Genomic DNA, 144,179 nt, shown 5'->3' on the forward strand with positions numbered 1-144,179 from the left:
GGTTTGCAAAAACAGATTATTTTGAACGAACTTCACACACACACACACACACACACACACACACACACACACACACACACACACTTCCATCGGTGGTCCGTGTTCTTATTACATTTCACGGTTTTCTTAAGACTTTACTGGCTGCGTATAGTCACAGTTACGTTAATCGCAATCGTCCGGACTGCAACAGACGCCAAGCAACGCCGCAGGCTGCTGCAGGGATCCCTGTATTGTTGCGGATTGCGTCATTCGCGATTAGCTGTTTACTCTTAGAGGACAGGCGGAAAATGGAAACACTCATTTCATAACACTTAACGCAAACGTGGCGTCGTTTCGACGTCACACGCAATATCAACATCTGCAGGAATTGCTATCGACTTTCGCTAGTGATCGATACGTGCCTCTCACAAGGCCTCATGCACGCGTGTCATAGATTTATAAACACAAGTCATTCTTCGAATGATTTATTATAAATGTTGTTGTAATGAGTCATACACAAAAGTTTCAAGACGGTTCATGCCTTCATAAAAGAGTGCTCTCTCAGGATTGAGTTGTTATCGTTAATAACCTATAAATTCACCATGAAGTTATATTACTATAAATATTTTGAGTGGGGAGAAATGGAGAGAGTATTTTGCTGTTAACATCAGGTGATGTTTTAAAAATGGTTCAAATGGCTCTGAGCACTATGGGACTCAACTGCTGTGGTCATTAGTCCCCTAGAACTTAGAACTACTTAAACCTAACTAACCTAAGGACATCACACACATCCATGCCCGAGGCAGGATTCGAACCTGCGACCGTAGCAGTCGCACGGTTCCGGACTGCGCGCCTAGAACCGCGAGACCACCGCGGCCGGCTGATGTTTTAGAAGATGTCGTCTTTTAGCCAGATTTCGACATAAGCGCACCTTGTTCCGCGCAATGACGTGTCGGATACTTGAAAGAAGTGATCAATAATTTTGATACACTTTTCTGGGAAACAAAAACGGCGATTGTTATAAAATTTTGGCCGGCTAGCTTCTGAGTTTGGATTTCAATAAGATTACCGAAGGGACCAACGTTTTAAAATAAAGCACAGCGATCTACTGTGCAGTGACGAATAGCAGTTTGCTGACTACGACAACTTCTTTGAAGTTCCTGCGTCCTGTGGAACCGTCCACGATTTCTGCGAACATTTATCCTAAAATGACAAATAAACGTTTATGAACATGGGGCATGAGAAATTGACTGGTGATTGCTATTTAAATAACAAGTCAAATAATTGCGTTCAGTTTATAATTAATTTTAGTAAGCTAAAGAGAAACTTACTTTAAATATTTTTCCACGCATTATCGTGGCTGACAATGTCACATAAACCCGCTTTTCTGCTGATAATTACAATTCCTCAGAAATAGGCATATATTAATTGCTTTATTATATGTCGTACTTAATGATCGATTGAGTTGTTTCACATCGAAACTATTCACATTACATGTTTTTAATTGTAAATTACAATGAACTGTAATAACGTGTGTCCACACATACTGACAGAAAAAACATAAATGGAATAGGATTTAGCACACATTTTGTTTTCACATTGTATCTCTTTTTTTTTCTTTTTTTTTACCGCGGTCGGGCTTAAAAATGTCTTTGGCCGCTTTTGAGTATATCGTATCGCAATAGTAATCTGTAGCGTTCTGCGCCGGAACAGGTTACGTCTTATCGCGCGACTTTTACAGTATCACTCAGTCTTTCATTCTCTGGAGAACTTATTATATTAAATTCAGTCGATGGACACACGTAATGTCACGAAGTCTTGTATTATACTTTGTAGTATGCCGTTTCTAGGCAAACGGAACACTAAAAATTCATCAAAGCACATCTCCATTATTTTAAATATAAGTTACTAACGAATCGACGATATTAGTTTTCAACAGGTAATTATAACCAAGACAGGGAACAAATAACACATGAATAGATGCTAGTGTAAAAGAAACGTTGTGGTTTCTGCAAATGGCACTTTAGCGTAATTCACACACTTTCTGGGACTTCCTACGAGTCTATTACCAGTATGATCTGCAATATTCCATGTTATTTGCGACTCCGTCTGATTAGAGAACGAAGGATTGAATAACTGTTCCGCGATTTCTGAGTGTGTTTTTTAGGCATGAACCTAAAGGAAAGCTGAAATTGTTGCGGCTTAAAGATGCAGAAACAGATTCTGATTATTCGTTCTTCCAAACACTTCGCTCTTTGTTTCCGAATATGTGGTGAGTTCCGAGTACGTGGTTAGGCAGGAATCTAAGAGGAGAGTTTAAACTGCTGCGAGTGAATCGCAGAACACCAGCATTCGTATTCTTCCTTGTCACAAAGTTGACAGCAGATCACGAGGTCGTCAATTTGTGCGTGATCTAAAAATGACGTGAAATTTGCAGTGTTGTAAAGTGAGTGTTACCCTGCAGAAAATAATCACTACTTACGTAAGGGAATACTCCAGTGATCAATGCAGTGCGTAACTGGGCCTGGAGCATGTGGTACTTTGATCTCGTACCCTCCACCCCCCTCCCAAAGCCCCCCCCCCCCCCCAAAGACAAAGTTGAAGAAGGGAAGCAAGAGTAAGCAAGGTTTAGCAAAGGAAGGAGAAATAGAAAAATCGTTCAGAGGCAAAGAAACAAAATATCCAAGACTGGACACGTTTTACAGAAGCTCGAAGTTTATCGCGAACTTAAATGCAAATGCTTTTATTACAATCAAAATGAAACTCCCTCTCGAAATCTAGCATAAAATTCTTGCTGTATGTAAATTACGCCAATGACTAAACGCAGTCAACACCTTCACTGTCCGATAGATAATATTCCTGATGGCAGTGCAATTACAGTGAACTTAACTAAGTATAGTTTCTCGAAAATACTTCATTTAAGAAGAAGAAGTAAATATTCCACAACTAGAATCAAGAACAGCTCACATCATGAGTACCTTAGAAACAGATACCTTATGAGTAGTGGAGCAACTAAAATCCCTTAATAAAGGCGTCTGCCGGTCCACATTGTTAACAATTAGGTTCATTTCAGAGTATGCTCATGTAATAGCTCCACACGTAATTATAGTAACTGAAAGCTGCCCAGGTCCCACCAACGTACGAGAAATGAAACAGAAGTAATCTGTTGAATAATAACTGACGCAGATTTACAGTGTGATTTTGGAACGTGTACTTACTTCGAGCAGAACGAGGTATTGACATGCAGCCGGCACAGATTTCTAAAATATCGATGTTGTGAAACACAACTGGATCTTTATTCACAGGAGTTAATGAATATTATTGATAGGGGATTTCAAACTGGTTTCGCATTTCTAGATTTCCAGAACGTTTTCGACGTCGTTTCTCACACGCGGCTTTTAATCAAATTGCGTTCTTGAGGACTGCCGTTTCAGTTGTGGATCAGGATTCGTGATTTTCCCATCAGAAAGGTCGCAGTTCGTAGTAATTGGCGGAAAGTAATCGAACAAAACAGAAGCAATATCTGGCGTTATACATAAAACTTATATCTGAGAATGAAAATCAATTGCAAAATGATTCACACGAGACATCTGTGTGGTGCAAAAAATGGTAACTGACTTTAAAAAATAAGAAGTTTGGGGTCATCCACATGAGCACTAAAGAGAACCCATTAAATTTCAACAACAAGATAAATCTCACTAATTTGTTGACTGTCAGTTGAGCTAACTACCTAGCGACTACAACTAACTGAGCGGACCTAACACATTGAGAATGTAGTGTGGAATGCAAATCAAAGTTTTCGTTCCGTTTGTATAAAACGTCGTTGTTGTGCAAGAGAGAGATCTCGCCTGCAAGAGAACTCGAAGCCCTTCCAACTCCAGCGCTACACGCTACAGAGTAAATTTTCTTGCCACGTTAATGTGGGAAACAGTCGTTTCACGAAGGGCTGCCAACCGTCCTTATGCAGCAGAATCGTCGTTGTCATGGACCTTCTTGTCCCGACATTCCGACAACACCCAGATTTGTCCCAGTTTTACAAAATAATTTCACGAGCTTGACTGCAGCACTGAAATAACGCTATGTGTTATCGGAGCATGTAAATACAACCTCAGCTAGATTTTATCGACGATGCAAGCACCCTCTAGCTCTAGCACTATCATTCAAGAAAATACCAGACTTCTCCAGGTGTATGGGGTTGAAACTAAAAGCAGCTCCACGCTGAATAATGGGGTGGTTCCCTTTTGAATAACCAGCCGATAAGACGAGTCTTTCTAAACGTAATACATACAAACAACTAGAGATTGTTATGTTTCAAGTGTTTACTACGGGTATATAGGGAGTCAAGCGTATTTTGCAGTGTACTTCGACGACTGAGGTGTTACTGTCAACTGTATATCGCCTAATAAACTTATCACAGCTTACGAAGTTTGTAGCTGTTTCATCTGAGTAAGTCAAGGGCTACGGCAGATTTGAGGCATGACATTTCTACGACGAACTCTACAAACAGATTCACTGCAGCATCGACACAGAAGTGGGGGGTGGGTATTGGTGCGACTGTGTGTGTAAATGTGTATGTGGTGTATGTGTGTGTGTGTGTGTGTGTGTGTGTGTGTGTGTGTGTCTGAGAGAGGGAGAGGGAGAGTGAGTTAGTGAAATTTTCTTCTATATTGGTAGAGATGTGCTAGGAGGGTCCTTTTTTTTAAGGATGGGGGTCGGGGAACAAAAGAATGACTCGGACGAGCCTGGACAGTGATTATAGGAAATAATATGGGTGGAAATAGTAGTAGTAAATGGAGCCTCTGGTCATATGTGTACTTTTAACGTTTTTTTATGAACCTAACGACTATATACTTTAGAACAGAGAAAGAGCAAAATAGACTGTTAAATTTCTTGGGCATCACCATAAAGATTCAAAACACCCAACACACATTTGCCGTATACCGAAAACCGACAACAACAAACACAATTATATATGAGACATTACAAGACCAAAATTCTCAAAAGCAGGCAGCACTTAGATATGTGCTCCACAGACTAAACAGAGTACCGTTAGATACAGACAGCTACAAAAAAGAAATGAATACTATAATACAAATAACCACAAACAATGGATACAAAAAGTACTTAGTAACAAAGCTGAATAAGAAATTCAAGTAACAGGAATGAACAAATACCAACCGTCACCAACATAAGAACAAAATCACACACAAACAAATATACAATATGCAAGATTGGAAACAACGTAAATTATGAAAGAAACAGAAAGTAAAAGATGGTACACAATGACATACAACCACAAATACACACACAGAATGTCCAATATTTTCAAAAAACAAGGCATAAAAATAGCACACCAAACAAACAACTCAGTTCATTAATACTTCCCAAAAACAATACGAAAAACTGCTCTATATGAGAAATCAGGATTTACCACCAGTAATGCAATACATGTGATGGAAGATACGTATGTCAGACTAGAAGGACTTTTGACACCAGATACAAAGAATATGTAAAAGCATGAAAGTATAGAACAAATCATTTAACTTTTGCAGAAAAATTACACCAACTCCAACATAAAATTACAATCAGAGACCAAGAGATGCAAATCATAAACAACAACAAAAAACACCTCCTCACCCTACAAGAAAACTACCAAATCCAAAAAATCATAACAGAAAAGAAACAACTCATTAATCATCCGATCAGCTTGGCAAACCACACATTCTTTAAACTGATTGATCACTTAATATAACATTAAAGGTACACGTACAACACACAGGCTCCATTTACTACGACCATTTCCGCCTGGGTTCTGTCCCATAATCTCTGTAAAGGCCCATCCCTGTCTTTCCTAACTTCTCCCCCCCCCCCCCCAAAAAAAATGGTTCAAATGGCTCTGAGCACTATGGGACTTAACATCTGAGGTCATCAGTCCCCTAGAACTTAGAACAAACTAACCTAAGGACATCACACACATCCATGCCCAAGGCTGGATTCGTACCTGCGACTGTAGCAGTCACGCGTTGCCAGACTGAAGGGCCTAGAACCGCTCGGTCACCGCGGCCAGCTACCTCCCCCCCCCTCCTCGCCTGGCCCCCATGCTTAAAAAACAAAAACCACTCCTAGTAGTCTCCACCTACATAGAAGAAAATTTCACTAACTCTCCCTATCTCTCTCTCTCTCTCTCTCTCTCTCTCTCTCACACACACACACACACACACACACACACACACACATCACATCACATACACACACATACACACAGAAATTCGTTTCATAGGCTGGCAACACTCACAAACGGAAACAAAAGAAAAGGCATAAACACTGCGGCAGCTCAGAATGAAAAAAGTTAAGGAGTCAACTGCAAATAGTGTAGCGCAATAAGTACTGCACAATGACAAAGACTGCCAAGTGCAGACGTGAAATGAGGCCTGTCGACACCCACCACTGCTAACAAGAAGGGAAGGAGCAGATCATGTAAAGAAACACAGTAAGTAGCTTGCTGACCAACTTTATAAAGAAAACGCATTTTTTAACCTAAAACAATCAAAAATGTACAAACGTATGTATACAATTTAAAGAATAACAACGGAAGGTGCTTTGTAAATAAAAGTGAAACGCTTCTGGTCTAATTCTTTGTAATGAGATTGCAGTCAGCTTAAAACAGATGACCTGAGTGACTTCAGTTTATAAGTAGATGTCAATCATCGGACACCTCTACCTCACTCTATAACAAGATGGCTGTCTTTAATGCCGGCAGTAGAGAGAATTCTTAAGCTTTGGATTTCATTAAAACAATTATTTGATCCCCAAGACAGACCGTTTAAAATAATTTCAGATTTATTTCAGTGGTCCGACCAGTAAAATTTACTGCACTCAAACATGGCTTTATTTAAAAAATTTATAAAATGCTTGGAGAAGAATAAAGTCTCGTTATTTGAAATAGGAAATATATTAATCGACGCTCAAAGATCTCTGAATGAAAGGAAGATTTTCAATTTTATTGGCATGCAAAGGACAAACTAAAGAATGAGAACCCTAACCAAGAAATAATTTATTTGATTTAGAAGTTTGACGAAGAGAGAATGACTTTCAATGCCATACCATGTGATTACTGAAAGAAACGGGCTATTTCTTTTAATGAATATCAAGTCTTTGATTGATTGACGCTATCTGAAACCCCAGTTTCGGAGATGATTGAAAACAGTATTATGTACCTAAAAATGGTGCAAAGGTTTCAAGGGACAGTTGTTTTCAGCAATATAAGTGTCTTACGAGTTTCTCAGAAACCAAGCGTAGCTCGGAAGAATGGGAGTGTAAACACTCCGTGGAGGAGAGGTGGATTTACTTTCTTAAGGAAATCCAAAATCTTGAACGCAAATTCCAAGTGCTAAGATTATGCGAGTGGTTTTTTTTTTCTATTCCCACACACAACGCCACTGTGGAAAAAGCATTTTCACTGGTTTCGGCCAGTGGACTCATGAAAGAAATCAAAGGCTGCCGTGGACTGTGGAATCAGTCTTACAATCTCAGTTTAACGACAAGCTGACTTGCATGGAATTTTATAGATACGTAAAAGAGAAAAAAAGACTTGCTGAAAAATTGTGAAATCTTCCGAAAAATATCTTGTACCAACTTCTTCTGGCGAATTAAGTTCCATGTAATTGTTCGTTAAATAAAAAGTAATTATGTTAAATAAATTTTTTACTTCATTTTTTACTTCCATCTCAGAGTGTCCCGACGAGGTCCCATATACGTATGGCAACCCTAGTTTCAGATCACTTCATGTAAACCTGACGTCATTTTGACGTCATACGCAATATCCACGAACGCATGATCGGCGACCGAAATCGTTAGCGTGCGATACGGGCCCCTCATATAACTTCATCCACCCATATCGGAGATTTACAAAAGCAGTTCATTCTTGGAATAAATTGTTATAATTATTCCTGTAACTAAATGTCACATAATGATTTATCGACGGTTAATGCTATAATATAATTTTCCTCTCAGGAGTGAGTTGTTGTCGCCAATAATTTACAAATTAAACGTTAAACACGTTTGTTTTATAAATTTTAGTACGCCGTTTCAAGAGAACGTTGTAGTGTGACGTCACAAATTCGTTCGAGGGTTGTATATCTCCTTGGCCCCGCTTCCTTGCCTGGCTTCACCATTATCATTAAATGTCACTTAATAACCCATCAACGATATAAGCAGTCAAGAGATACTATAATATCCAAGGCAGGAGACATATATCACAGGATTAAGTGCTAACGTAATGGATAACGTCGTGATATCTGGAGTTGAAAGTGTAGCTTTGCATCTTGCAACATGCAAATACTCTTTTTTCATGTTAGCATCGATGTCCTAGGTACGTATGGAAACCCTAGTTGCAGATCACTTCATGCAAACTTGACGTCATTTTGACATCATACGCAATATCGACGACCGCATGATCCGGTAATTTCTTATGAATGTAACACAAGTATGTTCTGCAGTATTCGACGTTACATACACTCTTCTAATTTGAGAGCAAAGTATGAAATAAATATTTAAGCAGGAATCTTAAATTGCAGCGACTGAATCAAAGAGCAATAAAACTCATATTTTTCTTTCAAGGGCCCGCGGAAAGACAGGCCGTAACGCTACGGGACGTACGTGTGCCAGCAGCCGTCTCCGGTGGGGAGCGAGTCCGACGAGTTTCACAGTTCTTGACTGCGTGTCTAAATGCATACAAGTTCACCATAGAACGGGACAAAATTAAGATTTTTAGTGCCTACCTTTTCGATTAAATATTTATTTGCCGTGGCCTCTGCACAGAACCGAACATTTGTGAAGTGTAGCGAATAAGTCGACTATTGTGACGTCATAAAGTCTCTTATATCGTCATGCTACGGGCGCCACATGCAGGTGGTGTCAAATGGTCTCAGAGACAACCAAGATTGTCCGGAAAATATATTGTAATTAGATTAAATTGTGCGTAGCATATTACTCTATGTGTTTGTGGAGGTCTGGAGGAGACAGGATGCCAATGAAGCGTAACAAAACACCAAAACACCGGGCTCTGTGGAGCGGGCAATGGGGTTTGTAGGGGGGGGGGGGGGGGGGGGGGGGTGCCGGTGGAGGGCGTGAGAGTAGCAAATAAAGTGTTTCCACCTGGCAGCGGAGATGGGGGGCGAGGGGGTGGGGGCACAAAGCTACTATAAGCTTTTCAGCTAAAGCAGCTCATTTTTCATGATACCAGTCCAGTATAACGAAAGGATAAAGAACGACTTAAATATTAAACTGAACTTTATACAAACTCTAATCAACATGATAATAAACGTTTCGAGAAAAATACGAAATTTTAAATATTTTACTTTAGTACCAAACGACACTGAAAAAATGTACATTTTAGTCTATAATCGCAGTTTACTTAATTCGCAAACTAACTACCGGTTTCGGTACAGAGCATTACATCTATATCTACATCTACATGCATACTCCTCTAGCCACGTGACGGTGTGAGGCGGAGGGTACCTTGAGTACCTCTATCGGTTCTCCCTTCTACTCCAGTCTCGTATTGTTCGTGGAAAGAAGGATTGTCGGTATGCTTCTGTGTGGGCTCTAATCTCTCTGATTTTATCCTCATGGTCTCTTCGCGAGATATACGTAGGAGGAGCAATATACTGCTTGACTCTTCTGTGAAGGTATGTTCTCGAAACTTTAACAAAAGCCCGTGCCGAGCTACTGAGCGTATCTCCTGCAGAGTCTTCCGCTGGAGTTTATCTATCATCTCCGTAACGCTTTCGCGATTACTAAATGATCCTGTAACGAAACGCGCTGCTCTCCGTTGGATCTTCTCTATCTCTTCTATCAACCCTATCTGGTACGGATCTCACACTGCTGAACACTATTCAAGCAGTGGGCGAACAAGCGTACTGTAACCTACTTCCTTTGTTTCCGATTTGCAGTTCCTTAGGATTCTTCCAACGAATCTCAGTCTGGAATCTGCTTTACCAACGATCTACTTTATATGATCATTCTATTTTAAATAACTCCTAATGCGTACTACCAGATAATTTATGGAATTAACTGCTTCCAGTGTTGCTGACCTGCTATTTTGTAACTAAATGATAAGGTACCTATCTTTCTATGTATTCGCAGCACATTATACTTGTCAACTTTGAGATTCAGTTGTCATTCCCTGCACCATGCGTCAATTCGCTGCAGACCTTGCTGCATTTCAGTACAATTTTCCATTGTTACAACCTCTCGATGCACCACAGCATCATCTGCAAAAAGCCTCAGTGAACTTCCGATGTCATCCACAAAGTCATTTATGAATATTGTGAATAGCAACGGTCCTATGATACTCCCCTGCGGCACACCTGAAATCACTTCGGAGGACTTCTCTCCATTGAGAATGGGATGCTGCGTTATGTTTTCTAGGATCTCTTCAATCCAATCACACAATTGGTCTGATAGTCCATATGCTCTTACTTTGTTCATTAAACGGTTGTGGGGAACTATATCGAACGCCTTGCGGAAGTCAAGAAACACAGCATCTACCTGTGAACCCGTGTGTATGGCCCTCTGAGTCTCGTGGACGAATAGCGCGAGCTGGGTTTCACACGACCGTCTTTTTCGAAACCCATGCTGATTCCTACAGAGTAGATTTCTAGTATCCAGAAAAGTCATTATACTCTAATATAGTATGTGTTCCAAAATTATACAACTGATCGACGTTAGAGATGTAGGTCTATAGTTCTATACATCCGTTCGACGTCCCTTCTTGTAAACGGGGATGGTCTGTGCTCTTTTCCAATCCTTTAGAACGCTACGCTCTTCTAGAGACCTACGGTACACCGCTGGAAGAAGGGGGCCAAGGTCTTTTCGCGTACTCTGTGTAAAATCGAACTGGTGTCCCATCAGGTCCAGAGGACTTTCCTCTTTTGAGCTATTTTAATTGTTTCTCTATCCCTCTGTTGTCTATTTCGATATCTACCATTTTGTCATCTATGTGAGAATCTAGAGAAGTAACTACAGTGCAGTCTTCCTCTGTGAAACAGCTTTGGAAAAAGACATTTTTTATTTCGGCCTTTAGTCTGTCATCCTCTGTTTCAGTACCATTTTGGTCACAGAGTGTCTGGACATTTTGTTTTGATCCACCTACCGCTTTGACATAAGACCAAAATTTCTTACGATTTTCTGCAAAGTCAGTACATAGAACTTTACTTTTGAATTCATTGAACTTCTGTCGGATAGCCCTCCTCACATTACATTTCGCTTCGCGTAATTTTTGTTTGTCTGCAAGGCTTTGGCTATGTTTATGTTTGCTGTGAAGCTCCCTTTACCCTTCCGCAGCAATTTTCTAACTCGGTTGTTGTACCACGGTGACTCTTTTCCACCTCTTGCGATCTTGCTTGGTTCTGGTTATACTCAGGACATGCCCTGCCCAGCAGTCGTCGCGCCGGCTTCCCAAACAGGTGTGTCCAATACTAACAGAAGCTCAGAAATTTAAAGTCTGTCAGTTCAGCGGACTACCTTGGGATTTACTGTTTGACGCAGCACTTGGGAAGTGAGCTTGATGACTGTGTGCCTGGGGATGGTATGAGAAAGATGGTGTGTACAGAAAATGGTAGCCAATTCTTAAAATAAAGAAACCGTGATTGTAGACTAAAACATCAACTTTTTCAGTATTGTACTGGTCGCTGTTACACTGTCAGCATGTCGAGAATACGAAACTTAAGAGACTACGTTTGTCTTCCCTCTTCTGGAGTACTGCTCCTGGATATGCGATCCTTACCAGATATGAAGTCCTCCGCTGTAAACAATGGTAAAGGACACGCTCACTGTTCTGAGAAATTTTACGGTAAAGTATGAATAAATTCTCTTCAATAATATGCTTTAAGCATATTACTTTAGTCAAGTAAGTCATTGCTTTCAAATATGTTTGGGTAACGACATACTATTAAAATATAAATTTCATCCTAAATTCAATTATTAAAAATACATCAATGGCTACTTAAAATTAATTACTTACAAACTGAATGCACTCACCATCAGTTATAATTGCTTACTTCCTGGGCGAGTTAACAAAGCATTACTGTGAAACCACACAAAAATACAAATTTAAAAGTTCCCCACTGCATCAGTTGATGATACTGAAGTTTGTATTAACAGTTTTTTTTAAAATGAAGTACAGCAATTTCGAAGGTTAATCTACGATTCAGCACACTGTTATGGGCGGTCGTTTACTTTTCTGTTGTCATACTGTTACGTAAATTCACATAAACAATGATATGGGACGCAACGCTGTTAACTTGCTTAAAGAGTTAGTCACATTTATCTGATCAACAACAATATTTGAAGGGCGTTTACACTCAGTGACATATTAAGGAACCTTATTTGAGTCGTACGTATCCACATCATCCTGAGATTCGTACAAATCTGTACTGAAAAATTTATTTCTGGCACCAACATTGCGCACGTTACTACTACTAGCAGCCATGTTTTTGGCACTTACCACAGTTTACAAGCACACATCCTGACATAACTGTCATTAGTGAGAATCTAAAATTAGATATGGCTGTCATTTCTCGGTTTATTGTGGATCTATCAAATAATACGAATAAAGCACATCAGTGCCACGTTTTACCAGCAATAATTTTGTTTCTCTTCGAGTGCTTCTTATCATTGTTTACGGCCGAGTTCATCACGTAATTGACGACGAACATCTAAAAAGTACAAAGAAAGGGAGCCTGTCTTATATTCTCGCGAACTACGGGAAATGGCGTCACGAATATGATTGTGAGCAGGGATGGTAAATAAAGGAGTTTTTGTTGCGGGGAGACTTGACGAATTTCTATCACGAACTTTTTCCTCCGAACACGGAAATATTTTTTTACTCCCTCCTACATATCGAAAAATAATCATTGTTGTAAGAGTGATCAGAGCACGCACAGAAATATTTAAAAGTTCATTTTTCCCGCGTGCTAATGGATTGTGGAACGATTGAAAAATAGTCTGCATGTGTTCGAAAAACCGTCTGCCAATCACTTAAGTGTCAGTTGCAGAGTATTCTTATACCCTGTAGGTGCAGATGTAAAGATATGCGTATCCGTGCAGTAAATAGGTCAATGATCAGCTTGCCTTCGATACTGAAACATCAAGTGACTAATTTTTGGGGCCCAGAGGTGAGCATGTGTTGCCGACAATCCTACGATGGAGAATCCTTTGTGAGTTGCATTCTACATGGAGTGCAAGAAAGAATCAAGTCACCAGGTACATTTAAACCGTAAAGACAATTTACAGGCTACTCAAAAACAGTCCAATGTTTCGCCACAGTTGATTCGCTTCAGGCAAATGTCAGGATGGTTCCTTTGGAAGGGAACGTCAAGTTCCTTCCCCATCCTTCTCTCATCCTATGACCTCTCTGTTTGGTCCCTTCCCCCAAACTAACGAATCAAGGAATCAATCTCAGCAGTTGACAATATGTACAAAATTTAGAGCCGTTTTCTTTAACTGATTGCAAGACAAGAACAGACAGAATAAAGTCAACATGTTGCGCTGCCGGTTACAAAGCCAGCTGTTCACCTAAAGAGAGATTCGTTGGTCTTCTTGTGGTTCTACCAAAATAGTTTCACGATTCACAGAATGACAAAACGTAACGAATACAGCAAAATGAGGTTTGTGATTTGTAAGAGCTGGCTAGCAGTATTACGAAACTAAATGCAGCAAGAGATCTTATGAGTAAAAACATAATTAAATCTTATAGCTTCGTTGTTCTGTGTAAAGTACTAGAATGAATCATTACACTACCCAAGTCTTTAAAGTCCGATAGTATAGAATCTATAGATGTTCCAGCTGCATAGGACATGTTACCATTGATGGAATGAGAAAGGATCATTCGACTAACTTCATTGACGGAAACTTCGACATCTGTGAAGGGTGAAGCATCGAGTGTAAATTGTCCAGTAAATAAATAAAAACAGTAAAGAAGGCTGACAGATCATATAACTAGACTCATAATGATACATATTTACCCAGTGACTGACAACATTTTTTCACAACTAAAGCCATAATTTTAAATAATCAAGTAAGTTAGAGACACTTACAGAGTAACACAGCTTCCTTTTATATCTTCCACCGGAGATGATAATTTTAAGAATGAAGGCCTTAAGATTTTCAGTGACTTCCCGTCGTTTGTACGCATGTACCAAAACAGAGAAGTGCAACCACTGAATAGCCGATGGAGTATAAATGAGAACAGTGGTATATTTAAGTTTGCAGAATAATGACAAATTTCATTAACCCTTTTGTAGCTAGAAATAGCTATTAAATCTCATAAAAAATCGCAAACACAAATTACAGTTCAACAGACGAGGCCGGCTTGCAGTCTTTTATGCTGTACGTGTCTGTTCACGTTTCCACTTCACTATCACATCGGCAACAGTGGACTTAAGGATGTTTAGGAGTACGGAAATCTCGCGTACAGACGCATGACACAAGTGACACCCAATCACCTGACCACGTTCGAAGACTCTGAGTTCCCCTGAGGGCCTCATTCTGCTCTCTCGCGATGTCTAGTGACTACTGAGGTCATTGATTTGGAGTATCTGGCAGTAGGTGGCAGCACAATATACCCCATATGAAAAACGTATGTTTTTGGGGATGTCCGGAAGCTTTTGATCACGTAGTGTATGTCTGCTTCACCAGCTCGCAATGCAAATAATAATATGAACGGAGGCCAAAATGTCGTGTAGTGAAGACGATCATATCTGGCAGCATACCCGTGTAAAGCATAAATTCCTAATATCGTTATATGTTGATACTTTGTGGTAACTATTACAATTGGTAATGCATATACGTATTAAGACTTGGTGGTCTTTTTGATTAGAGTGAAAGTCAGAATTTACTTTTCAACTGGTTTACCGTCATAGGATTACTGATAGATTTGTGTGCGAACGCTCTACGTTTTTCTGATTCACATTATCCGGAAATACTTTTAGTCTTAGTTTGACTAACGAGAACATGGACTGCAGTGCAAACTTTACTCAGATGTTGTTTTAAACTATGTAAACCCTGACTGATTACTTGGGTGCTACACCTTGAATCTTCCCGTTTGCCAGCCGACTTCCAACTCAGCCCAAAACATTCCAACTTTTAGTGTTAAGTTTGTCTTTAGGTGTCAGCCGAACCAATCGCAAGAAAATTATGAAGCCATTCGTATAATCACAGAGCTAAGTCGCCTAGTCCCGTTTAACCTGTACTACAGTGAAGTAACATAGTACCGTACTTGTGCCTATTCATAAAACAAAAGCATTGGTAAACTCTTTCGCTGTGACTGCTTTCCGCTTCTGGGACAGGTTTCCCTGCACACTTGACTCAATTCGATGTCCTGTTCCTTTTAAGAAAAATTAAAGGTGTTCCTACAGTCATCCTCAAAGCACTTCCCCAAACTTAACGTATGTGGCCAACTTCCCCAGTCTCTAAAAGCGAAGGCAACCCACCGATCCTCTTCCTGTTACGCTTTTTTCTCTTTCCGTTTCCTTATAAGTCACACCTCCTTATTCTATCTTATACTCATTACTGTGTAAGCCCATATTCGGTTTTCCCTTTCTCATCCATTCCTTTCTGTGAATCCATTGCTGCAAGGACTCATAATTAAAAACCTGCCTTGCTGGCCAGTGTGGCCGAGCGGTTCTAGGCGCTTCAGTCTGGAACCGCACACCGCTACGGTCGCAGGTTCGAATCCTGCCTCGGGCGTTGATGTGTGTGATGTCCTTAGATTATTTAGGTTTAAGTAGTTCTGAGTTCTAGAGGACTGATGACCACAGATGGTAAGTCCCATAGTGCTCAGAGCCATTTGAACCATTTTTTAAATATCGTTTTATTTACCATCCATAGATATAAACTGTTTGTATGTTTTCTTTTCTGTACTATCCTAATCTTTAATTTTCTATGTTTAGAATAATATGCTAATTGTAATAATTATGTGCAATGTAAAACATATGAATGCCTAGCTAACTTTAAGAGAGGGCCTGATGGCCCTATACTTGCCAATTTAAATAAATTAATAAATAAATAAAAACTTATGCCGCCATCTCGCAGTGTCATAGTCTGCCATCTTGGCAGTCTTATTGTGATGTCATTAACTATTATTGCAAATTTTCAGAAAAGGTTGATGGGTAGGAGACGTTTGGAAAAATGCATCTTGTATCCACTATCTTGGATAAATCTGGTAACATCGCAGAAGGAGTAGCTCTGGCACAGCCATACTAGTAATGAGGAGCACAGGAGAGAAGTCACATGTTGTACGCCGTATGCTGCTGGAGCAATGGTCGAAGATTGGATGTTCCTCGGGCTTCCGGCTCCAGCTGCAAGTGACATAGAATTCGTTCTGTCCTGACTGTGTAGGCTTTCTTCATCTTCTTCTCTTTCTTTTCTTTTGTCTGTCACTTATTAGGTCTTCGACCTGTTCTGGTCTCAGTTACATCTATTAACTGGCTGCTGTGTGTCCCTATTTCCTTTAGGTTTCTATTTTAAGGTCATCTTTGGAATCCTTTTTTCCTCGGATCCTTTCAGATGTTCTTTCCAGTTTTGTTTCCCTCTTCTATTTTGTGATTTCCTGCAAAAATATTGAGTTCGTGTCTAAAGTTTTCATTACAAATTCTGTTCAGTTAAGTGCACCCTTTAACTGCTTACAAAAATTTCATTTCAGCTTAATAAACATGACCTCTTAAAAACCCAGGATTGACTGCTATGCAGCAGAACGGATAGAGTCTTCACTATATAGAATCTCACTTTAGTGTCTCTTAGTTAATTTATTATCGTTCTACTTGTAATGACACATATATTCTGACAACTCTGTAATTTGATATCTACATCCTAACCATGTTAAAAGTATCGTAGCTCCAAAGGTAAATGAAGAATTTGTTCCATAATCTGATCTTCAATCATAACATTGCTTCATACTGGATATTTCCCATGGACTGCAATTGTCTTAGATTTGTTTACAGCTATCTTAAATTTATAGTCCTTCCCGACTAAGTTTAAAAAATGAATTCTCTTTTGTAGGTCTATCTTCAGAATTCGCCATTAATACAAAATCATCAACATATAATAATATTTTAGTATATTTATTCTGTGTACATGCATCCACTCTGGCACTCTTCCTTTCTATTTCAGGATTTCATCTTCCATATAAATATTAAAAAGATTACACAATAAAGTGCGCCCTTGTCTCAAACCTAGGTTTATTAAAATCTTTTCTCTTGTGTCTTTGGGAATGTCAAGAATAACGTAAGTTCAATTATGCAGACAGTTGACACAGTTTATTAAATGATTTGGGTACCCACTTTTTGGCATAATTTCCTATATATACCATATAGCAAACACGTTATTACTCCTGAGCTTCCCCTAAATAAGCCACTCTGTTCTTCTAAAAATAGCACTTCTGCAATAATCTTTAATCTGTTATTTGATACGCCTGAGTGTATTTTATAGACTTGGTTTAACATCTGGACACCTCTAAAATTTGAAGTTGTGCTGTGATACTTTTTCTTATACACTGTTAACACATTTGCCGTAAGACAGTCTTCTATAATTCTAGTGTTTAGACAGCAGGTATTGCTCAGATTTAAACATCTCAGTTTGAGCAATAATCCACCATGTTTGATTAATTCTATATTAATCACTTCAGGCCCTGGACATTTCTAGGACATTCGTTTAATTACATCTTCTGTTTATTGTGAGGTAATTAAATCTGTGTTGAAATAGCCCACAGCTCACTTTCTTGTGACACTAAAACTGCAGTCCTCCACAACTACCTCTGCCGGCAGTAGGACTGCCACTCAAACTGAGGCGCTCCCAGGTGTACACGTCACACTGGAACACAACTTTTTCTTTCAACATGAACTCCTTTAATTGACAAGTGCTCCTTTCAGATGCCCACTTCCTCATTCATCCTGAACAGAACCCACTTTCACTTCTACAGTACCATTTCAGTGAACTTCAGAATTGTGATAATGAAGATAGGAAGAGTGCATATAGAGCTTTAGGTGTAACAATTTAAGTGTTATGACAGTAATACTTAGAAACATTTTCGGAGAATAGGATGCAGCTACAATGTAGACTGAATGAGATACCATTCGACTAAAATCTCCATATTACATAAGCACCTTAAAATGCTAGATTTCGTCTATTCGAGGACGAAAATTCCTAAACAAGATGGTTAAATGTGATAGGAAATTAGCATCTGTGCTCTGCAATGTGGATGTTGCAACAATATAATTTTGTCCAAACCAAACTATTTAGGAGATTCCTAGATAATCTTGCTATGCAGTAGTGTATTTGGAACTGTAAAAGAATTATTGTCAACAGCCTATTTTCTATCAGCCAAGGCATTGCCACTATGGTAACACCGGTTCTCGTCAGATCGTCAAAGTTAAGCGCTGTCGGGCTGGGCTAGCACTTGGAAATGTGACCATCCGGTCTGCCGAGCGCTGTTGGCAAGCAGGGTGCACTCAACCCTTGTCAGGCACACTGAGGGCCTATTTGATTGAGAATTACTTGCTCCAATCTCGGAATGTGACATACAGGAGAGTTACCATTGGACCTACATGGACTCATTCGTATCAAAATTCTCACTAGTGTTGGTAAGTAGACTGGGTCATAGGAGCCCTGGTTGTGTTATGTATCTTATTATGGGTCTGTACTCACGTCAAAGCATTGCTAATTGAAGTGACTATATTGCTGCTTATTTATATGCTGCTAGAAACTCAGTGAGAATCCGAAGCAACAATTCAATTAATCTGAGAAGTAACAAGAATTTTCAGTTCACATCTGCTATAAAATTGAAAAGAAAAAGAAATAAACTATGAGAAAATTTCAAGAACAAGTCATAGTGTTTTCCTCTTTTTTAAATCTGTACAACCCTTTCAGGAATTCGTTTTTCTTCAATAGAAGTGTTCTGGGCAACTGAAAATGGATAACTGCCTGAAATATCAAGATGTACTTCAAAATTATTATGAACACACGAGGCAGTAATTTTGACATTCATTTATCTGTCATGAATTGATTCTTAATGTGTGCTATTGTTTTCCGTGTATGTTTAACAATTATTTATATACACTGCAGCTGCATCTCATAAAGTTTAGTTTGGTTAACAAATAGAGAACTAGGAACTTTCTTTTTGAACTAAGTTTTGGTAATTTTGAAACCTCCAGGAGCAGGCATTGCTTAGCTTTTCTTCAGATGGTCAAGGTTCATGATCTCTAGTCAATTAAGAATTTTTTCAATTTTAATATTTATTGAAATATGGAAACATTCACTACAGACAAACAAAATCAACAGCATTCGTGAGCACTTGTTATGCTGAGGACTTGCACCCCTCATTCTATGATGTAAATGTAAATAATATTCTTAGAAATTGCTGTCAATCATAACCTGTTATCATTGATGCAACGTACAGTTGTAATTTGATTAAACTGGTTATTGATGTTTACTGTAAATTTTTTTAATACACACATCAAGCAATGTTTTTCATCATCTCTGTTCTGAGAGTTCCTGAACCTGTAAAGAAAATTCGAACAGAGATCAAAATAAACATCTTTTCCGCCCTTTTTTGTTGTTCATGAAAACCACACAGTGCATGCTCTACAACCAAACAGTGAGACCTTCAGAAGTGGAGGTCCAGATTTCTGCACACACTGGTACCTCTAATGCCCAGTAGCACCTCCTCTTGCATTGATGCATGCCTGTATTCGTCGTGGCATACTATCTACAAGTTCATCAAGGCACTGTTGGCCCAGATTGTCCCACTCCTCAACGACGATTCAGCGTGGATCTCATCAGAGTGGTTGGTGGGTCACATCGTCCATAAACAGCCCTTTTCAATCTATCCCAGGCATGCTCGATAGGGTTCAGGTCTGAACAACATGCTGGTCACTGTAGTCGTTCGATGTCGTTATCCTACAGGTAGTCGTTCACAAGATGTGCACGATAGGCGAGCGAATTGTTGTCCATGAAGACGAATGCCTCGCCAATATGCTGCCACTATGGTTGCACTATCGGTCGGAGGATGGCATTCACGTATCGTACAGCCGTCACGGTTCCTTCCACAACCACCAGCGGCGTATGTCGGCGCCACATAATGCCACCCCAAAGCTGCAGGAAACCTCTACCTTGATGCACTCGCTCGAGAATGCGTCATAGGTGTTCAGCCTGACCGGGTTGCCTCCAAACACATCTCCTGCGATTGTCTCGTTGAAGGCATATGCGACACTCATCGGTGAAGATAACGTGATGAAAGTACTGAGCAGTACATTCGGCATATTTTTGGGCCCGTCTCTGTGGTGCTGCATGGTGTCGTGGTTGCAAAGATGGATCTCGTCTTGGACGTCGAGAGTGACGTTGCGCATCATGCAGCCTATTGTGCACAGTGTGAGTCAAATCACGACGTCGTGTGGCTGCACGAAAAGCACTATTCAACATGGTGGAGCTGTTGTCAGGGTTCCTCAGAGCCATAATCCGTAGGTAGCGGTCATTTACTGCAGTAGTAGTCCTTGGGCGCCCTGATCGAGGCGTGTCATAGACAGTTTCCGTCTCTCTGTACCTCCTCCATGTCTGAACAACATCGCTTTCATTCACTCTGAGACGCCTGGACACTTCCCTTGTTCAGAGCCCTCCCTGTCACAAAATAACAATGCGGACGTGATACAACCGCGGTATTGACCGTCTAGGCATGGTTGAACTACAGACAACACGAGCCGTGTACCACCTTCTTTGCGGAATGAGTGGAACTGATCGGCTGTCGGACCCCCTCCGTCTAACAGGCCCTGCGGGTTTAGTGACTTCTACCAACAGTCAAAGGGACTGTATTGTCATATCAACAGTCAACTTCTATCTTCAGGAGTTCTTGGAACTGGGGAGATGCTAAACTTTTTTGATGTGTCTATACATCATGTATATAAAATCCAGGAACACTTTCAATTACTTATTGCACAAGAACCAAACATTGTACACATATCATACATATGTTATTCTGAAGAGAAACCCTCGAAGATTTTTTTCATGTATACCGCCACAGCGTTGTTTGCTAATTTGCCGATAGTCAGCGCTAGTCGAAAAAATGGCGAGTTCTGGGCTGGAGTGAGGTTTCTGTGTGTTGGAGTTCGACAAAATCAAGCGTGCTACAACTGTTCAACGGATGTTTAGAACCAAGTACGGTAAGAAGCCACCAACAAAGAAGGCCACTTACCACAGCACAACAAATTAAATACGATGGGTTGCTTGAGCCTGGCAAATAGAGTTGGACATCCCAGTGTGAGTGAAGTGAGGGTGGAGAGCGTAGGAGCGACATTCATAAGGAGTCCAAAGAAATCGGTGCATCCTGTGAATTCGAAATGGCTCCAATGACAGTGTGAAAATTCGTGCCATAGAAGCTGTCTACGAAGCCATATAAATTGGAGCCAGTGCTTAAGCTCAATGACGACGATAAAAACAAACGTTTTGAGTTTTGTTCGCAGTTGCAGCAATTGATTGAGGATGGGGATGGCATTGTTGACAGCTTCATTTTTTGTGACAAAGCCACTTTACACACTAATGGGAAAGTGAACCGATACCGGTTCACTTGTAGAATCTTGGGTACAAATCATCCATACGAATGCTTGGAATTTCAATGTGATTCCCCAGAGGTAAATGTTTTTTGAGCCTTGTCAAGTCGGAAAACATGTGGGCCATACATCATCTCGGAGAACACTGTCACTGGATATTCCTACTTGGACACGTTGGAGCAATGGCTGATGCCTCAAATTCAGTCTCTCTCCGTTCTTCTTTCAGCAGGATACGCTCCATCGTAAAGTTCGTGGGTGCCTCAACACGGAGCTGCCGCATCGATGGATTGGCCGATTGGCCGTGCTACACAAGAGGACAGCTGTGTCATGAAATGGCCTCCACAATCACCAGATCTCACTCTATGATGTGACTTTTTTCTGTGGGGACCCATTAAGGATCTGGTGTATGTACTGCCTCTGCCACGTGATGTAGCAGAGCTCTGGGAGAGAATACAGGAAGCGACTGCCATAGTCGACGATGCCATGCTGGGATGGGTATTGCAAGAATTCGATTACAGTATTGAAGTCTGCAGAGTCAGTTATGGTTCACGTATCAAATGTTTGTAAAAAAACACTTACATAGTTTCTCTTCAAAATGCAATATGTATGACATCTGTACAACGTTTAATTCTTGTGCAATAAATAATTGAAAGTGTTCCCAGAATTTATGTACACATTGTATAATTACTGTCTAAATATCCTGACTTTTCTACTCAGTGATGTTGTTTAGTGGTACAGTATATTACTTTTCACAATATGAATCATACATCTAGAGCTAAGTTGGTTTCAATTCTTTGTAAACATAAAAAGTATAGATTGTGATATTAGTGATTTTTGTTACTAATTAGATTCATACTTTAAAAAATTGTCTGTACAAAAAATAAATACAGTACCACCAAAAAATCAATTCCTTGAAGCACTTAAACATACTTCTAAATAAAAGAGATAAATATAGACATATGATGTAAGTCTTCATTTGTTGAACAGAAATGGTACAAGTCTAAATATCATAATACTTCTAAATGACAAGAAGTCTTAAGAATTTGTGTGAGAGAGTAATGATATTAGGAACATAATTTTCATGGCTTTGAACATTACTTTAAAATTAAAACACTGTCAGAAGTGTAGTCTTTCCACCTGTTAAACATGTCGGTAAGTACCTAAAAATCATAACTTTGTTACTTTTCTTATTAGAATGTATAATCTAACTTCTCGATGGTTTGTGTTCCATTTCAATAATCCCAGAATATTATGTTGTTGAAATGTTATGCATCACAGTATAAGAAAATAATATAATGTACTGAGACAATAATTGTTGGGAGCATGGGTAGTGGAAAGGTAGCCACTGGTTTCATTCTGTCAGATCAAGTGAATCTATAGGTCATGGCATAGATGAAGGTTGTATCTGAATCCTTACCTCCTTATTATGAGCTGTAGTTGAGACTTGACCAGAATAATCTCCACACTTATAGGAAATCAAAATTTTCTTCTTTTTAGTGAATATGAGATAAAGTTTTTATTTGCTTATACTGTTGTAGGATTTATGTAGGATATCTGACATACAATTGAGGACATGTGACATTATTTTAGAAGCTCAAATTTTCGCATTAAATTTGCTGTCTCACCTTTTGTGTGGGTTTATAAATGTAATAAGTAAGCACAAAATATTGCCACTATATCTATGAGAGGGTACTGAATATCGCTTATCTTGTATGAAAGGTAGTAACAATGGATCCATTATATGGGGTTGACTCTAGGGAGAAATAAATTGGAGAAGGAGTTTACATCATATCTATCTTATATAATAAAAGCTTATTCTCACTTATGTCCTATTCAAGTCAGCAGTCATGATTATGTTTAATTCGAAATGATTTTCTTGACAATGGACAAATGACTATTATGTAATTTGAATGCATATTTTACAAAGCTTCAAATGTTAAAATTTTTTCCTGCCTGCTGTATTGAATTCCAACCAATTGGAAACGGAAATATCATAGAGCTAATATCTACGTATTTCCTTCAGAAATATTTTGGATATGTGTAATGAGTTTGATATGTATTAAGAATATGAAGAATAAATGTGAGATGTCAAATTATTTCACTAGTTAAGAGCAAATATTAATGTACATGCTATCCTATTAATACAGTTGAATTATACCTCCTTAGAGTAGTAGCCAATATTACAATTACTTTTGGTGAATTTTGACTTGGTTGAGATTCTTGTTTCTATCTATTTCTATATTTAATACAGTGTTGGCACCGTTCTCTTTGGAATTCTTACTTACTTCAGCTTTTTCTTCTGGGTACTTCGATGGATTAGCGTTCCATGAGGAAAGCACATTGAACAGAATCGCTGAGCCATAGCCTCACTCATACCAAAATGGTCCTACACTTAGCAGCGAAGGATAAATCACCTTGAAGATGTTGTTTATTTACCAGTACATGAAAATTTTCTTCATTATTTCCAAATTGACAGATATTCTGATCTAATGTGAACCAGGCTTTCTCAGAAATTAGTTTGTAGTGCTGTACTTGTTTAATGAAACTTAATTCATAGCTTGTGGAAATATTTAATTTCATCTTCATCATTTGTAACTGGTGTTAATAATTACAAGTCCAGAAAAATCCTTCAACTAGTACTGTACAGCAGATTCAGCAACATGTAAGATCCATTCAGTACCTATAAACATGAAGAAACAAGCGTCAGCATTGCAACAGATTACATGCTTCGTTTTAAACACATAAAAGTATAGTCTTTGTATGTATACATAGCTTGTCAACCCCTTCTTGACTGCTCAAGGTCACTTGTAGCTGTAACACATGCTTAGTGGGCAGGACATACACATAAAAGAGATTAAAAATTCCAGACCATTTGATGAGCTTGAACACATGCTTAGTGGGCAGGACATACACAAAATTCCAGACCATTTGATGAGTACTTTCGTCATTCATCAGCGCATCTGGCTGCTAACGTCATATATTTTTTTAAATGTAGTCATGTCATTTGGAAAACACCTTGACCTGTCGCAGTGTGCTCCCTTCACTGACAATCCTCTAACCACCCTAACCAATCATAACTCTGACGACAATGCATTTATGACCTCTCAACCCATTGGGGTTTTTACAGTACCAATCCAGGAGCTTGCAGTGCAATATTTTAGATATGTTTCAGTAGGGTATTCCAATTCATATTTTTCCCGAGAGGAGTACATAACATTCTTTATGGGAGATTCTAAAGGTATTGATGAACTCTTATTATCTGACATACCTTTTAATTCTGAATTTCTCACTGTTGTGATGAAATGTAATAGAAGCTGTAACAATGTATATTCTTTGTTATACTAACATAGATAAATCAATGCATTTTTGTGAAGCGCTGATAGTATATACAGTGTTGGAATGTAGTTAGAAGGTTTCTCAAAGTGTATGAGTACTAAACAAATTGGTTCCCCAATGCTCACATCTGTAATTATGATGATAACTTGTTAATAATCTTTGGTTCTATGAATAACCTCGTTTTCAGCGATGCTAGCCTTGTTAATATAATCTGGACTACCTACATATTCTGAAACAAATTCTCGTAAAATACATTTCTGTCTTTGAGCCATGTGACCCTGCTTACTTTTGATTTCATTTCCATTGTAACCCCATGTCTAATTACTATTTGATCATTATCAATGTGTAAGTGTTTTAGTACTGTAAGTTTACTTTTTATTATTGTATGAATGACAGTTATCTGCTTTAAATAATAGAACTCTGTACCAGTTATTTTTTCATGCATAGCATGGTGCATTGAGATAATTTATTCTCAGTATCAAGTGTAAATATTATCATTGGTACATTAGTATGTTATTTGATGTTTATGAGCATTTTGATCTTCTTCTCTTGCACAAGCGCCGCCTCTTTGTGGTTTTACTGCCAAACGATAATCAAAAAACTTCTAATATTAGGAAGTGGTAGTTTCTTTGTCTGTTTGTTCATAGGTATTTTCCTTCTCTCATTGTGCAGAAAGATAAACACACTAAGCATCACTCACATTGTTTATCTGAAAGCAATAATACTATTTTCTAACGTTGGTATATACAAACCGGAAAAAGATGACTGCAGAGGAAGACAGGCAGGGCAACACACATGCCACCATTACATAAAATACTAATGTAAACTTTTGCACTTTGTAACGAGACTAAATTCCCAAAGTATGTCATGCTATACATGAAATACATAACTGGGGCAGAATTTTATTACCTAAATAATGCATGACACAGTAGTAGACTTTCTAGGAACATCGATTACGATTAATAAAATTACCTTATGACTACCTAGTCAGCGAATGAAGGTGACATACATGTTCAGAAACACGAAAAAGGAAATTTCCTAAACGACCACACATAAAATTCAAAGAAGAGTGACCACAGTTAGGTCTGTTTCTAAACTAAATTGTTGTTGAACTAGGATACAGAATCACATAATACGGACTGTGGAATGAAAGGCGGAAGCAGTGTGATTAGCTACAGAAATAGGTGTGCTATATAAAAAGAAAAGTAATTTAGAGTGCCAAGTTTTTTTTTTTTACATACATTTACAAACAGCCAACAGAATAGAACCTAGTATGTGGAACCTTATATGAGTGAAAATTGGTGACATAATTTGTAAGAAGCACCTTAAGATATGTAATGCACACGTTAAGAAACTGAAGAATCTGAAATGGAAACAGAATCAGAATAATAAACAAGGAAACAATCGTAAACGCACACATACACACGTTCTACAGTTGAGTAGTAAACAACTCAGACATAATATTAAATGAGAAAGAGTGAAATATGTTAAACAAAGGCTTGTTACGTGATACATAGGAAAGCCTATCCGGAAACATACTACAGATGGAGGTAATGACATATGACAACTGTAGAATCATACAAAATAATCAGAAGCACAAAAAAGCTAAGAGAATCACATGATAACCAACTTCTTAAGACTGAGATCAAATAAGGCAGGACGGATAGAATACATTCCACCATTTGGCGGCAGTTGGAACCAAACAAGTCAAGTAATGTACAAAATCAGTAAGTCTGGCGCCATACCATAGCATTTTTGTAACAATGTTATTCACATAAATCCGAAGATGAGGGAGTCAGATAAGTTCGAGAACAACTACACAATCCGGTTAATAGCTAATATATCCTCTTTGCTGACAAGATTAAACAAAACTGAGCATCTGTTAGATGATGCTTAATTCGACGTAAAGAAAGGTAACTGCACCAGAAAAGCAGTTCACCCGTGCCGCTCGATAATGGAAGCCAGAAAGAAGAATAATCAACACACGTTCGTAGCCACTGTCGACCTGGATTAAGGGTTCGACAACACAAAATCATGAAAGACGTTCGAAACTATGAGGAAAATAAGAGTAAGATACAGGGAAAGGCAGGTAATATGCAACAACTACCAGAAGATCAAAAACGAGGTACTAGGATTAAAAAGGGTGTAAAACAGGAATGTAGTCATTGCCCCTACTGTTCATTCTATACATGGCAAAAGCAGTGCTGGAAATAAAAGTGGGACTACAATTCAGGATGAAAGGACATCAGTGACAATATTTACTGATGACGTTACCATCCTTAATGAAGATGAAGAAGAATTACAGGATCAGTTGAATGGACTGAATATTCTAGTCAATACATATTACGGATTGAGAATAAAACGAAGAGAATGTAATGACAAGTAACAGAAATGAGTTCAGCGAGAATTGGTGCTACGGAGCAGACAGAAAGGAATTGTGCTAACTTGGAAGGAAACTAACCCATCACGGTCGAAGCAATGACGACATCAAAAGCTGACTAGCACTGGATAAAGGGTATTGCTGGCCAAAATCAGCCAGCTAGAATCATGCATAGGCCTTAATTTGAGAAAGACGATTCTGAGCATATACATTTGGAGCAGAGCACTGTATGGTACTGAAACATGGGCTGTGGGAAAACTGGAACAGAAGAGAATGCAAGCATTTCAGATGTGGTGTTACACAAAAATGTTTAAACTTAGGGTAACATATATTTGAGTATATAGGTTACGATTGCTACATTGAAATGAGAAGTTTGGCACAGGAGAGGAACTCTTGGTGGGTCGCATCAAACCACTCAGGAGACTGATGACTCAAAAATAAAGTTCTGTTGATAAATGAATCAATGGTAATTTCGTGGAAACCGCTCTGATACAGTCCTCAAAAATTCTTCGAAGTTACTCAAAGTAGTGCATGAGTGTCACATTGTCACTCAATCGTAGATTAAATGCAGGTCAGCGACTACATTCTGGAAACAAAATGCTTGTCTTTACCACTTCCCGGAGCGCAACAAGAGCTCTGTTGGTCAGATTTCTTCGTAGTGCTTAGGATACAGAGGGTGAGACTCGTTGAAAATGGACGCCATCTATGCTCATAGCTGGTATGTTAACTGAATATCATGAGGGTGATTACCACAAAGACAGGGTTTCGACCAATAGTAAACTTAGATGTAGAATGATCATTCATTTCTTTTCCCAAAATTAATTACCGAGCTCGTGGCACAGTGGTTAGCAAACTGGAGTTACATTCGGGAAGACAACGGTTCAGATACCAATCCGGCCATCCAGATTTGGATTTGACACTGTTTCTGTAAATCACTTTAGTCAAATGATTCAATGTACACAGCGTTGTGCATTGAAGGTGCACTGCTTTCTTTCAAATGTTTCAAATGACTCTGAGCACTACGGGACTCGAATTCTGAGGTCATTAGTCCCCTAGAACTTAGAACTAGTTAAACCGAACTAACCTAAGGACATCACACACACATCCATGCCCGAGGCAGGATTCGAATCTGCAACCGTATCTGTCTCGCGGTTCCTGACTGCAGCGCCTAGAACCGCATGGACACTTCGGCCGGCTGCTTTCTTCCCACATGTTCCCCAGCGCTAAATTATGCTCTGTCCCTAATGATCTCTAATCTTCGTTAGGCCTTCCAAAATCAACTATAAACAGCGTACAAGAAATGCAAGTGCGCTCAAAGAAAGAAGGAAACAAAAAAGAAAAGAAAAGCAGTAAAGGATTATCTGAGTGAGACGGAAACAGGTAGATGTGATGTCCAACTACAGAGAAACAAATGATACAATTTTAGAAAAGCTCGATAATTTGTCCAAGAGAACGAGCTTCACAAATTGAGCAACTCAGTAACACGTTGGTCTACCTATCGGTATTAGGCAAGCAGTTATTCGGTGTGGCAATAACTAACAGATCTATTACATGTCTGCATGAGATATTTCGTACCAAATTCAGGCCAGTTGGTACGTTAGATCATCAAAATCCCGAGCTGGATGGAAGCCCTTAGTCACAATGTTCCCAACCTTCTGAACTGGGGAGAGATTCGACGAACTTGGTGCCCAAGGTAGCGTTAGGGAAGCATGAAGTCAAGCAGTAGAAACTCTCGCCGTGTGCGGGCGAGGATTATCTTGCAGAAATATAAACCTAGGATGGCTTGCCGTGAAGGTCAATAAAATGGCGCGTAGTAAGTGTCGTTGTACCGCTGTGCTGTAAGAATGCCACGGATGAAAACCAAAGGGGTCCCTCTATGAAAATAAATGATCACCCAGATCATCATTCTTATTTATCGACCCATATAGCGCGCGACAATGAGCTTGGCATCACACCTCTGTTGGGGGCGTCGCCAGACATATCTTTCTGGTCATCGGAGATCGGTATGAAAAGGAACTCATCACTGAAGACGATGCTACTCAGGTAGTGAGATTCCAGCTGAAGACTTATCTGGAGACACATCTACCGATCTCCGTCACATTACGATTATTCTTCGTGATACGTCGGTATTTTTGTTTTCTTTGGAGTATAAATATGAAATGCAGTTAATGATAAGACAATAATTTCAACAATGGGAAGCAGTAGGGTTGTTTTAAACTGATTCAGCTTTATTAAATAAAATTCCCAACAATTTGAGATAAACCACGAAATTGTTGCATAAAGGCAATTGGGAAATCTCGCATGTTGAAGAAAATGGTTGGGTAAGCAGATTAACTCACGACAAGGAACTCAACATTAAAAAAACTACAGTAACACTCGAATAGGAAACGATCGAAAGAATTACCAGGCGTCGGGAGCTTAGCATAATATAATCTGAGTGCTGCGGCGCATAATCTCCGACAACAACCAGACTCAGAAAAGCGAGCAGACTTCCAGCCCAGACTCGTACACAAGGCATAATAGAGAAAGTAGCGCTTTCGATCACTGCGTGGTTCATTCTATCGCGGCACCAGCTGTTTGTTGATGATTGGCTGATTTGGAAGTCTGTGGAAGAGACGCCACAGAGAAGTGCACATTAACGTGCGTATCGATCTGATTTAATGACGGATCAGTATCAAAAATAAATTCTACTACTTTATGGTTTATAAATATATTCCACGAATTGATATCTTCATCTAAATAGAATTCCAGAAATAACTACTCTAATATAAACTGTCGAATAACGTACAGTTACATTACTACAGAGGGAACATGCATCCAAGGGAACTTCTTAATTTGATGAGAACAGGCGAATACCAAGTGTGACTTAGTTACAGTGCATTCTGGCGACGATTCAAAATTTTTCAAGAATATTTTTTACTGAATCTGGAACAAGCAACTGCAGGAAGCCGCGAATGCAGTGAAACTTGGAGCCACTTTCACTCGATTAAAGCTTTAATTATTGTGTACATTTAAATAATAGATATTACTTTCGAAATACGCAATCGTATTGTTGATCCATCCAAATACTCGAGAAATTACCTTTTTCTCGTCTATTTTGGAACCAATTTCATTATTTCTAATTTCAATAAAATGCAGTGATTTGCATTTGTTTCACTATTTCCAGTTTGTTACTTTCTAAATCTTTGTTTGCAACAACCTTAAAAGCGACTAAATGTCGCAGTTAACTGTTAAGTGTGCAGATATAACGTACGCTTCCTGCTCACTTTAGCGGCTCGTGTTTCGTCCGTGAGACGCTCAGGTTCAAATGGTTCACATGGCTCTGAGCACTATGGGACTTAACATCTGAGGTCATCAGACTCCTAGAACTTTGAACTGATTAAACCTAACTAACCTACGGATATCACAGACTTCCATGAACAAGGCAGGACTTGAACCTACGACCGTAGCCGTCTCGCGGTTCCAGACTGAAGCGCCTAGAACCGCTCGGCCACACCGGCCGGCTGACGCTGAGGTGTCAGAACGTTTTAATAGATAGTAAACTATGCCATATGTGAATGACAGATATGAAGGCTTGTTGTACCGCAGCAATGTAATTTGACTGATACGAAAGTTGGAGTAGTGTGATCATACACAGTTTGTAGTCTAGCATCATGTTACGACCAGACGGCGAGAAAGATCAATATGCTGCCTTCAGACCGAAGTAGTTACTGTATGTACAGTATATGTGTGTCTGTGGTTGTGTGTGTGTTTTGCAGACGACTGTCCCAGACTGCAGTCAAATTATAGTTGTCCAGCTTCGATTTAGTACACCTATGTTATATTCTACAGGCATATAAGTCTCTTATACAGAGACGAAAGTCCAGCACGTTGCACAGACCTGCAGCAGCATCTGTTTGGACAGCTTGCACATCTTGCCCACTGTGATCTCCAGAGGGCGCATGGCTTGCGTCACGAAGAACACAAGACCCCGCCTGAAGCGAGTGTCGCAGTCTGCCCATCCACAGCTGTAGGCTGAGTTCAGCAGATCCTCGCTCTGAAACGTACATAAGAAGCTTTAGCATTATCCTCAGATAAATATTTTTCTATACTTTCAAGGGAAAAGTATGACGTTACAGTTTCTTCAACACAGTAATCAATAGAATTATTCCCGCTTGCATTTTGTCTCAAATTGCAGCGCCATAAGAATACTCAACCATTCCTGCTCTTTATAGTTGTCAGCTTATTGTTACTTTCTGTCCTTAACGAACTGTTAAATTACTTGCGTCAATCAGCGAACGGTTATGGCCTACTATGGTGGCGTTCGTCGTTACAGTATGGTCCGGCTACATCTGAATAACTTCACACGGGGAAGAATCATTGCCGGCCGGTGTGGCCGTGCGGTTCCCGGTGCTTCAGTCTGGAACCGCGTGACCGCTACGGTAGCAGGTTCGAATCCTGCCTCGGACATGGGTGTGTGTGATGTCCTTAGGTTCGTTAGGTTTAAGTAGTTCTAAGTTAAAGGGGACTAAACCACAGATGTTAAGTCCCATAGTGCTCAGAGCTATTTGAACCAATGAGTGCATGCAGTGTTGTCTCTTTGCCTGACAACGAATACGTTGTGTTACATTGACACCCGTTCGTCGGCGGTACGGTATGCGATGATTCCAAGGGCATAGGTGCTGGACTAACGAGGACTGGGGTCGCATGCTCATCTTGGATTAAAGCAGATTCTGTCTGAGTAGTGCACCTGGACGTACCCTCGCATGCCGAGAGGTCGGAACACGTAAAGTAACTAGCAACTCTGTCTAATATGGCCTTTTTGATGGGCCAGGGTTGCTGTGTGGGGTGGCATTATGTTACGTGAGTGTACTGACCTCCACGTCTTTGCGCACAGCACGCTCACCAATTAGCGTTACTCTGACACTGTACTCCTTCTCCAACTGCCTCTTATCGAGGTTGCACTCTTATAGATGGCTATGAGAGAGCACAGAGGAAGCGGAGGAGCTCTTGGAGCGAGAGGACATTCGGTGAATGCACTGGCTTGCCCGTTCCTCAGACTTAAACACCATGGGGCACGTTTGGGACGCGTTGGGGAGACGAATTGTCGCACGTCCACGCGTACCAGCGAACATATATAAGTTGTAAACCTCCTAGACGGAAGAATGAAGCGCCCTACCGCAAAAACTTATCAATCTATACAGTGGCCTGCGTGGGAACATGCTGTGCCTTCCAGGCTGGGCAGACATACCATTAGGAAACTATGTCTCACCTTTTGTAAAGTCCAGAGGACCATCAAAATTAGCTATGATTTCATCTTAATTGTTGTCTTTGAGTAAATGTGTCATTTCTGTTCGTTAAACTGCGTATTTCTGTCTGTTACCTCTGTACTACTTTGCAACACGTCTTCTTCTGTGCGGTGGTCAAGTTTCGTCAAGCTATTTTACTCGGCCATAACACATCTTGCAAAAGTTACTTATGTTCTTAAATTCTTCATACCATTGTGCATAAGAGCTCTGTTTTACCAGAAGTGTTTTGACGCCGAATATCGTAAACTATGTGTCACGTAAAGTAATTTTGCAGGTACCGTACATTCAGTGGTATATGTAAATACTATCTGCTAAACGTGTTGCGAATAGAGTTTGCAGTGAAGAAGTAGAAAAGCAAAACGTCGTACAAGGTGTTGAAATTTTAGTGCATGAACAATGAAAATGTAATAGGTCACAAACATTCGTCCTTTTATTAATTTGTGGGGCATGCTTGGGAGAAAAAGTTTCCAAAAGGTTTGAATTCATGTGCAAAATTTTTTGGAAGTCGCTAACCGCTCTCATTCTCAAATACTTGATGAATATAATCTGGGTAATTAGCGCTGCTTCAGTTACGTTCCCTCAAGGAACATACAGTTTGTAACTGTAATGCTTGACTTACAGTGTTAAACACTTAATGTAATATTGTAAGTAGGCTGTTTACGTTTTCTTATTGGTAACGCCACGTAGCGCTCTGAAAATCAATGGTTGTGCTGTGTGAAGTGTGTGGCTGGTTTGCATTTTTGTCTGCCATTGTAGTGTTGGGCAGCAGCAGCTGGATGCTAACAGCGCGTAGCGTTGGCAGTTGGAGGTGAGCCGCCAGCAGTGGTGGACGTGGGGAGAGAGATGGCGGAGTTTTGAAATTTGTAAGAATTGGTGTCATGAACTGATATATATATTATGACTATAAAGGTAAATACATTGTTTGTTCTCTATTAAAATCTTTCATTTGCTAACTGTGCCTATCAGTAGTTAGTGACTTCCGTAGTTTGAATCTTTTATTTAGCTGGCAGTAGTGGCGCTCGCGGTATTGCAGTAGCTTTAGTAACGACGCTCGCGGTATTGCAGTAGCTTGAGTAACGAAGATTTTTGTGAGGTAAGTGATTTGTGAAACGTATAGGTTAATGTTAGTCAGGGCCATTCATTCGTAGGGATTAATGAAAGTCAGATTGCGTTGCGCTAAAAAATATTGTGTGCCAGTTTAAGTACAGTGATGTACAATTTTTCTAAGGGGACGTTTCAATATTATATCCTTTAATCAGTAGATGATGACGGCAATTTAAATTTTTAAATTAGTTCCACGGTTATATGAATTACTGAAAATCTACGTTTTGTTGCCCCTGGAAGCCGTCTGACAGGCAAGCTTAAAGAGGATTTGGTGGCCGTTTTGTGACCCATGAAACATTTTTCCAAGTATTTTGTAAAATTACACTACAAATGGTACTTGAACTGTCATACTAGGTGAGTACTGTACTCCAGTGTTTAATCACTTTTTGTCAGACATGGTTACACAACAAAACGTTCATAAAAGACTTTAAACGCCTTCTGACAGGATCTTTCTCAGCGTAAACAGTGTTACCTTCAAGAATAAACGAACAAAAACACGTAATTTCCTTTCCACAACAGCGGTTTTGTTTCTTACTTCATTCATTTGAACGTAGTTATCATAATATATAAAATACACCCATTTTGTCCTTAGGTCACACTAAAACAGTACTTTTAACACTAATGTGATAGTACTAAATATAGATTCAATGACACTTGTAATATGCTATTCTGACGTCAATTTTAAGGAATTCTAATACTTACCTTGTCAGTTACGATGTTGCCGAAAAAGCAGTACATGACAGTCTCATATAAGCATGGCGGAATTGTGATAAGTGGCTTCAGCGCTTTTGCAACATTTCCACCTCTCTGCAACAGCTATACAGTTTAAAATTATTAACTTGTATTAATACTTTAAATGTAAAACAGATTCGTAAATCGTAAAAACTGCGAGAAAGTGTACACATTTCCATTAATTTTTGTTGTATTCAGGGGCAGACCAGATTAATCATTATGAAAAATCATAAAGTAGACTGATGGTCAATGGAGGTCAGTAGAGAAAATAATGAACTATAAGGCGAGATGGTACACTGGTAACTCGTAGTAGCCCAACAGAAGTTAAGGAAGATACGAATTGCTTTAGCATCCAGTGGCATTCGGAACATAATGTATCCAACAGTCAACGCACACACGTTGAATACGTTGAAAATCACCTAGGTTAACGAATATCTTATTTCAGCCGCAAGTAAATGAGCACGAATTAACAACTGTGTTTTCTTAGCCTTAATAACCACCGAAATGAAGACGCACACTTTTCCTTCTTTTCAAATGAAACTGTAACGCCGCAATTTCGTGAGTTGATCTCTTTTTGACAGTTTGCAAGATCATACTGTTACTGATATTGTTAACATATCAAAGTATGTTTCAGGTGAAATGACTAGGACCCATCTTTGTGGGTACTGTAAATATTAACTGAGCAGCTGTTGAAAACACATGTATAAAAATTATCCATTGTTTAGTGGATGTAGCGTTCCATCATTTAAGCGTTATGTACATTCTTATCTGTACAGACTGTCCAGTCACATTAGTGTGACCACCTGTCAAAAGCCTGAATAACCACCTTTTCAGCGCTGACCCCTGCGATATCTGCAGGAAGAGGGTCCATCAGGTTCTGCAAGGTACCGACAGAGACGTGGAACCATGTGGACTCCAGTGGCGTTGTCAGTTGCCTTAGGTTCCTCGGTTGTGGATCCTTGAAGTAAACGGCCCTATCTAAGTGGTCTCGCAGTCTCAGTTTGGATTTATATCCGAGGAGTTTTGTGGCCAGGAGAGGACCTTAAAGTCCTCGTCCCCTCCATCTTCGCACTGCGAGCTGTACGACCACTTTGCTTTGTCCTGCCGGTAGGTGCCGTCAGGTCGAGGAAAAACTAACTGAAGGTAGATTCGTACCTGTGTTGATCCATTGTGTCTTATAGAATTAGGACATCACCCAGAAAATTCAACGAAAACATTTCTCACACCATAATGCTCCCGTCTCTTGCTTGGACCCTTCCGACTTTTGTTGTGGAGTGTTTGCTTTCATATGTTTTATGCCGATGCAGCATAAAACGTGATACAAGGGTAATCCCAAAATTAAGGTCTCCTACCTTTTTATAGTTACATAGACCTGTTTATTTCTACAATGGTTTACATCATTTTACGGCTTGAACATTTAGCTATTTTTCGCCATACTCACCATTTCTGTTGATGCATTTTTGTAGACGCTGTGGCAGTTTTTGTATGCCCATGCCATATCAGCTCGCCGCCATGTTGTTCAGAAAGTTATGAACCTCTTCTTTCACCTGTTCGTCGGAGCTGAATCGCCGGGACACAATTATCGCTGACAGGTACTGTTACGCTCTGAAACAACTCAAACGGGCAATTCAGAACCGGAGAAGAGGAATGTTGAGCAAGGGCGTACGTATTTTCCATGACAACGCTCGCACACATCGCTCGGCAAACCGTTGCTTTCTTGCAACAGTTCCAGTGGAACACAATCACCCACCCACCCTATACTCCTGACTTGGCGCCCAGTGACTTCATCTGTTCCCTAGGTTAAAAGAACATTTCGCCGGAAAGCGATTCAGCTCCGACGACGAGATGAAGAAGAGGTTTATAACTTCGTGAACAGCACGGCGGCGAGATGGTATGACATGGACATACAGAAACAGCCACATCGTCTACAAAAATGCATCGACATAAATGGTGATTATGTAGAAAAATAGCTAATTGTTCAAGCTATTAACTGATCTAAACCATTGTAGAAATAAACAGGTCTATGTACTTATAAAAGGAGACCTTACTTTTGGTATTGCCCTCGTACATCTGGAACTCCTGCTATGGAGGCCCTTAAGCAGCAGAGTTCTTTGAACGGTCGTCCAGGACACATTGTTGGAGCACCTTGTTTCATCAGGGCGGTCAGCTGCTCTAAAGTTCGTCAGCTCGTCCGTGCATGTCGCCACAGCCGTCGCTCACCCCTGTCATGCCCGCGGTGCACCACAAACGCTATGGCGCCGGTTTTGGGTAGCGCCATTTTGTCATTCACGAAATACTTCAACCATGGCGGCATGCGAACGGTTTACAAACCTAGGCGTTTCCGAAATGCTTCCACCCTTTCCCGGTAACCTAACGATGATGTTCTTTCGGACGTCAGATAAATCGCTCTGTTTCCGCCTTATGAAAACGAATACACTGTTTTCTGCGTCCCCGACACGCTTTATACATCCTCCACTGCTTGTGCTGCCTCTAGCGGTCTGTAAGTTGTTATTTTGTCTTGACGTTGAACGTAGGTGGTGGTCACATTAATGTGACTCGTCCGTGAAAAACTGAATGTTTGACCTTCTATTCGGAATGTATGGTCTCAAAAAGTAACGCCTAGATTTTTTTGCTAAATAATCGGCTTTGACCGGAGAAGGTTTGCAGCTATATAGTTTCTCCAGTGACAATATACCGGTTTTCAGTTAGAGATAATTGTGCAATACATATAGGAGCCGACGAAACATTAGTTGCATAGCATGCCAGACGCTACAACCCACTCATCATCAATGAAGTAGCGATTGTTACAAATGGCTGTTCAATAAAAGCGAGCAAAATAATTCGTTCATTCGAGTGAGTTGAAACGTTGCACAGTAGTTGTAGCATTCTGTGTCAAAATAATCATGCCTCCTAGCGCACATCAGTTGAATATGTTCGACACAACGGATAACGCATAATTACATTAATATAAACAAGCGCTACAGCTCTACGACATAAGTATGTGTAGGTGCAGCAGCACAAATATCGATAGAAACTGTGCGAATTAAGAATTTCGTAATAGGAGGTGTAATGGATAAGAGACGCTGCAAATGCAGCGCTCAGTAAATTAAGAAAATGGGTCGGACGGGAAGGACATTTGGGTGGCAGATACAGTAATCCAACAAACCCAGAGAAAGGAAGTATCTGGGTTCGAGTCCTGATCCAATACACATTTTCAACTAAGGTCATTGCAATACCGCAGTGCCCTTTCTCATTCGTCTCCCATTCTCTATTTCAGAAAGATGTGTTAGTTATTACAATAGCCTGCCACATGGATAAAATGGGTGAGCGTTCTGGTGCATTAAACTTGCTCACTGAAACATCAGGAGTGTGCTGTACAAATAGCAAAGCTGCGTACAACGCGTGAATCTCTGTTGTCATTGCTTTCAGGCGACTCTGTGATTTCAAGTACACATCCGTAAATACAGTTCTGCGTTTGAAATGGCATGCTTTCGAGCCGACAAATTATTCAAAGACGAATGCATGACATTTCAATCTCGATGGCAAATATCGTGGCGTAGAATCGCTTCTTCATTCCTCGGCGCTGAATGTAGATTTTTACAAATCTACTTAATGTGCGATGATGATGTGCAAGTTGATCAGTGATGCGATGCAATTCCAGGTACCAGACGTCATATAGGTTCTTTACTTTTCGCACCGACACAAAGCCCTGATAAAGTAGTTCTAAAATAGCAACTGAACACCAATTACGCAGCATACCAGACGCTACAAAACAGGTACCATCAATGATGCAACGATTGTTATAAATGGATAAGAAGGTGATACGCGGCAATAATTCTACGTAATAAGGCAATTTCACATGTCACAGAAACACATCGATCTTATACGTATAATGCTGTTCTCTATCCCATTATTTTGGGATAGCGAGGACGGATATCACTTCAATATTATGCAGACTAACCCAACTGCGGGCAAGCGCATTCGTTATTACTCGCCGCATTTCATCATATGAAACCAAAAATACTATATATCTTCATAATTTCGCACATCTGATTTCCGTTTTTCTAATCACTCCTTTCTTCTTACAGGTGAAGAGCGTAAAATAAATGTATCAGCAATCTGTGAGGACTTGAGCGAAGAAATTTGGCACAGTATTCACACCGTTACGAACGATAGCATCTTTCTATTTTCGGAAAAAAATTTCAATGAATCTATCGTGGGAATCGTAGACATATGCTTAACTGTCAACAACTGAGAATTTATTCAACTTGACATGGTTCCACCACAACATTCTGCGTATGACCATTATCATAGCGACTTACTGACAGAACAACAAAACAATGGTGATCATTGCATGGATCTGTCGTAACAAAAGAACAACTCTTACTTGTAGCTAAAAAGTTATCAAAGGAAATAATTACAATCGCGGTGGCCTATGGTACTGGCGGTCTACTCGTACTTTTCCGTGATCCACCTTGCGACACAGAAAAAAACGTTTTTCATCACTATGCTGTTAGCTAAATTCACTCTCAGAATGGGAGAACTTAGACTCTCGTCATGAGTATTGCAGATACGTTATTGGTTGGTGCCCGAACAGCGAAGTCGGGGCTCAGTTGCCTTAAATGCACATTTTGTGGAAGTTCAAACAGTAGTACTTAAAAAGATTCCGGCGTGTCGAAAGTACTGAAAATTTCAAACTGGTAGTCTGGGATGAATACACTGTGACACATATGAAATCGTTTGAAGCGTTTGAGGGAACTCTTCGAGATTTACAAGGAAACGCACAATCGTTCACCGGAGTTTTCATTTTGTTAACAGGCTGCTGCAGAGAGAGGGACCACCAGTTACACAGAAATTAAAACCGGCTTATGAACTCACTGCTTGTCTCAGACCATAACATCTTTAGTGACATGTACATAAACTCATAAAAAGAATCATATGCTCATCCTCCTACAGCAGAACGTGCCAGGCATATTTCGAAAATTACTACTGGACGTTGGTAATGGAAAAGCTCCAGTTTATGCCGTCACAAAATATATTTATAGTCCATTGAACTTTTATGCCATTATTTCTTCGAGCAAACAGTTAATTAATAAACTTTCCCAGAAAATGCCACAAATTGCAAACATTATCAATGGCTTTGCTGTCCTGCTATTTTGGCAGCAAAACCGAGGTCAATGTAGTTAACTACGCTATTTATGAACAAATTGCCGGTGAGTCAGTCTCCCAAAAATCTACTGACAACAGTCCTGAATTTGTGAATCCAGAGTGTATTTTAAACTGTCCAGGTGAGTTTCTGAATAAATTGGATCTGCCCGTTGTCCTGCCATAGACATTGTCATTGAAAATTGGGGCATCAATAATTCTTCTGTGCAACTTTAATACATCTCGATTGTGAAAAGGAACGAGCCACGCGCCTCAAAAATCTCAAAATACGTCAATGAGGCGAAAGCTCTGAATGACAAGTCAAAGAAGAAGATATGCTCTTTCCATGGAGTCCTATGATTCCCAACGAAATTCCATTTCATATCATGCCCATTTGCGTAGCATTCTCAGTGAACACCAACGAAGTACAAGGTTAATAGCTTAAAACATGTGGGTCCAATCTGGAAAATGCAGGCTTTTCACATGGTCTAAAATACGTTGTATGCTCTCGAGTGGGGCAGCCTAAATTTTATTTGTTTTTACACAAGACGGAAAGATCAAAGATTCTGAGTATCCCAAAGCACTCGAATAAACTTATTCACATATAACGCAATCATGAGGAAACCATTCTTTTATTTTTTTTTTTTTTACATATACAAGTGTCTTGTTCGTCTATGTGTATTTTACTTCCAATAAAGTACAAAACAACTAAATGAGGCATTGCAGCATACGCCGAAGATTAGCTAGTACCACGTGAAAAATCAAGAAAAGAACGCAACTCTACAAAAAATACTATTTGTTTAAAGGGTAAGAGTGACTATTTGAGGACGGTGCTGCAGCATATATGCAATGTAGTGCGTCTCAGGTGCGGTTACAGAAGCACCAATATGTAGGCAAAGGATTCAACACATAAAACCTGTCGATCTGAAAAGCCAACCTCGTCCGTCACTCAAGAGGGAGACTTTCGAGCACCCACCCTATAGTCCTGAACTCTCTCCATGCGTGTGGTCTAACGCACTGCTTTCCGAGCAGGAAGGCACGAATCCGTCCGATGGATTAGTGGCGAGGTCCGGTGTGCCAGCCAGCCTGTGGATGTTTTTAAGGCGGATTTCCATCTGCCTCGGCGAATGTGGGCTGGTTCCCCTTATTCCGTCTCAGATACACTATGTCGGCGGCTGATGCGCAAACACTGCCTTCACGTACGTATACACCATAATTACTCTACCACGCAAACATTTGGGATTACACTCGTCTGTTCAAATGTGCGTGAAATCTTATGGGACTTAACTGCTAAGGTCATCAGTCCCTAAGCTTACACACTACTTAACCTAAATTATCCTAAGAACAAACACACACACCCATGCCCGAGGGAGGACTCGAACCTCCGCCGGTACCAGCCGCACTACACTCGTCTCAAATGAGACGTTCCCGAGGTGGTCCACTGGCGGCCGAATCGCACAATAACCCTGGGTTCAGTGTGCGGCGGCGTTGGCGGTGAGTGGACTGCTGTAGCCTGTTGTGGGGTTGCGTACCACTGAGGGCATCTCCGTCGTTTCTAGGCCCCACTTCAATACATACATACATACAAAACATAGACACATACAAAGAGATGGGAAGTCTGGTGGTGACCGCAACACAGCCTGCTTATAGGGCATTTGTTCCTCTGCAACGGCAGAGGAGTACGAGAAATAACGACCGGAGTATGCACTACAGTCAACGGAAAGGAAAGTAGCAGAGAAGTTGCCCTTGGAAAGAGTGACAGGACCTTCTGGGATCTTAATGCGCATAAACAGTTTGTCAGGGAGAGCCACAGGTTACTGACATTGCTTTTTGATGGTACAGTTGTTTTCAGGAGAGTACTATCACTGGACGATAGTGTGACATGCTGACAAGTTTAGAACGTCACTTTCTGCATTGAACGGTAGCTCTCTACATATACCACTAAATACAAGAGATCCCATAGTACTCAACAAGCAGGTAGGCTTCCGAAGCCGTCAAGCCATTCAAATTTCTTGAGGCAAAACTAAGGAGGAGAACGCGACAAGTGGCATAACTCGATTACACAGGAAATTAGCTCAGTAGAAGAGCGGAGAAATAAGCAAACATTTTCCTCAGCTTAGGCACAGACACCCGTCCGTTTCTCAGAAAACAACTGTCAAACTCTTCGTGGTACTTTATGTGCGTTTAGCGGATGAGTGATTCAACCGAAAGGGTGGCCCACTGGATAGAGGCGCGGCTTCACATTTTTACGCCCCGTGCTCGAAGCCGATTATTATTTTCATTTTTTTCGTTTATCTTACTACAGGCACGTATTCCAGTGTATATTGTGTAACGTTGTCCTTATCCGTCTACTAATTGTATGTCTGGTCAACGAACTAAAAATAAAGGAACCAGAAAATTATTGGAATTTGTTTTTGGTAGAAGTCCTGGAGTGTATCTTGATGCAAAATCCGTTGCAAGTGCCAATTTTCGAAAAAGTGAACGTTGTGTGTCGTTTTCAGCAAAATTATTCCCAACACGTGAAGTCCTTAGAATTGTCAACTACAATTTTTTCCGAGTAAGTTTCATACGAAAGAGTCTCTTAGTGTCAATTGTGTCTTCGCGCAATGCTCGTGGTATTCGGAATTTTTATCTTTCGAAGTTTCTAAGATCCGTATGATCGAAGGGAAAGCATCAAACTTTGCTTCCGAGTAAGAAAAGAATAAAATATGAAAATTAATACAAGAATGATATAAGAATGAAATACAAGAACCTGAGAATATAAAAAGACTGTAAACTCTGAAAATACCATACACATTTGTGTAATAAATGTTTGACATTGTGGAATCTAGTTGTAGTTTTACAAGCAACATACCGCCTTTGTGTCCTCTAAAATGATATGAAAGTTTCGTTTTGTAGCCTTGTACAGAGGTGGGTAGATAAATGAAAGGAAAATGTAAAATAAATAAAACCAATAATCGGATTTCGAATAAGGGGGGGGGGGGGGGGGGGGATTGAAGGACTGCGACGTTAGCCACTGTGACACTAATTCCGTTGCCACAATTGCGTCTAAAAGTCACCTAAATTACATCGAAAACTTTGACATTCGTTTTCCTAGAAACGGTCGAGTATCTAGAGATAAGCTGATATATGTTTTCGCTTATTTCGACTAGTCTTCCAATCATAGAAGCTTCTTAGAAATGGGGCTATGGCGACCGCAGCGACCTGCCCGTAAAAAGTTATATGGAAAGAGACAAACACACGAAGCCACTGAGAGGGATGGCGAATGGTACGTGTAATGGTTGGTATTCTTACAAGAAAGATCGTTTAATCTGCAAAGGAAACTGAATAATGGTCGCTATTGCGAACAGATCTAGCTGAGAAATGTACTAGGACCAACACAAATTAGTACCATCAATACCGTTAACAGAGCCCTTTAGGGATATTGTACAGGAATTTTTAAGAGAGGCAATGTATTTCATACAAAATAATGTCCGGTAAATACGTGAAAATCATGTTCCTGAAGCATACCCACATTTCCCACTCGCTCCATACACGATCATGTAAGTTTAGTAACGTTCTATGTACTGACGTGGCAGAAAATGGTAAGACATTTGGGTCTTATGTCAAAGCGGTAGGTGGATCAAAACAAAATGTCCAGACACTCTGTGACCAAAATGGTACTGAAACAGAGGATGACAGACTAAAGGCCGAAATAAAAAATGTCTTTTTCCAAAGCTGTTTCACAGATGAAGACTGCACTGTAGTTCCTTCTCTAGATTGTCGCATAGATGACAAAATGGTAGATATCGAAATAGACAACAGAGGGATAAAGAAACAAGTAAAATCGCTCAAAAGAGGAAAGCCTGCTGGACCTGATGAGATATCAGTTCGATTTTACACAGAGTACGCGAAGGACCTTGGCCCCCTTCTTGCAGCTGTGTACCGTAGGTCTCTAGAAGAACGTAGCGTTTCAAAGGATTGGAAAAGGGCACAGGTCATCCCCGATTTCAAGAAGGGACGTGGAACAGATGTGCAGCACTGTAGACCTACATCTCTAATGTCGATCAGTTGAAAATTTCGGAACACGTAATATGCTTGAGTATAATGACTTTTCTGGAGACTAGAAATCCACTCTGTAGGAAACAGCGTGGGTTTTGAAAATGACTATCGTGTGAAACCCAGCTAGCGCTATTCGTCCACGAGACTCAGAAGGCCACAGACACGGCTCCCAGGTAGATGCCGTGTTTCCTGACTTCCGGAAGGCGTTTGATACAGTTCCCCACAGTCGTTTAATGAACAAAGTAAGAGCATACGGACTATCAGATCAATTGTGTGAGTGGATTGAAGAGTTCCTAGATAACAGAACGCAGCATGTCATTCTCAATGGAGACAAGTTTTCCAAAGTGAGAGTGCTTTCAGTTGTGCCGCAAGGGAGTGTCGCAGTACCGTTGCTATTCCCAATACCCATAAATGACCTTGTAGATAACATGGGAAGTTCACTGATGCTTTTTACGCTTGATGCTGTAGAATATCGAGAGATTGTAACAATGGAAAAGTTGCAAATACTCTTCTCGGGTTTGCCGCCGGATTGTATTGTGTAACTCGCACAATATTTCGTCGATGCAACTGCTCGACATCATCAGGTGGTGGTAGCTGCTGTTATCACTGCTGCAAGGTGCTACTGATGATAATCGCACGGCGGCGACGGAATTTATCATGCCGGGAGCAGGCAATACGCGTGCGCGGGAAGACGCTCGTAGTTGGAGGAAAGCGGCGCTCCTGGTGCCCCCTGCTGGGGCCGCAGAAAGGCCATCCGCGCGTGCGCTGTGGGCAATGACTGTGCTGCCGGACGCTCCTGTGGTTAAAGTCCGAACTAAACCTCAGTTGCGCGTTTCGTCACTTGCCGGATCGGAAGTTCTTGTTTCCCTTTTTTTTCGATTTAATGGCAGCCAGTGCTGGATTCCAGGCGGCGCTTAGCTGGAACCCTGCATCCCTGTTGATAAGATTGTCAGCTGTACGGATATGTATGGCCTCCTTAACAACACAGTCCCAGAAAGATGACGCTGGGGATAAAATTTCCGTCTGTTCGTACAGCATACGATGTCCCGTGTCCAGGCAATGCTCCGCTACCGCTGATTTATCAGGTTGCCCCAGGTGTGTGTGACGATGGTGTTCGACGCAACGTTCTTGCACGGTTCGGCATGTCTGTCCAATGTAAGATTTTCCACATTGGCATGGGATTTTATACACACCACGTCTCCTAAGGCCAAGATCGTCTTTGACCGAGCACAATAAATTCCTCAATTTTGCTGGTGGCCGAAATACACACTTGATATCGTGCTTTTTGAGGATTCTTTCTATTCTCGAAGACATGCCGCCAAAATAGGGCAAGAACGCTGTTGCAGTGGGTGCCTCCTCATCTTCGTTTACATCCCTGCTTCGAATTTTCTTGGAACGGAATGCATGGCGTACCTGCCTATTGGAATAGCCATTCTGTTGGAATACCGTTCTCAGGTGTTGTAGCTCACCAGGTAGACTGTCGGCATCTGAGACTACATGTGCTCTATGCACCAAAGAGCGTAGGACACTACCGCGTTGCGCAGGGTGATGGCAACTTGTCGCCTGCAAATATAGCTCCGTATGAGTTGATTTGCGGTAGACGCTGTGTCCCAGTGTACCATCCGCTTTTCTCCTGACTAAAACATCGAGGAATGGTAAGGTGCCATCCCTTTCCACTTCCATGGTGAACTGAATGTTGGGATGGAGCGAGTTCAGATGCCGGAGAAACACAGGTAATGTCTCCATTCCGTGGGGCCACACCACAAAGGTATCGTCTACATACCGCCAGAAACAAGAAGGTTTGAGACTTGCCGACTGCAGTGCTTTTTCCTCAAAGTCTTCCATAAAATAGTTGGCCACCATGGGAGATAGAGGACTTCCCATGGCAACACCGTCCACTTGTTCAAAATACTGGTCATTGAATAAGAAATAAGTTGAGGTAAGCACATGTTTAAATAATGCCACCATGTCTCTCTCAAACTGGTTGCTGATAAGCTCTAATGAATCCTGCAGAGGCACTTTCGTAAACAAAGATATAACGTCAAAACTAACTAAAATATCCGACGCTTGTAGCTTAAGTGTCTTCAGGCGTCCTATGAAGTCCTCTGAATTCCGGATGTGGTGATCACACTTGTTACGTGCGAGTTACACAATACAATCCGGCGGCAAACCCGAGAAGAGTATTTGCAGCAGATCCGTCGGGAAAGTATGAAAAGTCACAAATGTAAAAGTTAACTGAAATGCAGGAGGATCTGCAACGAATTGACGCATGATGCAGGGAATGGCAATTGAATCTCAATGTAGACAAGTGTAATGTTTTGCGAATACATAGAAAGATAGATCCCTTATCATTTAGCTACAAAATAGCAGGTCCGCAACTGGAAGCAGTTAATTCCATAAATTATCTATGAGTACGCATTAGGAGTGTTTTAAAATGGAATGATCATATAAAGTTGATCGTCGCTAAAGCAGATGCAAAACTGAGATGCATTGAAAGATCCTAAGGAAATGCAGTCAGAAAACAATGGAAGTAGGTTACAGTACACTTGTTCACCCACTGCTTGAATACTGCTAACCGGTGTGGGATCCGTACCAGATAGGGTTAATAGAAGAGATAGAGAAGATCCAACGGAGAGCAGCGCGCTTCGTTACAGGATCATTTAGTAATCGCGTAAGCGTTACGGAGATGATAGATAAACTCCAGTGGAAGACTCTGCAAGAGAGACGCTCAGTAGCTCGGTACGGGCTTTTGTTGAAGTTTCGGGAACATGCCTTCACCGAGGAGTCAAGCAGTATATTGCTCCCTCCTACGTATATGTGGCGAAGAGACCATGAGGATAAAATCAGAGAGACTAGAGCCCACAAAGAGGTGTATCGACAATCTTTCTTTCCACGAACAATACGAGACTGGAATAGAAGGGAGAACCGATACAGGTACTCAAAGTACCCTCCGCCACACACCATCACGTGGTTTGCGGAGTATGGATGTAGATGTAGATTGGACTAGCACAGGAACACACCAATGATGGAAACAATAACTCTACGTAAAACAATGTACCGTGTGGCTAGAGGAATTCAGTTTCTCAAACTAAGAACCAGAGCACCCCTACAGCAGAGCCTCGAACCACGTGTGGATGAGTACTGTCCTGAAGTACCGCTGTGGCACCATAGACTCCGAATTCACTACCAGCCATCCTACGGCTGTCGACAGGATGATTCCTGGCGTACAACCACTGTACATCTCGGCAGGTCGTACCCAAGTACAGTTGAAGCGAGCAGGAGATACTGATTCTACCTCGAGATTTTCGGAAGTTTCCTTGTTCTCTGCTGGCCATTAACAGTGAAACTCTGTGAAGGCGGCATTCAGTATAACAATCTACAGTCATTTTCTTTTCCATGTCCCTCTATCCTGCATCGGCACAAGTTTGGCATGGCTACCTCAATTAACCTCCCCCCATGAACCATGGACCTTGCCGTTGGTGGGGAGGCTTGCGTGCCTCAGCGATACAGATGGCCGTACCGTAGGTGCAACCATAACGGAGGGGTATCTGTTGAGAGGCCAGACAAACGTGTGGTTCCTGAAGAGGGGCAGCAGCCTTTTCAGTAGTTGCAGGGGCAACAGTCTGGATGATTGACTGATCTGGCCTTGCAACATTAACCAAAACGGCCTTGCTGTGCTGGTACTGCGAACGGCTGAAAGCAAGGGGAAACTACAGCCGTAATTTTTCCCGAGGACATGCAGCTTTACTGTATGATTAAATGATGATGGCATCCTCTTGGGTAAAATATTCCGGAGGTAAAATAGTCCCCCATTCGGATCTCCGGGCGGGGACTACTCAGGAGGATGTCGTTATCAGGAGAAAGAAAACTGGCGTTCTACGGATCGGAGCGTGGAATGTCAGATCCCTTAATCGGGCAGGTAGGTTAGAAAATTTAAAAAGGGAAATGGATAGGTTAAAGTTAGATATAGTGGGAATTAGTGAAGTTCGGTGGCAGGAGGAACAAGACTTCTGGTCAGGTGACTACAGGGTTATAAACACAAAATCAAATAGGGGTAATGCAGGAGTAGGTTTAATAATGAATAGGAAAATAGGAATGCGGGTAAGCTACTACAGACAGCATACTGAACGCATTATTGTGGCCAAGATAGATACGAAGCCCACACCTACTACAGTAGTACAAGTTTATATGCCAACTAGCTCTGCAGATGATGAAGAAATTGAAGAAATGTACGATGAAATAAAAGAAATTATTCAGATAGTGAAGGGAGACGAAAATTTAATAGTAATGGGTGACTGGAATTCGAGTGTAGGAAAAGGGAGAGAAGGAAATATAGTAGGTGAATATGGATTGGGGCTAAGAAATGAAAGAGGAAGCCGCCTAGTAGAATTTTGCACAGAGCACAACTTAATCATAGCTAACACTTGGTTTAAGAATCATGAAAGAAGGTTGTATACGTGGAAGAACCCTGGAGATACTAAAAGGTATCAGATAGATTATATAATGGTAAGACAGAGATTTAGGAACCAGGTTTTAAGCTGTAAGACATTTCCAGGGGCAGATGTGGACTCTGACCACAATCTATTGGTTATGACCTGTAGATTAAAACTGAAGAAACTGCAAAAATGTGGGAAATTAAGGAGATGGGACCTGGATAAACTGAAAGAACCAGAGGTTGTACAGAGTTTCAGAGAGAGCATAAGGGAACAATTGACAGGAATAGGGGAAAGAAATACAGTAGAAGAAGAATGGGTAGCTCTGAGGGATGTAGTAGTGAAGGCAGCAGAGGATAAAGTAGGTACAAAGACGAGGGCTGCTAGAAATCCTTGGGTAACAGAAGAAATATTGAATTTAATTGATGAAAGGAGAAAATATAAAAATGCAGTAAATGAAGCAAGCAAAAAGGAATACAGACGTCTCAAAAATGAGATCGACAGGAAGTGCAAAATGGCTAAACAGGGATGGCTAGAGGACAAATGTAAGGATGTAGAAGCTTATCTCACTAGGGGTAAGATAGATACTGCCTACAGGAAAATTAAAGAGACCTTTGGAGAGAAGAGAACCACGTGTATGAATATCAAGAGCTCAGATGGCAGCCCAGTTCTAAGCAAAGAAGGGAAGGTAGAAAGGTGGAAGGAGTATATAGAAGGTTTATACAAGGGCGATGTACTTGAGGACAATATTATGGAAATAGAAGAGGATGTAGATGAAGACGAAACGGGAGATACGATACTGCGTGAAGAGTTTGACAGAGCACTGAAAGACCTGAGTCGAAACAAGGCCCCCGGAGTAGACAACATTCCATTAGAACTACTGACGGCCTTGGGAGAGCCAGTCATGACAAAACTCTACCAGCTGGTGAGCAAGATGTATGAGACAGGCGAAATACCCTCAGACTTCAAGAAGAATATAATAATTCCAATCCCAAAGAAAGCAGGTGCTGACAGATGTGGAAATTACCGAACTATCAGTTTAATAAGCCACGTCTGCAAAATACTAACGCGAATTCTTTACAGACGAATGGAAAAACTGGTAGATGCAGACCTCGGGGAGGATCAGTTTGGATTCCGTCGAAATGTTGGAACACGTGAGGCAATACTGACCTTACGACTTATTTTAGAAGAAAGATTAAGAAAAGGCAAACCTATGTTTCTAGCATTTGTAGACTTAGAGAAAGCTTTTGACAATGTTGACTGGAATACACTTTTTCAAATTCTAAAGGTGGCAGGGGTAAAATACAGGGAGCGAAAGGCTATTTATAATTTGTACAGAAACCAGATGGCAGTAATAAGAGTCGAGGGGCATGAAAGGGAAGCAGTGGTTGGGAAAGGAGTGAGACAGGGTTGTAGCCTCTCCCCGATGCTATTCAATCTGTATATTGAGCAAGCAGTAAAGGAAACAAAAGAAAAATTTGGAGTAGGTATTAAAATTCATGGAGACGAAGTAAAAACTTTGAGGTTCGCCGATGACATTGTAATTCTGTCAGAGACGGCAAAGGACTTGGAAGAGCAGTTGAACGGAATGGACAGTGTCTTGAAAGGAGGATATAAGATGAACATTAACAAAAGCAAAACGAGGATAATGGAATGTAGTCAAATTAAATCGGGTGATGCTGAGGGAATTAGATTAGGAAATGAGACACTTAAAGTAGTAAAGGAGTTTTGCTATTTAGGAAGTAAAATAACTGATGATGGTCGAAGTAGAGAGGATATAAAATGTAGACTGGCAATGGCAAGGAAAGCGTTTCTGAAGAAGAGAAATTTGTTAACATCGAATATAGATCTATGTATCAGGAAGTCGTTTCTGAAAGTATTTGTTTGGAGTGTAGCCATGTATGGAAGTGAAACATGGACGATAACTAGTTTGGACAAGAAGAGAATAGAAGCTTTCGAAATGTGGTGCTACAGAAGAATACTGAAGATAAGGTGGATAGATCACGTAACTAATGAGGAGGTATTGAATAGGATTGGGGAGAAGAGAAGTTTGTGGCACAACTTGACTAGAAGAAGGGATCGGTTGGTAGGACATGTTTTGAGGCATCAAGGGATCACAAATTTAGCATTGGAGGGCAGCGTGGAGGGTAAAAATCGTAGAGGGAGACCGAGAGATGAGTACACTAAGCAGATTCCGAAGGATGTAGGTTGCAGTAGGTACTGGGAGATGAAGCAGCTTGCACAGGATAGAGTAGCATGGAGAGCTGCATCAAACCAGTCTCAGGACTGAAGACAACAACAACAACAACCTCAATTAATTGCCGGATGGCCTTACTGTCACCAACCTGTTGCCCTATCAAGTCCATCTTATATGTTCTTCTTCTTTCGCTTGTGCCTTATTTCCGCAGTGTCCACAGCGTCGGCATTGTTACAATCGGATTTGGCGTTGTTAATTTGAAGTGGTGGCCGGATGCACTTCCTGCCACCACCCCGTTCCCCTCGGAACAGAATCAATGTACCCCAGCTATCTGCATCTCGTGTTAATCTTGAAAGAGTGTGAATGTGTGGCAAATGTCTGCGAGTCGTGTAACTGAGACGGGACTTGAGGACCAGCCCGGTATTCACCAAGTGGGATGAGGAAAATCGTCTAAAAACCACATCCAGGCTGGCTGGCACACAGGCGCTCGTCGACAATCCGTTAGGCTGATTCGATCCACGGCCGGTGTACCTACCCGAGCCCAGGAAGAGCTAAGCTGGCGGGTCTAGTCCCTCTTAAAACTAAGATTAGAAAACGTTCTGTATAGTACGAGTGAAAGAGATTCGTATGTCTGGATGATATGATATAAATCAGCCCATCTGCAAGGAAATAGAAAATACAGTGCAGTCCATTCAGCAGGGTGTTTGCAACATGGTACCGTACTTCCAAGTTAGTGCAACTTAATAAATAGTTTACTACCTACAATGGGCTTTAGATAGTACACACGAAGGATCTTGAGACTTTGTGTGTGCAAATATGCATAAAATATTTGTTACGTCATTAGCCACAGTTCTTAAAACCATCAATCAGACGTTTGAAAGCACAGAGGGACACAGAAATAACGGATTCTTAGACCTCAGCCACATGCCAGTCATTCGTGTGAGCCACGTCTGCCACACCACTGAAATGCGAAACGATAACACAACCTCTCGGGAGTATCATTTCCGAAGTGCGGGATAAAAATGTGGATCAAATGGCTCTGAGCACTACGGGACTTAACGTCTTTGGACATCAGTCCCCTACAACCTAGATCTACTTAAACCTACCTAATCTAAGGACATCACACACATCCATAGCTGAGGCAGGATTCGAACCTGCGACCGTAGCGGTCGCGCGGTTCCAGACTGTAGCGCCTAGAACCGCTAGACCACTCCGGCCGGCTAGTGTGGGATACATCAATTGCTTACGATAATATAAAAATTCCCGTAGCACTATTTCGGGCCCTTAGAATTTCATAAGGAAGGCTGAAGGAAAGTCAAGAAACGCTCGTAGAATTCATCGACTTAGAAAAAGCGTTCGACAATGTAAAATGATGCAAGACGTTCGAAATTCCGGGAAAATAGGAATGAGCTGTAGAGAAAGATGTAAAGAGCAAGTAGGAAGTGCTATAATTAAATGGGATGTAAGAAACGGATGCCGTCTTTCGCCTCTGCTTTTCACTGAAGAAACAATGACGGAAATAAAAGAAAGGTTCCAGAGTGGATATTAAAATTCACGATTAAAGGATATCAGTGATGAGATTCGCTAATAGCATTGCTACCCTCAATGAATGTGAAAAATTATTTTAGGGTCTAGTGAATGGAATGAACAGTCTAATGCGTACGTAATATGGATTGAGAGTAAGAAGAGAAAGGTATTGAGATGTAGCAGAAATGAGAATAGTGAGGAACTTCACATCAAAATTGGTGATTACTAACAGAAGAAGTTAAGGAATTCTGATACCTTTGAAGCAAAATTACCGATGACGGCCGAAGCAAGGAGGATACAAAATAACAAACAAGCACAGCCGAACAGGATACCCCGACTTTTATCAAAAAACTGGTTCAAATGGCTCTGAGCACTGTGGGACTTAACATCTAAGATCATCAGTCCCCTAGAACTTAGAACTACTAAAACCTAACTAACCTAAGCACATCACACACATCCATGCCCGAGGCAGGATTCGAACCTGCGACCGTAGCGGTCGCGCGGCTCCAGACTGTAGTGCCTAGAACCGCGCGACCACCCCGCCCGGGTATTATCATACACAGGCCTTAAACTAAGAAAGAAATTTTTGAAAATGAACGTTTGAAATCCAGTATTGAACGGTAATCATTTATGGACACTGAGAAAACCGAAACAATAGAGGGTCGAAGCGTTTGAGATACGGTGCTACAAACGAATGTTTGAAAATTAGAGATACTGATAAGATGAAGACGGAGAATGGTCCCCGTAGAACCTACGATGACAGGAAAATACGGAAAACACTGAAAAAAGAAGGGACAAGGTGACAGGACTTGTGTTACAACATCAGGGGATAACCTCGCTGTTATTAGAGGAAGCTGTAGAGGACAAAAAATCTGCAGAGGAAGGCAGAGATTTGAGTAAATCCAACATATAATTCAGGACATAAGGTGCATGTGCTACTCGAGAAAAGAGGTTAGCGCAGGAGAAATACTCATTGTAAGCTCCATAAAACCAGGAAGAAGGCTATGACTCACGAAATCAAAATGAAGAATCCTTCGGACTGCTTCACACTCGACGAGACGACATTCTGTGGAGCAACGAGATGGCCGACCTATGCTGAAATTTGCAGCATCTTCAACTGTCACTTATAAATCCCATATTGGAAACAGTGCACACATCTGAGATTGTCTTTACTACGATCTTTTAAAGTATTACAACGGCCAAATCTCTCCTCGATGTGAAGTCATAACTTGACGATTGGGTGAGAAAAAAAGGGTTAGAAATGTGTATGTGGATATTATAACAAAGGAGAATCAAGTTAGTATTCACCAAAGCAAAAAAAAAAAAAAAAATACCTGTGCATTTGATTCATCTTCGGAGCAATGCCTTTAACATCTACTTAATCTCTGCTCATGGACGTACTGCAAGCAGCGGCAATGCCTCTCGGAATTCAGAGCTACTACCTGACGAAGTACTTAATGTTTACAGAATCCAATACAGTACTACGCCCTGTCATGACATAGAATCCTACGGTCTCATCTGCTTGCTTTCTGAAACACTCACCCGCTCCCGCACCTCAGTGCATCGAGCATTAACAACCATGCAAATGAAATGTTGAGGTGCAACTAAAATATTGATCAACTTAACGATATCCTTATCATATCTTACTCATTAAGTGTATTGTCAGCTCGCAAAACTCTAGTAATACAGGGAGTCAGTAACGGCAATTAAATGATCGTATTTCAGAAGGTTACTGAGCCAGAGAGGTGTGAAACGTAGCTTAATTTTCGATATACACTAGCACTCCAAGACAATCAATAACATGAGTGCACGGTACTTACAACAAAAACGGCGCAAGGAAGAACATGTACCCGATTAAGCATAATTTCAATGAATATGGCCACATCTTTTTAAGGGAGGTTGTACACTCATCAAAAAATGTCTTGCATTATCCCAATTCCCAGACCTCCTGATGATAAATGTTGACTGTGGATATTGTATCGCAAATACAGTACCTCTGACTGTTCAGAGATGTCACTAAACCCGCCAAAGATGTAAACAACCATGCATGTGCAGTGCCTACTAGACGAGGGGGGGGGGAGGGGTTCCGACAGCCGATCCATTTCAGTCATTCCACCAGGAAGGAGGTACACGGCTCGTGGTGTCTGCAGTTCAACCATGCCTAGAAGGCCAGTACCGCGGTTCGATCGCGTCCGCATTGTTATTTTCTGTCAAAAAGGGCTCTCAACAAGGGAAGTGTCCAGGCGTCTCGGAGTGAAGCAAAGCGATATTGTCCGGACATTTAAGAAATACAGAGAGACAAGAACTGTCGACGACATGCCTTGCTCAGGCCGCCAGATGGATACTACTGCCGTGGATGTCCGCTACCTACGGATTATGGCTCGGAGGAACGCTGGCAGCAATGCCACCATGTTGAATAATGCTTTTCGTGCAGCCACAGGACGTCGTGTTACCTCTCAAACTGTGCGCAATAGGCTGCATGATGCGCAACTTCATTACCGACGTCCATGGCGAGGTTCATCTTTGCAACCACGACACCATGCAGCGCGGTATAGATGGGTCCAACAACATGCCGAATGGACCGCTCAGTTTTGGCATCACGTTCTCTTCACTAATGAGTGTTGCATATGCCTTCTAACAGACAATCGTCGGAGACGTGTTTGGAGACAACCCGGTCTCACTGAACGCCGTGGACACACTGTCCAGCGAGTGCAGCAAGGTGTGGGTTCCCTGCTGCTTTGGGGTGGCATCATGTGGGGCCGACGTACGCCGCTGGTGGTCATGGAAAGCGCCGTAATGGCTATACGATACGTGAATGCCATCCACTGACCGATAGTGCAAACATATCGGCAGCATACTGGCGAGACATTCGACTTCACGGACGACAATTCGCGTCGCAATCAAACACATCTTGTGAATGGCTTCCTTCAGGGTAACGACATCACTCGACTACAGTGGCTAGCATGTTCTCAAGACATGAACCCTATCGAACATGCCTGGAACAGATTGAAAAGGGCTGTTTATGGACGACGTGACCCACCAACCAGTCTGAGGAGTGGGACAATCAGAACAAACAAGGCGTTGATGAACTTATGGATAGTATGCCACGACGAATATAGGCTTGCATCAATGCTACAGGACGCTTTACTGGGTATTAGAGGTACCGGTGCATACAGAAGTCTGGACCACTACCTCTGAAGCTGTCGCTGTATTGTGGTACAACATGCAATGTGTGGTTTTCGTGAGCAATAAAAAGGGCGGAAATGATGTTTATTTAGATCTCTATTCTAATATGCTGTACCGTTCCCAGAACTCTTGCAATTGAGGTGATGCAAAACGTTTTTTGGTGTGTGTAATACGTTGAAAGAAAAATGGACCAAAGAGGCAGCCAGTAGTGATTTGGCACGCACTTCCCCAATTTAAGCTCTTGTACTCTTACAGTAACAACTTGACTGACTGGTTGCCATATCCTTGCCACGTGAGTGGTATCACAATCAGTAGGTCATTGTGTATATGACACCAAGCACTTTCATACATCTGTTTCCATTGTTTATAATTAGCATTGTAAATTACAATCCCATCATGGATATTTAAAATGTATACGTAAATGAGTCACTTTTCTCATGGTAACCTTCTCTATGATCCGGTGAACTGTCTGTGACCAAGCTGCGTTATAAATCTATTTCATACCATTGGAATACTTCCTAGTTCATTTGCAGTAACTTCCGGTTATTGGTGGTAGTAGTATAGTTATGTACTATCTCTACCTGGTGTATAGTTCAAATTTCTGCCGCTGACAGGCATTACAGTTATGGCTTTGCCATCATGAGAACTTAGTAAAAATCTATGATGGTAGAGTTTGAGAAATATAAAGGTGAGCAAAAAATTAAAAGCATCAAAGTTGGTGAATTATGGGAAACAAAAAGGACAGGAACTTAAAAGGTAATCAAAGAAAGTAGTGCTGGGAAATTTTAAGATCGATGTGAAATTTCAAAAATCGACAATGACGAAGATAGCCCATTTGTGTTAAAGAGAAATTTCCAGCTTTCTTTCTTCTTTCCACATAATCGCAATAAATTGTTAACGTGAGCTGTAAAAAGGAGGTCAACTTAAATTATTCTTTTGAAGGTCAATAGGAATAAGGTACACAAACATAACTCTGTATCTGGCCCAGCCGTGGTTCCTACTCTACCCTTCGCCCTCCCTCTCATGTGTAGCCAATTAGAACATAGTATTAAAATAATGCATGAAAATGGCGCCCAATATGCTATAAAAACTATGTAATCATTTAGCAAAAATATATGATCAGTGGAGAAAGATACACTCCTGGAAATGGAAAAAAGAACACAATGACACCGGTGTGTCAGGCCCACCATACTTACTCCGGACACTGCGAGAGGGCTGTACAAGCAATGATCACACGCACGGCACAGCGGACACACCAGGAACCGCGGTGTTGGCCGTCGAATGGCGCTAGCTACGCAGCATTTGTGCACCGCCGCCGTCAGTGTCAGCCAGTTTGCCGTGACATACGGAGCTCCATCGCAGTCTTTAACACTAGTAGCATGCCGCGACAACGTGGACGTGAACCGTATGTGCAGTTGACGGACTTTGAGCGAGGGCGTATAGTGGGCATGCGGGAGGCCGGGTGGACGTACCGCGGAATTGCTCATCACGTGGGTCGTGAGGTCTCCACAGTACATTGATGTTGGCGCCAGTGGTCGGCGGAAGGTGCACGTGCCCGTCGACCTGGGACCGGACCGCAGCGACGCACGGATGCACGCCAAGACCGTAGGATCCTACGCAGTGCCGTAGGGGACCGCTCCGCCACTTCCCAGCAAATTAGGGACACTGTTGCTCCTGGGGTATCGGCGAGGACCATTCGCAACCTTCTCCATGAAGCTGGGCTACGGTCCCGCACACCGTTAGGCCGTCTACCGCTCACGCCCCAACATCGTGCAGCCCGCCTCCAGTGGTGTCACGACAGGCGTGAATGGAGGGACGAATGGAGACGTCTCGTCTTCAGCGATGAGAGTCGCTTCTGCCTTGGTGCCAGTGATGGTCGTATGCGTGTTTGGCGCCGTGCAGGTGAGCGCCACAACCAGGACTGCATACAACCGAGGCACACAGGGCCAACACCCGGCATCATGGTGTGGGGAGCGATCTCCTACACTGGCCGTACACCTCTGGTGATCGTCTAGGGGCACTGAATAGTGCACAGTACATCCAAACCGTCATCGAACCCATCGTTCTACCATTCCTAGACCGGCAAGGGAACTTGCTTTTCCAACAGGACAATGCGTGTCCGCATGTATCCCGTGCCACCCAACGTGCTCTAGAAGGTGTAAGTCAACTACCCTGGCCAGCAAGATCTCCGGATATGTCCCCCATTGAGCATGTTTGGGACTGGATGAAGCGTCGTCTCACGCGGTCTGCACGTCCAGCACGAACGCTGGTCCAACTGAGGCGCCAGGTGGAAATGGCATGTCAAGCCGTTCCACAGGACTACATCCAGCATCTCTACGATCGTCTCCATGGGAGAATAGCAGCCTGCATTGCTGTGAAAGGTGGATATACACTGTAATAGTGCCGACATTGTGCATGCTCTGTTGCCTGTGTCTATGTGCCTGTGGTTCAGTCAGTGTGATCGTGTGATGTATCTGACCCCAGGAATGTGTCAACAAAGTTTCCCCTTCCTGGGACAATGAATTCACGGTGTTCTTATTTCAATTTCCAGGAGTGTATTTGATGGAGAAAGGTGGTCGATGAAGAATGATGGTCAGTGGAGAATGATGGTCAATGGAGAATGATGGTCAGAAAAATTGTAACAAATTGCCTAAATAGCTCGACCATGTCACTTACCATCTACTGGGAGATTAGGTCCAAAACGTCTTTGATAGGTACATTCGTAAACAGCGCCACTACGTCAAAACTGACCATAATATCGTCCGCACACTCTTATGTCCTCCTATTTCGTGTACAACGGCCAGTATTACGATCAGACAGACGGCGTATCAATGGGTAGCCCGTTGGCTCCAGCTGTTGCAAACCTCTTAATGCAGAATTTTGACGATATTGCCATAGATACTGCGCCATTGAAGCCGAAGTGTTTCTTTCGATACGTGGACGACACGTTCATCATTTGGCCACACGAACTCGAGAATCTAGACGAGTTTTTGGAACACCTCAATGGCATCAACAGTAATATTCAGTTCACCTTGGAGTTTGAAAACGATAATGCATTGCACGTCCTTGACGTCCTTGTCCAGCGTAAACGAAATGGGTGCCTTGGCCACAGCGTCTACAGAAAACCCACCCACAAAGACCTGTACCTGCACGCCACCAGCCATCATCATCCAGCACAGAAGCGCACAGTATTACAAACATTGGTTCATCGTGCAAGAGCAATATCAGACGACGACAACCTGCCCCACGAAGTGAGCCACCTAAGCAAGGTTTTAAGGAATAACGGCTACAGCGCCCATCAAGTGAAAGAAGTTCAAACGGTTCAGATGGCTCTAAGCACTATGGGACTTAACATCTGAGGTCATCAGTCCCCTAGAACTTAAAACTAATTAAACCTAACTAACCTAAGGACATCACACACACCCATGCCCGAGGCAGAATTCGAATTTGCGACAGTAGTGATCCCGCAACTCCAGACTGTAGAGCCTAGAACCGCTCGGCCACCCTGGCCGGCGTAAGAGAAGTAATTTCTGGGAAAAATCAAAATAAGACCCTCGACGAAGAGCAGGTACAGGAACTTGCTTTACTGCCATTCTGCGGCTCTGTGTCGGGCAAGAAAAGGCGCCTGTTGAAAAGACACAAGATTAAATCAATCTTCAGGCCTCCAACGAAAATCCGTCAATTACTGAGACCAGTTAAAGACGCAGTAGGTCTCAGAACACCAGGACCCTACGAAAGACCTCGTGAGTGTGGCCAGAAGTACATCGGACAGGCAGTGCGCACTGTGGAACAACACAGGAAGGAACACGAGAGGTATTATCGCCTACGCTATACAGAGAAATCTGTATTAGCTGAGCATGCGTTAGAAAACGGTCACCACATAAAATCTGACGATACCTCTGTCGTGGCTCGCACTAACGACTTCTGGGACAGTTCAGTAAAGGAAGCTATTGAAATAAAAGTTAACGCAAACACCCTGAATAGAGACGGTGGCTTGCAGCTCAGCTCTGCGTGGGATCCAGCGATCGCGCGGTTGAAGAGGGCACATCGAACGCCGACTCAAAAAATGCCCATATATGGCAATGTCACGGGCACCAGTGACGTCACAGCCGGCAGCTAGCGTATATAAGGGCGCATCTACAGCCCAGTGGCAGTCATAACACTTGACAATGGCCAAGGATTGCTTGGCCGAAAGCTCGTGTAGTCTTAAGCAATTGACGCGGTTGGAAACCCGAGAACATTTTATTCGAAGTCTGATCCGTTCAATAGTGACTAAGTTTTCTTTTAAGATAACGCTACTTGAAAATCTGAAATGATAATTAAATCGAGACCCTAAGCTGTCGACAGGCGTTGATATACATCGACGGAGACAGTTGAAAATGTGTGGCCCGACCAGGACTCGAATTCTGGATCCCTGCTTACATCGAAGACGCTTTACCCGTCTCACCCACCGAGTGTACAGAGCCTACTGCGACGCTTCCCGTGAGACCCACATTCCTAACTTAATGTCCACACACTACATTCATAGTGCCCCTGCTCATTACACTCATCACTCGCGGCAGACAATCTTACCGAGTCTCGTAAGAGTTCTGGCAATGCGTGTGCATCCAGCACAGAAGAAGAAGGTCAATGGCCGGTTAGCCTTAATTACATGAAGATGGTATCTGTTCTTTGGGACATATGGCGCTGGTGGTGTATGAGGGAATTGGTGCATTGTGTGTGGACATAAGAGAGTGGGATGTGTGAGTGTTTCAGTAATCTCTGACCCGTAGCCATGACAAGTACTACTACGAACTGGATCATGGTTTAGATGTGTCACATTTAATGCTTCTTAATACACCACAGTGGAATCTGTCTTGACCGCAGCTCTTGGTCGTGAGGTAGCGTTCTCGCTTCCCACGCCTCGTGATGACTGGGTGTTGTGTGATGTGCTTAGGTAAGTTAGGTTTAAGTAGTTCTAAGTTCTAGGGGACTGATGACCATGGATGTTAAGTCCCATAGTGCTCAGTGCCATTTGAATCTGTCTTGCACAGGTATTTGTTGTCGTTGTCTCTATTCTATCACATAGTAGGCCCTTCATGCTCCTTCTGAATGCATTGAAGAGAAAACATTTAGGAAATTCAATACTGCTTTGAAAAACCCAATCGCATTGTCAACTTCTGATTGATCAATTTATTGTTTCCGATAGTTGTATTGTGAGCACACATCGGTCCAGCCCCTCCTGAAAATTGTCTAAAAATCTAGCTAGCAACTGAGATGAAATTTGAAATTTTCAGCTTCGTCCAACGTAACAAACTTCCTGCCAAATGGCCTAACATTGCCAGTGTCCAGTAGTAGGAGGCAAGGCAAAAAAATTACCAGGAGGAGGATGAGTAGGACTTAGAAATTGGGCAGTTATGGGATCCAATCACACTAAATATACCAAATGTTGTACCCATCAACATGATTCAAGAGAAAAATTGCTCCCACACAAAGGGCATCGAATTAATTAATTAGTCAGTCAGTCTGATAGAGTGAGGAAATATTTCCAAGACCCCCACAGGAAAGGGGGTGGGGGTGTTTACCAAGTATCTGCTGCTTTGTTCAGGACAAAGGTGGGATTACTGTAGGATGCAAGAGATGCTACTTACTTCTTCTCGGATACCATAGTTCCATCTGCTGCAGGTTTCCATAACAGTGGAAGTGTGAGAACAAAGGGATGTATTGAACACCAAAAGCAGGTCTGCATGATTAGCGAAGGGTAGGGGAGGGAGATTGGAATGCAGGAGCGGTGCGAGGAGACACCATTGTCAGTCTGTGTTGGCATATATTGGTTCACATTAATAGAAAGCATCCACTTGAGAGAGAGAGAGAGAGAGAGAGAGAGAGAGACTGAGAGAGAGAGAGAGAGAGAGAGAGAGGGACAGTGAGAGAGCATGTGTTTCGACAGGAATTTCTCAGGATATCAAGATAGAAGTCTTGACGCGACCTGCTGGTTTGTTCGTGGGTTTAGCAGGACATCTGGTCTGTGTACCACACGAATTGGTTGGCTTTGGAGCAGCCAACAGCAGTCAAAGGACCTGCACATGTGGGAATACGTGAAGTGGCCAGATGGGTGTAGTGGTTGTGGTGTGGGTGCACAATGCCCTGCATTCAGTGAGAAAGATTTTTTACAGTGTAATTACGTGTGTTCGAGTTATGTTAATGATATACCTTCCATGATTAGAATAAAAAGAAGACGATTGATGTAATTACTTCCTCACAATATATTTCACAGCAGAGAATGATGAGCAAGAGAGGTCAAACACCTGCAAATTGAATTTTATAAACAAACAATATATCGTTTGCTGTGTCATTGAATTTCCTGTATTGAGATCACTCCTCTTCAGCATGACTCGCCAGTTTCCAGATTGGGGTAGGAGAGGATGGCTGGTGAATTTTCCAGTTTGGGAGGGGTTAATTAATTGATCTATTTAACCGATTAATCAATCAAATTGGTAGAGTGGGAGGAGGCTACTTGAATAACTTAGGCTTGAGAGTGTGCTTGTATCAGGAAGGGAGGAGGACAGAGAGGGATTTGAGGGGAGGGGTGTTATCAGAAGGACGAATTACCACCAGGGGTCATAAATCAACCACCAGGCTTAGCAGAACAATAGATTAAGCACCTGTCAATCAAAATAGAACAATAGGCTGAGGGCTGAAGTGAAGCAGAACAGTAGGTTTGCCCCCAAAAATGTGCTTGCTACTGATGTAGGCAAACCACAACAACAAAATTTATCCCCCTACTGAGAGGCTGACAATTATTCAGGGCACTTGCTTGCCCTTGTGGTGGGAAACATTCCAAGAAAGGTGGAAGATTCAGCACTGATCAATGGCATGTAGATGCTGAAGGCAATGGAAACCACTGCTTTAAAGAAATGTGTGGTGTAGCCACAGGTGGTGTAGACTGTAATTGAAAAAATATCATGATGATCTCTACATTTGCAAAAGGTTCAAGGTAAGTCCCCCATTAGAATCCTTCAAAATGAACTGCAAAGAGGTAGGTGACCATGAGAAAAAATAGAATAACAACAACAGGATGATACTCTACAAGTTGTATATTGGAATGTAAGAAGATTCAAGATGGTAGGAAAGTTAGAAAATCTGAAGAGTAAAATGCAAAAGTTCAATCTAGATGTTGTGGAAGTTAGTGAAGTGGAATGGAATAAAGATGACGGTTTCTGGTCAGACAAATATAGGGTAACATCTACAGCACAGAAAAATGGTTTAACATCAATAATATTCGTTAAGAATAAGCAAGTAGAGTAGAGAGTGAATTACTGTGAACAGTTGCGTGGTAGGGTTTTTCTGTTAAGATTCGACAGCATACTAACGTCGACAACGATAGTTGAGGTATACACATCAAGAACACAAGCAGAAGGTGAAGAGATGTAGAAACTATTTAAGGGTTTTCAACGGTAATTGAATGTGTAATCGGATATGGAAGTCTAATATTTATAGGGTACTGGAACGAGAAGAAACGGATGGAAGTGTTATTGGGAAGCGTGTGCCTTGCAGTAATAATGAAACAAGAGAAAGACTAATTCTGTTTGCAATGTATTTCTGATCTTACAGCGATCACACTAGTCAAGAATAACAAGGGCAAGATGTACACATATAAAAGACCTGGAGATACAAAAAGATCTCGGTTGAATTTTACCATGATCAGAGATTTCTAATTCATATATTATATTGTAGGGCGCAACCAGGTGCGTAATGAAGAGTAGACTATAATGTAGTAGAATCGTCTGGAAGAATCAGTGTGGAAGGAAGTTTCACTGAAATACTGAGTAACCGTGAGACGTGTTGGAAGTTCTCTCAGAATACAGGGTGACCCAGAAAGAATGACTCGATTTTAAGTTGTAATAATATTGAGACAAATGTCACTAGGTAACCGAAACAGCGCTAGATGTAATCGGCATGGTCTGGAGTTTCAGAAAACATCCGCTAGATGTCGCTATGAGCTCTGACCTGGAGCGTGCAGCCATTGTCACACAATTACGGCGTTCTCGCGTATTGTGTCATTGCATTTAGCCTAACTCAATTACCGCAGTTCATCGAGCGTTTCATATTCGTTTTCGTGCTAAACCACCATCACCAAAGAACATTCGACGGTGGTATAAACAGTCTCAGGAAGCAGGGTGCCTCTGTAAAGACAAAAGTCCTGGACGGCCACGCGTTCCTGAACAAATAATGAAACAAATCCGACGAGCATTTAGCGGAGCCCCAGGAAGTCTATGCGTCGTGCCAGGCGATAAAGCTGCGTTACCGGGCCTGACAATGTGGCGTGTGTTACGGCGTCGTTTCGCCCTCAAACCATACCGATTACAACTGGTAGAAGCTCTTCAAAAAATGTTATAATACGTATGAAATCTATTGGGATTTAACTGCTAAGGTCATCAGTCGCTAAGCTTACACACTATTTAATCTAAATTATCCTAAGGACAAAGACACACACCCATGCCCGAGGGAGGACTCGAACCTTCGCCGGGACCAGCCGCACAGTCCATGACTGTAGCGCCTTAGACCACTCGGCTAATCCCGCGTGGCAGAAGCTCTTCGAGATACTGACAAAGTGAAGCGGGTGGACTTCAGCAATGCTATTTTAGAGGACATGGAAGATGTCATTTTTATGTCACAGTTAATATTCAGTGATGAGGCAACTTTCCATATTAGCAGTAAGGTACACCGTCGTAATGTGCGTACATGGGGGCTCGAAAATCCTCATGAAACAACTGAATACGAACTTGATTCACCACAAGTGGATGTTTTTGTGCCGTTTCGCAAAGCAAGGTTTATGGACCCTACCTTTTTGAAGAAAAAACCGTAACAGGACAATCATATCTTGCAATGCTACCGAACTGGTTATTCCCAAAACTTGACTCTGACAATGTAATCTATCAGCAAGATGGAGTACCACAGCACTCGCACAACAACGTGCGCAGTTTTCTCAGTGCCGACGTGCCTAAACGTTGGATAGGGCGTACAGGACCGCGAGACCAGGACTTACACTCTTGGCCTCCTTGGTCCCCTGACTTAACACCATGTAATTTCTTCCTGTGGGGATACGTTAAACAACGTGTTTACGTTCCTCTCTTACCTTATGATGTTGATGAACTAAAAACCAGAATAACAGCTGCTGTAGCTTCAGTGACAGAAGACACCTTATGCTCAGTTTGGGATGAATTCGGCTATCGTCTAGATGTCTTCCGTGCAGCCAATGGAGGATGTATTGAACATTTATGATGGATTTTTATAAACTCCTGTCTTTTATGAGTAATTTAGTATGCAATTTGTTGGTGTTGAGCCCTTATTCCTAATAAATAATTCTATGTAAAATCTGGTCACTCTTTTGAGACACCCTGTATTATCAGTGAGGTAAGGGATACCAGAGCAGGTAGTTCGCTGAAAATAAGTTAATATCTTTAAAAAGGGCAGTCACATATTTTACACAGATAAACATAGGTACTTGAGAAGTAACTGGAAAGAAGCCTTGGGTAACAGAAGAAATACTTAAGTTGATCGATGAAAGTAGGAAGTAACAAGCGTACGGAAATACTAAACCCCTTAGGAATTAAATGAATAGTAAGTAAAAGGCACCCCAGGTGAAATGGCTACAGGAAGAATGTGCAGAAAACGAAAAAGAAATGATCGTCGGTAGGACTGATTCTGTACATAGATAAGTGAAAACAACCTTCGGCGGAAATAAAAGCAAGTGTGATGACTCAGTGACTCAGTGTGCAACAGAATTACCACTGCTAAGCGCAGAGGTGAGAGCGGATAGATGGAGAGAGTCCACCAAAGGCCTTTTTGTGGGCAAGGACTTGTTTAATGTTTTGATACAAGAACGTACTGGAGTCGATCTGGAAGACATAGGGGATCCAGTATGTCAGAGATTAACAGAAATCCACATGACTTGCGATCAAATGACGCGGAAGGCAAAGATAACAATCCACTGGAATTTCTAAGATCATCGAAGGGAATGGCAACCAACTGGCTATTCATACTGGTTTTTAGAATCTATGACACTGGCAGGGTACTGTCAGGCTTTGGAGGAACTACCATTCACACTACTGGGAATAGACAAGGGCAGATAACTGCGAGAACAATCGCACAGTTAGCTTACATCTCATGTATCCATGCTGCTGACAAGAATCATATATTGAAGCACGTAAAACTAAATATACGTTACATGAAGATCAATTTGTCTTTACGAAAGACAAAGACATCAGAGAGGCAGTTCTCACTTTGCGCTGGATCATGGAAGCAAGACTGAAGAAAAATTAAGACACTATCATAGGGTATGGGAAAACGGGAGAAACGTTGGACAATGTAAAATGACGCTAGATGTTCGAAATTCTGTGAAAAATTGAAGAAAGGTATAGATGAAAACGGGTAATAAACAATAATTAGAAGAACCGAGAGGGAACAGTAGGACCGAAAGAATAATAATGAAGTGGTAGGATTAATAATGTAGTGTTCCGTCCCAATTGTTCAATTTATGCATGGGAAAAACAATTACGGAAATAAAAGTAGGATTAATATGCAGAGTGAAAGGATATCGATGAGGTGATTCTTTGATAAAATTGCTATCCGTAGTGAGGATGAAGAAGTATGATCTGTTGAATGAAAGTGGATTGAGAGTGAACTGGAAAAATATGAAAGTATTGAGAGGTATCAGAAATGAGAATAGCAAGAGACTCAACATCAAAATTGGTGATCACGAAGTAAACGAAGTAAAGCAATTCTTCTACCTTGAATACAAAATAACTCATAACGAACAAATCAAGAAGAACAAAGCAGACTAGCACAGCCGAAGAAGGAATGGCTGACAAACAGTACTTCTATCTAACATAGGCCTTAATTTGAGAAGGAGTTTCTGAGAATGTACGATTCGAGCACAGCGTGGTGTTTTAGTAAATTATTGACAGTGGGAAAATGGAATAATCCAAGAGTTGGAGATGTAGTATTGCAGAACAACGTCGAAAACTAGATGATCCGATCACGCGAAGATTAAGCGGTTCTCTGCAAATACTTCACTACTGGCCATTAAAATTGCTATACCACGAATATGACGTGTTACAGACGCGAAATTTAACCGACAGGAAGAAGATGCTGTGATATGCAAATGATTAGCTTTTCAGAGTATTCGCACAAGGTTGGCGCCGGTGGCGACACCTACAACACGCTGACATGAGGAAAGTTTCCAACAGATTTCTCATACATATACAGCAGTTGACCGACGTTGCCTGGTGAATCGTTGTTGTGTTGCATCGTGTAAGGAGGAGAAATGCGTACCATCGCGTTTCCGACTTTGATAAAGATCGGATTGTAGCCTATCGCGATCGCACTTTATCGTATCACGACATTGCTGCTAGCGTTGATCTAGATCCAATGACTGTTAGCAGAATATGAAATCGGTGGGTTCAGGAGGGTAATACGGAACCCCGTGCTGGATCCCAACGGCGTCGTATCACTAGCACTCCAGATGACAGGCATCTTACCCGCATGGCTGTAACGGATCGTGCAGCCACGTCTCTATCCCTGAGTCAACAGAAGGGGAAGTTCGCAAGACAACAATCACGTGCACGAAGAGTTCGATGACGTTTGCAGCAGCATGCACTATCAGCTCGGAGACCGTGGCTGCAGTTATCCTTGACGCTGCATCACAGACAGGAGCGCCTGCGATGGTGTACTCAAAGACGAACCTGGGTGCACCAATGGCAAAACGTCATTATTTCGGATGAATCCACGTTCTGTTTACAGCATCATGATGGTCGCAACCGTGTTTGGCGACATCGCGGTGAACGCACATTGGAAGCGTGTATTCGTCATCGCCATATTGGCGTATCACTCGGCGTGATGGTATGGGGTGCTATTGGTTACACGTCTCGGTCGTCTCTTGTTCGCACTGACCGCACTTTGAACAGTGGACGTTACATTTCAGATGTGTTACGACCCGTGGCTCCACCCCTCATTCGATCCCTGCGAAACCCTACATTTCAGCAGGATAATGTACGACCGCATGTTGCAGGTCCTGTACGGGCCTTTCTGGATACAGAATATGTTCGACTGCTGCCCTGGCCAGCACATTCTCCAGATCTCTTACCAATTTAAAAAGCCTGGTCAATGGTGGCCGAGAAACTGGCTCGTCACAATATGCCAGGCCCTAACTACTCTTGATGAACTGTGGTATCGCGTTGAAGCTGCATGGGCAGCTGTACCTGTACACGCCATCCAAGCTCTGTTTGACTCAATGCCCAGGCGTATCAAGCCGTTATTACGGCGGGAGATGGTTATTCTGGGTACTGATTTCTCAGGATCTATGCACCCAAATTGCGTGAATATGTAATCACATGTATGTTCTATCATAATATATTTGTTCAATGAATACCCGTTTAACATCTACATTTCTTCATCGTATAGCAATTTTAATGGCCAGCAGTGTATGAGCAAATGACTGTTTTACCACACGAAAACACACTCGTCGGTACAGCGATGGGTGTGCTCCAGGAGGCGACCAAGTGGAAACTATAACATACGAGACATTACTTCACTTTGTTACATGTTTTATAAAAAGTCTCTCAATCAAAACACTCAACATTCACCTTGTGTTGGCGTGCTAGAAGACGATGCTGTCATCTTACTCTGAGGTTGCAGATTGAGACTGAGTGGTTCTGTGCTTGACTACGAGTGGAAGGAGCCGTTGTGGAGGCGTAGCGAAGCGTTTGAGGGCGTGACTACGCCAGTGACGCTCATTCGTCGATGCTGCTTGTAGCGATTATCTCTACTTGTGATTGCGTTGTAAGGTACCAACTTCGCTTCGGCACCTTAATCTTCGGACGACACCACGAGGAACATATGGAAAACAATGACAAGAAGACGGGACAGCATAATAGGACACGAGCTAAGATATCTTGGAGTAACGTCCATCGTACCAGAGGGAGCAGTGGAGGCTAATAACTATAGGGGCAGACAGGGACTGGAATACATCCAGCAAGCAATTCCGCCTTTGTAACACGTATATAATTTACATGCGTCGTAAAGAGTGGAAAAATTATTACGAAAAAATGTGAGGCCCTAATGTGAGTCCCCGTTATCTGTTCCCTTGACGTTACAAAACATTCAATTTGCGCATTAGTAGAACTTGAGTCTCCTGGGGATACCTCGAAACTTTAAACTCGTTTTCCTCCGAAATTTGTTGAATAGCTACAAGATAGGAAATGTGCTTATTAATGGGAACTAATCTCACTTTTACTTGCTGGCCCATCGTGGTGGCGTTCTATAAAATCAGGAAGACGTGTTGCGTAGCTTAGTCATTGTCAGAGGTGCCTGTCATGATCGAGGGTTGTCAGATAGTAAACTGTTTCCCACCCATTTATAAGCATGGCGATGGTGCTCACCCTGCAAAATTTTCATCGTTGTCCAGTCCAATATTATGTCAGCTAATCATGATTCCTCTCACCTAGCAGTGCGTGTATTTGTGTGTGTGTGTGTGTGTGTGTGTGTGTGTGTGTGTGTAGCGAACGTATGCGTCCATGCTGTCACATGCAAATATCCTTGACTTTCACATAAATAATGCAACTGGCCGCCATTTTTACACTATTTCAGAAGAGATGTCTATATGTGTACAAATATAACGAGAATAATGCAGATAATATTGGGGTGATTACAGTCAGGGGTATGAAAATATCTTCGACTCCTTTCACGAAAATATAGAAATTTGACATCATTTTTAGGGATCATTGTAATATTATGCAACATTCATGTAAACATCTCTGACTTCTACAGATATAAAGAATATATATGACTTCCAACTGAGAGATACTTAAAGTCTTACTACTACTTTTTGATAATCAGTTGACTACTCTCTCTGATTAACTGGAAGGTGGGAAAAGGATTCTTTTAATACTTCATTAAATAGGCTGGAAAAGACTGAGACGGATAGAACGGAGGGGTGGGGTAAAAACCACAACTTTACTAGATACAGTGGTATGTATGTCTACAACACTGTCACAGAAACAGTGAAAACTATCTTTAATACTACGTTATGACTAGCTGGAAAATGCCGGATATGTGAAATTTCCAAAAAATAATTCAGCTATATTTGTCTAATTTTCTTCTAACATTTTAATTTACCACCACAGCTATCTTTTTTTCTGCCATTTTTTTAAAAAAATTAACTACCATTTACGAGCTTTGATTTGTTTTGAATATTGCACTAGTTTTTAAATTTCCTGCTATCTATCAACTCGGACTTTTGAATTTTTGGCAACTTTAGTGCTACGACTGGATCGCCGACTAGCAGTAGAAGCTTCAACGGTGCACGAGGTACTACAATACATACCACCAATGGTATTAATGAATCTACAGAGTTTGAAAAGTTTTGAGCTTTTATCCTGCCAGGCCTGCTGCAGGAAGCGATTGCTGTGTGGACGCTACCATCATGACATAGAATAAGTAGTGATTCCTTGGATAACAGAAGAGATATTAATTTAACTGGTAAAAGAAAAAAATATAAAAATGCAGTAAATGAAGCAGGCAAAAAGGAATACAAACGTCTCAGAAATGAGATCGACAGGAAGAGCAAAACGGCTAAGCAGGGATGGCTACAGGACGAATGTAACGACGTAGAGGCACATATCACTAGGGGTAAGATAATTAGTGCCTACAGGATAACTAAAGAGACCTTTGGAGAAAAGAGAACCACTTGTATGAATGTCAAGAGCTCAGATGGAAACCTAGTTCTAAGCAAAGAAAGGAAAGCAGAAAGGTGGAAGGAGTATATAGAGGGTGTATATAAGGGCGATGTTCTTGAAGACAATATTATAGAAATGGAAGAGAATGAGATGAAGATGAAATAGGAGATATGATACTGCGAGAAGAATTTTACAGAGTACTGAAAGACCTAAGTCGAAACATGCCCCGGGAGTAGATAACATTCCATTAGAACTACTGACAGCCTTTGAGAGCCAGGCCTAACAAAACTCTACCATCTGGCGAGCAAGATGTATGAGACACGTGAAATACCCTTAGACTTCAAGAAGAATTCAATAATTCCAATTCCAAAGAAAGCAGGTGTCAACAGATGTGAAAATTACCGAACTATAAGTTTAATAAGTCGCTGCTGCAAAATGCTAACACGAATTCTTTACAGACGAATGGAAAAACTGGTGGAAGCCGACCTCGGGGAAGATCAGTTTGGATTCCGTAGAAATGTTGGAACACGTGAAGCAATACTGAGCGTACGACTTATCTTAGAAAATGGACTAAGGAAAGGCCAACATACCTTTCTAACATTTGTAGACCTAGAGAAAGCTTTTGACAATGTTGACTGGAATACTCTCTTTCAGATTCTCAAGGTGGCAGGGAGCGAAAGGCTGTTTACAATTTGTACAGAAACCAGATGGCAGTTATAAGAGTCGAGGGGCATGAAAGGGAAGCAGTGGTTGGGAAGGGAGTGAGACAGGGTGGTAGCTTCTCCCCAATGTTATTCAATCTGTATATTGAGCAAGCAGTAATGGAAACAAAAGAAAACTTCGGAATAGGAATTAAAATCCATGGAGAAGAAATAAAAAATTTGAGGTTCGCCGATGACATTGTAATCTGTCAGAGACAGCAAAGAACTTGGAAGAGCAGCTGAACGGAATCGACAGAGTCTTGAAAGGAGGATATAAGATGAACATCAACAAAAGAAAAACGAGAATAATTGAATGTAGTCGAATTAAATCGTGTGATGCTGCAGGAACTAGATTAGGAAATGAGACCTTTAAAGTACTAAATGAGTTTAGCTATTTGGGGAGCAATATAACGGATGATGGTCAAAGTAGAGAGGATATGAAATGTAGACTGGCAATGGCAAAGAAAGCATTTTTGAAGAAGAGAAATTTGTTAACATCGAGTATAGATTTAAGTGTCAGGAAGTCATATCTGAATGTATTTGTATGGAGTGTAGCCATGTATGGAATGGAAACATGGACGATAAATAGTTTAGACAAGAAAGGAACAGAAGCTTTCGAAATGTGGTGCTATAGAAGAATGCTAAAGATTAGATGGGTAGATCACATAACTAATGAGGAGGTATTGAACAGAATTGGGGAGAAGAGAAATTTGTGGCACAACTTGAATAGGAGAAGGGATCGGTTGGTAGAGCATATTATGAGCCATCAAGAGATCACCAATTTAGTATTGGAGGACAGCATGAAGGGTAAAAATCGTAGAGGGAGACCAAGAGATGAATACACTCCACAGATTTAGAAGGATGTAAGTTGCAGTAGGTACTGGGAGATGAAGATGCTTGCATGTAGAGCAGCATCAAAAAAACGTTCAAACGTGTGTGAAATCTTATGGGACTTAACTGCTAAGGTCATCAGTCCCTAAGTTTACACATTACTTAACCTAAATTAACCTAAGGACAGACACACACACCCATGCCCGAGGGAGGACTCAAACCTCCGCCGGGACTAGCCGCACAGTCCATGACTGCAGCTCCCTAGACCGCTCGGCTAATCCCGCGCGGCTAGAGCTGCATGAAACCTGTATCTGGACTGAAGACCAAAACAACAACAACAGTGATTTCACTACATTTGTAGGAAGAACGATAAAATTTATTTGTTTTGGCCATCTTAGCTGTTCGTCGTGTCTGGCACAATCCATTAACAATCTGCACGTTGCACACGAGCTGTTTGCTATTTAGTGTTAGATCTCATGAGGAGACTTCCCCACAATTCGGGTTTACGTGTCGCAAATTTACATTTGCCTACTCGGTTGTACATGGAGTTAGAATTATCACATCTCTTTTTTTCTCCTTGTTTCTTCCAATTCCTAATAATGCAGGAGAATTCAATTTCCCGTCGTACTTTTTCCACTGTCCTCAGAGTCTCCTAATTGCTTAAGTCTCTGGTAAGGCTGATTAATCATTTGTCGCTCGTCACTGATAATTCAAAGTTAATCTAAAACATACTCACAAGTCTTACATTTAAATTAAGTCTTACATTTAAAGTAAGAAACACATATGTTCTGGTGTCTCTTTGATTTAAAGCAACAGTCTGTAACGTTCTCTGGCAGCAGACATCCAAAGTGACAGTTGAAAGAACATTTCGATGTATAATGCTCACTGTAACAAGTAATTTATATGTATTTCTGTTAATTGAATTTCAAAAGGACACTTAATTTTGTGAGGAAATATATAATTATAAATTTTGCTATTATAAATTATTATTAAAAGAGTGTGAAATACTATCTGTGGCGGTGGATGTGAAAACCGCCACAGAAGAAATGACAGGCAGTCAAAATGACAAAGACTGTACAAGAATTTCTTAAGATGTAAATAGGCAATATATTGTAATAGAATCGCTTGTCTTCTGCCCGGACTGAATGGGAGAGGAACCCGTGACGTTGAAATAGGCTCTTACGTACTTTTCATTCGACGCCATTTGTAGGTGGGATTGTAAAAGGTGTGTAAAGATTTTAATTGTTTCTGTTAAAATACATTTATCTAGTAAAATCTGTTTGTCACAATTACTGCAAAGTTCGCACCGGATGTTACCCATTTTATTTAAGAAATTTCAGCATTTTATTGGATATCGCTGGCAGTACACAGCTGCTCCGCGAGCGAGCAGTCTGCAGCAGCGGCAGATTTAAGTATACGATCGCTATTACGACCATATCCTAAGAAAGGGTACAGGTAGAGATGAAGGAAAGTAATAAAGTGTTTCTTTTCACAGCATTCCAGACGCAGAATAAAGGGAAATAGTAGATTTTATCTTGTGCATTCACAGGTGGATACAAGATGCAGCTTTTGCAAATTTTCATTCAAAAAGTGTATAATTCTGAACATATCGTAGAGTGTATTTAAAGGTGGATAAGTTTTCAGGAAAGCTTAGCAGTATAAAAAAAACATTTTCATGTAGTAAAGGTATTCTTATGCTTCAAAGCTAATCGGGGTATATCCAGTAAACCAAAATCCACTGCAACGTGAATATGTTTGCTAAGTTCGATGGACGATAATGTTTTTATTCTTGCACAAACAGCTTTAGTACTTGAATAAAAGTAAAACTTGAATCACTATTTTGGGAATATTCAAATAAATTCATTTTTATTAATCTGCAACAGAATATTTCATTCGTAAAGTAATAACCTCAGATGAAAAATATATTGCAGCCTTTAATTTCTCATGTCCATCCACGTATATATTAAGTTCAGTCGCATCGGTTTCCCAATCAAATTAAACGCAAAAAGCAAAGAAAGTTTAAAACCAGACGGTCAACTCCAGGATAATTAAAACAGACAGGATCGCATTAAAAGTCCTTCGACAGTAATCGTGGTCTCCACAAGAATGGTTCACAATTACCCGCGATACGTTTGTCATCGGATTTATTATTATACTTTCCTAATTAATGTTACATAAAGCGAAAGCTATACAGTCTAACGAAAAGCTATACATTATAGCGTATAACTTTGCTGTTCTGAAAATAAGGAAGAATGTTACTTACTATAGCGGTAGCAAAGACACACGAACATAAATCTGCCATGTTGACGAAAAGAAGAATGAAGATTGATTTGTCCATGGTTTCCTGCAGCAGGGTGAAAGCTCTGCAACATAATTGATTGCATGATTATTATATGCTATTTTCATCAATCCAAACATCGACTATCATATCACGTGTTAGTACAGTTGACTGGATGCAACTAATTTGCACAAGTTACTAAGGTTCCTTCCTTATCTGAATCTAAGCTCCGTAAATACGACCTCTTATATTCCACATTAAAAGAAAACTGTGTCCTTCTTACTGAAATTCGAGCGCTCCTAACTGCGAAGCAGTCCTACCCATTACAATCATCTTTTGCAGAAGGATATCCATTACCCTATCTATCCAGGTTTTAAGAAATCAGTCACCGAAGGAAATCCTGCCTAAAAGAAAGAAAAAGAGGTATTAAGTATTATTTATGCTGTGTTGTAGTGAATAAATGATTTTTGTGCTTGAATTCAGTCCTTACTCTGTGACAGTTCGCACCGGAATCCATCAGTTTACGGACAATGGTGCAGTGGTTAAGGCAGTGAACTAGCGTTCGAATTTTGTGGATTTCTAAACATTATATTTCCACCCTAATTTACATCTTCCCTAGAAACGCTAGCCACATTAAGACGAATGGCTTACATTCTACCTTGCCTACCAGAAGGTCTGAATTCTCTCTCCTTTGTCATTGTCAGGAGATAAACTAATCATCTTTATACAGATGCCTGTCCAATACAGAATGTCGAAATGAAACATATTTCAGCCGTCTAAATGTCCAGTTTCGGCGATATATTACGCCGTCTTCAGACCCCCTGACCGACATGTAGGAAGATGTGGTGATATAATCATTGAAGGGTTCGCTGTGCAAGCATCTACGGATACCGGTCATTCAATGCTGGCCTCTCTTTTTACTGTACCAGAGGTGTGAGTCTTCCTACATATCGTTCAGGGTTCTGAAGATGGCTTAATACATTGCCAAAACTAATTGCTCAGTGAAAAACGACTTGGAAATTTAGACGCTTGAAAGTTACTTTGTTTAAACTAGTCTTATCTTCTTTCCTTCAGTATACTACAAAAGTGTACGTGTTCCCAGCTTAAAGAGAAAGGCGAGGAAATAAATCTGTGAATGACAAGTTAGTGACATGTTTCCGGCTGTATCCAGGAACAGTTCATTTAGCCCTATTAGGAAAAGTAGGAGGAGAAAATATTAAAGAGACACAGAGAGCAGATTATTGAAAATATGTTGGGGAAGTTACATAGAGACGGAAACATTAGCACAATATAGAAAACCATGATCAAATCATTTATCTAAGTCATTATTAGCTACGACAGTGTGCTATTCCTGATGGCCTGGCTTTCGATTATACCACTATGAATGATCATTTACAAGATTAATTGTATTAATTAATGTTGCTAGAATGTAAATCTAACTCTTCATGTGACTGAGAGTTAGGACTACTTCTAGATAATTAACTCCATAGTCCAAATTTTAAGAGCAACCATAGTTACAAGATTTGAGTTTTAAAAAAGAATTTCAGTATTTCTTCTTTATTAAATTACGCAGATGATTTGCATATTGTGATTATTTGCTTCACTGTCTTGTGTGTTGTATTCAAGTGCTTCCATTACTATCTCAGTAAATCAATAAATTGAATGAATGTACCTAACTTATTGACCGATTGGAAGGTAATAATAATCGAGTAGAGATTCTGGAGAGGAGGGGTAACGTAATACTGCTAATAATGTAGTTGGACTGTGACAACTACTCCTGCATTTTACTTTGTTCACCTCTGTTGAAGGATTTCATTCCAATATCAATACTATGAACAATATCAAACAGGTGAAGGATATAGGGTTAAAACACAACCCACTCAAAACCCAATCGGTACTGCTTCGTCTTTCTAGGTTCAGTAGACAGAAATATTGGGATACCTACCATCTTTAACCTTAAACACTCCAGGAGTAATAACAGATGAAAACCTAAACTGGACTGACCACGTAACTACAATATGCAAGATGGCATCAGCGTCTCTCCATGCCATGCAGAGATATATAAACCTCTTCACTTCTTAACCTGAAAAAGAAACCTCTGCAAAAACTTATGTTTCCAGTTATTGATCACAGGAACGTTATCCTGCAAGTCCTTTCTGAGGAAAGCTCAAGGCGCCTAGAACTAATTTCCTGTGTTTATTATATCTGCGACGTTCGACTCTTTGATCATATTTCACATCATATGTACATCTATCATGACTGTCTTCTCTACTATCTTTTCAACGTACACGGTCCACCCACACTATAATTTATGCCCAAAGCTACGGCAACTGATACAGGACATGAATCTCATCGATACATGGGAGACAATACATGGCAATAGACTATGGTTCGCCTACGTCACAAGTCAGTCTATAAGTCGCCTCGATCGAATTTAAATAACATGTATTCTAGAATCTGCGATCCTCGATGCTGAATTGTGACCCATCACCTTTTTTAATGTTTTCTTTCTTTATTGTAAATTCATTCAGCATATGAGGCGGGCCGGCAGCGGCCTAGACATGCCGCTCTTCGGCCAATAGGTAAAACGTCAGATACAATAGAAGACAAACAATAGAAAAAAATGCATGGTAACACGTGACGATAAATGTAACACGACAGATATGAAGCCATTCGACTGAAGGAACTGGGTACACAAAGGATGTCAACAGTTAAAACAATCATAGACATCCAGTTGGATACACGAACGTAGGACACCGATGAAAAAAGTGTTGTACAAAGCGAATAAACACTGGTGCACAGAACCATTGTGGTGACGATCATCAGGGAAACAGACACCAACACACTGACGAAGGGGGATGGGGGGGCAGGTGCGTATGCCACTGGGTGTAGGGAAAAGACATGGGGGAAGGAGGGGGGAAGAATGGGTGAAGGAGCCCATGGGTGAAAGAAGGGTGGGTAGGGAGGGGAGAGGGTAGGGATTGGAATCCCACGGAGGGGGAGGGGAGGAGGAAGACAAGGGAGAGAGGAGGGGGTAAGGAATGTGGGGGGGGGGGGTAAGAGAGGGAGCCCAGGAGAATAAGGGGGAGAGGGAGGGGCTGTTAGATCTGGTTGGAGGGGTAGATGGAGGGAACAAGGACATCATCAGGGAGGCGAAGTTGGCAGAAGCCACCTTGGGCAAGGGTATGGAGAGTGTGATGATGGAGAGATTGCAGGATGCAGCAATGGGCCAGGATTTGTGAGGAGGGGAGAGACAAGCGGATCTGGACGATCGAGCTTGCGGGAGATGTAAAGGATTTGTATCCGTTTGAGCATGGCAGATGGGAGGCGGATGCAATAGGCGAGGTGGAGCTCATGGATTTCAAGGATTTTTATGGACATATTAGCTGGGAGGGGTGGAGATCCAGATGGGATGGGCATAGCAGAGGATGAGGTGGATGAGGGATAGATATGTGTGGAGGATAGTGGAGGGGTCCAAACCCCATGTTTGACCGGAGAGGAGAAGGAGACAGAGTCGGGTGCGTGGCTTGGGCTGTGCGGAGATAGGGGTCTGGGAAAGGCAGCAGTCGAGGGAGACACCAAGGTACTTGAGGATGGGGGTGAGGTTAATGGGGCAGCCATATATTGTTAGGTAAAAACCTAGGTGACGGAAGGTAGGGGTGGTGTTGCCTATGATGATTGCCTGGGTTTTGGAAGGATTGATCTCGAGCAGCCAAGGGTTGCACCAAGCAGTAAACTGGTTAAGGTGGAATGGAGTATGCGTTGGAAGCGTTATAGGGTGAGAGCGAGGGTAAGGAAGGCGGTGTCATAGGCAAAGTGGAGGAGGTGGACGGGGGACTGGGGTGACGACGTGTCCGCCCCCGTCGCCTTTTCAGATCACATAGCATACGTCGTCAACGAGTGTGGAGGTGGAGGAGTCGCAGTCTGGAAATTTAATACAGCTCACCTCACAAAAGATGAGTGCAGACGCGTAATCGAAGACATTTGGCACATATGTGAACGACGCCTCCTGACATATCCGACGACGCTGCAGTGGTGGCTGGAATGCGTTAAGCCTGCATTGCGTTGAGCATTAATTGCGTACGAAAGAGAGCAGAAGACGTGGTGGCGCCACACGACGGAATTTTATTTCGCGATGCTCCGCGAACTTCCTGTACAAGCGCCTTCACAGGACCAGCGAGTCCACAGCTCGTGGTCGTGCAAAAGCGTTATCGCTTCCTGCGCCCGTGTTCCCGGGTTAGATTCCCGGCGGGGTCAGGGATTTTCTCTGCCTCGTGATGACTGGGTGTTGTGTGATGTCCTTAGGTTAGTTAGGTTTAAGTAGTTCTAAGGGACTGATGACCATAGCTGTTAAGTCCCATAGTGCTCATAGCCATTTGAACCATTTTTGAAGGACCAGAGAGCTGCTATAAAACGAGTGCAGGCTCCAATAATTTCCATAACGTGCCGCTCTCTGAACGGTGTCGCAAGGGCCTTTGAACGAATCCGTGGAGAATCACTGTCAATGTATCACGTTGTCAGAGAAAAACAACGTAGCCGCCGAATATTAATACAGATGGTACTACTGCAGGACGGTCGCCGTATGACAACGCAAAAGGACATTTCCAACGCCTTTGTTGAACAATACGGTCGTCTCTATGAAGAAGCGGAACACGATCAGGCAGCCATGTACCGCGAACTGATGTCTCCCAACGTGTCTCTAACACCCTCCTTCGTGGAAGGAATTATCATCTATATCCACAAACCATCAGGCGGTACAGGGAGGATTGCCTACCGGCCACTGACCCTTCTTAATTGGAGCTACAAGATGTACACCAGGATAATTGTAGCACGCTTTAAACGCGTACTACGCCAAGTGATATCACTCGACAAAAACCAGCTAGGAGGGGATAGCAGTATACACACGGCACTCAGCGACTACCGCGATGTTATCGCACTGGCAACAACATGTCGTCTACCGGGTGCACTGGTATCGATAGACTTCGATCGCGCCCTTTACAGGGTGAGCCATTCCTATCTCACGGAAATGATAACGCAGATGAAGTTTCCAGAAAGTTCTGTCGCTGTCATTATGAGACTACTCCACGGCGCCTCATCCAGAGTGCTTCTCAAGGGACGCATGGTGGGGACTATCACCATCTCATGTTCGGTCAGATAAGGGTGGCCTCTGTCGACGATATTGTGAGCCATCGCTGTCGATCCACTGCTCTGCGGGCACCAGAAACGACTCCAAGGATTGACAATAAGGCACAAAAAGTTTTTTGAAGAACATACGCGGATGACCTAGTGTTTTTAGCACGGTCGGGCGACGAGGCAAGAGTGTCTTTGTATTGGATTAATTTGTATGATATTACTAAGGGAAGTCATATGAACATGACAAAGTCGGCAGTGATAAACATCGGGAGAGGACTCCGGACGGGAAGTGTAGCACCATTACAGGCGATCAACAGGAGGAAATGCCTATGAATTGTCTTCACTACAGAAGTTCGACACTCGGCGGCACTAAGCTATAGGCATCCTCTGCAAACAATTCGTTCAAGTGTCTAAAGTCACAGGTTAAGGGCTCAGGGAATGATACAAACGGGTTACCTTTTCCCACACTTATCTTGCTTCTTGCGTCCCCCACCTGGCACAGTTCTTCCTAGGCTGGTGTTGATGGAGCGCCGACTCCTGGAGGCATTAGGATATTTTGTGAGCACAGGTCTGCTTTTCAGGGTCGCATACGAAACCCTCACCCTTCCCAGTAGTCGTGAAGGTCTTGGATTAGTCCACCAACGCGACCGAGCAGTAGCTATTTTCGTAAGCACTATGGTAAAGATGTGGACATGTCACCGGAGAAGTCTGACGGGCACCTTGATATATGAACTGGCTGCACCTTTTCGTTCGGCACCGGTAGCGGTGTCTCACATCTCACCATCGCTTGCCCATATGCGAACCTTTTTCGTGGAACACAGTTATGTACATATGGAACTACCGACTACCAGGACGGTCACGGCACGTGATATATATCGCATCTTGACTCGACGATGGCCGAATAATGCCGCAGAGCGCCGACAACCAACAGTTACCTGGTCACGGGTATGGCGTACAGTGAATTACCCACACCCTGATACGCGCGCACTGTGGTATCGGATGGTAAATGGTAAATATGTGACTCGTTCCAGGTGGCATACTACTCATATGGCGGATGAGCCACTGTGTCCACAGCGGAATGTTATAAACGAACACAGAAGAACATCTACTGATATGCGGGCCTTCGGCGGACCTGTGGTGTTTGGTCCAAAATATCATCGCCTTCCTCCTTCGTGTAGTGCCGCAAGCAGTAGAACTGCTGATACTACTTCTCCCAGATATGACCTATTATATCCGAAAGAAGACAAACGCAGTGATTTGTATTCGGGGTTTGACTGGGCATTACCTTTCCCGAGACGGGAGTAAGAGTGTACTCGACTTTTGGGCCTTACTACCAGAACATCACTCACAGCTTATGAGACATCTGAGATATAGAACATATTACGCTGATTTGTTGGGGAATACATTGCTTGATCCCCTACCCAGTTAGAGTGTCCCGGGTAGGAGATTGTAATTATTTCCTATAAGTATTCAGAACAAGAAAGGACCAGGACAGCGGAGAGAATCCACCACCACACGTGAAAACGTACCTGGCACCAACGCGAGGTACAACGGGATTAGCGAGGAACGCGCCCAAGGAGAGGGACATGGAACGTTATTGTTTTCTACTGACAGAAGCCGTTTTTGATTTTTATTGTTACATCACTATGTAAAGAAAAAGTCCACTCATTTAAGTTTTCCACAAATATTTTATTTTATAAAGGATATCGCCTTATATAAAAAACCTTATCGAAGCAGTTTATGTTTGATATTGTTACACCATTATGTAAAAAAAAGTCTACTTATTTACGTTTTCCAGAAATATTTTATTTTATAAAGAGCACCGTCTTATAAAACAAGACAAAAGTCGGATAGAGCATCTGTCATATAAGCAGGAGATTCCGGGTTCGAGTCCCGGTCGCAAGAAAAAGAAAGACGCTAGAGCGCTTTCTCGCGAAAGACAAAGGTCCCGAGTTCGAGTTTCGGTCGAACACACAGTTTTAATCTGCCAGGGAGTTTCAACAACAATGTTTGCTGTTGGCCCTGTACGCATTCGTTACCCTTGTACATTCTTCTTTCTAACCTCCCATCCCAGTATACTTGAATGGGTCAGTTTTCTTAGATTTCCCATCCCCATAATTCGCTACATCAGAAAACGGCAATATTTTGTACACAGTCGATGTATTTCATTATAGGTTTAAAATGTCCAAACTTCAGTATTTCTTAGTAGTAACGTTTTTCCTCATAGCTGTTCTCACTAATTTGTCTAGTTTAATACTAAATAGTAAGCATTCTCATTTGCAAAATTATTCTGATTTATTGCTCTATTATATTTTTCCACGGTTCTGTAAGTGAGCATTAAGCTACAGACATGTTTGACTAGCCTCTAATACTGTTTTCTGAAGTGGATCTTTTCTTCTATAGCCACTACTTCTTCGCCACCAACCTCTAGACTTATCTTTTGCTCGAGAGTGACAACGGTAAGCTTAACTACTTCTCAGTTTTACCGTTTAACGTCTATTAAAAGAAATGCATCACCATCTGTTTCGATACCTATTTACTCTTAAACGCTTTTAAAACTACTAAACCACTGTTCCAAACAGCTATGTAGTGTAACAATCCTAATGTAGACTCCACAAAATGACTTGAAGGACCACATGAATCAAACTATGAGGTAAGCTCTTTATTAAACGAATATTTTGCAGAAATTCCCTTACGCGAGCTTGTAGGAAACATAAGAAAAACAATACCCGCACTCTAGTAATACTTTTGTTGGATCACTTGTCATAAATTAGACTTTATGAGAAGAAATGTATTGAGACTGAAAAATGAAAACACGAAAAGTTGACAAAAAAGGCTCGTGGAGATATTTTATGTTTGCTTAGGTGTATTTCCCTAGATTTTCTTTCCTACGTAACTTTGTTAATTCTAACTATTTCAAACAGGACATGTATCTCAAAAAAGAAATTATCATCGTATAATGTAGTTCACATACTTACTTAAGAATTGCCTGATGATGCCGAACGTTCTTCACTAACAGTACATACATATGATGATCTGTCATGTCTTGTCCTGAAAAATCTTCCTTGCTACGAGAGTTTCCATCTCCATGGCCGAGCACTTCTTTGGTGATTTGTTCACATCCTCCATTTTCTGTTTTCATTAAACTCCCATCAACTTTTTTCATAGCTGAAACATTCTCGCTCAAGACTTCTAGCTCGGCTGCAACCATCAGCATCATGTGAATGAAGAAAAGGTCTATAGAATTAGTCGACTGAGATGCCACTATTAGACAGAAAGACTGGACTACGTACAGTATCTCGTATGCAGGTGACACTTGCATATTCGCCGGTATCCAGTGGGCCACGGGGAACTGCCAGCTGGCTTCAGACGATTCCTTCTCAGAGTTAATCAGCGCGTGTGAGATCAGCGGGAAGAAAATCCAGCCGATCAGCGCCGGCACCACACTCGCCTGGGGAACAGCGTTCATTAGCAGCCGGTCTGACGGATTTTCCCTTTATTAGCACATATATAGGCATATTTGGACACCACCAAGATGAGGAAAGCTAAGTTCTGCAGGCATTTCGAAACAGTTGGAGTAAAAAAAATGGGCCAATGGCTGATACTTTCTAACACTAAACTCTGTATCGCATGTACACTACATTCCTTTTATAATTAGATAATGTACATGGATATTTGCTTGATTCTTTTGATGCATCTTAAAAGTCATGTGGATGTACTTTACCTGCGTTGATTTGTAAAGGAAACTGACTGATCCGTGTACGACGGTAATCAAGGAGAAAGAATATGTAAAATTAGGTACGAAATGTAGGGGGAAATCCCTCTGCAATAGAGATGTCAAAGGAAACTTCAAAAAGGACGAGGTGTGGCCGCACCAAACCAAAAGCGCATCTGATAAGAAAGAGGCTATCACGTACGTAACGTGCGCAGCTTGGCCGTAACAGTCGGACAAAACGTCCTCGGATTTTGATTATTTGTGTGTCAAAGGCATCGAAGAGTCCATAGCATTTTATCAGACGCTCAACCGACGAATATGTGATTCCAGTCAAAAAGAGCTATTTGTGTTCCATATGTAGAATGGAACGGCATGAACTGTGTGGGTAACATTTCCTCCTCGATACAGACTCACACCGTCCCCAGACACTGTGTCATACAGAACTGTAAATGAAAGGGGTTACTATGTAGTTTCATGAACTTGTTATACATCGACGTAAATGAGTAGCCATTTATTAACTGTATCCGCTGATAAACCCGCAGTCGTCATTGCTATCGCAACACGGCATGACGCTTTACCTAACATTGGTTCACCCACTGTTAGAGCATGCGGCCATGGTCTGGGGGAAAGCCGCAGATGCTCACATTGTGACTCTGCAGAATCGCGCCCTGAAAACTGCAGTGCATCTTCCGAAGCGCTTCTCGACGTGCCAACTCCACGAGAACATCGGGATCCTGTCTCTCCGAGACAGGTTTCGCGGCATTGTAAGGAAGTTGTACGAGAAAGTGGGACACCCCCTCAACTGGCTCATCCGTGGACTGGTCCAACAACCTCATCACAGACCAACCACGCGTTGGCCTGACCTGCTGAGGGATTAAGTTTTACTAATCCGCCAACAGAATGTGTCTTTCTCTTTATCAGGTTACACCAGCTGGGACCAACCAACAAGAGTGGTAGTATATCTTTCTCTGCTTTACAGGAACCGCAGGAATGACAAAGTTTGTTGAAACTGCACCACCTCGAGCCTAGGATAGGCTCGTCTTTTCAGCGTCAGCGTCAGCCGTTTATTAACCACCAGGACAATATTTTTCACACGTTGTGTAGATTTTTATCGCATAACGAGTAGTAAATGATTAAACTTTCATCACAGTCGTGACTGATATCCATCGTAAAGCACCATATGAATGAATACACTCTTGTATTCGCTGTAACGTGGAAGCAAAGAGCCTCCGTCTATCATCATAGAGAATTTCTTGTCACAAACTGTGTCAGTTCACGAAGACTGCTGATCGTGTGTTGGTCTAAAAGTATACATCTTCCCATCACTTCCCAGACATGCTCTGTCGGTCGTAAATCGTGGGGTAGAGCAGGTCAATCAAAAATTCGTAAATTCCTCAACTGCTGTCTGAGGAATTGCATTACTCTGCTCGGATATTCCACTTCGTATTTTTGAGGGATATGACATGATAGGTTTTACCGTTATTTCCACTTAGTGGCTGAATGCCTTTCCCCGGTAATTACTAAATCTAATGGATCGTCGCACCATATAAAATTGCAGGACTTTTATGAACCCCGAGAATCAATGCTTACTGTGATCTTTTACCATCTCGTTTACGAACGCAGTGGAGTAGCAAATGATTAAAAAATCGACTTTTCTCGTTCCTTTTTAAGTGACCTACATTCTCATTTTCAGCACGCAAAAGGTATCTATTTTCCGAAGTTACAAGTAAAAATGTATGAAACATTTATTTTTCGGCATATTTACGATTTAAGTGTTTGCGTACCGTACACACCTTGTATATCAGTAGTATCTTACGCTATTGCAGCCAAATTTGGTGTTGTGGGCATCTACAGCTGTACAACTAAACCGTGATGAATAAAATCTCTTTAGCCCTGCGGTAAATCTTTATTTCTGATCCGACGAGTTGTACGCTGTTACGGCCACATCTTCAGGAGTACTGATTAATAATTTATTCCAAACGATAAGCAGTAGATCATCCAATATTCTTTGTCCTAATGTGACAAAATTGTTTAAATTATAGATCTGTATCCCTGATGATGTGGCTCACACAGCGTGACACTAGTTGGATCACAAATAATGAGTTACCTTAGACTGTATTATTACCGTAATGCTACATTACTTTTAAAATGGAAGTAAAGGATGTGTTTAGGATTTCACTTGAGTCTGTGTCAGACCTGCATGTAGAGGTACAAGCGACTCGAAAGCCTCTGGTAATTGTCTCGAGTGTGTTGGTTGCTTTCCCCATTGTAGTGCTGCCGCGCAGTGTCGGAGAGCAGCTGCACTAAGCGGTTCAACGTAGCTCCTGCCCCGATGAAGAATGCAGCCTGAGAAAAGAAAAAGAAATTACTTGCTGAGGTACAACTCAGGCCTTCAGGCACACAAAATGAGATACATGGTCCAACTGGTTCAGCTGTTGGCTTCTGGAAACCACCCAAGTAACAGATACACACCCGCCCGAAAGGTAGGCGCATCATAACCAAATGACATCTTCACTCATGAGCAGAATATCGGAAGTATTATAGAACAGTGGGAATTGTAATAGCAACACAATTGCTACAGACATTATCCATAATATGTAATTAATTCAGTTATGAAGCCAATCTGTACAAAAACTACATGAAACAAAGTGAAGGAAGCGAAAAGTTTGTCGAACAACAGCCCAAGAATTAACCTACATCTGCATCTACACAAACACTCGACAAACCACCATATAGTACGCGTCGGAGCGTACCATGCACCACTGACACTCATTCCCTTCCCTGTTTCACACGCAAATGGAGCGATGGAAAAGTGACTAACCATAAGCTCTCGTACGGGCCTTGAGTTTCCTTACCTTATCTTCGCTGTCCTTTCGCGAGACGTATCTTAGTGGCAGAAGAATCGTGCTGCAGTCAATCGAAAGTACTGGTTCTGAAAACTTTAGTATTGATGTTTCGCGTTATGAAGGATTTCTTTTTTCCAGTCAGGTATTCCTATCGGAGTTCATATATGATCTATCTCCGTAGCGTAGTACGTCGTCTCAATCTACAGATAACAATATAGCAGTATGTCTTTGAACTGCTTCGATATATTCTTTTGATCCAATCTGGTGGGTCGTACTAATGTTCTGTACGTGGTCACCCTCATAAACGAACTGCTCTTCCTTATAATTCTCCAATGAAATAAAGTCGAACTTTCTACTTCCGTACAAGCGACCTTACGCCTGGTTCCATTTCAAGTCAGACTGCAACATCAGTCCATGATATATAACGGACGTGACAGTATCAAGCAGCACACGATTAATATTGTACATGGACACTACAGGATTGTTTTCCCTAGTCATTTCCATTAACTTAAATCGTCTCACATTTAGCGCAAGCTTCCAAACATCACACCAAATAGCAATGCTATTCAATGCGCGGTTCTAGGCGCTTCATTCTGGAAACGCGCTGCTGCTACAGTTGCAGGTTCGAATCCTGCCTCGGGCATGGATGTGTGTGGTGTCCTGAGGTTAGCTAGGTTTCAGTAGTTCTAAGTCCAGGGGACTGCTGGCCTCAGATGTTAAGTCCCATAGTGCGTAGAGCCATTGGAACCAATTTTTGAATAATCTCTTAGTCACTCAAGGGCTTTTTCGTGCGCGGACCCTGCCGCCGGAGGATCGAGTCCTCCCTCGGGCTTGGGTGTGTGTGCTGTCTTTCGTGTAAGTTAGTTTAAGTTAGTTTAAGTAGTGTGTAAGTCGATGACTTTAGCAGATTGGTCCTTTAGAAATTCACACACATTTTGGTTTTTTCGTACACCAAAGCGTCATCACCAAAGAGCTGCAGAATGCTGCTAGCCCTGTCGGTCAGGTACGAGTTACGTATATTGGCTGACAAAAGGAATGACGTGTGCAGAAGGTAAGGAAGTAATGAAATCAGATTTCACGGTGCAGAGGGTATGTGACGTTATTTCACTGATTCCAGGTTCGAGTCAAATAGCAAAGTACTTTCCTGTATAAGTCCAGTTATCAGTACGGCTCCACGCCCCCTTTGCGCTGATTGTACGTGTTCATTCGTTTGCGAAGAGTATAATGATACTTCTGTATCCTCTCCTGACGAAAACTGGCCGACAACTGTTGTAACTGGTCGTTGATATCACAGATACTGGCACTGGGACGGAAATGACATCCAAGATGATCCCATTCATATTCTGTCGCGAACTGATCAGGGACCTCAACATCAGATAGATAATTAATAGATACAGATAATCTGTCGACGAACATTGCCCCGCTCAAAAATTGCATCAGCCACACTGTACCAGGAGAGGTAAACCACGTGAATGCACGGGGTCCGGGATCACAGCTGTTCCGTCAAAGTGCTGCTATTAATCACCAGCTGTGACCTAGGTAATATCCAAAGAGTTCGAGTACAATGACGACAGGAGTAACGCCATTATGCGCCGTCTAACCTTTGGAAGATAGGGACCTTCCGCCAGTTTTCCACCAGCCTCGCCGAAGATGCTTATCCAGTGTAGTGCAGAACCGAGATTCATCACTGAACACGCTGTGATGCCATTCAACCGTAGTCTATACTTCCCGGCCACGATATCACTCCAAAAGCTGTTGGGACGGCAGTTCTTCTCGGGCAGCAGGCACGGATATGAAGAAGCTACGATGTACTAGGTGTGCAGACGGCTGCCCTCGCTTTTGGTGGTAGGATGGGTCGACCAGAAGCTTGACGAGTGTGCCTGCCCTCACGTTCCCAAGCAATCCAACATTCGGGCGCTTTCATGCTGAATACGCCACAAATCTGGATATTCGCGTAGCCGGCGAAATGCAGACCCACAAAGAAGCCACTTTCAAATTCTGTCAGGTCCCGATGAAACTCTCTCACACGAGTATGATGTGTGTCTGTGTCACTCATAGTGATCACTCAATATCTGTTACGAATGCGTCGGGAAGTTACTGTCAAAATATTTACATTGGAAGTGTCTCTGCCTTGTACGCGATCATATTTTACTACCTGCTTACTTACTGGCCAGTCTTTATCAGATCTCCAACCATGCCATTTGCACAAGTACTCTCCTAAGTGAATAGCTGTTTCCTCTACATAATGCACCCCTGACCTATCTAGAAAAATACCAGAAATCTGAAGCCTGTAACGTAAGTCTAGAAATGTGCAACTAAGACTGCCACAGTATCTCTCTGTTGATCGGTATCTGGTTAAAACCCTCCACCCAGTTCCAGATCAGAGGCCCCTTATTGATGCTAGGTATGGGCCTGCCTGTTCAAAGTTTTACTTGAACCCCACGAGCAAGATCAGTAGCCTTCAGTAAATACGTGAGGAGCCGGTAAGAACTGGGAATGGCCTCATAACTCACGCAACTAGAGTCATTGGTGCCGACATGTGCCACTACTATAAGATGACAGCACCCTGTACCTTTGATAGACGCCATCGGAGGGGGAAGGGGGAGGGGAGCTGTTCCACATCCCTCAAGAGGCTTCCTGCTATTGCTCTAAAAGGTTCCATAATGTGATACCATAGGAATTCTAGAAACCAACAAACTTCTGCTCTCGTATGCATACCAGGACCCTACTAAAGGACACGCCGTTAGTCCATACGTAGGGTGAATGGGCGTGACCAGACTGCGAGTCCCCACATTCGTCCTCCATCTTGAGTGACACAGTCGCGTTAATAATTGTGACTGACACTGAGGCGAACGTGGCCCTGCGTATAATGCGCTAGAAGGTGTCACGGCAGGAGGGAATGTGGGCAAAACAGGCGATAACTAAGGTGTCCCAGGCGACACGCCTAAATCTCCACTACATTTTCCACATCGAGGCAGCAGCCTGAAGATGGCTGATCCAGACGACAGCACTTGCTACTGTTCTTAGACTGCATCCATTTCCTCCGCACACAGCAATCACGGTTCCTAGGGTTCCTAACGCTAAATTTCTAACGTAAACAACTACCATCCCTATTTTCTTTTACACACGATTTCGAAAGTAAACAACAACCACCCCTATTTTCTTTTACACACGATTTCTTCAGATCGCCGAAAGCAAGGTACGAAAAAACGCAACCATTCACTGACATCTCTGCACTGCATGCTGAAGACAAGGAAATTAAAGGGATAATTGTTACCTCCACCTGCCAGACGTCCTAGAAAGCAATGAGAAGTTTTTCGTCACTTTTTTGACGCCCTGCCGATGTGAGAATGATTATTGTAGAGATCGTCTGCCAGTGGTCTTAATGGTGACCAATTAAGGTTTATTTTGTCTGTACAAATGAATCTGAGATTTCGAGATGTCGGTGGGCAGTCCATGTGACGGAAGTCTTCATCTGCAGCATGTCAAAAAGCATAGGTGTTATCATTCATGATCGCATGTATAAAAAGCAATGTCTGTGGCTGTTGCACATCACCTCTGTACCTTTACGCGATAAATTGTTGCTGCCACCCACATCAAAGCCTCACCAGCACAAAACTGATTACCGTGATGATTCTGTGAGACAGAGGTTACGATTTCACCTCGAAATGAATGTCAGATGAACACTTACCTCCAAACTACAGCGGAATTCACCTGCGAAAACCACATTCCTGCAGTCCTCAACGGTCCACTGATTATGATCTGAGATCGAAACAGTTCGCGTAATAGACATACATTTTCAGACGGCCATTCACCGTTAACTTTGTGGAAACTTTATACAATTGCGGTTGTTTGAACATGTTTTGTCTGACACATTTATCAACTCTGGAACACCGTCTTCAAACATTATTTTGAACAACTGACTCACTATAGATCTCATGGAATGCTTTTCGTTACCTCTATCGCACGTGCCTCCTCGAAGGAAAGATATGCCTACCCCTTACTTAAATGGCACATGGTTTTAGGGATTGTTGACATTTACAATAAATATTTCTCCGTTCTCTTTATATTTTCCTCTTTGTCATAAACATTAAGTCTTAGTGTGTCTGACCTGGATTGTCATAAAATGTGATGACTGGCATAGCGCACTTGGTTCAATCAGCGTTTGGTGTTCCCTTCATAAATATGCTCCGAAGAGAAATACTTCCTACTTATTGATAATCATTTTATTTGGTCTCCAGTAAACAATGATTTATAATACCGTAATGTAGACACACATAAAATGGATCTGAGCACTATCGGACGTAACGTCTGAGGTTATCAGTCCCCTAGAACTACTTAAACCTAACTAACCTAAGGACACCACACACATCCATGCCCGAGGCAGGATTCGAACCTGCGACCGTGGTGGTCGCAGGGTTCCAGACTGAAGCGCGTAGAACCGCTCGGCCACACCGGCTCGCCTCCCAAGACTCACCAGCCATATCTTTCCGGGCTTTTCTGCTCATAATTGCAATTTAGTTTTGCTATACGTATCTGGAGTCAGGCTCAATATATACTCGTATTCATGTTTCTATGCGATGCCCGTATGAATAGAATGCGTCGGTTTGTTTTCCGTTTGCCGTCTCCTTTTACAGTCAAAATGATTTTTGAAGAGGGATGTTACAACCTCATTCGATCAAGTGGTCTCAGATCAGTTTCCTAAGGTATTCGTTTTGTAGATCTGTATTCAGAGGGACAGTAAAACAAAAAGAATGAACAGTATGCCAACACCGACATCATCGGACTGGTCTGCGCTTACTGCCACCGCGAATCAGCAGCGCTACGCGGTTGTTGCTGGAGTACTGTATAATTTTCGTGTTTTACTGTCCATTTTAATAAATATCGATAAAACGAATATCGCACTAGACTAACCTACGATCGCTCTATCAAATGGGCGTGTAAGATTCCACTTTAAAACTAATTTTCTTTGTGATGAGAACAAATAGACGCACTCCGTTCACGTTGGATATCGTATGGAAGACTAATCATTAGTATTTGAGTGGGCTGGCTCCAGCTACACACCGTAAAACAGAAACTGGAAGAGCCTGCTGAGACATAAGATGCCAATCACCTAACGACGCAGAGGAGAGACTCCCTGTATAACAACTGCTGCTTACCATTGCCACACAAGGATTGCTTAATTAGGTGAAAATCATGCTGTGTATAACCTTTATCCAGAAAGCTCACTTATTACACCTCAATTGTGATGCTTACCTTGATCAAAAATCCGGTGCAAATTGAAGCGATGAAGCTACATAGTGCGACTTCTTCGAGCTCCACTGGCGGGTCTATGAGCAGCTTGAGGCTAGAGGTGAGGGACAGCCACGTTAGACAGGTCATTGTCAGGGCGGCGGCCACTGTGCGGGAGTGTCGGCCCCGCGGCTGCCACAGCCCAAGCAGGCGACGCAGGGACGTCCCGGGAGTCTCCAGGGAGCGGCCGTGGCGGTCTGCTGCCTCTGCTGTCATCGGACGCCCCATCACGTCTGCAGCGCCTCAGTCTGCGAGCAGAAGCGCCTGCTGCACTGTGCATTCCGTAGCTGATCCTTTTCTTTCCATTTATTTATTTATTTCTTTTATTTCTGCGCATATTTATTGCGGCAAATATCGCATTTATTCCTCCTTTCACGATCGTATAAAGCCTTAGTTGCATCAGAAACTTGTCTTTATACTTAAAGTATCTCCATTGGTCTGCATAACAATTGTGACTTTTTTATTGGATTAGCCGGCTCGAGTCACCGAGTGGTTCCAGGCGCTACAGACTGGAACCGCGTCACCGCTACGGTCGCAGGTTCGTATCCCGCCTCGGGCAGGGATGTGTGTGATGTCCTTAAGTTAGTTTGGTTTAAGTAGTTCTAAGCTCTAGGGGACTGATGACCTCAGAAGGTAAGTCCCTTAGTGCTCAGAGCCATTAGAACCATTAAGGAGATCATAAAGAGTTTCCAAAACAACTTTTATTATTCAGAGTTATTGCTCCAATGTTAATACCATGCGTCCTTCCCCACGGGGGAGCACAGATTTCATGGGTCGCACACAACACTGAAACTGCAGTGTGTTTCACAATGTTTTACGATTACAAATTTGAATAACGCTCGTTAAAAATAAGAAACAGCGACGCTGGTGCTGTTAATTAGTAGTGCGTAGTATCAAGCTTCATTCCATATACAGGCGTCAGTGATCATGTCGTAATGATCGAAGCAACATCCTGCGTCAGCGGTTGAGTGTTATTTTCGCTACGGAGAATGTGGCCTGCCCGTGCTACATGCCTTTAGTAAGCATTATGAGATTCAGCCACGATGTGGTATTCTTGCTCTTGGAACAATATTTGATTCAGTAAGAAACTTCCTTGCACCTGCCAGTGTATCGAATCGAAAGTCAGCCGGCCCTAGGGAGCGTGTACGTAACTGATTACAGGCAAGTCCTCATTATGTTATGTTATGTTATGTTATGTTAACCGGCGGCCTAGAAACGACGGAGAGGCTCCGTCCTCACCGCAGCCGTAGTGGTACACAACCCAACATGCTACAGTAGTCCACTCAATCCACCACCGCCCCACACCGAACCCAGGGTTACTGTGCGGTTCAGCCCCAAGTGGACTCCCCCCCTCCCACCCCAGATAACGTCTCACGTTAGACGAGTGTAATCCCTATGTTTGTGTGGTACAGTAACGGTGGTGTACCCGTACGTGGAGAACTTGTTTGCGCAGCAATCGCCGACACAGTGTAGCTCAGGTGGAATAAGGGGAACCAGCCCCCATTCGCCAAGACACATGGAAAACCGCCTAAAAACCATCCACAGACTGACCCGCTCACCGGACCTCCACAAAAATCCACCGGGTGGATTCGTGCCGGGGACAGGCGCTCCTTCCCACCTGGAAAGCAGTGCGTTAGACCGCACGGCCAACCGAAGCCCTCGTTGTTCGTTACAACTTGCTCCCAACAAAACGGCGCGTCATGCCACACATTCAACAACACCTTTCAAGTTCTCCATGAAGCGATTCTTAACCGCATAACTTTCTTCCGCGATTGTGTCGGATAGGCATTTCGCTCGCTTAATTTAACAGTGTCATACTGTTACCTTTTACCTATTATTTGAAACTGAGAGTGTCCTCCGACCGGCCGAGAAATTTGCTACAGTTAAAAATCTAATTCGCGATGAAATCTCCAGAATTCTTTCGACAGTTACGAAAGAAGCGTTCTAAAACTGGGTCGTCATTTGTCCGATGCAGTATTTCGTAAATAAACTTCAGTAAATGGTGTACCTTGTGTATAATCTTCGACTTTGATTACTAAAATTTCAAATGAACACAACGTTGTTAAACAATCTGAAGATTACGTAGGTGCTGCACAGAAACTAATAAAACATAAATTTATCGTTGACATACGGACGTGTACAATGGTTATAGATGGAAAAGTTTTTAGGGCAATGGAGGCAGGAAATATGGTGAAAATGAGCTACAGAGACTTCGTTCTTGAAGAAGATAAATTAGACCAGTTTAAAATGAGAGCATACATGATGATCGCAGAATTTCAATCCTTATCTCTGACTTCAAGAAGTTTTGCTGACATTGGAACGTCAACATCTCAATGAAATGCCAGTAGAAAGCTTGTGGGAACTGCACCAAAGTGAAAAGCAGGAAATACAAATGTTCAAAGATGTGTGATTACCGATCTGCTTAGGTCATCGACCCCTAGACGTAAACACTGCTTAAACTAACTTAACCTAACTTATGTTAAGAACAACACACACACAACCATGCCCGATGGAGGACTCGAACCTCCGGAGGGAGCAGAAACTACACTAGTTCTACAATGACATTCATGTATCCAGCAAAATTTCGTCGTGTAATCAAAAAATAATACGTTAGGCTTTCACAGAAAGAAAAGTAGGCAGAGCGGACAAATTTGATAACTGCCTCATACTCAGTCTAGTACCACAAAAAACAGAATCGAAGTGCGATATTATTCGAATAGTAGTTTTTAGACTTGCAGCATAAATGTGGCATCAACAATTATTCACATACTAGAAAAAAAACGACAAGCAAAATGACTATCGCACGCTTAAATGATATCTGAGACCCAAGAGTGTACAGACCTCTCCCTACCCGCTTCGCACTATTCTCTCAGCTGCTGAGTCTGCACCTCATACGCGCATCGAAGGGCTTTGCGCTTCTTATCTTAATTTAAAGCAGCAGTCTTTCGTCACGTGTCGCAATTTCAAGAGCATGCTTCAGCTCTGTTCACTATTTTTTTGTGCTTGTAGGCTATACGTTATATTTTCTAGAAGTCTTCTTTTCATGGTCATTGCAAGAATTCCGAAATACATTTTTCATTGATACAGGTACATGCAAACAATTAGATATTACGAAAAACCACACCCTCTGTTGTTCTCTAGAAGCATTATTTTGTTATATTATATGCGAGGAGCAAAAATTATGCGTCTTCGTTTTCGATATGAACAGATATTTGCATCGTATAGTCGTCTGTTAACGTTTCTCGGTCGCCACTTACCGAGATAAATGAGGTGTATCCAGAAAATTGTAGCTGTTCGAATGAAAAGTACTCCTTTAAGAGGAAAGAGACTTACATAATGCACGTTCAGTACGTAAGTTTTTTTAACTCAGATCTGTCAATTATGACCATTCATAAGTAACGGACGAGATTCCGTAACTGTTAAAGTTTTCATTTGAGCAACGGTTTGCAGTTGGTGCTTTAGAGCATTTTAACACCCTACAAAGAAATGATTGTGTAATAACATAAAGAAATATATGCGATAGACCATTAAACCACAATCCACAAACAGGCTTATCAGATTGCTTGGTTTTTAGTATTTCGATTTTTATTACTTTTATTTCTCTTGTCGTGAGCGAAGTAAGTAAAGCGTTGTTTTACATTAAGGAAACTATTGTCCTTCCACAATCAAATGGCTCAAATGGCTCTGAGCACTATGGAACTTAACATCTGAGGTCATCAGTCCCCTAGAACTTAGAACTACTTAAACCTATCTAACCTAAGGACATCACATACATCCATGCCCGAGGCAGGATTCGAACCTGTGACCGTAGCGGTCGCGCGATTCCAGACTGTAGCGCCTAGAACCGCTCGCCCACTCCAGCCGGCCCTTCCACTATCACAACTTACGAGCTTAGGTTACTATTTTTTTCGGTTTTCAAGTCAATATATAATAAATTAAATATTATCCAGTTTTATTATATTTAACTGTACTTACTTTTCTAGAAATATAGTAAACAGTTTAACAAGTGGTACCTCAGGTAAGACGAAGAAAAGAAGATTGAGGTTAAACGCCCTATCTTTATCGAGGTCTTCAGAGAAGGAGCACGAGTGCAGATTGTGTCGAGAGTGATGGAGGGAAATCACGGAAAACCTAAATCTGGAGGGCTGGACGTGGATTTGAACCGTCACCCTCGCGAATTCAAGTCCTGTGTACTAATCAGGTAAAACGATACTTACTATATGTGTATGAACTATGCAGTAAATCAAATGTCCTTGCGACTGCACAGTAATATGTGTCGGAGAGAATGTGACAGACTCTGCTCGTCACTCCTAAGTCACAAAAATTACAAGCAGTACTGTCAATCACGGCCCTTTTTTTCCAGGCTGTGTGTTCTCCATGAAAGATCATCACTGGAGGTGGACCGGTATCTGTGCAACAGTGAGAGTGGATACAGAAAGTAGTTGTTGTGAGAAAAAAGGTGCCTTGTCCTACTTCACGAATTTCGTCCAGTCACGGCAACAGCTTCAGAAGAACGCGTAGTCTTTACTTTTTCACACGTGTAGGTGCCGTTCAGCTGGACTTAAACTGTCGTGTGCTTTTCAAATTTCTTTGTTAAGGACCGTCTGTGTATCAGAGTTGTAAATAACTATGACGGGCCGTGTAAGCGAAGGAAATGTATCTCTCACAAGTGCAACGCTACTGAGCATATATCATACGCCGTCCACGGTTAAGGAGGGAAGAAAACTCCACGACCGCCAATCACTATCTGAATACACGACATGAGTGTGTGCTAAAGAAACAACGAGTCCCTAACAGTATATCATTGTTTCCGAAATGTGCTGCCAAAGAGGCTGATCATGTCTTCATAAGCAGTAGCACACTGAGGTGACAAAAGTCATATGATAGCTATATGCACATTACAATTGGCGGTAGTGTAGCGTGCACAAGGTATAAAAGGTCAGTGCATTGCCGGATCTGTCATTTGCACTCAAGTGATTCATGTGAAGAAGTCTCCGGGGTGATTACGATCGCGTGACATGAATTAACAGAATTTGGTCGTGGAAAGGTAGTTTTAGCTAGACGCTTAGGACATTCCCTTTCACAAATGGATAGGGACTTCTGTATTCCGAGATTCACAGTGTCAAGAGTGCGCCGCGATCTCTCATCACTGACAACGCTGTGGGCGAAGCCTTCACTTAACGACTGAGAGCAGCGGCGTTTACGTAGAGTTTTCAGTACTAAGAGGCCACCACTAATAATTGAAATAACTGTAGAAATCAACGTGGAACGTACGACAAACATATCCGTTAGGACAGCGTGGTGGAATTTGGCATTAATGGGCTATGGCAGCAGACGACCGAGGCAGGTCGACATCCCCTGCAGCACCAGTCCTGGGCTTGTAGTCCGTAGACGCTTGTAAAGACTTGGACTTGTCAGATGAGTCCCGATTTCAGTTGGTAATAGTTTCGTTAGGAATGGTTCGAAAGTGGTGCGGACCCCAAGAGGTGACGAACCTTAACTGTCAACACGGAACTCTGCAAGCTGGTGGTCGCGCCATAATGATGTGGATTGTGTTAACATATCATGAATTGGGCCCTCTGGTCCAACTGAACCGATTACCCTCTTGAAATGGTTGTGCTCAGCTACTTGGAGACCATTTACAGCCATTCACAGCCGTTCACGAAGAACGATAGGCCAAGTTACCGGGCCACAACCGTTTGCGATTTGATTGAAGAATTTCCTGGACATTTCGAGCAAATTAATTGGCCAACAAGAGCGCCCGGTGTGAATCCCATCCAATATTTATTGAACAGAATCGAGAGTTGCGTTCGCGCACAAAACCCTGCATCGCCAGCACTTTCGCAATTACCGGCGGCTGTAGAGGCAGCATGGATCCATATTTCTGCAGTGGACTTTCAAGGACTTGTGGTGTCCGTGCCACGTAGACTTTCTGCACTACGCACGGAAACAGGAGGTCCGACACGGCATTAGGATGTATTCCATAACTTTTGACACCTCAGTGGACAATCAACAAACGCAAGGAATAAAGCGTCAGAAAGGCATCTGTTAAAAGCTGTTCACGCTAAAAATCACACCGACAGCACGAGATGTCACATAGGGCCACCTAATAAGCCTTAAAATTTTGCCTTCAGATACGCTACACTCTCATCCAGACCCTCTTCTCTTCCCTCTTTCGCTTTTGCCTTTCACCAGAATGTACTGTTATCACAGTAACAAGTAAGAGTCCATTGGTCGATGCCGGCGAACTCGTGGTCCTCCATGAGAGTTTCGCCCTGTTTTGGTCGTCTGAAGATGACGTGCTATTGATACGTCGAAATCATGCCAAGTCTGAGCGACGTCATACCACACAACACCCAGGAGCAGCAGCACCAGGAATTCTACTACTTGCTAGTAGATCAAGATTTTGAACTCAGAGTATACGGCTTGATTCACACACAACGTGTAGTGAGTGTCTCTTCCAGTGAAGTCAGAAATAATATTCTTATGGCCTGCCTAGCGGTATCGACACTCATCCGATGCGTTACCATGCTGGTGACAACTATACCGCCGCCGTCTCCGTACCATGATATTCGGATTTCTCGTGTCGATATTGTCGCCGTGACGCACCGTCATTTGTTCTGTGGCAGCGCAAATCATAAAGTGAGCGACATTTTTGGTTTTTCGTTTACAAGCTGTTGTTACATTTACTGTCAGAAAAATGAATGATGGAAAGCTAAATGTGTCAGTGCCCAAACGTTCTAAGCTCGTGCTGTATTATAGGTCCATTCAGAATACATGAAAACTGACAGTATGAATTCTAGCTAAAGTCAAACCGGTGTAAAAATAGTACGAAATTCGTGTCTATTTACGGTATCAATTATTGAATTATCTACAGAATATTTCGTGCAACCATGATAAACTCTCGATACTGTAATGCAGTGCCTGTATTTTTACTTCTACTTCCATCCTACACAGTAGCTCTTATTACAACTGACACCTGATGTGTATCTGACCAGGCCTCAACAAACATTCTGCTTCAAGCCATTTCGTAATGTAGCTCAATGTGGTTAGGTGGAAGAGAGGAACTGAAGTATCTTCAAGATTGAGGTAAGTGTTTAAATATGGAAATGTGTAGCTTTCAATTATCCCGCTGGAATGCACGTAACTAAGATATGTGATTTTGTTGATAAAAATTTATCCACTGATATCTTCCGATCTCTTAAGAGGGATGTGGAAGATAAGTATAGACAAGTGTATGGATTGGAGGATACACAGACTTAATGTTTGCTGTGTTTCCAGCAATCCTCCTAGCCACTGTACACCAGGAGCAGCTGCAGTATTTTTGGTAGCCTCTCTGCAGCTCATATACAAGGCCTACTACACCCACCACCATCCCAGCGACAGAATTTTCAGTATTGTATTTTAGATGCAATCGCCGGCCGGAGTGGCCGAGCGGTTCTAGGCGCTTCTGTCTGGAACCGCTCGACCGCTACGGTCGCAGGTTCGAATCCTGCCTCGGGCATGGATGCGTGTGATGTCCTTAGGTTAGTTAGGTTTAAGTAGCTCTACGTTCTAGGGGACTGATGACCTCAGATGACGTTAAGTCCCATAGTGCTCAGAGCCATTTGAAACTTTTTTTTTTTTTTTTTAGATGTAATCGTACTCGCAACCTACCGTGTAACTATAACTCTCCATGGTAAATGATAGAAAGAAATATAATGATAAAGACAAAATTCATAAAATACACTGATCCTATCCATGTATCATGGGACAACCGCTAATGAACATAGTCTAATACACTGTATCGTATGTGACAAAAAATATGGTTCAAATGGCTCTGTGCACTATGGGACTCAACTGCTGTGGTCATCAGTCCCCTAGAACTTAGAACTACTTAAACCTAACTAACCTAAGGACATCACACACATCCATGCCCGAGGCAGGATTCGAACCTGCGACCGTAGCAGTCACACGGCTCTCGTATGTGACAAAGAATGTGCGTTATCGTCATTTAATAAATATGGTTGACACTCATCTATCGTACGTTCGTATGTCATACAGCATCTGCCAAAATGAAACGTCAAAGGGAACTAGTGTAGGCACGTTCATAATACAAGTCTGCCGTTTGCATGGCCTGCTAAACAGCCATGTATGACATGAACGCGCATTTCATTGACGATTAAGGAAACATTGAATATAAACACCATAAATTCAAAAGCTAGAGGTACTATCTATCAACGTCTGTCAGGATTTTTGTAACTATATCTATTTTAATGTGTTCTTTCTTTTTCCTCATATTAATAATTTGCCGAAACATGGACTACCATCAATGAGCGTTGTTTAGTAATGTATGCACTTCTTCACTGATTGCACCAGCTAAATAACGTGTCAAAGCTTTGTATTTCTTATAATTTAGTTGCAACACAGTCCACAGAGGTTATAAACTTCCTGGAAGCAAAAGATTTTCTGCACTTACTGTTATTCATTATGACGTTTTGGCTGTGTAGAGATTTATAAGAAAATCATTTAACTCGTTAACTGTATATATTTGGATTACTGTCCTGCAATTTAATGGGCAGTTAGTGGTTGGCCAGGCCTGAGAACTGTCACCACGAAATTCTTCGTAGTACACGTAGTAGCACACAGCTGAGACTTATATTAGTGTGGGGAGCACAGGTTAGTCCCTACCTCGTCTTCGCCTGAATATATGAGAGGAAACTGGTCGAAATGCGGTGACAAGACGCCACCACGACACGGTTGACAACCCGATAAGATTTCCTCAATGAAGATCGCCGATGAAGTCAGCACTCCCATATAGTCCAAGCGTGTTTCTAAACAAGATTTTAATACCGTATTTTGCACCTGTATTGTAAGCTTTATTAAGACCAAGCGTGATTCCCTTTATTTTTAAGCATTTTGTGTGGTCAATTTTTATTTTCTTTAATTTCTCACGTCATTTGTAATATCCAGCTAAACATTCAGAGAAAAGTTTTTGCGGTACTTTCACTGACACGAAATGTACCAACGAGTTTATGCTGGGTAAGTCCCTTACCATCTCGGCGTTTCGAAATTTCATACAAAGAAATTTATTTCCGTATGGACACTACGCAGTCCGATCGGACGATGATTCTATGACCTCCTTTATTTCTGTCTCATTTACTCCTAATAACAGCGTCTTTGCCTCTAAATCAAATACTTTACAACAGCAGGGGCCAAAAGCCATCGCGGAAGCTAAGAATGACGATTAGGTTTTTGTACGACAGCTGTCATCCCTCATCATGTCTTGCCGTATGTACCTAGGTATGTAACGTATGGTAGTTAATAAAATCTAGGTAAGTGTAGTGTCGTAACACATACGCGCGGAGATCATCGAATAGGCGCGGGGTATCTGCGCGGTCGAGGCGTCTTCTCACAGTTCGCTCAGCTTCCCTCGTCTGGGGTTCGACTCCTCCCTCGGGCAAGGTTGAGTATTTTATCCTTAGTGTAATTTAGTTTAAATTACATTAATTAGTTTGTAAGCCATGGGCCCGATCACTTCAGCATTTTGGTCCTTCAGGAACTTAACACAAATTTAAAAAAAATAAAAATAAAAAACATCTATCGGCTAGTAGTAAAGAAAGGAATGAAAACTACATCACACGTATGCAATAACAGCATTAACAAAACAAAACTCGATGGATGTGTAGAACAGTGCACCACCGAAAGTTAATTAACGCTGTGGTGAGATGCCTGCATTCTTTCTCGCGTGACATAAGAGTTCAGTCAGTTCTGAGCTCGAGTCATATTGGTAATGGTATCAGTAGATCCCAGTCATACCCGTAGCCAGCCATACCCGTACACACAGCGACAGCTGCAGCTGTCTAGCAATACCTGTACGCTGCACATTGTTTTGAGTAGTGGCGCAGTGTTGTGTGGGTGAAAATTCCTCGGCCGGTGTAGTTGTGATGCGTGAACACGTTCGGTCGCTTGACTTGGCCGCTGCGCTGAGGTGCCGATGTAAAGGATTAATGGTTATCGTACAAAATCGTTCCGTACATGGGTAAATAGTGATATGTGGAGCTAGGTCTATTTCCGGTTTCTGCTATAGTTAGGAACTGCAGTACATAGTCAACCATTTCATGGATTAGGCCTAAGACTTCCTGAAAAAATTATTGTATACAAACACCTGCTGTAGCTGGAACTTCACAATGGCAAACACTACAATGATAGGAGATAATTTTTTTAATATCAACACCAAAGACTGCAGATGACTCGCTATTAGGGAACAGAACGGTTGAGCTTGAGCAGTAAAAGTAAAACAAAGTTTCATTACAAGAGCTTCCCTCATTTAAACCGTCCTTGCTCACCTAATATAAAATTTAAACTTGTTTAACGAGCTACATCTGCGGTCAGGCAACACCTTCAGATACGAGACACCTGTGATACACTCGTTCTTAACACCTTTTCTTCGATATATCTATTTGTCACGAGCTGATGAATGAGTGAAATCGAGGTCACAACAAAATAAAATGACTGCCATCTGGTCCGCATAACATCAATAGGTCGCATAGCTTCGACTGAAATCTCGTTGGCTCGAGCCTTGTTTTCTTAGTCTACAGAATGAAGCTAGTTTGATACGGCGCGTCACGATTTGGTCTCTTGATACAATCACTTCCACACTTACTCCAATTGTCCTGAATGGTTTATCGCATACTGTTCTGAATTCTCTGTTCTCTTACTTTTTTGACCTCTACACCTCACTGTAGAACCATGAATGTCTACAAGTACGGTGTTGGTTGGTTGTTTGGGGGAGGAGAGCAGACAGCGAGGTCATGGGCCTCATCTGGTTAAGGACGGACGGGGAAGGAAGTCAGCCGAGCCCTTTCAAAGGAAGCACCCCGGCATTTGCCTGTAACGATTTAGGGAAATCACGAAAAACCTAAATCAGAATGGCCGGACGCGGGATTGAACCGTCGTCCTCCCGAATGAGAGTCCAGTGTGCTGGCCACTGCGCCACCTGGCTCGGTACAAGCACGGTGTCTTAAATAATCTTCCTTTATTCTGTTCCTTGTTTTAGTCAATGTTTTCCATTATACTTTCCCTCACCGGTCATGTTTTCTCACAGCACATTATTTACTTCCATGCAACACTGTATTCCAGACGTACAGGCATTTCAAGTTAAACTCTGTCGTTGAAAGTCTTTGACGAGAAATGATTTCTTTGCCTATATCAATATGCTTGTTATGTACTGCTAGCACATCAGTCATACCATATTTTGCTTCCAAGATAGCAGACGTTCTTCACTTTATCTACTACGTGAACTCCAGTTACATTTAAGTTTGACGCTAATTTTATTTCTGCTCTTTCTGAATACCATTGTCATGCATTGTCTTATGTTATTTTGTACTCAGTAGACAGATCTCTCTATACATGTCCCATAGTTCTTGTTCACTTTTACAGTCGACAGGATTGTCATCAGCAAATATTTCATTTCCTGTCTTTTATTTACTTCCTGATTCGATGCTAGATTAATACAGAGGTTTGACGTCTCCGCTTCCGCGCTTCGACGGCGTTGACGTGACTTGGATAGATGACGCGTATGCCAGTGTCGATTCAGTTACCTGTCGGTTTAAAAAAGAAAAATAAATAAATGAAAAGACCGAATTCAACATCTGGGTGAAGTCTCAATGAGCAAAGCTGGAATTAAAAGTACACAACTGAGGCAACCAGACGCTAAACTGCAGTAAATCCACAGTTTTATAAAATGAGTGGCAACCATCATTTTGCCCTTCATTCTGCCACATATCGATTACGCCCTTAAAAAATGAGTTGAACAACTTGTGTCTGCCATAAAACATACCAGAAAAACAGCCTACAGCTTCAAAAGTCGGTGGGTACACGTCTGGTTGTAAACCAAAATTGAGTGAATCGATTGCATTATGAAGTAGCAGAACTTCGTGCGTCTTTAGTAAGCGCTATTATCTAAGAAAATGCTGAACTCGCTTTGTATACGTTACGTATTCTGTCTGAATAATGGTGCTTCCTTAACCTATTACTTCATGAGCTTTGGTTCAGAGCTTATATCTGTTGGTTTCGCCAAGTCGGCCGTCTGCATGATACCGTGAAACAAAGAAAAATAGCACGCCGGCTGTTACCTAGCCATAATGGCTTGTTATCCTTGGTTTGGATTGTTTGGGAGTGCATGGAGAACGTTTCTGTTGATTCTACTGGACAAGATATAACGACTGCTTTATTTTTCTTTCTATAATTGTCGTCGTCAATGATGGAATACGTGTAAAGTTATTCGAAAAAAGAAATACCATGAAAGATGAGCAAATTCTTCTCACTGAAAGAGGAACAAAGCAAAGAACGTGAGGTAAGAGTCAATATTCAGCTTTCGTGTTTCATGCTATTTCCCTCAAGAAATAATAACTTAATTATCAGAATACCTGTAAACTGTAATTTACGCTGCAATTTGTTAGGTTCTTCAGGAGTTGGTAAACATGGTTAGCGTCCGTGCTCCTGTGCGTGGTCATCGGACGGCTCAGTCAGCCTCTGCATACTTAGGGAAACTTTGAAGACCGCCTTGATGGGGTTGTCTGGGATAACAGAGTAAGTGAATATAGGAAGAGAGAGCTACGCTGCCTCGCTTGTGACATTTCTGAAGTCGCACATTGTCGTCTCTTGCGATCCTCACAGTGAAGGCGGTTGTCGTCCAGTGTTTGAGGCGCTGCAGGATTCGTTTCTACTCCTTCTTACCCTCCACGATGGTGTGTGAATGCTGGTACTCAGACTGCCTGGCAGGAGATGTTCTGTTTTCGGCTGGTTCTCGGCCATCTGCGAAGCCGAGCATATTTGGTTCGTCGAGAAGATGGCAACTGGCCACATCTTCTGTGTGTTGATTGTCAGCCATTCTCGCAGCCTTCCTCTGTTCCAACGTCAGTGGGTTGTACCAGTTGATGACTGTGGTGATGGGGGCCTCATTGTGGCCAGAATTTTTGGTCGCATCGAAAAAGTTCTCAGGTCAAAAGTCGCGGTTACGTCACCGAATGAATACATGTAAGTATTCAAGGATCACGGTATAACGTTTCAATTTGGAGTACATATCGACAGTCGGTGTTGGAAAGATGCAGTTGGAGTCATTAAGCCTCCCGGTCAGCGTCACTTCAAATTTTCCCCTGTAAAACGAGGGTGTGACCGTTAGAAGTAAACATGCACTTCATCTCCTACTGTGTGAAGTGGACTACAGAATACACACTGGTGAAGGAAGAGGGACATGCAGACAGGGCAAAGCCTACTCGCCCATGGAACCAAATGTAATCCGCACTGGAAGAGCCTTAAAAGAAGCAAATGTGAGGGACATTGATTTCCTGCTCAAAAGCCATTTCGAGTACACATGGGAAGGAAACTATAATCTACCTTTTCACAAAAATAAAATCTGCTCTGTGAAGAATGCAGAAGAGGACTCAGACTTTGAAATTCATCTGATTGTTAAAAGAGTTGATAGTGTAATTTAGATGGGTCAGGACAGGCCTTGTAAGCTTGTGATGTTTAAACTACTTTCAAACTTTTGTATAGTGTCATACTTCGTAAACTCAGCCAATTGTAATAGTTAAATTGCTCTCTCTTCTTCTTTGTGCTACTATTAAGGTGCTTCTTACTGTTGTGTTATGGTATTATATGCACATCCATCACTACAGAAACTCTTTAGAACCTTGGGAAGAGAAGCAATACTAGGTGATTCCAAATTATTTTACGATATGACTAGTAAAAGAAAATCCGAAATATACTCCTTAGATAAACATAAACCTATGCTGAAAAGGAGTGGCGAAAATTGTCAGTCGACGAAGCTAACAAGTTTTCAGCGATTCCTGAAAAATAAATGTTCTGATGCACTTTGCATCTGGGCACCTCAGTTAGGAGGTGGAAGATATTGCACGGGGGCCGCACGGAGTGCCACGTGGTTAGAAGGCGCCACGTCACGGCTTGCGCACCCAATCCCGCCGGAGGTTCGAGTCCTCCCTCGGGCATTGGTGAGTGTGGTGTTCTTAGCATTAGTTAGTTTAAGTAGTGTGTAAGTGTAGGGACCGATGACGTCTCAGTTTGGTCTCTTAAGAATTCACACACATTTGAACACCCATTTATTGCACGGGTGAAATAAAAGTGTACGATGAATAAACCACAATAACCATTTTGTAGCAAGTTTAAAACATTTAAGTTCATATCAGTTGCCAAATTTCTATCACTGAAATGGTAGGAATGAACATGCCGAAGATCTCCTGAGTAATATCTGGGTCTCCATCTTACGGAGTGTGGAATTTTTATCGAAGTTGGAAGATCATTCCCCCTCTCCCAAAGAGGAGTCGTCAGTAACTGATGTGTATATCGGGGAAATCTGACGTGTCTTCATATGAACCGGTGCTAAATTTGTGATATTTTGTGGTGCAGTTGGAAATTCTTATATTATCCAGGATATTTTATACGGTGCCCATTCCTGTGCAAGGCCTATTTTCGCCGTTATGGTGCAATGATAGAATGTAGCCCTATCTCGTGATGTCACACCTAATTAGAATTCAGTGAGACGTTCCAGTTCAGTCATGCATATTTAAAGTGCTAAAGTCATGTGACACACGTCTGCGGGAAACTGAGACAAATTTATTCATATAATAAGTACATTAGGGCATATTTATTGATAGTCATCATCATCAGTGTTCTGCCAAAAGGCATATTTCCACGTGGTAATTCTCCAGGCCGTCCGGTCTACAGCCATCCTCTTCAGATCTGCATTATCTCCTCAGATTTCCCCGATATACACATCAGTTACTGACGACTCCTCTTTGGGAGAGGGGGAATGATCTTCCAACTTCGATAAAAATTCCACACTCCGTAAGATGGAGACCCAGATATTACTCAGGAGATCTTCGGCATGTTCATTCCTACCATTTCAGTGATAGAAATTTGGCAACTGATATGAACTTAAATGTTTTAAACTTGCTACAAAATGGTTATTGTGGTTTATTCATCGTACACTTTTATTTCACCCGTGCAATAAATGGGTGTTCAAATGTGTGTGACGTCTATCATCTTGTACCTCCTTCTTCCGCTCAGTCTTCTCCCACAAACCATTCCTTCCAAAGCATCTGCTAGCAAGCACTCCTTTCTCAATTAATGGCCCAACCAGTTCGTTTTCCTTTTTCTTACAACCTTCAGCAGACATCTCTCACCAACCCTTTCCAATACTCTTTCTTTATCCACTCTTTACACTCAGCTTATTCTCACCATTTTCCTCCACAACCACATCTCAAATGCTTCTAACCTTTTTTCATCCTCATGTCTAAGCGTCTATGTTTCTGCACCATATAGTGCCACACTGGAGACAAAACAATTGCCAAGCCTTTTCCTTAGACCTTTATCTAATTTGCCACATAAGAGTCTCTTCTTTCTGTTGAATGCCTCCTTAGCTATGGCAGTTCGAGTTTTCACCTCGTGGTGACATCTCAAGTCTTCAGTTATTGTGCTTCCAAGATATTTAAATGCACTTGCTTGGCGAATGGTGAATTGTATTATGTTAATATTGGACAGCATGCGTCTTGTACTGATGACCATACTCTTTGCTTTTTTGCTGTGTTTTTTGGCATCCCATATTCCACACAAGCTTCATTCAGACATTTCAGCATGTTGTTCACTGTCCGCTCACTTTCTGCCACTAATACCATGTCAATAGCAAATCTTATACAGTCTGTTCTCACTCCATCTATATATATTCCTCTTTTCCCATCTAAGCGTTTCACAATAATCTCTTCAAGGTATGCGTTAAACAACATTGCGGAAAGGCAACAAACTTGTCTAACACCTCGTCCAATGCTGTTTCCTGCTGACACTTAATTTCCAATCCTTATCCTTACTTTCTTGTGTAAATGTAGTTTCTGTATCAGTCGTCCCTCTTTCCTATCTACTCCTTTCCTTTTCTAAATATCCATTGGCTTGTTCCACTGAAATCTGTCGAAAGCCTTTTGTAAATCTTTAAAAACACGAAAGATTTCTCTACCTTTTGCCATATATCTTCCTCATATAGTTCTTAACAGGCCAGTAGCACTTCTTGTTCCTTTTACTCACCTAAATCCGAACTGCTCCTCTGCAATCCCTCTATCCAGCTTGCCATGTAGCCTTCTACTTAACACTCTCAGTAAGACTTAAGCTTCATGAGAAATTAGACTGATGGTACTATGCTCTTCACATTCCTTAGTGTTTCTCTTTTTCTCTATTGGTATCATAACAGTTGAAAGGAAATCCTCAGGCCATTCCCCTTTGTCATATATCTCTTTACAGAGGTACACAATTCCTTTCCTTGCCTTGTTTCCCAGAGTCTTCAACAGTTCTCCTGGCATATCATCAATGCCACATGCCTTCCTATTCTTGGTTTCTTTCAACGCCTTTTCTAGTTCTGCTTGCAAGATTGATGGTGGTATATTGTATTACGAATCTTTGTCAAACGAAGAAAGTGAATTTCTAATGTTACGTTTGGGAATGTAATAAATAATTAATAGCTGGAAAATGAACACTTTTTCAAAATAATACATGTAGAACATCCTTAAGTCGCCTACTAATTTTTATGAACATTAACGTTACCTTCTGTGCATCAATAAAACACGTGTAGTTCTACATTTCACAATATTATCGTATCATTCTACAACATTGATGTCCGACAGTCCATTTACTTGGCTGTCGTTCTTTACTGGCCGCTTCACAATTTCTTCATCCAAAGATGTTTGTCAAGCAGATAATTTTGGAGTGTTTCCTAGTCTTCGATTGTCTTAGACTTAACTGGAACGTTTCCTGATCGATAAGCTAGTTTTTCTGGAACAGACAGTGGATCACGCTGGACGCCCAGACTACAAGTGTGACTAACCAGTCCACCTTTTTTATGTTACCCAAGGTAGAATGTGAGAAGTGCTGGTAGAGAACGTCACCTTCCCTTGTCTTCCAATGCTTTCTGTTTCTTCAGAAATTCAAGTTTTCCTGTAGCACGACTGCCGCCACGAGATGATGTCTAGTACTGCACTTGCAGCGACACCTCTGCCGAGAAATCTACCTGGCTTAGAACCTGAAAGTCACCTCTTTGACGTTGTGCACAGTGAGCTACAAGTCATATTTCCCTAGTTTCAGTTTTATAATGCGAAAATCCCTATCGCAAGACAAGAAAAGCTATGTCCAATAACTGCTAATGTATGCAGAATTTTGTTGAATTTCCCAGAATCGGTTAGGTACAACAGACATCTGACGAGTGTGATTCTTTTTCTGTACTTAACAGTTGCCTAATGATAGACGAAGTTCGGTTCTGATAGGTGTGATTCTTATTGTGTACTGAGCAGCTGTCTGAGGATAGACAAAGTTTTTTGTGTCCCTATGGTACAACCTTGGAAGCACTTACCGTGTTACAAATAATCGGTAAAGACTACTGCGGATCCACAGTGCACTGCATGGTTATCTGCGTGTAATGCAAAGATAACAATGTACGACAGTGAAAACAAATAAAGCCTACAGTTATCTCTTGAACATTACTGGTAATGCAATCTCGGTGTGCTGGTAAGAAGTATTAAATGGTATACAGCAACATCAGTGCTGCTCTCTGAGTTCTATTTTCAAAGGAACATATCAAATGATGCCTCTCTATTTTTTAAACTGCAAGCGTTATTGGTTGTTGCGTATATAAAAATGAAATTATTTTTCTGAACCCTATAGAATGATATTTCGAAATCAGCTTGAAGTTAAGGGAAAAGCTAATACATGAGGTTTACCAAAGTTATAATTCTGAGAGAGACGTCAAAAACTTGGAGGATTACTTAACTGACTGGGCATTGTCCTGAAAATAAGTTGTAATACCGAAAGAAGTAAAACTAGGATAATGAAACGTAGTCGACTTGAGTGAGTGGTGAAAATACGTCATCAGGAGCGGTAGCTGAGTTTTGCTCTTTCGGCAGAAAAAGAAATAATAATGACTGTAGTAGAGACGATAAAATATATGGACTGCGAGTAAGTGTACAAGTGTTTCTGTAAAACAGATTTTGTTAACATCGAACACAAAGTGTTAAGAGGTGGAAAATGGTCGATACAAAGCGTAGACAATAAAAAATTGAAAGATTTCAAAATTTAATGTTTCTGCAGTAACATCTTGGCACTGTGGTCACTATTTTGGGTACGCCGTACACCTTTCTAAAGTGGCATTTGTAACCTACAGTCAGGAGTGTCAGAAGGATGTGTAAAATGTTCCGCTACAGGAGCTGGAAAGATACTGAACTGACAAGACGAATATCTTCATTCCGGTATTGATACTGTACCGTACGCCGGACCGAGACACCTACAGGTGGAACGTTGTCGACGTAGTGAGTGGTGAGCGGTAGGCCGCCGCTGTGTTGACTGTAACTACACCCTGCCGAGACCAGCTGCTGCGCGTCTCCTGTAGTCTGCGTGACCTTGACTCACGCCCTATCAAAACACAACGTTCGATTGGCCTATGACTGGTCTATGACTCGCACGTCACCCTGGTGCTGCTGGGAGCTGAGCTGCGGCCTTCCAGTTGGAGATCCACTGCTACCAGATACCAGCCATCTCCAGAGTGCCTTCCGGGGTCCTTGGTTCTCACAGCCTACGCTTGGATAGCTCCTACACCGCGCCCACTGCGAGCTGCAGGCTGGTCGTGATATCTGCCCTCAGGGCGTGGCTCGCCCACAGTGGAATTTACTGCCGCTGCGAGCTCAGTCAGCCTACGCAGTGCTGAAGCAGCTCCTCACCCACTGTAGCGCTGACTTTTCTCACTTTTCCACTTACTGTGAGGTGACAAATATCATGGTACCCCTAATATCGCAGCGGACCTCCTTTGCCCCGGCGTAGTGCCACATCTCGACGTGGCATTCACTCAACAATTTGTTGAAAATTTCCTGCAGGAATACGCTACCTCTATACCCGTCCGTGACTGGGAAAGTCTTGGTGGTGCAGGATTCTGTGCATTCTGTCTATGAATGTCCGACAGGGTTGATGTCGGGCAATCCGGTTGGCGGGTGGGGGCAGCGGTGGGGTGCAGAGGGAGGCAAATAATTCGCTCTAATTGTCCAGAATCTTCAACCCAGTCTCGAACAACTGTGGCCTGGTGACATGGTGCATTGCCATCCATAAAAACTCCATAGTTGAATTCGAACCTGAAATGAATGGCTGTAAATAACGATTTCCAGGCAGTGATCGGTTCACTTTCACTATAGAACCTTGTCCATTCCATGTCAATGTAGCCCACACCATTATGGGGCGACCACCAGCTTGCACACGGACTTGTTGACAATTTGGGACCATGGTTTCGCGGGGTCTGCGCCATTCTCGAACCCTACCATCAGCTCCTACAGTCTGATATCGGAACACTTGGTCAGACAGTGGTTGTTCAGTCGTCTAGGATCGAACCATAGAATGAAGAGCCCAGGAGGATCTCTGCAAGTGATCGCCTGCTGTTAGTAAAGGCACTCTTGTCATAGTCTACTTCAACAGCCCGTACCGCCAAATTTCGCCTCACTGTCTTAACGGATACGTTCGTCGTACGTCCCACTTTGATTTCTGCAGTTATTTCATGCAGTTTTGCTTGTCCATTAGCACTGACAACTCTATGCAAACACCGCTGCACCGGGTCGATAAGTGAAGGCCGTCGGCTACTGCTTTCTCCGTGGTGAGAGGTACTGCCTGAAGTTTGATATCCTCGGTACACCATTGACACTGTGGATTCCCTACCGAGTTCTGAAATGGAATATCCCATTTGTCTAGCTCCAGCTATCCTTCAGACTTCAGAGTCTGTTAATTCCCGTCGTCCGGTCATAATCACAACGTAAACCTATTGACATGAATCACGTGACTATAAAAGCTGTGCTAATGCACTGCCCTGAGTACTTTGTGTATGTGATACTACTGGCATCTGTATATGTGCGTATAGCTATTCAGTGACTTTCATCACGTCAGTGTAGAGCGTGAAGGTTTTCAAGTGCCCAATACAGATAAGGTATTTGTGCTTTTCTACACTTATCACCAATCCAGCCTGAGGCAGAAGGCAGTGAATCAGTGGCGGCATCAAGTCGGTGACCATACCGCCTTGTGACCACATTGCGCTACCTAGTATGCAGTCGGCACTGTGTACGACACTCCTGTTTCTTTCGATTCCAAGTAGTACCACTGTTGTAGTAGCGTGACCTGAGCGACTCGAAATGGCGCGAAATCCCAAACTCATTTTTCTGAGATCTGCCCTTATACACATGCTCACTGAGCCCGCTGCCCCGTCTACGGAACGTACTAGTGTACACTATTCCACGCTTTGCCAATTAAGAATACATTCGAGTCATTCTGTATGTGAGATGGAATATTCACAAACGCTAATGCATAGGGCAATTCGCTCTATGTTTCGCCTCGGAGCTGATACGATAGATGAGTAATGTGTTTTAAAATTTCTGTGTCATTATTATATTTTGCAACAAATATATTTTAATATTATATTAATTTTTCATTTTCTTCATGTTTATTTCTGAGAGGTTTTTGCAACTTCCAGTTTCATGAGAAAATAATGAAACGTACACGATGCGAGAGAGGATGCATTTAACCTGTGGTTCCGTCATTCCCTGCAATACTGTGTGTCATCTCAAACCGTTGTTCCGTGAGTAGCAGCAGACGAACTACGGAATTATAATGCCAAGTGTAGGATGCCATTAACGATAGACATCTGTGACTGTAGTGCCTTTAGCCGGGAAGCCTCGAATTTCATCGGAGTGCTCTCAGTGGTGAATCGCGTTCCTGCAGAGCCTAGGGTGACCATCGTCAACGGGTAAGGTGCCGAGCTGGGTAGAGGTCCAATTTTTCTAATCTTTGGAGTGGAACGCCTTGTTTCATGGTGTGGGAAGCCACCAGGTATGACTTCAGGTCATGGAAATCTGGAGGAACCATGTTCAGGGACAGGCAGTATCCTCATACTTTACTTCTCATATATGCGATGAGGCAGAATTAAATTCCAGAGAAACCAGTGCTGTAGCCTTCGAAGCCAACAAGATAGTAAGAAGACACCTCGAAAAAAAAATTCACTTGGAGACAGTAAATCTGCACATGTGCAGAAGCAACAAAGAACAGGGAAGCAAATATGCAGAAACTATCTCTAAGGGTTCCGGAGGGTTTACATGCAGTAGAAACAGAGAAGATATGGGAGACGTGTGGGGAGCGACAGTAGTATGAATAAGATGCACTGATGTGAAAAAGTCATGGGATACCTGGTCATATCGTGTCGCGCTTCATTTTGCACGACGTAGTGCAGCAGCTCAACTTGAGACGGACTCAACAAGTGCATGACAGTCCCTTGCAGATGACAGTGGCCGTCTGTAAATCGAACGTCTCGCCGGTGATGGACGTTGTGCACGAATTGACCTCTCGATTATGTCCCATAAATGTTCGAAGGAAGTCATGATGGGTGAACTGGGTAGCCAAATCATTGGCTCGCATTGTCCACTATATTCTTCAAACCAGTCACGAGCACCTGTGGCACGGTTACACAACATAATTGTTTGGAACCTTGATGTCCGTGAATGACTGGAAACAGTCTCCAAGTAGCCAAACTTAAGCATTTCCAGTCAACTATTGATTCAGCTGGACCAGACGACCCATTCCATTCCATGTTAACACAGTCACAGCATTGTGGAACCACCATCGGCTCTTTCTGTGCTTTGTTGACACATCGACCGCGTAGCTTCGGGTTCTGGGTCACATTAGAGCCCTACCATGAGCTCTTACTAACTGAAATCGGGACTTATCCGAACATTCAACGGTTTTACAGTCTTCTAGGATCCAACCGACATTGTTGCGAGTCCAGCAGAGACGCTGCAGCCGAAGTTTTCCTATTAGCAAAGGCACTGTAGTTGGTCGTGTGCTGCCATAGCCTACTAATACCAAAGTTCGCCGTACTGGGCTAACGAACACGTTCGTCGTACGTCCCACATTGATTTCTGCTGTTATTTCAAGCCGTGTTGCTTGTCTGTTACCACTGACAACTCTACGCACACTCCGCTGCTCTTGGTCGTTAAATGAAGACTGTCGGCCAATGCGAAATCCTTGGTGAGAGGTAATGCCTGAAATTTGGTGTTCTCGGTATAAACTGGATGCTGTGGTTCTCGGAATATTTGAGTCCCTAACGATTTCCGTAAAAGAATCACCCGTGTGTCTAGCTCCAACAACCTTTCCGCATTCAAAGTCTGTTAATTCCTGTCGTGAGGCCATATTCACGTCGAAATCAAATGGATTACCCATGTGCAAATGAGCACTGCCAATGAACTTTCCTTTTATACTTTGTGTGCGGGATACTATCACCATCTGTATGTATGCATATCGATTTCGCATGACTTTCGGCAGCTCAGTGTACATTACTGAGGCTCTCACTGGTTCAGTAATTACGCAGAAGAGATGAAAAGAGATGGAAGATAGCAAGAGACCAGTGGAAAGACTAATGAGAGGGCAGTCGTGACTATTCTTATAACTTACAAACTATCGTAATTATAAAATATCTGGTACTGCCATGACTCCTTGGTAAGTCTATAAATCAGCAAGTCATGTTACTTGAATGAGATATTTTGATAAGAACGATATGAATTATTTTCTGTACCGCGCTAAGGCAAACCACATTTTACGTGTATGCCAAGATCCACGGAGTCGCAGCAACCCGAAGCTAGACTATGTGCCGCACAAACCGCTGTCACGTAACGGGGCACTCTGAATTTTGCTGGTGTACCTATTAGAAGCAAAACGAGGATAATGGAATGTAGTAGAATTAAGTCGGGCGATGCTGAGGCAATTAGATTAGGAAATGAAAAGTAGTAAATGAGTTTTGCTATTTGGGGAGCAAAGTAACTGATGATGGTCGAAGTACAGAGGATATAAAATGTAGACTGTCAATGGCAAGGAAAGCGTTTCTGAAGAAGAGAAATTTGTTAACATCGAGTATAGATTTAAATGTCAGGAAGTCGTTTCTGAAAGTATTTGTATGGAGTGTAGCCATGTAAGGAATTGAAACATGGACGATAAATAGTTTGGACAAGATGAGAATAGAAGGCTTTTAAATATGGTGCTGCAGAAGAATGCTGAAGATTATATGGGTAGCTAACTAATGAGGAAGTATTGAATAGGATTGGGGAGAAGAGGAGTTTGTGGCACAACTTGACAAGAAGAAGGGATCGGTTGGTAGGACATGTTCTGAGGCATTAAGGGATCACCAATTTAGTATTGGAGGGCAACGTGGAGGGTAAAAATCATAGAGGGAGACATTGGGAGATGAAGAAGCTTGCACAGAATAGGGTAGCATGGAGAGTTGCATCAAATTAGTCTCAGGACTGAAGACCACCACAACAACAAACGATCAGACGGATGACTTGTGATGTAGGGATAACATCTTTGCTTAATAATAACAACGACCTGGGTTCGAAACCCGCTATCGCTTAAATATTGATTAATAATCATGTACGGTGTCAGGCAAAACCAACACCTTCCATGAAAACCCTGACATGATAAGTAAATCCAGTAGTATGTCACATAGCTCCGAATAAATCGTGACATTAAATTAACCAAAGTAATACGAGTAACGAGTGAGCAAATGGAATACCACAGACTAACACAAGAATGCCTAAGTGCATGCCGTACCTTCCCACCGTGAGAACGACGCAGTTCCGAGGGGAGAAACGAGAACAGACGCCGAGACCAGAACTGTGTTATGCTAGAAGGCCCTACGATAAGGGACGGACTGAACACCCACGTCGCCAGCCTACCGCTAAGACCACACCACCTGCACGTTTTAGTGTGAGACTTTTTCACGTCTCTGTTAGGTCAATGACCACCCCCCCAGCCCATGTTAAAAGCTACAGCCCTCCAGAAGAACAGTATAGGTCTTACGATAACGCTAAAAGGACCACACCAGCTGCAAGTTTTAGCGTGAGACTTTCTCGGGTCTCTATTACGTTACAAACATTAAAAACATTGCCCCCACCACGAAAAGTATAACGTTTCTTCTTGGATAGACAGAAATTTTGTAGGCGGAGCTTAAGGTTAACGTTGAAACCCTGATTGGTCAGATGGAAACACAGCCAAATAGTTTTTTTTTTTAAACCAACTTCGGTAAACTGTAGTAAGGAGAAGTTAGGGCAGAGTTATTTCGGAGACGGCAAGGTGAGCAGAGCTGTGCTGTCCGCGGGCCCCTGACGAACGCCGACAAGGTAATGAACGCACGCGATGCCGCATTTTTGAGCGCATAAAGCTTCACTTAGAACTGCAGAAGTCTCATTTGTTCCACCCCCTTTTTGTGTAATACTAGTGTCGATCGTCAATTAAAGCTCATGGTGTTCACATTTGTCACTTGAAGTAAAAATTTGAAACGCGATGATTTTTCTATTATATAGTTATTGAAAAGCCGCATCAGCCACTGTAATTTACAACAAGTTAGATAAGTAATTAAAGATAATTGAGGGTCACTGTAGCCCATTTTGATAGTTTGCTCTTTTGTGAAACTTAATTTAAACCTAGATTATAGATGTGATATGGTATAGGTCATCCTTAGATCCATTGTAGAACTTGGAAACCCACTCAGGGAATATTCGTTCACATTTTTGTTGAACGCAGTTGGTTTTTACCATCCTGTATTGAAACGTTTCCTTTTATCAATAGTGCAATTTCTAAACAATGTTTTGTGAGTAGAATAAAATTCCCAATGGTAAACTTAACTGCTTTTTCGACGTTATTTTACCAGCTTACTAAAAATAGGAAAGTCTTGAACCCCTTCCACTAAATTTAGTTAGTATTAAGATTCTTTTACAGGGAGTGCAGTGGAGCTGACGCTGAAATCATTAAGTATTTGGTTATATCATCGCTAGTCTCACTGAACTCTTCAGAATTCTACATGTCATGTGCTGTCTGGCGTCTCCTTACGAGCAACAGGTCCCAGGTTCAAACTAGTCAATTCCCTAAAAAAAAAAAAAAAAAAAAAAAAAAAAAACGCTCAGAGCGTCGTTGAGCGAAAGTGGTAGGGAGACACGATATAGAACAAACAGACACCACAATGAATGTTTAGAATCAGCATTGTCTGCCGAAGACTTCTGGCATAGGCACTCGTCCTCAATCTGCCAAAATTGTTGTCCAAGAGGTTAGAGTAGTCGACAGAGGTTGACGGCACTCTCTTAACCTACGGGTGGGAGACTCCCTCTAAGGGCGGAAGAATCAGCAAAGATCAATGTCATGAGGATGCAGAAGGGAATGGAAAGTGGCACTAAAGACACAAAACGGGTATCCTCAGGACATGTGGCCGGTAACTGAAACAGTATTATGATGCTCTCTTCACTGGCAGATGATTCAGGAAGAATCCCCATTCAGTTCTTTAGGATGGGACTGACAAGGGAGAGGTGACTGTGAGAAAAAGATTAAATGATCAACGAAAGGATAACGTTCTACGAAACGTGGCGTGGAATGTCAGAAGGCTGAACGTAGCAGAGATACCAGAAAATCTGAAATGGGAAATGCAAAGACTCAAACTAGATATAGTAGGTGTCAGTGAAGCGAAACGGATAGAAGAAAAGGATCTCTGGTCAGAGGAGTATAGGGTAATATGAACAGCAGGAGAAAATGTATAATGGGAGTGGGATTTCGTTACGAATGGGAAGGTAGGGCTGATATAGTGTTGTTGTGAACAGTTCAGTGATGTAGTTGTTCTTATCAGAATCGACAGCAAACCGACGCCCACAACGATAGTTCAGGTATACTTGCCGATGTCGCAAGCTGAAGATGAAGAGATAAAGAAAGCATATGAGGATATTTCAGACTAATACAGTACATAAAGGGAGATAAAAATCTAATACTTGTGGGGGAATGGAATGCAGTTATAGGAGATGAAGTAGAAAAATAGGTTATAGGATAATATGGGCTTGGGAGAAGGAATGAGCGAGGAGGAGGACTAATTGAGTTCTGTAATAAATTTAAGCTAGCAATTGCGAATATTCTGTTCAAGAATAACAAGAGAAGCAGGTGTACATGGAAAAGGCCAGAATATACGGGAAGACTACAGTTAGACAACATCATGGTCAGAGAGAAATTTCGAAATGAGATATTTGATAGTAAGGAGTACCCAAGAGTAAATATAGACTCAGGTCACAATGCAGTAGTGATGAAGAGTAGACTGAAGTTTAAGAAATTAATCAGTAAGTATCAATTCGCAAAACAGTGGGATACGGGAGTATTAAGGAATGACGAGACACACTTGAAGTTCTCTAAGGCTATAGTTAAAGCAATAAGGACTAGGTCAGTAGGCTGTCATCTCACAACCTCTTCGCTTCTTCTCCAAGAAACTGTACTCCTCCCAATGCAAATGGTCTAGTTTTGACAGGGAGTTATCCGCCATTTATGAGATAGTGAAGTACTTTCGAGAAGACTTTGAAGTTCACGAGGTTACCATTTTTACAGACCACCGCCCCCTCAGGGACCATTATGTGACCCTGCTACCGCCCCCCTATACCCTCCCCACCCCACCAATCGATTTAGACATATGTACCTCATTTCTCAGTACACTATGAATACTGTTTACATCAGTGTTCCTGACGATATCGCCATTGACTGCACGTTGCGAAGTAACTCCAGTACTTCCCCACTTGACCTGGACGAGTTGTCTCACTTGCAGCAACAAGAGTCTGTTCTACAGAACTTGTTACAAGACTTATATATGTCCCTTAGAGATGAGTTGCAAATCCTACCTGGATCAGCTACTCCAGTGTTGTGTGACAGTTTCGCCAGCACGCCACATCCCACAGTTCCTTTTGCCCTATGATGGCAGTTTTCAGTGTCATTCACGACCTGGCACCTATGGGTATCAAAGTCACGACGAGCCTCCAAATTGAGCATTTTGTTTTTCTGGACATCAAAAATGACTGCCATGCCTGGGCTCGTGCAAGCATTCCCTGCCAACATAGCAAGGTCCATCACGTGCTCTACCTCCTGTTGTATTCTTAGACGTGCCATATACATCTCGCACTGATTGGTACCCTTCCTCCTTTGGAATGTTTCAAATACATTCTTTCTATGTTCAAATTCTGGCTGCCGTCATCTAGTGCCACAGATCAGGTTTGGCAACTCTGATCGCTCCTTTTCGCTAACCTCTGTAACCTATGATGCGTTGCCAAGTTCCATACCACAAAATCCGACTTGTGGAGCGCCAGCGTTGCACTATGGAAGTGACGCTAATGTATCACACAAGTGGCTGGATGGAGCATGGGTGCTCTTGGGCAAATGTACCACCTTTGAAGAGTATCTTCAGTCATCGATAGCCAAGGTACTGTATGGTCCCTGCTCCAGAGTATGTAGCAGACTCTGATCCTCTTCCCCCCTCTGCTCAACTCACATTAGGCGAGCGCATCCACTCACGCATTCGTATTTACATGTCCCCTCCCCACGCCTACACAACTCCATGTGTCGTCATTCACAGTGACCTCGCCACCTGCAATGTCATGCTCTTCATCGACTCCGTTCGTACGGCTTTGCAGCCCTTTATTCGTGCCCTCAGAAAATACTATCACGCTATAACAACACGTTTGTTATTCTTCTCAATGGTAATTCATAAATTGCATCCTTGCATAAGCTACTAGCTGACCTGGGCAATTGAAGACACCATGATGCACAACCCGCAATCCAGTGAATCTACTCCAGTCTAATGTAGCGACTCATCGTTAGATCAAAACGCACCGATTATTTCATCCACTTCCGACCCCCTCCCTCCAAGTGCAACAATGATTCCCCCAGTGTTGTGTTCGGAACAAGTGATTCTCGTGTGCGGTGCATACTGACGACTCATCTCTCGCCAGTACCATAGAGTTTCACAAAGATCTCCATAGACGTCTCATCGTTCACCACCGAAGATCCAGAACCTCGATGATACTCCCTTCCTTCTCCGTACCCCTCTCCACTCCTTCAACGATCCCAACACAGCCCACATTAAACTTTGGGAACACTACCGTTTATTTCATTTCGCAGATGAGGCCAACATTATGGCCTCTTATGACTCCACTGGCCAGCTTACCATAACCATACGCCTTCTCTCCATGTCCTCAACCTATTCCCACTCCTCCTACGCCCATATTTCGTTAAACCCCTTTTTTGCCATCGGGATTACCTGCTTTACCCACCTCCTTCTCTCCTGCAGAGCGACGCTCCAGCGTCGGCTTCCCCTCATGGCTGCAACGACGTGCCTGATTGCACTAAGCTCTGAGCACATCGGGAGCTCCTCTGTCCTACGACCTCCCCCGTGCTCCGCACTGCCGGGAAAGGGGAGGGGGCTCTGTGGCGGCAGTCGACTCAGTATGAGCATACCACCGCCTCTGTGTCACTGTATGGGTTCTTTTCAGCCGTGTTTCGTGTGTCGTTACTATTCGCTATGAGCTTTGTGTAAAGACGCTGTTAATAAAGTGTATATAATTTGAAAGTATGTCTCTAGTACTTTATGCGATGACGGAATACTGGACTACCCACAAGGAGTCTCCAAAAGCCGCATAACTATCTGAAGGTGTTTCCTTCGCAATTACCAGTTTTAAGTCTGTACAGATGCATCTTCATCAGTTTTATAATGGTTATATATCCATAATGTAGACGGAAAACTACGGAGTTTCAGCTTTCGAGAAGTTATCCACATTAAGAATCAAACCACACTGGTGAGTTGTCATAACAAAACTGAGTACACCAAAAAGGTGCTAATCAAAATGTACGAGCCTGGCTCATTCAGAAATCGTGCTATGCACATTATGACAACCATTCTTATGGTGTACTTTATTTTAATATGGCAACCCACCTGCGTGGTTTCACTCTTAACGTGGATAACTTCCCGAAAACTGGAACTCCCTAATCTTACATCTACGCGATGGACATATAAACATTCCGAACCTGAAGATGCGCCTGTACTGATGTGAAACCGGTAATTGCGAATTAAGCACCTTCATACAGCTATGCAGCTTTCGGGAATACCTCGTCACTGTAGAATTTTTAATTTTTATGATAATTTGAACAGTTTTTGAGAGTTGTTACCGTTATTCACAAAGTCTCTGAGCACCGGTTCTCCGTCTCTAGAAAAACTGTTGGTATAAAAATGTATATTTTAATGTACTTAGCAAAATCTTGTTTTGAATGAGTACAGACTTCACTGTACATAGTGGCAAGGGCAAAGACAATGTGGTCCTGGCCATTTCTTTTATTACACACTGTAGACAGTATTTATCCAACAGTTTCATTTTTTCTTTTTGATTCGTCTGAGTATCCATTTTGTAGTTAAACTGGCGATGAAATAAAAACCATCAATTCGCAGTTTGTTTCGGAAATAAAAATCGAACTTCGTTAAATTAAATAGCAGTCAGGCCCTGAGTATTTTCTACAGTTCTTAGTGATCTGAGTGAGACAGCGGCAATGGCTTCGAAGCAACCTTCGACCAAGTCGGTTATTACCATTCATGCAGTAAGGCTCAGTAAATACAGTGTATGTTCCATTGGAGTTTGTATCAAATTACGATATCCAGTCTAAAGAAATATATATAATTTAGGGCCGGCCGCAGTGGCCGAGCGGTTCTAGCCGCTCCAGTCCGGAACCGCGCTGCTGCTACGGTCGCAGGTTCGAATCCTACCTCGGCCATGGATGTGTGTGATGTCCTTAGGTTTAAGTAGTTCTAAGCCTAGGGGACTGATGACCTCAGGTGTTGAGTCCCATAGTACTCAGAGAAATTTGAACCCTTTTTTTGCAATGTAGGTCGGATGAGCAGACACTGGTACATATTATGAAAGACATAGTGACTGAGACCGCCAGTTAGACGAGCTGTCCTTAAAGATCGGTAGCAGGAATTTTTGTCTTCCGGAAACGTTTCCCGTGATCCCGTTGCCTCCTCTCTGCGCTGCTCCTCACATCTAAGCACCAGACTGCCGACGTCCGGAAGAAGTGGTGGCTCGTGGGGCAGACAGCCGTCAGCAATAGCCGCCTGCAGCTGCCGTTGCAAAACAGACAGAAAAAAGACCCTCAGTATTTCTGACAGACGAACATATTTCACACAAGCAAAACCCGTTGTTTCAATGTCTTATCCACATGTAGGAGATTGTACTTTTCGCTTAATGCAAAACTATTACGAACTCGAAAGTGTATCAAGTTTAAAGAGATGAGTCTTTGTGATAAAGAGGAACAATAAGCAGCCTTAGCAAATAAATAACTCGACAGCAAAAAATCTGAGCTTTGTTTTCTCCGGTATAATTTCGCCGCTAGAGTTAATTCACATGACAATTTTCTGGGTACAATACCACGTTATATTGTAAATAAATATCACTGATGACGTCATCGCTTAGGCCACAGTCTACAAATTGACCCGGAAGAAGGCCACTATAACTGTACAGTGCTGCTCGGTAGCATACCCAGAAAACTTTCATGATAACTATGTCTCCTTGGCTGTCTTGAACTTGTGAGACCTGGTACACGACAATGTCTGCCCAAACAGTACCGCTGAGGTGTCGGACACACTGAAAAGTGCAGATATTGAACTTACGAAATGGTCTGCGGAATCCTCAGACCTAAATTCTATAGAGGATGCCTGAGATGCTCTTCACAGGAATGTTCCTCAACGGAAGCCCCCTCTACGAACCGTGCAAGAACTGCAATCTGCCATTTAGAAAGGAGTGGTACATATTCCCCCAGCACTCCTCAACAGTTCTCTATCCATCATTAGTAACAAATGCACAATGCGCGTTAGTTCGTGAGGAGGCATGTTTCTTTCTTAGAAGTCGGCATCGACGCTTATGTTGGGAGTCTGATCTGTGTCAAACACGAAAGTTATGTAAGTCTGTTATCCTCCTTTCAATGTAGTGAAATTTGGCCCCTTTTTTTATAATATTTTTTTAAGAATATGTTCTGTTTCTCATGTCGTCCATAATTCCTGTGCAACAATGTCTCTGTTCCTTAGCAGTAAGTGTCGAGCAGTGTATAATGGTGGCAGGCTGCGCTCTTCCAGGAGGCGTTAAGGATGAATATTGCACCATACTGCTCAACAACCAACCAGGTAGAAAAACCAATGTAGCTCTGACACTTCTTAGTACGGATGTCGTATGTCAAAAGCACGATACTTAAACTTTCTAAAGGAGCTGTGGGTGACATACTACGTACATAAGAGAAAACTTTGAAAACTTTGATACAGTCAACATCGAGTTACAGGAGTATGCTGAAGATTGCATCAACTAATAAGATAAAAAATGAAGAAATTCTCCACAATATCAGCAACGAGACGAATATGGATAAAACACAAACTAATTGAAGTATCAGGATCACAGAACCTATGTTTCCCACGTTACTAGACAAAAATAATAGAAAAACACGTAACTGAGGACGCTGATCTATCAGTCGAAAACGTTTCAACATGGTCCCTACACTCCGTCCAGTGCCCTGCAAACAGCTGATAGCCTTATGCCTTGAAGGTGCTCTACCCCAAGCTCAAAATTCACCAGTAAACAATGAAACATCGAGTGGAAGTTAGTTTTCAAGCACGAGTTCACATAAGTCAAACATTTTTATTCTACACATAAATAAAATGTAGAGTAACCTTTTCGGAATAAATTCTTCTTCATTAGCTGTGGTAATGGACAGGCAATGAGTAATCGCTTTCGTACTGTCATTCCACTGAGCCATATAGTCAATCATCTTTAATACAGCCTCGCATCTCAAAATTGCCCCATTCATTGCGAGACTCCCTGTTAATTGGACAACAAAAAGAAAGCATTACTGTATTCCACGATCTTATACAGCTTTTGGATATACAACATTCTGATTATTCCTTTGACAATAAAAATTACTCCTAACGAGCAACAGTAATAACACGTACGGATATCAAAACTGATCAAGAAATCGTAATGACAGATGTAATAAGAGGTTTAGGATTGGCAAGAGCTTTCAGAGTTTTTTTCACAGACGTCAAAATTGTCATAATCAGTATTCACAATACCCTCAACAGAACCAACAGTTTGGTAACAACAACCAGAATTTTCAGCAACAAAACCAGCAAGTTTGAAACTCTGAACAGCAATATTCTCCTCAAAGTAAACCCAACTTGAACGGTTCGTCGCAAACCTTCCTCAACATGCAACAGCATGGCAATAATACTACACAACAAAGCAATAACATCGTATACATAAACCAGGCATCGCATTTCAACCGTATCAGACTAATTACAGCAACGAACGAAGGGGTCATAACCAGGATTTTCAGCATAATTATGAAAATAACCATTTTTTTCCAGAAGCACGGAAAATTTCAACATAAACCTCTACTGATTCTGAATGAACTTGAGTATGTTTACATCCACCTCAAAATCCTAATGGCCACAATAGCAGAGCTGTACAAATTATTGAGATGCCACAACAATCTTCAACTCGTAATCAAATGACTGGACGACAACCCTGTTGTTTATCCGGCAACGACGATCAGCAATTAATAACTCGCAAAACAGTAATTGAAAATGTGATCACTTTCAACGACATTAGACAAATCCTTTTATAAGAAAAGATTCAGACTAAGAAGACAGCTTCATTAAATCCTTCTGAACGCATTATGAAAGAAATTGGTAAGCTTGGAATCTATACTGTCATAAGAAAAACACCGATTGGGGTAAATATATCTACACATTTCAAGAAATTATTAACACCATCCAAAATAATTCTACATTGTTGTCTCTGTACATGGTACTAAAGTGTGTTGAACCGCCGAAGAAAATCAAGGAATTAGTAGCAACTTTTGCTTCTTGAGTACAACGTATTAAGCGTGCAGTTCAAAGGAGAAAGAAACAACAGAAACAGGTAAGTCATCTCCGCGAATTTAAAACTGGTCAAAAAGTGTTAATACGTACTCATCATCTTTCTAACAAAGCTAATAATAGGTCTCACATTTTCGAGCTGCTGCAGTGTAGTCCGTACAGAATAAGACACATTTCGCATCCAATTCTTGTTCTTGCGGAAACTTTGCGTACAAAAAGTCACGAGGGAACCATTATGTCAGTAATGTAAAAAAAAATAATGAATTAATCCAGTTTTATCCCGATGGAGACGATACTTGATACTACTCTGTCATAGCGTGACATAATAATTCCTTATTGCATTTTTCTCTAGTTTTAGAACTTTTATTTCCACCGTGTCTTGTAACTTAGGAGCATTTTATGCACAACTATGGATTTACACATAGCACCTTTTAGGTACAGTCGTGCTCAAAAGTATCCGAACGACCTGAATTGCATTTCGCCTGATTCACATACTACGTCCACATCGCAGCTGTCCCCCCCATGAACCATGGACCTTGCCGCTGGTGGGGAGGTTTGCGTGCCTCAGTGATACAGATAGCCGTACCGTAGGTGCAACCGCAACGGAGGGGTATCTGTTGAGAGGCCAGACAAACGTGTGGTTCCTGAAGAGGGGCAGCAGCCTTTTCAGTAGTTGTAGGGACAACAGTCTGGATGATTGACTGATCTGGCCTTGTAACAATAACCAAAACAGTACTGCGAACGGCTGAAAGCAAGGGGAAACTACAGCCGTAATTTTTCGCGAGGGCATGCAGCTTTACTGTATGATTAAATGATGATGGCATCCTCTTGGGTAAAATATTCCGGAGGTAAAATAGTCCCCCATTCGGATCTCCGGGCGAGGACTACTCAAGAGGATGTCGTTATCAGCAGAAAGAAAACTGGCGTTCTACGGGTCGGAGCGTGGAATGTCAGATCCCTTCATCGGGCAGGTAGGTTAGAAAATTTAAAAAGGGAAATGGATAGGTTAAAGTTGGATATAGTGGGAATTAGTGAAGTTCGGTGGCAGGAGGAACAAGACTTCTGGTCAGGTGACTACCGGATTATAAACACAAAATCAAATAGGGGTAATGCAGGAGTAGGTTTAATAATGAATAGGAAAATAGGAATGCGGGTAAGCTACTACAAACAACATAGTGAACGCATTATTGTGGCCAAGATAGATACGAATCCCACACCTACTACAGTAGTACAAGTTCATATGCCAACTAGCTCTGCAGATGACGAAGAAATTGAAGAAATGTATGATCAAATAAAAGAAATTATTCAGATAGTGAAGGGTGACGAAAATTGAATGGTCATGGGTGACTGGAATTCGGTAGTAGGAAATGGGAGAGAAGGAAACGTAGTAGGTGAATATGGACTGGGGCAAAGAAATGAAAGAGGAAGCCGCCTGGTAGAATTTTGCACAGAGCACAACTTAATCATAGGTAACACTTGGTTCAAGAATCATAAAAGAAGGCTGTATACATGGAAGAAGCCTGGAGATACTGACAGGTTTCTGATAGATTATATAATGGTACGACAGAGATTTAGGAACCAGGTTTTAAATTGTAAGACATTTCCAGGGGCAGATGTGGACTCTGACCACAATCTGTTGGTTATGACCTGTAAATTAAAACTGAAGAAACTGCAAAAAGGTGGGAATTTAAGGAGATGGGACCTGGATAAACTAAAAGAACCAGAGGTTGTACGGAGTTTCAAGGAGAGCATAAGGGAACAATTGACAGGAATGGGGGAAAGAAATACAATAGAAGTAGAATGGGTAGCTTTGAGGTTTGAAGTAGTGAAGGCAGCAGAGGATCAAGTAGGTAAAAAGACGAGGGCTAGTAGAAATCCTTGGGTAACAGAAGAAATATTGAATTTAATTGATGAAAGGGGAAAATATAAAAATACAGTAAATGAAGCAGGCAAAAAGGAATACAAACGTCTCAAAAATGACATCGACAGGAAGTGCAAAATGGCTAAGCAGGGATGGCTAGAGGACAAATGTAAGGATGTAGAGGCTTATCTCACTAGAGGTAAGATAGATACTGCCTACAGGAAAATTAAAGGGACCTTTGGAGAAAAGAGGACCAGTTGTATGAATATTAAGAGCTCAGATGGAAACCCAGTTCTAACCAAAGAAGGGAAAGCAGAAAGGTGGAAGGAGTATATAGAGGGTCTATACAAGGGCGATGTACTTGAGGACAATATTATGGAAATGGAAGAGGATGTAGATGAAGATGAAATGGGAGATACGATACTGCGTGAAGAGTTTGACAGAGCACTAAAAGACCTGAGTCTTAACAAGGCCCCTGGAGTAGACAACATCCATTGTAACTACTGTCGGCCTTGGGAGAGCCAGTCCTGACAAAACTGTACCATCTGGTGAGCAAGATGTATGAGACAGGCGAAATACCCTCAGACTTCAAGAAGAATATAATAATTCCAATCCCAAAGAAAGCAGGTGTTGACAGATGTGAAAATTACCGAACTATCAGATTAATAAGTCACAGCTGCAAAATACTAACGCGAGTTCTTTACAGACGAATGGAAAAACTAGTAGAAGCCGACCTCGGGGAGGATCAGTTTGGATTCCGTAGAAATGTTGGAACACGTGAGGCAATACTGACCCTACGACTTATCTTAGAAGCTAGATTAAGGAAGGGCAAACCTACGTTTCTAGCATTTGTAGACTCAGAGAAAGCTTTTGACAATGTTGACTGGAATACTCTCTTTCAAGTTCTGAAGGTGGCAGGGGTAAAATACAGGGAGCGAAAGGCTATTTACAATTTGTACAGAAACCAGATGGCAGTTATAAGAGTCGAGGGACATGAAAGGGAAGCAGTCGTTGGGAAGTGAGACAAGGCTGTAGTCTATCCCTCATGTTATTCAATCTGTATATTGAGCAATCAGTGAAGGAAACAAAAGAAAATTTCGGAGTAGGTATTAAAGTCCATGGAGAAGAAATAAAAACTTTGAGGTTCTCCGATGACATGGTAATTCTGTCAGAGACAGCAAAGGACTTGGAAGAGCAGTTGAACGGAATGGATAGTGTCTTGAAAGGAGGATATAAGATGACCATCAACAAAAGCAAAACAAGGATAATGGAATGTAGTCGAATTAAGTCGGGTGATGCTGAGGGACTTAGATTAGGAAGTGAGACACTTAAAGTAGTAAAGGAGTTTTGCTATTTGGGGAGCAAAATAACTGATGATGGTCGAAGCAGAGAGGATATAAAATGTAGACTGGCAATGCCAAGAAAAGCCTTTCTGAAGAAGAGAAGTTTGTTAACATCGAGTATAGACTTAAGTGTCAGGAAGTCATTTCGAAAAGTATTTGTATGGAGCGTAGCCATGTATGGAAGTGAATCATGGACGATAAATAGTTCGGACAAGAAGAGAATAGAAGCTTTCGAAATGTGGTGCTACAGAAGAATGCTGAAGATTAGATGGGTAGATCACATAACTAATGAGGAAGTATTGAATCGGATTGGGGAGAGGAGACGTTTGTGGCACAACTTGACCAGAAGAAAGGATCGGTTGGTAGGACATTTTCTGGGGCATTAAGGGAACACCAATTTAGTATTGGAGGGCAGTGTGGAGGGTAAAAATCGTAGAGGGAGACCAAGAGATGACTACACTAAGCAGATTCAGAAGGATGTAGGTTGCAGTAGGTACTGGGGGATGAAGAAGCTTGCACAGGGTAGAGTAGCATGGAGAGCTGCATCAAACCAGTTTCAGGACTGAAGACCACAACAACAACAACAACGCAGCTGTCTAGCAGGTCCTCTAATAGCTCATCGATACAATCGTTTGACTATTGAAAATGGTTCCAACAAATCACCTCTAGAAAATACTGCTCTGTATCGCAATAACTCAAGATGTACAGTAACACCACGATACTACAAATATCAGGGAACAACTTATCACAGAAAGACTGACCTTAAGGCTTGTAAGCAAACATTTATTACAATAAATGGCATACCTGAAATGTTACCACTCTCATTATTACGTCAGATCGTTAATGCACGTAGTACGTTTGTCGTATTCATGATTTCCTCCACAATGTAACATACCGTACTTATTATTTAACACATCTTTACATTAAAAATTTAAGTTATTCACGAGCTGCTAGTTGAGAATATGTTTGAACTTCAAATTACATGACAAACCGTCTCTTTCGGCATATGGATTCAAACCCAGGTCATGCAGACTAAACAAAGATTTCTTGACTGTCGGAAACTAACAGTCATTTCTGACTAGGCATACAGAGAGGATTATACCTCGACGTTAGACAGTTTCAGTTAGGAAATGTGAATTTTAAATTAAATTACGTAAACATTTTTAACGGTCGCGGATTACTACCCAGCATCTATTGTCCGTGTTCATGAACTACGGAGATGATAAATATCAGAATTCTTATCCAGTGTTGCGCAGCGGCATTACAATAGAAAAAGGAGCCGGGGAGAAAAGAATCTGGTGGTTAGTGGGATTGCTGATTTATGTACTCATGGTCTGGGTTCGATTCCGGCTTCTGCCGATGATTTTTGATAGGGAGAGACAGATTCGAAACTCTTCTAGCTACGCCAAGTGAAGAAGGTATAATGGCATTGTGGTCTGAAATTCACATTAAACATGATATTCTTTCTCTACCAAGTACACATTAGGTTGAACCACAATAAAGTCAGGAGTGGCAACATGTAGAAACTCTATGACCAGTAACCTTTCTTATACTAGTTATTTATTTCTAGTGACGAAACAAATGAGAATGCAACTCAGACCGTCCTTAACGCGGAATTTGATCCCTTCGTGACAGTACAGCTCGACTACAATTTGTTGTTTGTTCAAAACTGTAGATTCCTCAACATCTCCACATATTGCACGTGAACGGGTTCGAATCCTGGCCTGGCACTAAAGTTTTCATTATGTATTATCAAGCTCTAGCATGAGAACGCCTATCTGCTGGTCGATAATAATGCTGATTTTTAATGTATTTTCATCCGTTGTCAACGATATCTGTCGTTTTAGACTTCTAGTGAGACACAGAACTATTTGCTAGATCACTGTAAGTTAAGGATGCTTTTCCGAACTACTGGTGGAGAAAAATTCGGTAGCTTGAGTCTCTTTGTGTGTAGTTAAGAACGATATGTGTTCGAGTTCGATTCCCAGTCAGCACTGAACTCTTCATCATATTATTTCTAGTTCAAACATGCTCACATGTCGCTGCTGGTAACAAATCTATATTTAACGTTCGTTTTCAATAGAATAGAACAGCGATAGGTGCCTGGTTGGAGTCCTGGAAAGGAAAAAAATTAATGTTTTGTCTCATCACTTCAGTTAATACATCTTGCTACTGCCGAGAAAATCCGATATGTCACAGTTTATTGTGCTTCGATAACAACCAGATCAGGTTCTGGGTTCGAATCCCTGTCCAACACAAAGCTTTACCTCACGGCATTTCAAGTAAGTTACTTGTGAAGAAGCAATTATTTGACAACACTCGTAGTTCGTGAACACGGACAATAGACGCTGGGCAGGAATCAGCGACCGTTAAAAATGTTTACGTAATGTAATTTAAAGTTGACATTTCGTAACTGAAACTGTCTAAAATCGAGGTATATCTCTGTCTGTATCCCTAGCCAGAAATGACAGTTTCCGACAGTCACGAAATCTTTGTTTAGTCTGCATGACCTGGGTTTGAAGCCATATGCCTAAAGAGACGGTTTGTCATGTAATTTGAAGTTCAAACACATTCAGAACTAGGAGCTCGTGAATAACTTAAATTTTTAATGTAGATTTGTGTTAAATAATGAGTACGGTATGTTACTTTGAAGAGGAAATCATGAATACGACGAACGTACTACGTGCATCACCTATCTGATATAATAATGAGAGTGGTAACATTTCAGGTATGCCACTTATTGTAATAAGTGTGTGCTTACAAGCCTTAAGGACAGTCTTATCTGTGATAAGTTGTTCCCTGATAGTTGTATTATCTAGGTATTACTGTACATCTTGAGTTATTGCAATACAGAGCAGTATTTTCTAGAGGTGATTTGTTGGAACCATTTTCAATAGTCAAACGGCTGTACCAAGGAGCGATTAGAGGACCTGCTTGACAGCTGCGTTATGGGGGTTGTATGCGAATCAGGCGAAATACGATTCAGGTCGTCCGGATAGTTTTGAGCTCGACTGTACAGACAAAATTTCACATGCTTGCTACATACTGTCATTACTATTTACTCAATGTGCTCATTGTGCTCGTTCAGTTTTTAGAACAAATTGTTAGCATCTAAAGTAAAATAAAAGAAAGTAATGAAATTTACATTCAAAAGCATCGAGGATTTGCAACACGTTAATGGATAATGAACGAAAGAAGTGCAACAAAGGTCAAGCTTCGTCATATACTAACTAATTCTTTTCCTGTCGGTTTTACAGGAAACAAAAAAAATATAAACTTAACACTAACATTCGTATACTACAAACTCATTCAGATGCTTTCACTAATCAATTCTTTATAGCAATACCAAGAATGACAGGTACTAATGATTTTCCTATGTATGCTAGATATAATTTCAGTTTGACTATGGTAATATTTTCTGAAATGATATTGATGAAGACACAGTGATGTTCTTGTAATGATAATAGTGGTTAAATGAGAATGATGAGGTAAAGAAGAGAGATGACAAAGAGGTAACACTGTTATAATAAGAAACGTTTTATGACAATTTGAAGTTCATGGAAACACTATAGTGGATTAATGGAGACGCAGATACAATTTCTTTTATTTATTGTAGAAGAACATGACATTACTTGGCACTCAGATATATTAATCCTTTTACTGAAAAGAGAAAAAATACATCTGAATGGCAGAGTAGTCATGCATGTTCCGGTTGACACACTATTTTACTGGCACAGCCACTGTTATTCTATATGTAATCATTACTGTTCTGTGGACAGTCACTACCAGTAAATGAATTTATCACTAGCTTACAACTAGAATAGCTCCAGTAGGAGTCTAAAACATATTCAATGTACCATACTGTAGGATACTGCGCTTTGAACAGAATTTCTCACTTATATATTGAAGGCGCTGCCATAAATAATGCAGTTGTCATCTGCATAAGTTTAGGATCTTATGTTTATATTCACCACTGTCGAACATCGCAATCTTAAAAGCATTTAATGGCTCTTGAAGTCCACTTTTCTCTTTATGGTACTATCCTTCTCTACGCTACCTACTGATATGGTCATGAAACATTTACTTGTCTGCAACAATATAAATTCATGTAAGCTAATTGATGTCGACGATAATTCACTACAAATGAGAGAACTGTAATGACACCATTCATTGCGCTCAGGACTGTAATAGGCAACACTTAATATATAGTTGACTGAGTTGTCATTGGTTCCTGCATCTACCGCTGCCACCAATAAGCCTGCTCATTTCCAAATCTGACTACTATGACTTACCTTCACGCCTTTTTCTCTCTTTATATTTTATGCTCATGATATACCTACACTATGATTTGTGTAACAATGCCTATAATTAGTCATAACTATGGAAATAAGCGTTGTAAATGAACTCTTGACCTCAAATACTAGTGCACATAGTCACTACATTTCTTAGCTAGGTTGTAAATACTTGGTAATGTTTTTCTGTAACTCTGTATCATATAACTCAAATTGTTTTAATTCTCACGTACTTTGTTAAGATCGAGTTGCTCATACTATTACATTCTTCTCAGATACCTGGCTACAGTTTAAAATTTCAAGTTGCACATGAACTCTATCATAACTATTTGTTTGTTTATGATTCCTAAGCACTGATGTTAGATGGTTAAGAAAATTGCTTCACAAGTGAACCGTAAGACTTTTATGTTATTGAAAGAGCCACATGCTCACAAGGATATGCATTTCTTTATTAATTATCTCTTTTATGCTACGTTTCCGTATTTTCATCAGTCTACACTCATGATATTTTAAGAATCTGTTGTGTTATTATGGGCAATTGCAGTAAAAACCCTGCCAATTCTCAGGAGGAGGCAGCAGTGTTATGAAAGGTATATACACAAGGCAAAATTTAGTAGGAACATTTTATATTGAACCAAAGATGGTCAAACGTGATACAGATTATGTAGTAGTGTCTCTGTTCAACAGCTTTTGGTGGTTGAAGGTGCTATGGGTAATGTGTTAGAGTAACTTCAGATTGAAAGATATATGGAGATCGCTCAAGCTGTATCTAACATGTGCTGAATATATACTTTCTTTCTGCGGGCAGTAATGATATATTATTTGCAAGATACCATAATGGTAATAAGTAAGGTAAAGAAAGTTGTTTTGTTTCCAATGCCATGCTCTTACTCATAAGCAATGATTGAGACAATGTGTGGCACACACATCCAATGATTTTATGAAGCTAATTGTTAATGTATAATCAATTTATTGTGTGTTAATTGCGAGCATTATTAATTTTCAAAGAGTCAAAATACAAGTTTTAAAGTCAGTGCCATATTTTTAATTACCGCAAGTCAATGCCATTTCCCAGATTCATGTCGTTTTTGATTAACTAATTTGCTCAAGAAGTTATTGTGTCAATCATATTCGATTTAATTAAAATGTATACCAAGCAACAACCTTGCACAATAGCTGTATGCTAACAATACAATTTAAAGGACTAACAGACAGCAGTGTGCAGAGCGTCACCATTACGCAGATAAAGGTGAGAAATTTTATTGTTCAGAGATAGCATTGATTAAGCACAGTAATCATTATTTTCAAACTGATCAAGTTTTGTTTTATTACCAAGGTCAGTTTAAAATTAATAGTGTTGCATCATATTCAGTTTCCGTGTTACGTAAATTCCTGTAGATTTGGTTTGGTTTGATGTTATTGACAGTTTACGTTCTTGCAGTCAGAAAAGCTTAGTACAGGGTAAAGCCCGTAAGCGACGACCTAAAATATACGTTCACAAACCATTCCAATTCTAACAGATGTGTTTGTTACGTTAATTCAAACGTACATGTTTCAATGCCTGGGGCAAGAGTGTGCAGTGCGACTTATACCACCAACTACAAAAAAGGTTGCAAGTAAATACATTAAAAACAAAGTAGGGACTCTTTATCTTCTTTAAATCACACGAATTTAATTATAATAGGGAACTGCCTTCAATCCATAGTTATTTCACAAAATAAAACTAGTTGAGTAGCAGAGGTTTATGCGCGTAACTTTGAATAGTCATGTAACTAAAACTAACAGTGAATCGAAGTACACATTCCTCTTAAAGAACAACGGAAAGCAACAACAGAAAAGAGTCACTCTGTAATTAAGTTACTTTAACACGATAACACAGAAATGGGGCAAGTGGAAAGATTAGAGACCGCCTGTTCAAACCTGTATTGTAACGACAATTTCAGAAAATTTGTGACCCTGGCACATCATGGGCAAAGATAATTGCCTTCGCAAAGCTTTCAGAGCATTTTAAAGACGAAATGAAGTTTTAATCTTGATAACTTTTTACAAATGTCTATGTGTTGTGCTTAAATTTCCTCATCTATTTACTATAATCTCGACCTGTGTGGGAGATGCTTGTAAAAAAAAAAAAATCTTACCATGACTGAAGGAATGCAACGCTTTCGATAGGTAAAGACGAAACGAAGTTTTAGTTTTTCCGTGGACGTTTACAACTGCGAATTCTCCTGTCTTTATAACAGATCTATCTTCCACATCAGCTTCGTCCTATGGAAAAACTATCCCAGGGCAGAGCTACTGAAAAGAGAGACATCTTTGTCTCTCATTACGACGAAGACGACGGAAGAGTTTGTTACTTTGAAGTTTTGTTAGCGGTTGCTACTACGTTTAGCAAGAGTTTTCTTTTTCTTCTAGTCATTTGACGTCTTCTTTTCAGCAGATTCCGCCTCATGGATTGCCATATGAGTTAACCATTCTGATGAACACCCTTAACTACGTTTCTGTTTTATTTGAACTTTTGGAAGTGGAATTCTTTTTCTGTGGTGGTACCAAGGGTGCAAAAGATGTAGCATTGGCAGAAAAGGAGGATGTGTTGGGAGATAAGCTAGCACGGCAATTATCAGATGGAGATTTTGAAGAAAAAAAATGTGTAGACGACTCACCTATGGTGGGAGTAACAGTTGAAGGTACTGTTCAGAAGTAATAAACTGTGAAATTATAATGAAATCTAGACCTTTAGCTGCTTACAGGCGTTGATAAATATCAACAGGGATAGTTGACAATGGTCGCCCCGAGTGGGACACCAACGCAGGATCTCCTGCTTGCAGGGCAGATGCTCTATGCGACAGAGCCACCGAGGTCACAGACGATAGTGAGACTGACACACTCCCCGTGACACCCACACTTTTCAACTTTCTCTCCACTCACTACATTTGCATAGCCACTGCTCACCATACTCATGAATCGCGGCAGTCAATCCACCGATTCCCATAAGTGTTCTGGCAATCTGAGATCATCCGCACTGAAGAAGATCGTTGGCCGGTAAGCCTTGTCTATATGAAGCTGCTATCTGTACAGACACTATTGGTGATCTTGCAGCTGTCGAAGAATGAAATTACAACGATACCTGTACAGATAGCAGCTTCGTACAGATAACACTTACCAGCCAAAGATCTTCTTCAGTGCAGATGCACTCAGATTGCCCAAATCGGTGGATTGACTGCCGCGAGTAATGAGTATGGTGGACGGGGGCACTACAGATGTAGTGTGTGGACAGAGACTTGGAAAGTGTGGGTGTCACGCGAACGTGCAAGAGATAAATCGCTGTAGTGACGTTGTCCTCTGTGCCCTCGGTGGCTCATTCAGGTTGAACGTCTGTCATGTAAGCAGGAGATCCCAGGTTCGGGTCCCGGTCTGGGCACACAATTTTTTTCAACTGGCTCCGTTGATATTTATCAACGCCTGTAAGCAGTTAAAGGTCTGGATTTCATTATAATTTTATTCTTCTAGAGCTGCAAGATAACCTGTGATATGTGTACAGATACCAGCTTCATATAATAAACTGTAGGTCTTGCCCGTCATGATTCCCGTCATTGTCCTTCTTGTCTTCTGCAGTGATTTCCTTGTTTCGACCTCTTCATTTCCACAGATTACTGTGAATTGTCGCTCATCGAACTCGTAAGAGCCATCATCAAAATCGGTCACTTCTGACGGCCTAAAATCGGCAGCTGAAGATTTGTTTCAATGAAGAGGAAAAATTCCGTTGCTATAAAACATGCGAGGACGTTTTCAACAATAGCCGCCTTTTCAAATGCCACATGCAACAATTAAGCTACGTTATATTAAGCTAAAAGCCTTCCCGGATGACACACATTCTGCAAACCCACTGCAGTGTCGTAAAATCCCTTGAAAGGTGTGAAGAAGTAGCGCTCAGGTGGCTGTGTCTTATGGCTGCCACGGGGTGGCAAGTTTAGCATTTGAATGTTGCTATCAGTGGCAAACGACATAGCCTCCAGGCCTGCGCGGGAGGTACGGTAACACAGATTAAAAAATGGGTTTGTTCACCATGGGATTTGTAAAGTTTTTGATAGGGTTAAGCCTTGTAATAAACGTTATTGAAGTCATGTATCGAATTGTGGTCATTCTTCGGACGTATTCATACCACATCCCGTTGGACGTCGGTTTATCAGTAAGCGATTACGTCGCTTCCGTGCAAATACGAAGACACTCGTGACACTCTTGAAATAGAGAACAGTGAAGATTTGCCCCTGGTCTGCATCTACTGATTTCCCTACTTCTATCTTCCCTATTAGAATGACATGTTTAGGGGCCTTATTAGCGACAGTCTGAACGCTAGTTTCGGCCACGTTGTATATACGATTAGGAGGAAACTCATATTTCTTGAATACTGCTTCCAGCGTGTCAAAATATTTGTTTAATTGATTCTTGTTAAACCCGATCATTTGCGCTACGCTGGTTTTCCGGGCCGTTCTGAGAGAGAATTTATTTCTTTTCATAAATTTACTGGAGAAGTCCCTATCAGCAAGTTGTTGCTCAGCTGGAAGTCTACTACTGGTACGGCTTTTTTCGGCGTCTTCGAAGAGTAAATGTCTTATGATCTGAGAGTAAGGCCGAAAACTCATTTATCGAAGGAAAGCAAAGGTGCACTATTGATTGTCCTTTCTCCAACGAAAAGGTTTTTGTGAATCAGCCGAGTTTTTGTCTAGCTTTCCCAGTTTTACGCTTCCGAAAAGAAGACTACGAAATCCCGATAGTTTTAGCTACTTGCCGTGTTGAGTTCCCATTGTTGATAAGGCCGACAGGTTTGTGGCAGAGCTGCTCTGTTAAAGGCTGTCGAGTTGACGTTCTCTGTCGGTTTCTTGAAAACAATGATTTCATGGAAGAAGTCATTGTATTAAAAGTGTGTTTGAGAGGTAGGTCTGTTTGAAGAAAATAGAAACACCACCCAAAAAAAGCAAAACTACAGAAAAGAAAAATTAATTTCAGTTCTCTAAGGTGAACAACGACGTATCGAAGGTAAATAAAGACGAACAAAACATGCTTGAGTACGCTGGAAGTGACAGCACAGGTCAAAGTACAGGCTATGGGGAAAAAGTTTGCAAATTGTTTGTTGATGGGGTAAACGTGCGCACTGCGAAATTCTACTCTGTTACAGCTGCGTACTTCTACCCCATCCCGCTATTTTATTTTTCAGCAATCTACAGATAACACACACAACTAAAGATACGCAGATCCAGGTGGATATTGGAAGTTGATAACCGCCAGTTTCTGACCCGAATTTATTTAATTTTTAAATAGATTTAGGTTCACCTAAAACCCAGTGAAAGCTTTACAAATTTTACGTCCAAAATTTACTAAAGTACGTGATGAGCTACTGCGTTTCCTGTAGATGTAAGCGTCCGAATGCCACGAGGTCTCAGAGTGCAAATGAGGAAAGGACAATATGTGTGCTACCCGGTGGTAGGACGGTGAACGTCTGCTTCACCGGCCTTAAAGCTTCATGCGTACCATTGCGCCACGCGTACCTTTACACCCACCTACCCCATTTCGAATGCAAATTATAATTTCAGAGTCAGATCGCATCGCGCTCCTTGTCCGTGAAGAGTAATGCTTGTAAAACGCTTTTCATAATTCATTCTCGAATAAACCTCGGTTTCGATACCAGTATCAGTTTAATTTAATGGACGGTTCTGGATGTGTAAAGGCGTTTCTTTTATATTAGAGATAGATTTATTTACATTTAACTTACAGTTTTTATTTTTAAAGTATTTTCGAACAAAACTGCAACATGATATTGGCGTAAGAACCAAACAATTAATAGAATATTGCAACAATCCAAATGATGGGATAAACAAAATAAATTATGTCTTTCTATCCTGCCGGTTTTTACTGGAACCCTTTTGTTCAGTGTTGGGTCAACAATTATTTCAGTGTACTTAACACTTCAATTAAAAGTAATAAAATGCGACAGAAGTAGTAGCGTTCAGAAAATAATGAAATGTATTACGTTTCTAGGCTCAGATTCTATAACTACATATTACAAATCTCCTAATTTCAGTTCTCACAGCCACAGATCTATTTCCTTTGCGCTGCCTGTACTGATATCTCATTTGCTTCTTCTCTTGTAAAACCAGAATGTGACAGAAGTTACACAATACACAATAATTATGGTGCTGATTAATCAATGATTTTCCAATGTTATCTTCCACTCTAAGGACCATAAGCTTCTGTGAGAACAAAAGAACTTTTAACAGCTGTGTTCCAAAATATAGCTGCCGATTTAGTGCAGAGATTGATTAGCAGCACAATGCACCGTACTGGCTTCGTCATTTACAGTAACCTGTAATTACTAGAGATGATTTTTATGAGAAGTCGCTTTTTGTCGTAATCGAAAAGTGTGGTATTTTGGATTATTTATTTGTTACATTTCAGAAACTCGTTATCTATTGAACAGATACTGATGAACAAATTTCTATAGTTTCCTTCACTTTTAGCGGAACATGTACCGCTGAAATCTCAGCTTCACTTTTTATATTTTGTTCCAACAACCGACGACGGTAATTCATACCTTTTCTTAACAGTGAGGAATATCGTTTTAATTTACTGGAAAACACAGCAGCATTACTAAGTTTTTCACCACACACATCACATGGCCACGTTTTTTCACCACACCGAAAAACCCAACCACAGCAGCATTACTGACTTTTTCACCACACACATCACATGGCCATGTTTTTTCACCACACCGAAAAACTCGTAAGATAAATAATTATCACTATATTACCTTTAAACTACTTTCTTTCTTTCGGGCTCGATGGTTTCACTACTTGCACTCACTGAGAGACCATCCCGACTAAAGAAATTACCCACAGCGGTAAAATGTAATTTTATAACATCGTACTCAACATTTATTATAAAAGTAAGTCTGCAATGTGCGTGCCGTTAAAACTGAGAATCGAGTCCCTCTACGATCAAGGAAGTTGTGGTAGCCGCCCTCTATTCCCCATCCACGAGGAAGGTTCCCGTTTTTGCCTGCAGGCAAAATTTCTGAACATTCGAAAGTATTCAAAAACATTCCTGAACATTCGATAGCATTAGAGAGCATTTCACAATATTCTATAGCGTTCTGGAATGTTCCACAACGACGCGAGGTGTTCTGGAATGTTCGAGAAAAGTCTGGAACATTTGGGAACATTCCAGAATGTTATGGAACATCCCGGAACATTCCAGGTCATTGTGAAACATTGCAGAACACTCTCAAGTGTTATGGAACGTTCTGGAGCATTGTACACCCTTCTAAGCCTTTTGGTATGTTCTGGAATTCACCTTAGGTGAGGCTATTGGGGTTTATATTAGTAGGGGTACATAAAGCAAGATCCATCGTTGGGTCTAACGTCAGTTTCCTATCAGTGACGAAGGGAGGAACTGAAAAAGTAGTGTGGTAAGTAAATAAAAACAAGCAGTGAAGTCTGAGTAGTCAACGTGATACAATGACTGCATATAAATCAAAAATAAAGTTTGAAAAGTATATGAGGCGTACTTAGTGTATTTGACAGTAAATAGTTCATTTGATTTACACAATGTGATCAAAAGTATCCAGACACCTGGCTGAAAATTACTTGCAAGTTCATGGCGTTCTCAATCGCTAATGCTGGAATTCAATTTGGTGTTTGCTCACCATTAGCCTCGATGACATCTTACACTCTCGTGCGCCTGCGTTCAATCAGGTGCTGGAAGTTTCCCTGGGGTATGGCAGCCGATGTTTCACGGAGTGCTACACTGAGGAGAGGTATCGATGTCGGTCGGTGAGGCGTTCCAAGACATCCCAGAGGTATTCTATAGGATTCAGGTCAGGACCCTGTTGCAGGTCAGTCAATTACAGGGATGTTGTTGTCGTGTAACTACTCCGCCACAGGCCGTGCATCAGGAAGATGCAATCGCCATAGTCGAATTACTCTTCAACGATGGGAAGCAATAAGGTGTTTAAAAAATCAGTGCAGGCCTGTGCTGTGATAGTGCCACGAAAAACAACAAGGGGTACTTGCCCCCTCCAGGGAAAACACGAACACACCATAACACCACCGTCTCCGAATTTTACTGTTGGCACTACACATGCTGACAGATGACGTTCACCGGGCATTCGCCAAACCCACGCCCTATCATCGGATAGCCACATTGTGTACCGTGATTCGTCACTCCACAGAACGTTTTTCCACTGTTCAATCGTCCAGTGTTTATGCTCCTTACACTAAGCGAGGCGTCGTTTGGCATTTAGCAGCGTGATGTGTGGCTTATTAGCAGCCGCTCCACAATGAAATCCAAGTTTTATCACCTCCCGCCTAACTGTCAAAGTACTTGCAGTGGATCCTGTTGCAGTTTGGAATTCCTGTGTGATGGTCTTGCATAGATGTCTGCTTATTACAAATTACGACCCTCTTCAACTGTTGGAAGTCCCTGTCAGTCAACAGACGAGGTCGGCCTGTCCGCTTTTGTGCTGTGAGTGTCCCTTCACGTTTCCATTTCGCTATCACATCGGAAACAGTGGACCTAGGGATGTTTAGGAGTGTGGAAAACTCGCGCACAGAGATACCACATAAATGACACCAAATCACCAGACCACAGTCGACGTCCGTAAGCTCCGTGGAGCGCCCCTTACTGGTTTCTAACGAGGTCTACTGACTACTGAGGTCGATTATATGGAGTACCAGCCAGTAGCTGGCAGCACAATGCACCTAATATGAAAAACTTGCTTTTTTGGTGGTGTCCAGATACTTTCGATCACATCGTTTATTTTAGGCAATATTCAAACATGAAATAGTTGGTCTTGCCAGTTCTGAGGCAAAACGTCAAAAAGAAAAAGGACAGCGAAAAAACAAAAGAGCGAAGAGCGCGAAGCACGTTTGTTGCCAACGAACGACAATGAGCGCCGTGGGGAGCACAAAAGCCGAAGAGTAAAGAAATGAACGAACTAAGGAATCAAGAACTGCGACACAATGTCGTAATAAAAGATTGCGAACTCAAGCCAGCCATGAAAATATCATCCCACGAGAAATTCGGACTAGGACAAGTAAACAGTGCAAACCATAATATGCAGTATTCCACTACAACCCGACGAAAGAAAATAACACCCGCAAACATTTCCTTATCGTAAAAACGCACAACATCTGTCATTTTTGCCAAATGAAAAAAGTCAGTAGAGAAACACCAGGATTCTATTACATGAGTGGAAAAATTTGATTACCACAACTGGAAGCACCTCTGCAGGAATTTTTACATAAGATTAATAGGGAAACTCCAAAATCCAAACACTTTCTTCAGAATATAAGAGAATACGACGCCTGCTTCCAAATGACTTCTTTCGTGTCACTTTGATCAACACTAACAGAGATGTAGTCTATTATGTTTTTTCCACCCAATAACAAATCTAGCACAACATGGGATCAATACTACCACTACACAACGAAGACAATAAATTTCTGCAAGTACTTTTCATCGAAAATGAAGAAACAAATATTGGTCAACGATGTACAAATATCAATGGATTGACACGAGAAGTAGCCATAGACGTGCAGAGGATCTTACGCAAATACAGTTTTACATTTCTTAAAACAGAACTAGACTGAAAGACTTCTAACGACTACAGAGTTGGAATTCGAGCCGACAAAAGGCAACCTCGACAAAAGGAACGTCGAATTAATGTACCTGAGACAGGCGATGGACGATGAAAACACAAGAAGTGACATAATTATACAAAAAATAAGAGAAGGACTACGACGCATTGCAGGCACACAGCATTCACATGATGCCCTCCAATATTTCGTTGTTATTTCCACTCGGAGAGGTCGAATATTAATTTAACGCAAAACAAATCCAAACTGAAACACATAGAAACAGACAAAAACTTCTCTTTCCAAGCGTTCTCTGCTACCGTTTAATGATCAGGGACAATGAAACTCACAATCACATTCTCAACACTCAACGTTTATTCCAACAGTTCGTGGTAGGTATGTGTGCAAAAACAGAAGCGGAACGGATGCTTTACGTAAGACTGAATATGAAAAAACTACATGTGGAAGAATACATTCAACCGCGAGATGAAATCGTAAATGATGGAAACATTGACGATACTGGAACAATCCTAATCTTACGGGAAATCCGAAACACGTGCGTAAAGATGAGTGTAGCGAAGCAGAAGTACTAAAACAAAAATGCTAAATAATAAGTTCGTATTCCTTTCCGAATTCATGCTTCAAATGTTGAATGACATCAGGTATGGACCCAAAATTTCATAAAAACGCTTATCGATTTGGACGGGGCAAGCAGAGTTTTAACAGATGTTGAAACAAAATTAATATTTTGTACAAATGATTTCGAATCATTCCAGTGCAAAGCCAGCGAAACAGCCGAAAAATAAAAAGTCGATCACAATTTTCACGAAAAGCGGCAAAAGAAAGTTAAAAGAACTTTTCTATGAATTAGCTTCTGAATATCGATTAATAAACAGTGAAGAAATATTTAAAGTTTATATTTTCAGAAATTTACTAGACATAATAATGACTCAAATGCGCCTATTACTGGAGAAGAGTGCAGTCTGACAAAAATTTAATTTCCTAAGATCATCATTTTTGCTCTCTTTACATGAAACAACTTTATTATAAGAATGTGATAGATTCCTAAGATTATATTTTGATGTAACAGGCTCTAGTTTTCACTTCAACTTGTTAGTACGTATCATACTGTTCGATCTCAACTGACCAGATTAGTAAAATATCTCCTCACTTATTACATCCAAATTTACACAACACTTTACTTGTGTTGTACTTGTAGCTAATGTTCACACCTCCACCCGTAGGCTTAGAAGCGACATATATATATATATATATATATATATATATATATATATATATATATATATATATATATATATACTCCTGGAAATAAGAACACCGTGAATTCATTGTCCCAGGAAGGGGAAACTTTATTGACACATTCCTGGGGTCAGATACATCGCATGATCACATTGACAGAACCACTGGCACATAGACACAGGCAACAGAGCATGCACAATGTCGGCACTAGTACAGTGTATATCCACCTTTCGCAGCAATTCAGGCTGCTATTCTCCCATGGAGACGATCGTAGAGATGCTGGATGTAGTCCTGTGGAACGGCTTGCCATGCCATTTCCACCTGGCGCCTCAGTTGGACCAGCGTTCGTGCTGGACGTGCAGACCGGGTGAGACGACGCTTCATCCAGTCCCAAACATGCTCAATGGGGGACAGATCCGAAGATCTTGCTGGCCAGGGTAGTTGACTTACACCTTCTAGAGCACGTTGGGTGGCACGGGATACATGCGGACGTTCATTGTCCTATTGGAACAGCAAGTTCCCTTGCCGGTCTAGGAATGGTAGAACGATGGGTTCGATGACGGTTTGGATGTACCGTGCACTATTCAGTGTCCCCTCGACGATCACCAGAGGTGTACGGCCAATGTAGGAGATCGCTCCCCACACCATGATGCCGGGTGTTGGCCCTGTGTGCCTCGGTCGTATGCAGTCCTGATTGTGGCGCTCACCTGCACGGCGCCAAACACGCATACGACCATCATTGGCACCAAGGCAGAAGCGACTCTCATCGCTGAAGACGACACGTCTCCATTCGTCCCTCCATTCACGCCTGTCGCGACACCACTGGAGGCGGGCTGCACGATGTTGGGGCGTGAGCGGAAGACGGCCTAACGATGTGCGGGACCGTAGCCCAGCTTCATGGAGACGGTTGCGAATGGTCCTCGCCGATACCCCAGGAGCAACAGTGTCCCTAATTTGCTGGGAAGTGGCGGTGCGGTCCCCTACGGCACTGTGTAGAATCCTACTGTCTTGGCGTACATCCGTGCGTCGCTGCGTTCCGGTCCCAGATCGACGGGCACGTGCACCTTCCACCGACCACTGGCGACAACATCGATGTACTGTGGAGACCTCACGCCCCACGTGTTGAGCAATTCGGCGGTACGTCCACCCGGCCTGCCGCATGCCCACTATACGCCCTCGCTCAAAGTCCGTCAACTGCACATACGGTTCACGTCCACGCTGTCGCGGCATGCTACCAGTGTTAAAGACTGCGATGGCGCTCCGTATGCCACGGCAAACTGGCTGACACTGACGGCGGCGGTGCACAAATGCTGCGCAACTAGCGCCATTCGACGGCCAACACCGCGGTTCCTGGTGTGTCCGCTGTGCCGTGCGTGTGATCATTGCTTGTACAGCCCTCTCGCAGTGTCCGGAGCAAGTATGGTGGGTCTGACACACCGGTGTCAATGTGTTCTTTTTTCCATTTCCAGGAGTGTACAACATGCAGATACTAAGCGAACATGAAATTGTGCGTAAAATATAACGGATTGATTAGTCTTGCCTTCAACTAGCTATCAGACGTGAAAGTAATTTTCACTGATGTAATATTTATTTATGTGCATCCATCCCACATCATTTACTTTTTTTCCAGTCTTCTTCTTCATCTTTTGCTACTGCCCCTGTCGCGCATCGTGCGCACTCTCGGCACGGTTGAGTACGGATTTGGCATGGTTAGTTTGAAGGGGTGGTCGGATGCCTTTCCTGCCGCCACCCCATACGCCCCGGGATGGAATTAGCGTACCCAGCTGTCTGTGTCTACAGTAAGTCATGAAATAGTGCGAACGTGTTTCAAATTTCGGTGAGTCGCGTAACTGAGGCGGGACTAGTCCGGTATTCACCTGGTGGGATGTGGAAAACCGCCTAAAACCACATCCAGGCCGGCTGACACACCCGACCTCGTAGTTAACCTGCCGAGCGGATTCGATCCAGGGCCGACGCGCCTACCCGAGTCCAGGAAGCAGCGCATTTGCGCTCTTGGCTAACCTGGCTGGTTTACTTTTTTCTAGTGTATACCATAATATTTACAAAATACCATTGCAGTAACACAAAATAACATATGTTACAAGCTGTCTGTTTTGTTTATCTTAATTGTAATCAGTGTTCCCTTAATATATATATATAGTAAAGTCATTACGGATATTTTGAGGTCTGCTACACTGCTACATACGCTCGAATTGCCCCCTGCACGCAGTTCCGCGGAAGTCCAACAGATGTCAATACATCCGCCTTGGACACCGGGACGAATTTTACCTTCCTTCGAGCTCGTTGGAGCGTCTGAAGCTCGAAAGGCCAACATGAGCGCTCAGTCGCCGGCTCCACGATCATGGCACGTGAACTTGGGGCGAAGGACTGTGAAAATGAAACTTCATTCGAGATTAGATAGTCTTGAATGCGAAAGACCATCGCCTTAACAGTGTTTGGGAGAGAATTGCACTACTGATTGATAAGGATACACTGGTGACCTGAATTCGATAGACAGTCTTGAAGCA

The 144,179-nt window shown here is 41.9% G+C and overlaps 1 protein-coding gene across 1 annotated transcript; it reads right to left on the reverse strand.

Annotated features, from left to right (window-relative positions):
* Nucleotides 1-24,207: 24,207 nt before the first annotated feature.
* On the reverse strand, nucleotides 24,208-90,688 carry LOC126357817 (odorant receptor Or1-like). The gene is made up of 6 exons (XM_050007494.1): nucleotides 90,425-90,688; nucleotides 81,586-82,058; nucleotides 73,460-73,559; nucleotides 34,389-34,502; nucleotides 31,175-31,330; nucleotides 24,208-24,258 (listed from the first exon to the last, which is right to left on the reverse strand). Exons 1-6 carry the CDS (start codon nucleotides 90,686-90,688, stop codon nucleotides 24,208-24,210), a joined length of 1,158 nt encoding a protein of 385 aa, XP_049863451.1.
* Between the last annotated feature and the right edge of the window lie 53,491 nt (nucleotides 90,689-144,179).

This window comes from Schistocerca gregaria, chromosome 1 (genome assembly GCF_023897955.1).
Source record: "Schistocerca gregaria isolate iqSchGreg1 chromosome 1, iqSchGreg1.2, whole genome shotgun sequence".
Taxonomy (NCBI): Eukaryota; Metazoa; Arthropoda; class Insecta; order Orthoptera; family Acrididae; genus Schistocerca; species Schistocerca gregaria.

Coding starts and splice junctions, on each gene's coding strand:
- LOC126357817 (XM_050007494.1), bottom strand. CDS start 90,688: ATGGGGCGTCCGATGACAGCAGAGGCAGCAGACCGCCACGGCCGCTCC. Junction 73,560..81,585: donor CATCATCAGGCAATTCTTAA/GTAAGTATGTGA, acceptor ATTATGTTGCAG/AGCTTTCACCCTGCTGCAGG. Junction 31,331..34,388: donor GCAACATCGTAACTGACAAG/GTAAGTATTAGA, acceptor TGTACGTTTCAG/AGCGAGGATCTGCTGAACTC.